The sequence below is a fragment of the Hippopotamus amphibius genome, chromosome 4, assembly GCF_030028045.1.
Source record: "Hippopotamus amphibius kiboko isolate mHipAmp2 chromosome 4, mHipAmp2.hap2, whole genome shotgun sequence".
Lineage (NCBI taxonomy): Eukaryota > Metazoa > Chordata > Mammalia > Artiodactyla > Hippopotamidae > Hippopotamus > Hippopotamus amphibius.
In genome coordinates, this window is record NC_080189.1 from 130312049 (window position 1) to 130456227 (window position 144179).

The following is a 144179-nucleotide window of genomic DNA, read 5'->3' on the forward strand; positions in this document are numbered from 1 at the left end:
TTATAAGACAGTGCATGCTCCTTACTTTTCAATAAAAATTATACATCCTAGAGTAGTTTAAACTGAAAACATTATGCTTCTATTAATGTTTCTCTTTCTAACAGCTTTCCAACTTAACTTACAGAAGAATAAAATTACTGCCACCATCTCAAGCAAGGTTCAGATTCACCAGGTGACACTAATCCCTTAGGTAAAGAATTTGAGTGCATTCCAGACAGAGGGGGGAATAAATGTGGGTCCTAAGTGAAAAGTGGCTCTGCTACTAATCTTCCAAAAGCACAGGGGAGAGATGTGACTTCCTTCACACAGCCTCTCCTTCCTAACCCCAAATAATGAAAGAAACTGCTGCAAACAAAAGCAAGCCATTTCACCTGCATGCGGACTTGGACAGTTCAGCTCTGAAATGGCAATTTGATTCCTTGAGAAGCTGCCACCCCATTATACACCACTGCAGTCCCCCTATATACCACCATGCTCACCCTATACACCACCACAGTCCCCTATATACCACTATGCTCACCCTATATACCACCACAGTGCCCCTATATACCACCATGCTCACCCTATATACCACCACAGTGTCCCTATATACCACCATGCTCACCCTATATACCACCGCAGTCCCCCTATATACCACCATGCTCACCCTATATACTACCACAGTCCCCCTATATACCACCATACTCACCTTATACACTACCACAGTCCCCCTACACTTGCCAATGCACGGTGAGGAAAATATATTACACACTTCAGTTATCCAGATTACAGCAATGATTGCTGGTCCTTCGGTCTGAGCTGGTGACAGCTCTATGCTCAAAGCAACGATCATTGATATCAGATTCCTTTACCCAAATGAACAGAAATGGTCAACGTTTGGCTGGGGGAAACCAGATAAAGCCTTTCTTTGTGGCTACACACTCTACCCACTCCCGTGTCTTGGATGAGCTGCTGCAGAGGGCTTTGAAAATCTGTGATGATGTAAAGGACATGTAAATGATGTGTGTGAATAGACTTAAACCAGAATTGGTCATCCATTAAAGTAAACTGGATAAGAAAATCAACTACTCATAGGTGGAAAAGACAGCAATTCACGCAGTGTGACTTCAGAAGTATTGAAACACTAATTCCAAAACACTTACTCAAGGTGCCACCACAGTATTTGAAATTTACACCATCAGGCAAATCACTGCTTTGGGTTAAGGAAGAGTACCTCTAAGTGTGTTCTCCATGGTGCATTAACAGGTGTTATTGTAAGGAAAGAAATACACATAGACTTATATATTCACTAATATTCATAAATGTGGGAAAATAGGTTTAAATGAATAGCTGTCTTTACTGTAGAGCTTACCCGTGCTTGGAGAAACTACAAAGAGTTCTGAATCTCCAATAATGGGACACAAATAAGTACTATTTTCCAAACTTGACTGGCCATGGGACACTTTTCTTTTTACAAAGTATCTTATTACATTGTTGTTTTTTTTCCTCAGATTAGAAAAATGCAACTTTCCCAGATGACCCCTAATAGCATGCAAATGTCCTAATTAGATGGACAAATTATAAAGCCATATCATTCATGAGTATTCGAGCCTGTTTTTTTTTTTTTTCCTATCAAGGTAATGAGCTGCAGAGAACAGAAACTTGCAGTGCCAAGGGATTTACATCCTGGTGTGACGGAAAAAGAATGGGTGATACCTAGAGGGTGCTGGCAACGGGGGAGGAGTACCGGTGAGCAGGTAAACTCAGGTGCAGAGCTACCCAGTAAGAATTACTCCAAATCTTAGACTAAGCGAAGAATACATAATGTGGAGTCCAGAGAGCATGATGGAGAATCACCAGACAGACTAAAATAGAAGCGAACAGGGAAAAATGTGGGCGGCATTAAAGGCAATTTCTGTTCATGGAAATCTTCTGCCTAAGACTACCCTTACTTACCAGGAAAGAAAAATCTCACTATTTCTTATTTCCAGAGGCAGCCAGCTATTGGAGCTCTCCCTGCCTGTAAGCCCTCCAAATGTAATCCTTTCTGCCATCATCTATAAATGAGTATAATTACAGTGTGCAAAAGGGTGGAGACTTTCAGGAATACAAAGTTAATGCCTACCATTCAATACACTGAGACTCTCCAAGACTCTGAAGTTCAACATCACCCACCTTTTAACTCTCCCTCACTGCCACGGAAAATGGATTAACTTGCTATTTTAAAACCATTCCTCAAAACTACACAATCTTAAACTCTGCATTTAGAATTTTCTCCTATAACAAGAGCTGAAGATTCACCTCCCAGGGGAAGCACCTATCTTCGTTCCCTGTAGGATATTAATTTCTACTTTAATTGATGTTCTGGTCAAGACCCTGAATTAATATGTGAGTACCATTCTAATTTTAAAATTAAGTTTCTCAAATATTTGAAACAATGAGGGATTCATTTGAGCCTAAAAGCAACTTTTCTACATTGCTCTCATTATAACTGAAGATAATTCAAAAGGCAGGGGTGATGGAGGTTTTATTTGGGGAAATGAGCATATCATGTTCGCACCATATTCAATGAAGACATGATGTCTGCTGGGACTGCTACTTTGAACTGCATCCTTTTCCTACTGAAGGAAAACTGTCTTGCCATAGCAAGAGTTTATTTTTTCTTCCACCCTCCTGATGTCATTTTCACCTTAATACATTCAATGAAATATTTTTATGTGAGGTTTCTACTGCCTGTCAAAAGGTGCAATCTGCCTGTTATACGATGTGCTAAGATACTTGTACCTTGTCAACTGTTAATTAGAGTAACAGCCGGCAACTTTTTTTTTTTTTAATTCAGAGCAGTTCTGGGTTCTAGGCTTAGGTTAAAAGTGCAGGCTGACATAACTACTCTCCTTTTAAACTTACTCCATGTTCCTTGGATGCTGACAGAAATATTTTTTTATGCTGATAAGTCAGGCTGTCCTGTTATCTAAAAGAGGAAAGAAGGCAAGAAACAAGTTAGGAAAATGAACATTTCCATGACTTCCCCCCGGGCCAGAAGGTAAATAATAATCCCATCTCTGAGGGGTGTAAGTGATATCTTATTCCCACATGATTTATTTTAAAGCATTGAATTTGCCTGATGTTAAATAACGCACCTTGTTTTCTATTACTATAATCAATGATGTGATGATGAGTAGCGTGTCCTTTTATATAAGTCCCTGATTAATGTCAAATCCTGTCTTCTCCACTTTTATTTCTCTTTGCCTGTCAGTCTGTCCCCCACTGATTAGAATAATCAAATAAAGCTGGTTTAGGGTCACAGCTCTCAGTAGAACCACAGGCATTGCTCACGGCTGGAGCATCTGCAAAGTCAGGTGTGATCAGTGAAAAGCCAGACTAGGTTTTCATGCAATTGGTGGGCAAGAAACAACTCCAGAACAAGGCAAAGGAGTTCTACGCAACCTGCTGACCAGGTAGAGCAATTTTACAGCACAGAAGAATTTTACGGCACATGCTCAATAGCACTCGGCTGCTTTTACACAAAGCATGACATAAACAACTGTCTTAGGGCAGGCACATAGAAACCACCAGCATCTCCATTCTGAAAACATTGCCGGCGTCATCACCGGAACATCGTTTCCAGAGCACACAATCGAATGCACATAAAAATGTATCAACTTACGCTGCAAAATAAGAAACAACCAACATTACACTTCAGACCACTGATACCAAAATACTGCTCCAATCAAATCAGTGAAACAAAGGCATTAACCTCATTGCCTTTTTTTTTTTTTTTTTTAATAAAAAAGCAAAGCCAGCACTCGCCTCCACGGTCTTCTTGTCTCTATTCCCAATCCATTCTTGACAAAGTCACAAACCTTCTTATCTCATATCCTCGTTGGGTCTGAATCTCTGGTTACCAGGTTTCCTTCTGTTGAATGACCCAGGTTAGGATATTTAGTTAGGAGAGCCCAAGCAGTATGAAGATGGAGCACTGACCATCCATGCTGTTCCTTGGGTACCATGGTATTAACTGGGTTCCACTGCAGTGGATCAGAAGTCTTTCCTGGTGCCCCTCCAGCCTCAGGCTCTCCAGACCTGCCCCTGCCCTAAGTCTGCCCGGGAAGCCAGTGAGGCCAGAACTGCTCTTATCAACTTGTTATTCTCTCTGCACAACTTCCTCATCCCACACCACACCTATAAAAGGGAGTCTTTGTGAGAAGGACCATGTACAGATTCACCAGGAAAAGCTTGGGATCTCTGATTTAAAGACCAGAGAAGTAAGCCAGTACATCTTCAGCCTCATCCAAAATCTGCCAAATACAAAACAGTCCTTCTTGCAAATACCTATTTTGTGACTCTGTTAAGCCTCTGTACACTCAGGCTCAGAATGTTATAGAATTCTGAGTGTTAATGTTAAAATAGTTTTCTCAATATGTAACTATTGCAGACATTATTCCCTGGGGGAATTATAACTCTTATAAGACTGAGACCAAGTCAAGGTCATTAACTGGTCCTGGAATTGAGCAGACTATGTGTTTAATTCTGCTTTTGAGGGAATTTTTAAAGTTGCATCTGCCTTATTTTGCATCTCTGTCAGAAGTAAGTACCATCATTAGCTAATTTTAAAAACAAGCTAAATTTGGGTAAAACTGTGAAACGTGGCATTTGCTGTCACTTTGCAACTTTGATTTTTAACAGTAATACTTTTCCTACTCTTTGGAATCCTACATCCAGGAGATGGTGATGGTGGGGGTGCCTGAAATACTAGGTGTCTCTAAGAATAGACAGGGAATAATAAACATTAAATTCACGAGAATGGCTGCCCCATGATGGGGGATGAGGGGTAAAGAGACCAAAGAAGAGGGTGCAAGGGACATCTATGGTATCGGCAATGCTGGGTGGTGGGTTCACAAATGTTTATTTTATTACTAGCCTTTTTACCTTCCATGATATTTATTGAATATATTTTTCTGTGTCAATTAAAAATACCGTGTGCCTGATATTCAAATAAGACTGTTAAAGCTTCCACACAACTCTGCACCTTATGTTAAAAAAGATAGTTCTTTATTAAAATGACCACACCATCCTCACATCCTATTACCACCTAAACACCAGGATAATGAAATGCTCTATTTTAAGGAACCTTAAGAAAAAGAATGCCAGCACCTAAAATAGAAGTTTCCTAATTACACCTGTTACTATTAACACATATTCTAACCTTAATCTCACACATATGCCGTGACGATGGATACTTTCTGACTCACTGCTCCTCTCAAGTCAAAACCTTCCTCTGGGACTTCAGACTCTTGGAGTTAAAAGCCCTTTTGAGTCTGCGTCTTTTTCAGCAGTCAGTGATTTTTTTTTTTAAAAACCCAGCGAATGTCCTTTGCCTCCTTCCGAAAGGAGAGGGGTGGATACTAGGTCGTTTTTAAGATCTTCTTCTGGCTTTAAACATCTCTGATTCTGCTATAATCGAGGCGAGTGTTAGCTTTCTTTCCCAGCTTCTCTGCTCTCAAACCACTGGTATCCTCCCCATACAACTGAAGCAAAAGAAGACTGCTTGGAATTAGGAATTACTTTACCCCCTGACTTCTCACTTCTCTACTCTGCAGGGTGACTTATGAGCAGAAGACCCCCTATGTCCTCCCACTTCCCCAACACTCTCCCCTACACACACACACGCACACGCATGCATGCACACACGCACACAGTATACATGGAGCCTGGACTCACAGACTCTTGAGCTCACATCTAATCCTACTTCTACCGACCTGTACCACATACTCACTCCCTTGTCTGGATAACAGCAACCAACACTTATGGCTCCCTTTGCTACACCCTTTGCTAAGAACCTGACTTGGATTACCGGGTAGTTAGTTCTTAGCCTTGGGGTTTTGGAGTCAGCCAGTCCTAGATCTGAATCTCAGCTTCGCCCTTTATTAGCTATGAGACTTTGAGTTAAATGATGTCACATCTCTGAGCCCCAGTTTCCACATCTGTAAAATGGGGATTATGTAAATATAGAATCTTACAAATACTGACAAAGGGCTGCCAGGAGAGAGACTGGCACACACACTGTCGATAAATGATAGTTATTTCTGTAACTATTATTAGCCATGTTGCCCGTGCCGCTACACTGGCCACTATTTCTAGGTTCTTGTGCCTAGGCTTCTGTCCCAAGGCTCTGATACTAGATTTTTCTGCCTCCAGCCTGGGTTTCAAATCCCTTCTCTGGAACCTTTGGTTCCTGGCCTTCTATCTGATGCCCCTACATGGGTGGTCTCTTAGAGTACTACACCCTGAGGCCCACCTACCCTTTTATCTGAAAACATACTATTTACTTCATTCTATTTACTGTTTTGTTTTTTCCCCCTTTTCCTAGTTTTATTGAGATATAATTGACATACAGCATGGTATACATTTACAGTGTAGAGTATAACGATCTGATGTACGTCATGAAATGAGCACAGTAAGTTTAGTGAACATTCATCACCTCGTATAGATACAAAATTAAAGAAACTTGAAAAATAGTTTTCCTTATAAATAAATCTTAGGATTTACTCTCTTAACAACGTTCACATATAACATTCAGCAATGTTAATTATGTTGTACATTACATCCCCAGGACTTGTTTATTTTACAACTGGAAGTTTGTACCTTTTGACCACCTTCATCTAAATCCTCCCCTCACCTCCCCTACCCTCACCTCTGGTAACCACAAGTCTGATCTCTTTTGCTGAGTTTGTTTTGTTTTTGTTCTTGAAGTATAATTGACCTACAACACTACTTCTCTATACTTAAACCCTAATTACCTCTCCTGTCTAGCAAACCTCCCAGTTCTGAAGACTCCAGATAAGACACTATCTGGTATAGGGTATCACTTAATCCACATACAAACTCTATGTAGACACAAGGTCTCTACCATCCTCAACACATAAGCTCTCTCTCTGGTCCCAAGACAGCTTCTTCAACTCCCATTTTCTCCCAGTGGGACAGGGCGCAAATCAAATCTGCTAAGTCACATGGCCTTGCTTAGCTGCAAGAGAGGCAGTAAAGAGTAATCTTTAATTGGGTGGCCATTACCCTGCTAAATTATTAATATGAAAGAAAAGGAGAACAGATCTTAAAGACAACCAGCAAAGTGCCCAGGGAAGATAATCATGTTTTCATTTTATATGAGGACACTGTGGCTCAGGGAAATGAAGAGGTCCCAGGAAATGAAGTCAGGTTTATCAGACTCCAAGGGCTACTGCTGATGATACTGGTTCATTCTACCTGGTTCCCTGTGTTCACAGAGAATGGAGATGCCTCCAGCACATTCTGTCTGGAGATTCATTCCAACAGAAGGCCCTGACTTCCCCCCTTATTCTAGCTAGAAGATGGAAGCAAACTCTTGTCTTCAGTTATTTTAGCTACAACATGATTTTTATATACCCTAGTATACTGTTACTTCTCTTAACAATATTTACTAAGCAAGACACAATTTTGCCAGCTACTCACAGGAAAGAGTTCTCTAGCGTAAGGTTGCACAGGCTGTGTTCCTTACATAGCACAAAATATTTAAAACCAGTATTTAAACAAGGTTTCTGAAAAGCAGTTTAAACTAACTCTGTGGCAAAAAACGACACACACACAATTTTAAAAGATCCTGAAATGAAAACACAGAAATTATTCATATTTCTTAAAGGGAAAATAAAAGCCGAGTTATTTGAATTATACATTCAAGTCATTCTTTCAATGTTTGCTTCGAATCCACATTGTTTTGTTTTTCAACACTGAGAAACTACCATTTGGCGTTCTTCACAGACACACATACTTGGACTTACAGTTAATGAATTCCTTGTTGAGTTTTTTTTGGAGGGGTGGGCTTTAATATCATTCTGTTTCTCATTCTGTATCTCTCAATGCTGTACTTAATATTAGAAATCAATAATCACATTATCATGTACTAACAGACACCTCTAACACTTAAATAATTTTCTCAAGGATTTGGAAGCCATCATGGAAGGCATTTAATATTAGTTATTAATGGCTGGCTAAAGGAGGGTGGTTTTCAATTTGAATACAGAATCACCTCATCCTCTCACCAGGACAAATACTACATTAATCAGGGTAGGCTATCAGCTGTAACAAATAATCCCCACATCTCAGTGGTTTAAGGCATTAAAAGTACATTTTTCACTCACATTTTCTCCTAGTTAAGGGTGGTGGGAGGGCTCTGTTTCACATGGCCATTCAGACACAGCCCCCTTCTTACCTGTGGCGCCATTATCCAGGTTCTAGAAACTCTCTCCATCCTGCCCATGAGTGGAGAAAGAGTGGAGGATGTTGGGCAGGTGGGAGGCTTTTCGATAGGCCAGTTCTAAAAGGCACATGTCACTTCTACCACATCCTATTGGCTGGCCCTCAGTGGCAGGACCACATCTAACTGCAAGGGAGCTTGGGAAATGTAGTATAGTGATGGGTCCAGGAGGAGAAGAGGAAGGAAATGGGTTTAGTGAGCACCTAACCACCAAACATCACTGAGTCTCTGTCACAAATGCCAAAAGAAATGGCTAGGCCAGGGGGAAAAAAAAAAGAAAACAATAAGTAAACACACCAAAAAAACACAAACAAACAAAAACAAAGCAAAACAAAACAGGCAATTCACTTTAAAAGAGTTTTTTAAAATTAATGATGATATAAATAAAAATTATGACCTTTTACTTATACTAGCAAATCTACTGAGAGTAACAGGTGAGCTAAATTCAAGTCAACTTTTACAAGTTATTTACAAACAGCTGTCTAAAGTCAAATCTTTTTTTTTTTATTGTGGTAAAAAATTCACAACATAAAATTTACCATTTTAACCATTTTTAAGTGTACAGTTCAGCAGCATTAAGTATGCTCACATCGTTGAGCAACTATCACCACTATCCATCACCACAATTTTTCATCTTCCCAAGTTGAAACTTGGTACCCATTAAACACAAACTCCCCATCCCCCTTCCCCCAGTCCCTGGTAACCACTATTCTACTTCCTGTCTCTATGAATTAGACTAGTCTGGGCACCTCATATAAGTGAAATCACATAATATTTGTCCTTTTGTGACTAGCTTACTTCACTTAGTGTAATGTTTTCAAGCTTCATCCATTATCAGAATCTCATTCCTTTTTTAAGGTTGTATGTATAGACCATATTTTGTTTATCCATTCATCAATGAATAGGTGGGTGTTTCCACCTTTTGGCTATTTTGAATAACACTGCTATGAACACAGGTGTACAAATATGTTTGGTTCCTTGCTTTCACTTCGTTTGAATCTATACCCAGGAGTGGAGTTGCTGGGTCATTTGCTAACACAATTTTTTGAGGAACTGATATACCGTTTTCCACAGTGGCTGTAAAGTCATAGCAGGTCTTGAAGGTGTACTTGTGATCAGCTTCTACAAATGGTTTCAATGACTGCTTTGTAAAGGTGTAGTCCCTATTAAAAAGTTCCCTGGATTTGGGCGGGGGGGATTATGTGTTTCCAAATTAGCTCTTTAAGAACTAGAACAGTTTTAATTTCACTTTTCCTTTGCCTCTAAGTAATAAAACACATTGAATATTTAGTTGTATTCTCTGGGAGGTCTAAATACGAATTTGATAGAAAAATGTGTGTTGAAAGCTCTGTCATATCTCTGTTGTGACACTGGTACCTAATAGATTTCCTAGAAATGATGGGACTAGTTTATCACACCATGACTAAAAATTAAACCGAGAAAAATCTCTGTAGCACTGTAAGTTTTAACTTCCGATTAACAATTAAAACCTGATAGGAACACCATTAAAGAATTGGTATCATCGGGACTTCCCTGGTGGTGCAGTGGTTAAAAGCTCATCTGCCAATGCTGGGGACATGGGTTCAAGCCCTGGTCCAGGAAGATCCCACATGCAGAGGAGCAACTAAGCCCATGCGCCACAACTACTGAGCATGTGTGCCACAATTACTGAAGACCCAACACAGCCAATAAATAAATAAATAATTAATTAATTTTAAAAAAAGAACTGATATCATCAGCTGTGTTTTTCCCCCAGTGCTTATCTGATAAGCACCTGGATTACTTTATATTTTGGCTTCTCCAGATTTTTTTTATAGACTATTTTTGCATGAATATTTAAAACAATTAACTAGGGGGATGAAAAAACCTGAGTGCCTTCCAGAAATTTAACCCAAACAGTGAGGGGTACTGGATGTTTGGGTTTCATTTTATTCTCTCTGCCAATTTAGTGTTTCTGAGTACAGGAATTGTCAAAATTCAAAGATACCACGAAAATGAAAAGCAGGTACTGTGGAAAATGAGAGTGCATTTGAACCAAATCCTTAACAGGGAGATTTGGAAAGCTTTGGTTCCTTAATAATATGATTTTTAACTCAACTATTTCATCACAGACATGACAGCACAATGATATTCTAAGTTTCAAAGAATATCTCCAAGTTAAGCTTTTTCAGGAAGAAAGGCTGGAAAATGACACTGGGTACGAGGCTTGTTGGTACAAGATTATGATTTTTGACGGCAGGACATCATAAAAGACCCCTTTCATCTGTTCTTGTCTGCCAATCATCAGGGCTGGTAGATTTGGGGGCCAGTTCTGAAGCATGTTTAATTATTTTTAAATAGGATAGCATTTGATGCTTAACCAACAGTAATGCTTAAATCACGTGTGATATGAAATGGAATTATAGTCTATACTCAAATGCCATACACTATCAAGGTTTTTCACTGTTGTACATTGAACTTGCATGAATTTCTTTACCCGTGTTTGAACACACATGTTCACAACAGTTTGATAGAGTTCCTGAAATAAAACCCCTACCTATTAATTTGAAGCTACTTCTTTCAAAGAGAAATAAAATCTAGAGTAGTTTCTCTTTAACACTATCTTTTTAAGGTGTAAAGCCCTGGAAAGAAGAGCCTGCATGTGAAATCCATCACAAACCTTGCACAATGGGTGTAATGTAGGCAGTGGAGAATTTAGTAACTTCCATAAAGGAAAACTGAAGTCATTTTTTAACATGAATCTTGTGTATAATTTCATATCTGGCAGCACGGACTAGTAAAATACATAACATTATAAATAATGGACTTTTAGTCCTCTCCTTAACAACCATTGTCAGGTACACATTTATACGGCTTCATGATTGCAGTACAGGCGATCAAAGTGCCAGGCAGCACTGAAATCACTCTAGAAGCTTCCCTTGATCCATCTATTCATTATACAATCTCAGTACAAGCCCCTGTTATTCCTAGGAATAGTCAACTCCCCCAGTACTCATGCCCCTGAAGTTCTTAACCTCTACATTTATTCTTGTCTCTCCCTGGGTGCTATTTTTAATCCCCTTCCCTGTTCCTAGGATTTAAACAGCCACCACCTTTAAGGACCACTGCTTTCCCAGTATTTTCTCCCTGCCTATCTCTTGCCAACCAACTTCTCATACTTTTAACCCTCCTGGTAAAACAAAAGCACCCCCGCTCTCCAAAACTTTTATTTCCTTTTCTCCTCTTTTTCTGACTTAAGTATATTAATGTATTTCCTAGCATCCTATGGAAGTGCCCCACTCTCTACTAAGAAGGTAGGTGCTGTGACATCACCACACTGGGTTCTATCCCTGGCCTTGCACAAGGCACTTGTCCGTCTGTTTTCTTATCTGTAATCGGAGAAGAAATTGACCCTCCCAGATTGTTCTCTATTTTCAAATAAAAGAGACAGAGTATCTAGAATAGCAGAGGTGGCCTCAGGAACATCCCTGAGGATGTTTAAACATCCTATTATTATTATTACTCTTATAATTATTAAATGTCTTCCTCTATGGGACTTTCCTGGCAATTCGGTAGTTAAGATTTCACACTTCCACTGCAGGGGATGTGGGGTCCATCCCTGGTCAGGGAATTAAGATCCCGAATGCCACGGTGCTGTTCCCCCAAAAAAGTCTTCCTTTCAAGTGACACCTAGAGGTTCCTCCCATCTGAGTACGCATCTTTTTCTCAGAATTCAGGATAAAATTAATTAAATACACTTAAATACATAAATTCTGTCCTGTGGCAATTGCTCCCAGCTGACTCACAGGTATTCACTTAGCTTATTTGCCACATGAAGTGCCGGGGCCAGGGCTCATAGTGTAGACTCTCATTTGAAAGATGAGAAGCATCAGGCCCAGGAACATGAAACAATGAAGGAGTAAACTGACGCCATACACTGTGAATTTACTAAATGCCACCTAATTGTACACTTTAATACGCATAAAATGGTAAATGTGATATGTATTTTACCTCGATTTAAAAAAACTTATTTGGGAGGAAGAAAAAAAAAAAAGGAATAAACAGGGAGTTGCCTGTATTCAGGATGGTGATCCAAATCCTATTCGTGCTACCAAAGTGTCAGGGCACATCCTCCGACTTGTTATGGGAAAGGAAAATAGCTACTGTAGCCACCACGTTCCAGGCTTTTCCCCCGGAGAACTGAGATCTGGGGAAAATGCAGCTGCTTCCTTTCTCCCTGGAGGGATCTAGCCTCTCATCCTTTTGACTCAGCCGAACTAGAAAGAGAAGAGAAATCTCTCCTTCCAGGATATTTGACGGGTATCTATAACAAGCTTGCGCAGAGGAAGTGGGTTCTCAGCCCAGCCGCTGAGCGGATCCTGAGTCTTCAGGCCTTCTGCCCGCTCAAGGGTAGGCCAAGCAGCCTGAGCCCGGCGCTCAAAGAGCCTGGACGCGGGCGGGGCAGGGGCCCGATGGGCGTGACCTAGGACCGAAGGCGGGGCCCGGCAGGAGCCCATTGGGAATGGTTTAAGGTCGGGGGCGGGGCCCGACGGGCGCCCGGTGGGCGTGGCCTAAGGAAGGGGATGGGGCGTGGCCGGGGCCCTTCGGAAGCGGCCGGGAGGCCAGAGGGCGGGGAGAGCACTAGGAGGGGAGGGCACCAGCCGGGAGGCTGAAGTGGGAGGAGACCGGGGAGACGTTCAAGGCCCGGGAAGTTGGCCCTGCAGAGGGTCCCAGGGGAGAAGACGGTGCGCTGCGAGTTGAAGGGAAGGCGCCCGGGAGCCGGAGCGGGCGCGGGAGCTGTGGGCCCGGTAGGAAGGGTGGGGTCGCTGCCGAGCTGGGCGCGTTAACTCCCGCGGGGGTGCCGGTGGAGGTCCGCCCCGGGGAAGGAGTCTTACAGCAGTCCCTAAGGCTTTGGCTTGTTGCTGCCTGTCCCCTAGCGCTCGGGGGAAGCTGCAAAGACGGGGATCGCGAGGCCGCGCGAGGCCTGGGAGGCTGGCCCGGGCTTGCAGGTGGCTGGTTGCCCCAAAGTCTAAAGTCCTGCAAAGCCTGGCTTGAAACCCGAGGCTCGGAGTCCGGCGCGGAGCGAGGCCCGAGGGCCCCGCATGGCTCGAGCTCAGGGTTGCTCGACAGAAATGCTCCCGGGGTCGTTGTTGCGCAGCTGTGCTATGATTGGGGTTGGGGGGGGGGGAGGTCTATTTCCACGCTTGTCCTCCCTTAATAAGCTTTCAAATCATACCTCTAAGCCTTGGGCCTCAGCTTTCCCCTTTATTTTACCGTCATGGTCCTTTTATCGTAAAGATATTCCAAATACACTTGGGTGCGGATATGATCGTGGTGTTTACAGCCACGATGTGATGTTTGTGAAGAGGCCTCCGGTGCAGTGACACCTGGGGTAGGCGGACGTTTAGAGAACTTCCTTCTTGTGTAGGAAGGTCCTTAAATCACCTCTCCAGTGGGGGAAACTGACAAGCATTGACTCTTATCCTAAAGGATCCTCACACTCATTGTCATATAGAATGAACGTCAGTAAGAAAAAAGCCCTAAGACTTATCACTCCTCCTTGGCCGGTTACATTTTATGTTACATAGGCATGAGGGGTGTACAGCAGTTATCCTGAAGGCCTGATGTAATTCCAGAAATAACCAACCCCCTTCAAAAAGAAGTCTCAGTGCACAAGGCAGAGAAAAAGAGATCGGACAACTTACTGACTGTTGATAGCAAGATAGCAACTTAATTTTAGAAAGGATAATTTGAACAAAAACTTCACATAGTGCTACTTTATGAAATTCTGTATTCATTTCTGGAGGCTAGATGTTGTTTTATTGTTATAAAAGTGCCTAAAATGTATACAATGTAGATTTTTGGAACAGAATAGCAAAATACGTTTTATTTCCACTCCTTGATCTTAGAATCATAATAGAAACATCCAAGCCTATATTTTTTGACAGTAAAAGCTAATCACCAGGGGTCTTCTCTGAGCTCTGTACATTCTAATACTAACTTAATGCAATTGGCAGTGTGCATAGTTAAATTTTGACCCAAATAGGAGCAAAGAACAACAGATCAGAGTCTTGAAAAATCTATGCACCTGTACTTAGTGCCTTTTCAGTCTGGGGCTTGGCCCTAAGATCCCTGGAATTACAGTAGGTAGAGGACCACTGTTTAAGGCTTGTAGAGGTTGCTCTCAGAATTGAGCCTGAAGACAAAATAATGAACTACAGAAAATGGGAGGAGCTACTGAAAATAGAATGGAAAATATCCATTCTTGCTTCCATGCTTTAAAAAATTACTATATGAGGAATCTTCCTTCTCACATGTCTTAAATACCCAGTGCACCATACAGTAACATTGCTGAGAAGTCCTTAAGCTGTGTTCTGCCCCATGAACTTCACTGTCAATAGGAGAACCTGAGATGGTTGTTGAATTGAATATGCTTTTCATACACCAAAGATGTCCTCGTTCTTCTGTTCTCAGTGGTTCATATTTTTCTTAAAAAAAAAGTTTCATTTACAAAAGCCTTCTCATTCATAGACATCCCTCCTTCACTTTAAAAAAAAAAAAACAAGGAGAAGAAGAAAAATAAAATATCTGCTCCCACCTAGTCATCTGGAATAAACTGGCTCTGTGGTTCTGATGACCTGTTTCATGAAAGCATTATCTCTCTCAGTACAAATGCCTGCCTGCACAGCATGGGAGTCATGAGTGTTATCCATTTCTCTGTCCCCTTCCAATGAGGCATGGCCATGTCGCTTGCTCTGGTCAATGAAATACAAGTGGAGTGACCTGTGTCACTTCCAGGTGGAAGCTTTAAAAGGCAATGAGAGGTGTGCCCCACTCTCTTTCCCTCTGCAGAGTGACCACCAATTTTCTAGACAGTGGCTGTTTCATCAGCCTAGGTCATGGAAGGAAGACAATCTGCAGAGCCCCATCACTCTGTGTTAAACATGGAGTGTGAGCCAGAAATCAGCTTTTGTTGTGTTTAGACCCTGGGATTTGGGGATTTGGTTGTTAAAGCAGCATAACCTAGCCTATCCTGACTAACACTCAGGTAGGGTCTGAGCCACATGCCTCCAAGGATTACTCGTTTCCCTGGGAGCCTAAAAGAGAGAAGGTGCTATAAGAAGTGTGCCCTGGTGACCAGTGTTCCTCTTACTGTCAGTGAGATAGCAGGTGGACTTGTTTCCAGAATGCTCACGTCAACTTCGTGATTTTAATCAAAGGTGGCAAAAATGGCATTGAGATGTTTAATTACATTCTATAAGGGCAGCCAGTATTAAAGTGTAAAGTACATAAAGATTCAATGTCCAAAAGGGATAGGAATTAAGGCTCTCATTTTCATTTTGAAAAACTATCTACCTATATTTAAATTTTTCAGCATCCTTCCAGTTTTCCAATATAAAGGTGTGTTCACAGATTCATTGTTAAGAGACAGTTCTTTCCAAATGTAGTTATATCAATGGATGCATTTCAGAAATTATTTTGTCATCAAGGGACACTTGAAATGAATCATCCATTCTTACCACTGACTAATTTCTAATTTTTTTTTAAAACAACTTCAGAGTACTTTAAATATGATTTCCTGGCTTTCTTATTTTGGATCTAAGAGTCGGACCTAGGTTTTGCTCTCCATATCCTGGAAGCAGTGTGTTCCCTCTTTTCCTCTGACTTAAACAGAAGTGAAGCAGAGAGCATTTTGCTTAGGGCAGAGCCATGCTGCATTCTTAGGGATGTTGGCTATAAATCCACTCTCCCTAGAGGTTAACAATCAAAGTTCTCCCCCTCTCTCACTCAGACGAGTGATATGATGATGATAAATTGCTTGGACATGACTGCCCCGAGCACTGGTGTGATGAATTATATTGTTCAGGGCATGACCAAAGATTCTCCATTGTCAGTCGGCAACACCGAATATTGGCAGTTTTCATAAGTAGCTTTCTGCCAATTTCGGGCTCTGCTTTGCATATTAAATTCTCTGTTTTCAGAGGTCATGGTTCTTAGTTCTTAATCGTCTCTGTCTTCCCCTGAATTCACTTAACTAATCAATCTTTTGTTTTTTTCTGCTCCTTCTTCACTAAAAGGCTGGGCTCTTCTCAGTTGTGTTCATTAAACATTGAGTCTTTCTTCACAGAAACTGTTAAAATAATAATTATTTGTCTTTTCCACTAAATCCAGAGTAATAACAGCTTATCTTGCAGTGGCTTAATTGGGTAATTATTTAGTGTTTGAAAAGCACTTTGAAGAGACTATTGGTAAATATTATTATGAATTTAATGCTCCGTGTAATTGAAAGTCCATTGCAACCACAAAATCTTTACTATTACTGTGTACCAACAAAGGTGTCTTTTTTTATATTGCTTACTATTTTCAAACCTGTATATGTGTTGATTTTTGAAATATTTAAAATATTTTCATACACTCTCAAAATTATCATGTTCATACTGTCACATTTCTAGGTCTCATCTGCTACATCTCTTATGTCTCTGGGAAGCTAGATGTCATTAGTCTTGGTCTCTAAAAGTCTGCAGGAAATACAAAGTGGATTCCCCATTTCAGGGGTATTTCACATCATAGAGCTGCCACATCTGTTGTGCGTGGTATCTGCTTAACTTTTCAGCAAGCTTTCCTATTAAGCCCTAACAAAAAACCTGCAATAATGATTTATTTACTCTGAGTCCATTCACTGAGCTGTCACCTCACTGGCATCAACATTTGTCAAAAAGGATGAGATTATATCACATATGCCCGGCCAGACCCTTCGACAGATTTTCTACTCGCTTTATAGACCCAGAGCCCCCTGGTGTAATTAAAGGCCACTTCCATGGCTTCGACTGCATGACCTCCATTACTGACTGTATTCGTTTGCTAGGGCTGCATAACAAAATATCACAGGCTGGGTGACTTAAACAACACACACTGATTTTTTTCACCATTCTGGAAGCTAGAAGTCCAAGATCAAGGTGTTGGTAGATTTGGTTTCTTTTGAAGTTTCTCTTTTTGGCTTGCTGATGACCTCCTTCTCCCTGTATCCTCACGTGGTCTTCTCTCTATGTCCTAATCTTTCCTTATAACTACGGAAAACAGTTGTATTAAATTAGGACCTACCCTAATAAACTCATTTTAATATAATTACCTTTCTAAAGACCCTATCTCCAAATACTGTCACATTCTGAGATACTGAGGGTTAGGACTTCAACATAAGAATGTTCAGAGGGGTACATTTTAGCCCATCATACTCTCCTACAATAATAATGATCTCTAGAAACTACCATTTTTGGAGGGTTTTGTGTGTGTGTGTGTGATTATCAAATTTGAGCAATCAAGTGATAATTACTAATCTTTTGGAAAGTCAACTCAGTTCAGGAACTTCTCCTTAACATTACTTGGAGGAGAGCTTTATGCTTGTGACTTAAAAGACAACTAATTAGGGACTTCCCTGGTGGCACAGCAGTGAAGAATCTGCCTGCCAACTCAGGAGACATGGGATCAGTCCCTGCTTGGGGAAGATCTCACATGCTGCAGAGCAGCTAAGCCTGTGTTCCACAACTACTGAAGCCCACGCACCTAGAGCCCGTGCTATGCAACAAGAGAAGCCACCGCAATGAGAAGCCTGTGTACCACAACGAAGAGTAGCCCTCACTCACCACAACAAGAGAAAGCCCGCACACAGCTACAAAGACCCAACACAGCCAAAACAAACAAACAAAAAAAGATTGAACTAATTTAATTAGATTAAAATCAAAGCAACATTATTAAATGAATTCTATATAGTTTATTAAGCTGTTAACTATAAAATGCATATAAGCAAGTATACCTTGCTGTCTGAACTATAACCATCCAAATATTTGTTATGACAACTCGCAAATATTTTTTACCTAAAATATTCTCTCTGAATCAAAAAAGTGCCATGAGTAGTCTGCACACTTATGCCATTAAAAAGGGCACCAGGATATAAAATACACTCTGGTCTTATCGCACATCTTCCCCCTGGAGGGTGATACCTTGTGCTCCTGCTGTTCAGTGTGTTCTGAATTCCTGCCTCCATACTATCAACTGAAAATGAAAGCAGAAGAGTCTCTGAAGAAAGATGATGAGCCCAAGAGGAAGCTAGATAAGCTCATATATTTGAAGAAATATTGGGAATGTGAAAGCCTCAAAAGACCTCAGTGTGACCTGTCCGCATCTACCATGCATACTAGAGCTGATTCTGGAAAACTTTACAATGTTCAGCTTCGGAATAGAATCGTAGTCTTTATTTTTAAAAAGTCTTTTAAAAAATGTCTTTTGCAGTCAACTGAGAGCCAGAAATCCTTAGAGGATTGTTATGTGGGTTTATAAGAGTATGATAGTAATATTTGGGATAGTTGGTTGATGGTTTTAAATGAGCTGCAAAACATTATTTTTCCCTTCAAAAACTGTTTTTAGTTGGAATTATAGTGGAAGCTGGGCGATGGATACAGAGTGGTTCACTATACTACTCTCAACATTTGTGAACTTTTAAAAATGTCCATATTAAAAAATTTAAATAAAAGAATTATTTTTTACAAAAAGAAGAAATGATTATATGTAATTATATAAATATGATTATGTAATATAATTATATAAGTATATATAAAATTCATTTCTTTATATGTAATTATATATATAATTCTTTGATGTAAAATTTGATACTATCACATTTAGAGGGGCAGATTAAATTTGAATAATAAGGGATGCATGCATATAACATTCAAAATAATGTCAAATAATGAATTTTATATATAATTATATAAATATAATTATGTAATAAAATTATATAAGTATATATAAAGTTCATTTCTTTTTATACATGTAATTATATATACTTTTGTGATGCAAAATTTGATACCATCGTATTTTCAGGGACAGATTAAACTTGAATAATAAGCAAGTAAATTTGCATGCATATGTAAGAGAATACACATGTAAGTAGGAAGTGGTTTTCACTACCCGTTGCTCCACAGAAAATTACTGTTGAAACCTTTACCCGGGAAAGGCTACAAGGGCGTCTTTGCTCGTTTTAACCTAGATTATCTGACACATGCTTTTATTTATCACTCCCTGGCCTGTGGCATGCCTATCATTTCATGAGTCAGTGCTTTTCTGGGCGTTATAGAGTTTCCCAGGCTGCAGTTTCTCCAAGTTTAGTCTTTAACTTCAGAGACTTTCCATTTGCCACTACACAAATCCATTTAATACAGGAATTCCAGAAGAGGCCACTGGCTTCCAGTGCAAATCTAAGGTCTGACATTGATTCCCTTTTTCTTCTGTGTTGCTTTGAACTTGCCCCCTCATCAACCCGAAAAGGAGAAATTCCAAAGTGTTCCTCTTTCTCCTGTGGAACTAAATATTTGGGAGCAGCTAAGTGCATAAGTAGTGAAGATGCTGCTGTTTTAAATATAGACGTTACTGAGACTTTGACCTTACAGCCATATTTGACCTCTTAGGTGTCCAGGGAGAGAGAAGGTTCCAGAACTCCAGTTGCAGTGCTCCTTTATGACTTTCTTCATTCCTCCCAGGCACTGCCTTTTCACTTCTTGTCTAGCAAAGTATTTCAGTAGAAAAATTAAAATATTTCAAGCTAAGAGATGCAAGTTTAAAATGGTCTCTGTGAAGAATCTATATAGTTTTTTTTATATATTCTTGTCTATTGAATGTCATTTAATTGTTAGATTTAAAATATATAAAAGAACATATACAGTTCCTAGCATTAGGGATACCTCATGGGCCTTTGCTATTATTTATTCTTGCTACAGTGAGGTCAAAACGATTAGTTTCTAAATTCCTTTGCTTCCTGATAAACCAAATCAGAATTGCAAAAGATTTTTTTTTAATGTGGTATATTCATAATGCATTATGTAGGGACACTGTTTTTTGGTGAAACATTTTCAGCTTATTTATTTTTATTTTTGTGTTAGTAATACCTTGGCTAAAATAAGTTTTCATTAATTATTCCTATATAATGTGATGATTTTACAACATTGGCACTAAAGGAGAGTTTGTTTTGTTTATTTTATTTTGTTTATTATTTTGTTTCTCTGAAAAGAATGATGTATTAAACTTTAGAGTTTTAGTCTATAAAAATTGGAAAGCTTACTCAGGAGTTGTACTATGTCTGACCACAGTATCTCGATTCATATTCTTTCACACCATATAATATCATATTTAGATTTTTAAATCAACATCATTTAAAGTAATGTCAACAATTATAGGATCAATACGGTCTGAGAGTTAAAACTGGGTAATAATTTTCTCTGCCTAATTAGAAGTCAAAATTATATTTCTGATGAGTTGTGGGATGTTACCCCCAGAACAGGAGTTAGTTCCTTAATTAGGCCAGAAAGAATAAATGTGTTACAAGACATTGCAGAGATGTTAAATGCCTTTTAGTTTTCGTAAACTCAGTGTAATATTCATCAGAGTGAATGAATAAATTCATCATTCATTAGTAGTATTCATCAAATTTGTCAAATTTGATTCAGTCTCGTATCATCTTTACAGAGTGTTTGCTATGCCTGTGTACTACCTTCACTACTAATTACTTAATATTTTTCTTTAAAATCAACCCACTGTTTTCCTTCAGGCTCATCCTAAGCAAAAATATCCATGACATCACAGGCTTGCAATGTTTATTACTTTTTTCCTGACACATTAAAATAAATAAATACTTGTTTAAGATGTTTTTAAATGCCCATATAGCACCTAAAATCAGTTTGAACACCAGTGGAATGTATATCACACCTTCTGAAAACACTGACAAGAAACAAGCAGACTGACTTTTTCTACTTACATCACTGCCCGCTAAAAAATAAAATAATTCTTGGTTGTGAAGTTGGCACAGAGTCATCTTCAGAATAGTTTCTGAACTTGTGCTGTGACGATTAGAAACTATGAAAACACTAGAAAATGTATGTCCATATGGATGTATATGTATCTAGGTACACATGTACGTAGATAATGGATCATTTCAGCTGTTATTTGGGAAAGAGCCAAGAGTTTTCAGTTGTTTAGACAGTCAGCATCATGAATGTGAGAGCTAATTACCACCATTATTTTATACTAGTGCCTCTATTGTACTCTTACTCATAAGCAGTATAAAGGGTGATCACAGAAAAGTAATAATCTGGGTAGTGAAGTATTTTTCACTCATCTACTAGCAATAATTTGAAGTTAATAGGAGATACTGAAAGGGACTGGGTGGTCTGGTGGTTAAGACTTTGCACTCCCAAGGCGTGGGCCCGTGTTCAGTTCTGGGTCAGGGAACTAGATCCTGAATGCCACAACTAGAGAGCCCACATGCTGCAACTAAGACCCGGTGCAGACAAATAAGTAAATAAATATTTTTCAAAAATAGTGAATACTGTAATATGGTTTGTTACAGGATAGTTTGCCTTGATGGGAGATCAGAAAAAGAATTAGAATGATATCCGTAGTTTATACATTCCCTGTACAGCAATATTCTGGATGATTTTCTGCTACACGTATATCCCCATTTGTTTAACCTCTAAACACAGCGAACTCAAGGGGAGTGGCCGCAAAACCAGTTTAGAGGTCATTTAACACTTCTTCCCTTACAATCAAAGAAGTTGTATCTGGAAAGAATGTTAGAAATCACCTTGCTTATTAATTCCTTTGTTTTATTAATGAAAAAACAGGCCCACAGACTAAGTGATTTATACCCAAAGACACACTCTGAGCATATCAACTTTTTTTTTTTTTTTGGTAACATTTATGTAGTTGGTAAACTTCTAGTTTTTCCTCCTCTTGGGGAAATAGTGATATTTTCATAAAGTAGTATGTTGTCCCATCTGTGTGCATTCTTCCCTTTTTTGAAATACAGAAAGTTAACATTAATTTTTGGTGGCACTTAAGATATTTTATAGCTTCTAACTTTTTTAAAATTGAAGTATAGTTGACTTACAATGTTGTGTTAATTTCTGCTGTATAGCATAGTGATTCAGTTATAGATATATACGCATTCTTTTTCATATTCTTTTCCATTATGCTTTATCACAGGATATTGAATATAGTTCCCTGTGCTATACCGTAGGACCTTATTGTCCATCCAGTCTACATGTAATAGTTTGCATCTGCTAATGTCAAGTTTCCAGTCCATCCCCTGCCACACCCCCTCCCCCTTGGCAACCACGAGTCTGTTCTCTATGTCTGTGAGTCTGTTTCTACTTCGTAGATATGTTCATTTTTGTCATATTTTTGTCATATTTTAGATTCCACATATAAGTGATATCATATAGCTTCTAACTTCCGTTTGTATCAGATAAAAGATCAACCTATCGTATATTATCAAGAATGATGTCTGTTGCCTTCAACACATTTGAACAAGAGAGGGAAATTGATATTTTTTAAGCAGTATCAAGATATATTTTCCATATTAAATAAAATTTCTGTTCTTATGGTTAGTGGTCTTGGATTCAAACCTCCCCAATTTCTGGATTTTTAATCTATGTATAATAATAAAATAATAGAAAACTGATCATCAAATGTAATAAAAGTAAGTTTCAATATGAATTCACAATGAAAAATGTATGAAATGAATTACTGTGAAGAACAGGCCAAGAAGTGAGAGTTTAATTTCATGTGATGCCCAAGCAAGAACTCACGGAAGACTAGGGTAGCAGGGGCCATAGACTTTACCTAAGAAATTAAACATCACTTCTAAAGGAAGGACAACTAATGCTGTTTATGTAATAAGTTTCTATTGCTCCACAGCTTGTCGGTAAAAGCATCTCTGAGCACTTAGAAGGCACATCTGTATTCTCACTGTGTTCCAATTAAAAAAGTGTTATTACTTCGTTTCAGAAACTGAGCCACGGCGTAGTTCTGAGATCTCCCAGGCACACATAATTCGAGAAAGACAAAGTTAGCGACCATTACCCTTCGGAATGCTGTGATTTGCCATCACCAAGAAGGCAGGCAAGTCTTTAATGATACAGAAGACGTCGCCAGTTGGTAATTCCTCTGCCGTTAATGCTACCCGAGAGTCCGTATTCCAAATCTACTCCCTGCGTTTTCAGACCCACAGCAGCTCTGAAGACTGTGCCTTCTCCCCAGTCATGTTAATTGACTCCTCCATCCATAAACATTTCCAGAATGCCTGCCACGGGCCAGTCAGGATGCTAAATGCTGGCTGTGACACGGTTCTCACTTAACATTGAGCAGAGAGGAGGATTGCTTGAGAGTTAGGATAATCCGTTTGCAATTCTCCTGCGGTGTCTCCAGAGTCTCAGAGGATGAGAGGCCCCTCCAGTGATCACAGTGCCCTGCCAGGCTCTGTGGCCCGTGCCATTTGTCATTGGCACAACACAGTCACTTTACACCGTGGTTTCAAACCAAGGAGAGTGTCAGGGGCTGGGCGGTGCTTTTCTGAGCCTTGATCTGATGCTTGGCGAGAGCATCTCTGCTTATTCCTGTCTCGGCAATAAAGGTCAAGGTCCAGCTTCCATGCTCTGCTCAGATCCAAGCAGAGGAGAGGTTTCCTGCCCATAACCTCTTTCTGCTTCACCCTTGGGTGGGACTGTGGCTGTGTCCCCTACTAGTGTCTTTGGTGACCTTTCTTCCTCCCAGAGTTGGGGACTACAAAGATGCCAGCCAGGCTCTTAGGAATGTTGAAAACCTGGACTCCATTTCTGCCATACGGGCTTTGTTTGACCCTTTATTAATTGGCAAACATTTTCTTTTCAGGAGCACCTTGTTTGGCTGCTCGCATAGCTATGTAATGCCAGTTACTTCCAAATTTAAGAGTGTTAATTGCGTGTTGCCTACATGCTCCATATAATCTGTCGTAAACCTGACTAAATTATAAACTCCTTAAAGACAGGGACCACGTCTGCTTTTCCTTTCTATACCGCAGAGAGGGACTGACCTCCTTTCTTACTGTTGTGTGAGTCCTAAACAAACAAAGAGGAAAACAAACCCAAGTAAAAACCTTCATATCTTGTGAAAGGACATCTCTTCAATTAAGGGTCATAAAGCAAACCTGACTGCAAAATGCACTGACTTTTGAGACGTGAAATGCCTTCTCGCTGAGCATCACTTTTTAAAAAATACTTTTTAAGCTTTCATATCACAACAACATGACTCCATCACAATTAATCTTATATGGTAATGCAGTGACAATGAGATGATTTCTCCGGAGAATCTATGCTAATACTATTAAAATGCTCTTACAATGTCAAAACGATTGCAGTGGAAGCATGTGGGGACTGTGCTTATGTGATTATGATATTCTAGTGATGGGTGATTACCATAGGAAACTACTAATTCAACTCTGCAGGGACTTGCATTATGAAGCCATTATAACATGAGATTATAATGACACAATAACTTGGATGCACATTCGTGATGTGAAAACTAAAAGCTAATTTGAATGCGAGTAGTGTTTCCATTAAATGGTAATTAAACACCGAAAGCAAAGCTTGTTTAAATTTAAGACAGAGACGTACAATCCAGAAATGAGAATGGTGGGAAAGAAGGCATGCCAAGTATAGGCTTAGGAATGGTTAGAACCGTCTACAGCTCTGCCCTCTGGTACTTACTAGGGTGACAGCTCATCTCAAAGTGGCCTCCCCAGACTTTCACCCGCTCTGCTGGTCCCCTAAAGTAACCCAAGACTGTATCGGGACACAAGAACCCAGGACCCACCTCCCACTCCTATCACTGCATCACTTAACATTTTAAGCCTGTGGTTTCATTTTTGAAGTGGGCACGATTGTACCCTGCCTGCCTCCACATAGGAGACTAAAGCAGGTTTTTTTTTTTTTTCCATTAAAAGTAATCTTTTAAAAAAATAAGACAAAATTAATCTATATTCAAAATCCAGCAAAACAGATAAGCACAGAGGAGAAAAAGAAAAAAATTAAAAAAATTCTACCCCTAGAAATGACCTCTATTAGCATCTCTGGGCATTTTCTTTCAGACTATTTCCTATGCATAGTATATACATTTTTTTTTCCTTTAAAACTTTGTATTATACAGTACTTTAAAAACCTACTTATTAATTCTCCCCATCCCTCCAAGTTGCAAGATCTATTTCTTATCCAAGAGAATCCAGTTGATAAGTTTTTGTTTTTTAAAGGTCAGCTCAAGTTGGACGATTTTACATGTCACCCAGAAAACTATGTCTTCCTATTAGTGAATAGTATTTGGCAGGGTTTATGCTCTGCATATATCAGTTACAGGATAGTTACAGAGTAAGTATTTCAGATTCTTAGCAACACCATAAATGCTTTTTAACACGTCTATTTAGTAATGAGTAGTGCATTTGATAAGTCACAGAGTTCTAGTTTGTTCTTAACTGATAATTACTATATGGCTTAGGTCAACATAAAGACAGATTATGAAAAACTAGGAAAATTCAGGAGCTGCTGAACTTGTTAGATAAACCCCTGCATTAGCTTGTTCAGATGGCATAAGGACATGTAATAGCTAATATACACTCCCTCCTAATCATGACTCAGAGTGGTTATTACTCCTTGGTTTAAATATAGTTAAGGGACTTCCCTGGTGGCGCAGTGGTTAAGAATCCACCTGCCAATGCAGGAGACACAGGTTCGAGCCCTGGTCGGGGAAAATCCCACATACCGTGGAACAACTAAGCCCGTGTGCCACAACTACTGAGCCTGCACTCTAGAGCCCATGAGCCACAACTACTGAGCCCACATGCCTAGAGCCTGTGCTCCACCACAAGAGACACCACCACAGTGAGAAGCCTGTGCACCGCAACAAAGAGTGGCCCCAGCTCGCCACAGCTAGAGAAAGCCCGTGAGCAGCAACAAAGACCCAACACAGCCAATAAATTAAAAAATTAAAATAAATCAAATACAGTTACGATGAGTTTTTTGTTATTAAGTATTTAGCTCACACTTAGAGATGCTGTATGCTTTATTGTTGTTTTTATTCCCACTTCTTGCAGCAACCAATTTAGGTAGGTACGTTTAAATTACTCCAGTCCTCATTTTTATATTGAGGAAAAGGGAAGTAGAGTGCACTTAAATGGCTCGCTTCACGCCATGCAGTGCACCGTAGAGTTGGCATTTGATTTTCTGGTCCTGAGTAATGGTGGCTTTTTCCTTAGGCCAATAACTGATGTTCCCTCTGAATAGTGTATCCACATAAACGGACACCAGGATAACTCAATGTTGTGTTTATAACAAATATCTACATGGTTAAATAAAGTGAGCACTGGACTAACAAGTTGGGAGACTGGGTTCTGGTCTAGGTTATCTGGCCTTCAGAAAAATAAGGATTCAGGGACTTCCCTGCTGGTCCAGTGGTAAAGAATCTGCCCTGCAATGCAGGGGATGCGGGTTCGATCCCTGGTCAGGGAACAAAGATCCCACATGCTGCAGTACAACTAAGCCTGCACGCCACAACTAGGAGAAAAGAAAACCTTCATGCCACAACTAGAGGAAGCCCACATGCCACAACAAAAGATTCCGCATGCCTTAACGAAAGGTCCTGCATTCCCCAACTAAGACCTGATGCAGCCAAAAAATAAATTAAAAAAAAAGATTTAGTTTTAGCATCTAAAATTGAAATCTTTGAATTAAGTGATCTCTGTATCCCTTCCAGCTCAAAAATTCTGAGATCAAACAGTATTTAACATTAATTGAAACATTCATATTTTAATTACAAATAGTATGCATTTTAATATTTAATAGTAATAAAAATATTTATTTTACCTGCTTCAAAACCATTCATCTAAATTCAAAACCATACCTTATTTAGATGCATCTAATAATTTGACATGCTCTAGCAGACTTGTAATTTGAGTTAAAAAGTCTTTTAGGGACTTCCTAGGTGGTGCAGTGGTTGGGAGTCCGCCTGCCAATGCAGGGGACAGGGGTTTGATCCCTGCTCCGGGAGGATCCCATCTGCTGCGGAGCAGCTGGGCCCATGCACCACAACTATTGAGCCTGCGCTCTAGAGCCTGAGAGCCACAACTTTTGAGCCCACGTGCCACAACCACTGAAGCCCACGCGCCTAGAGCCTGTGCACTGCAATGGTGGAGCCCTCACACTGCGGTGGAGTGCAGCAGCGAAGACCCAATGCAGCCAATAAATTATTAAATAAGTAAATAAATAAATCATGTTTAAATTTAGGAAACCGAAAATTATTAAAGTTGCAGATATAAATCTAATCCGAAGAAGAGATTAAATTTATAGTGCTTTGGTGGGCCCATACTTCTTAAAGTACAGTTAGAACTACAGTGAAAGGAAATTCTGCTTTCATAATTGCACAGGTACATAGATAGTGTGTTGACTGTTGAATAATATTTAAAATATATGACTTTCTGTGAATTCTTCAGAAGCAAGTCATAGCAGTGACTAAGGCACCAAGTTAAAAGATAATGCTAGACAACCTTTCTAAATCTTTCAGGGTACCTTATTTCGGTGAGGAAAATAAATAAACATCACATTCCTCTTATACTTAGACGCATATATGTGACTAGGGATTAGTTAATTAAAAATGTGTTAGTTGGCTGTAGGGAATTTTCCTCATTTCGTGAGGCTTGTTCTCTAGAGAATTTAGAATTCCATTAGAGCATTTTTTTCTGCTGTCTCAAAGATTAGGAAAGAGCGATTGTTGCTCTATGACATATGTAGTTATTACAGACTTGCCCTTGGTCCCAACGTAGTAAATCAGTTTTCAGGAGTAGAAATAAGCTGTTGGTTACTTTATTTTTAGTACATCAAATACCAGTCTTTCCCCAAAAGAGGTTTCTTGTCAGGTACCACAATCCCTTAGGACCAGGCAAAATTTGTTATCTTGCCTTCTTTCCTAGACCCATCAGTAAAGATTATCTCTAAAGCAATTTTTCTCAAACTTAATGGTCCACAAATTCTCAACAAAATTTCTGATTTTGTGTGTCTGTGTTTATGATAATCTAACCAATTGAAAGCATAGTCTGGACCACTGTAACCATCTTACAACCAAATATTGCCATAAGATTTCACTATTTGTATCTCCATTTGTTTTTTAGACTTCAGTGATAAGAAATTATTACCTAAAACCACAGACAGCATCTGTCTTTTTTTCTGATTATTTCCAACCCCCAAACTGGGATCTCTGTTTCCCTGGGAGCCATGGCTGCGTTTTCTAGGATGCCAGGAGGTGGTAAGATCCAGACAGTGGCACCATGGTCTGGTTCAAGTGGTTTGGGCCCTTTAATTTCCTTCATAAGAAGTGGATTTGGCTTATACACTAGGTCATAAATGATAACTGCATGTCTGTTTGTTTTTCAGAGTCTTACTTTAGAATCTATACCACTATCCCAAGTGTAGAACATAGAATCAAGGCTTACTGTTTTCCAGTTTTCATTTTTCCTAGCTCTGGCAGTTTGTACTGTGTCTTTAACATAACCAACCTCCTTAAGACTGGTACCCACTCATCTCTCTATTGCTGAGGGGAAGGATGGGGATACAGGGAAGGCAGCTGTGAGAGAACTCAGCCAAGCTTCTGATAAACCAGCCAAAGCTAAGAGATGATACACTGGGGTTCTTGTCCTGTGTTCTTTTGCAAGAAAAGGGCGATGTCTACTTGGTGTACATTTTAGGTGTTCATTAATAAGTGCAGGTTGACTATACAGGAATAGAATCTTAAAAAGTGGATATATGTGTATATATATATAACTGACTCACTTTGCCATACAGCAGAAACTAACCCAACATTGTAAATCAACTATACTCCAATTTAAGAAAATAAATAAATAAAAGAGGGGGAAAAAGTGCTGATTGAACCTCAAAGGAGAAACCTCAGAAGTCTTCATACTATTTTTAAAGGCCTCCCACAGGCTGCCTGCAGAGCCTAGAGCAGTGCCTTCTGCCTTCAGTGAAAATGGAAGGTAGCTCATCATCCTTGTCTGAATAAACCCCATTTCCTCACTGGTGAAACGGGAACGATAATAATAAAAGTGGATTTCGTCCAAAAGCATGTCCTCTGGTCTAGTCTTCTACTTTTCGGTGACTCACCTTCTGCTGATCCCTTGCTTATTTCGCCAGGGCATGAGGAGATTTAATTAAAGTGTAGAGAGCGCCCTGAGCTCTTCAGAGAAACACACGACGTTATTATTGTAGATCATACATTTGATATTCCATAATCTCTTGAAGGTAATGAAACCAGCAATACAGAAAAGCTGGGGCTTCAATACAGTTAGCGTTTTATGAAGACACATTCATACCATGTGATAGTCACAGTGGTCATCGTTGTGGGTTTGAGAGTTCAGAGTTCACCCACTGTGACCTTTCCAATTGTTCTCAGTATTGATATTTTGATTTAATTTTTCCCATCAGTAAGCAACACGTTTGGGAGGTCAGTGGGTATTCAAGTCATGCTGTGTTCAGTCAACGTTTAACACTTTCCAATTGTGTTTGCAAACTATGATTGGGAAAAGTACTTCACACAGCTATCATTTTAACACTTTTGTAAATTAGAGGGGAAAAAAAAAGAGAATGCTCATCCAGGAGTCCTTTCCCCTTAAATGTATTCCTGCTCTTAAAATCCCTGAGGAACAGTGAATAGTTGCTTTTGTTTCCTAACTCATCCTAGCCTCCAGTCTCCAGCATTCAGCCTATACTCACGCTGCCCATTTAATTACCATCCTAATACAGGTCTCATGCCCTGGAGCCAGCCCATGCATCAGTATTTTCTACTATAGAACTGCCATGTCATCTGTATCTGAGCCTCCGAAGACTGCTTACAAACCCCAAAACATGCCCTCATTGCTCATGCCACCCGAATGCCTCTTTGCTAAAATCCTCTTAATGTTCTGCAGCATTGCCTAAATGCCACCTCCTCCAGGAAGCCCTCCCAGACCCTCCAGTACTGATGAATGTTGTTCAGATAATGCTCCCCAGAGCATTTGCTTTGTACCTCTTTTCTAACATTTACTGCACTCTGCTTTAAATCATAGCTCTCCCCCTAATACACAGAAAATATCAGTCTCACATTGGAAGCTCACCCTGTGTCAGGCACTTGTGTTGGAACTCTTTAGCTTCCTGGCAGGTGTATTCCTGTTTCATCTTTGTTTCCCATAGTATCCTCCTGTGGACACAGTAGATCCTCAGCAAACATTTGTTACATAGAATTGAAACATACTCAGGTGAAATCTGTGGATCTCTGGAAAGCAGGCTCCCTTATGTTGCCTTCCTGTGCTCTGAGAATTGAAGGCCCAAGTTATCTCCTCAAACCTACAAATCAAAGTTGCTTTCCTTAGTATTTCGAGAAGAATACCAGTACCTGGTTACAAGCCTAGAAAAAGGCCACAGTGCCATGGGGACATCAGATTGTTTTTGGCTGAAGTTACAGTCCAACATCAGTGTGGAAGGGAAGGGTGGATAGAACTCAAGCTGTTCACTGATTGAACAGACACTACTTGAGCATCTGCTTCTTGCCCGTAAGTCATATAGCTCAGAGGTGGTACCTACTTCTCCGTGTGTAGGGATGGAATTAAAGTGATTAAAGTTATATGTGTAACTCCTCTTCCTCAAGCAGGGGTGGCATTTCGCATACAGGTGTCCGGGTAGACAACAGATCGTGTTTTGGAAATCTCTAGAACGAGACAAGGAGGGCTAGCATCAGGTGAGACATCCTCTGGCTCTCTTGACCTTTTTCTGCAGGACTACCATTTTTTACACCAAACAGGCTACATGTGACAATCTAAAAGCACGTATGTCATACTGATTCTTTTTAAGTCTGAATGAGCTAAGCAGGCTAGCGAAAGTCAAGACTTTCCTACGACAGTCTACTCTGTGGTCTTCAAAGTAAAAAACCTGAGATGATTTTGTGGGAAATGCCTTTTAGACAGATAGTTTAGACAGATAGTGATGCGTGCAATAGAAAAGCTTTCTGGGATTCCAGGAAAATTATTTTGAAATTAAACTCTCTTAAAAAGAAATTAGTGTGGATGGTCTGTACATTTAAAAAATTAGCTGTAAGAGTCGTTATCCAGTTTTACTGCTTAGAAAGGAACGGTTACTGCTATGAATCACCTGCATTAATTTTCCTAAGTATTTTTTGTTTTCAAATGGATATTTGGTGTCTACCAATTCAGGTAGGAACTTCCGTGAAGATGAAGTCACTTGACATTGTTTTTGTCTGCTCAACAGTCTTGCTCTTATTTCATAAGGGAAATTTTTTTTTTTAAAAAGAGCGTATGTCTTCCTGTGTAGTATTGTGCTGGGTGCAGAAAAAGGATAAGCTACAATGGAATGTTTACTATGTTCGGAGAGCTTGGAGTGCAAAGATACAGGAAAGTTATAAAAACAAACATGGCATCAAAGTCCATAACCCCCAAACTTTTGGGAAAACATTTTTCCATGCTTTTAAATACGTTTTAGTGGTTTTTATTTAGGGAAATAATGTGATTTGCCATAAAGGGGCCATGCTATGACCTCAGAATTATTTATTATCAGATATATATTAATAAATATTCCAGGAAAAAAAATTAGCCCTTTTCTAACAACCATGAACCTGTTCTTCTTTTCTGGTCCTGATTCTACTTCCATTTCTAATTTCCTTGCTTCAGCTTTAATATTTGTTTTCTTTATGTTATGTATCTTTTGTGTAAGTTACCTCAAATCTTTTGTGGAGTCCAGGGGCTCAGGACTGAGAGATAAGACACTGAGTCTCCCTTCAAGGAGCTCAAAGTCTGATGGAGAGACATTAACACAAGAAGTGAGTTTCAAGGGTAAACTCAGAGACATGCGAGCACCTAGAGCGGCCATCTTACCCAGACTGCTTGAGAAATAGGGAGGAACATCAGGAAAACCTTCCAGTTAGAAACGATGCCAAAGCCCCATCCTAAAGGCCTAGTAGCAATTAGCCAGGACAGAGAGTGGATTGAGGAGATGGAGTGGGCGTAGGCTGGTTTGTTAGCTCAGAAAAGAGGCAGAAACACATTCAAAGACCTTGAGACAGGTGCAAGCATGTTGAGTATCTCCCATAGACTCTACCTGCCAAGCACAGGGTCTTACTCTTAAAGGATGCTCGATAAATATTTATGGAATCTATGATAACTGGCTTTTTTTTTAAGGCTGGAAAAGCTGGATGTGAAAGGGTTAATTTGTAGCGCTTTCTGTGGAGAGGCAGATGGGGCTATGGGAGAAGGTACCTAAAGTCCTTTGTTACAAGGATGGGGCTAGGAGAATGTACTTAGGACCAAGTCTCAGCTGCCCTCAGGACCACACATGCCTGAAAATAGTGAAGGTTTCTGAGGAAACGACACTGTGTTGAGAATTTGGCCACAAAATCAGTAGGGGAGAAAACTACACAAACTTTACAGTTTGTAGGAAGACCTTGGGGTGAAGAGTCTGGCCTTTTTGAGTAACTGAAAGGCCAGGGAGGAGATGGGTCAGTGAGAAAGGGTTTAGTGGAGTGAAATGACTGGAGAAGGAACCAGACCATGCCATGCTTTACAGGTTATGCCAAGAATTTTGGGCGGTATCCCAGGGCAATGGGAAAATTCTAGGGGATTTTTAAGAAGAAACATGATCACGTTAAGAAACATGATCAAATCTATGTTTTATCAGGATCTCTAGTCTACGGAGAATAAGTTGAAGGGGGACCCAGTTGATAGGTAACTATGTTTATTTCATCTTATTGTTTTTCTGCTCACCTGCCAAAGGCTATTAACCTTCCTTTAAAAAAAAGATTATTTTTATGCTTTTGTCCTTACATGGTTTGTCTTTACTTAAAATTTATATCATTTGATCCCTCCTTTTCACTTATAAATAAATGATGACCCATATTGCATAATTTCTGACACTTCGCTATGAAATGTCTCACTGACTCCCCCCGTCCGCATCCCTAACCGCACATAGGAGTGTATTCAGTAGCGGGATTGTTGTCCTCGAGTGGCTTGACTCTGATAACATTTACTCAGGCTGCTGAACCTCTTCCAAAATTCTCACTGGGATCCAGGACTTCAGCGAGAGTCAAGTTCAGTCCATGAAGGACTCGGTCAAAGAAGATGAATATAATCAAAGTGAATCACAGCCACTGCAAAGGCATGTAATTTGATCAGAAGTATTTGAAAATGAACAATATCAAATCTCAGGCTTCAATGGCAGTTAGCGATTCTCTGATAATAAGGAAGAACTTGAAATAACTCTTGAGTTCATAAATCCTTGTGTGTCTTGGTTGGAGGATTCAAAACCTATGTTCTATCAAATAATGCCATTTGCAGCATCATGGATGGACACAGAGATTATAGGTATTACAAATGCCATATAATCACTTATATGTGCAATCTAAAATATGACACAAATGAACTTATCTAAGAAATAAAGAGACTTGCAGACGTAGAGAACAGACTTGTGGTTGCCAACGGAGAGAGAGGATGGGGGATTGGATTGGAAGTTTGGGGTTAGCAGATGCAAACTGTTATATAAAGAAGGTATAAACAACAAGATCCTACTGTATAGCACAGGGAACTTATTCAATATCCTGTAAAAAACTTTAATGGAAAAGAAAATATATATATATTCTTTTTCATATTCTTTTATATATATATATATATATATATATATATATAAACTGAATCATTTTGCTATATACCAGAAAGTAACACAACATTATAAATCAACTATACTTCAATAAATAAATAAATAAATAAATAAATAAATAAATAAATAAATCATAAATAAATAAATACACCAAAATCTAGATTCTATTGTTTTATAGGTGACAATAGTATAGTTATTGGTTTACACTAGTATTGTTGACCTTTTCTCATTTTACTCCCTTTTACTGATATAAATGAAACAAATATACATAAAAACTTGAAAATAACACTGAGTTGTAAGGAAGAAAAAAATTATCTATCTTTACTATCTACTGACCAAAGATACACAATACATTTTAGTATTTCTAGTTAAGCGCTACGTACATGTAGCCACATACACTTGCCATAAATTTACAGTTTTGTATTTTTTTTCACGTTATAAAAGCATTTTCTTCTATCACTAAATATTTTTGGAAAATATAACTTGAAATTTTGCATACTATATAGGGAAACATTCCTATATGATTAGATATTTTGGTCACTATTCTAAATAATGCCATAAGGAAACCTCTGTGCAGAAATATTTTTTACAGGTATCTAAATATTTCCTTAAGACAAATCCCCAGCAGCACTAACATTTAAAACCTCTAGCTAGGGACTTCCCAGGCAGTGCAGTGGTTAAGAATCTGCTTGCCAATGCAGGGGACATGGGTTCGATCCCTGGTCCAGGAAGATCCCATATGCTGCAGAGCAACTAAGGTGGTGCGCCACAACTACTGAGCCTGTGCTCTAGAGCCCACGAGGCACAAATATTCAGCCCGTGTGTGCCACAACTACTGAGCCTGTGCTCTAGAGCCCACGAGGCACAAATATTGAGCCTGTGTGCTGCAACTACTGAAGACCCAATGCAGCCAATAAATAAATAAATTTATTAAAAATAAATAAATAAATAAAACCTCTAGCTACATATTGCTAAACTGCTTTTCAGAAAAGTTGGGCAAATTTGCATTTTGCCAGGGTTACGGATAGGAGGGCCACATGTCACCATGTTCACTGTGATGCTACTCATCTTTCACAACCCGGTCACTGGATAAGCCAGCTTTTTTTTTAACCATCTCCCAACTGATTACTGGATCCCCAAAAATGTGCCCACTTCTGCTGACTTTTAGGACTCAATTACCATTCAGAATGGAAAGTTTTTGGTTTTTTCTTTAATGTGACACTAGATTTCTATCTACAAAAAATTCCAAATGGTTATTTGTGTTTCCTGTGTGCAAATATAAGTTCCTTAAATGTCGTATACATTTTAAATACTTTTATTATTAAGCACTGTTCACACAAAATTGAAATCAAGCTCCCGTCTCTACCATCATGTTTTGGAGCTCATCTGACAGCAGTAATTCCAAATAAATGTCTTAGTTATTTGGTATTTGGACAGCTATTTGAAATTTGGACAGTTTTCCATTGTGTTGTATCCGCTGGAAATTATTTTTTTTAAATACATCATGCTTGAGGTTTAGTTTGTAAGCTTGAGAATTTTATGTATGTAGCCACTGCTCTCTTCATTTCTCATAAGAAGGCATGATTTAAATTAGACTGTCACATTTGTTTGTATAGAAAAGAAAAAGTAATTATTGGTGGGATAACCCACTGGGATGTGGAGCCTAGGTCTACATATTACGTACTCTTCCCAGTTGCAAACTTCAACAAAGGGGGGGGGGGTTAATCTTATTGGAATTATAGAGTTATAGTAAATTTTCATTTATACACTTTAGGATGAAACTTTTTGCCCTTTCACTCACTCTTTAAGGCATAAACAAATGGCTTTCTCTCTATTTAGTTCAGCCCAGTTGCACAGGTGCAAACCAAATGCTAGATACTAGGTAAGTATAGGGGATAAAAAAGAGATTTCCCCCTTTACTCTACTACACACACACACCAACACACACACACAGGTACACAGGTACACACAGAGCACATAGTCAAATGGAGACAAATCCTTTAATAGATCAATTCAGTACAATGGGACATTTGCTGGGATATGCTTTTGAATTTCATTCTATGATATACTCACTATGAGCACCCCTCCCCACTGTTAACAGGTATAGATAAACCACATCTATGCACTAATGAACTGACTGTTCAAAAACTAGTTCCCATTTAAGCATTCCTATTTCCTTAATCCTAATTTCTGTTCCTGCCTAGCATCTGAGTATCTTTTTCTTCATCTCTGCTGACTGCTGTAAATAGTCATAATACCAAAGGATACGATGCAAGTAGATTGCAAAGCAAAATTGAAAATTAAAAAAAAAAGATGCAGTTTGTCATGAAATTGAGGAAAGTGATATTGGAGGAATGCTATAATACATACAAACCCAAAATAAGGATGTGACAGAATTAGACCTTTAACAACCCGAGGAGAAATTAGCATGGAGAGTATCAGAATCCATGCTTCAAAAGAGAATATGCAGCAAAAACTTGGTTAATCTATTAACTATTAATCTATTAAAAAACTTGATAAAGTCTTCAGAAATATTTTGGCAAAAATAGCCTTTTTTCATCACTGGGGTACCAAAGTCAAGTAAAGGATGTCATATCACCTAATTTCATCAGAAAAATTATACCCCCTCCCCGCAACATCCAACATTCGATTAATTTTTTCTTCTAGGAATTAGGACCTATTTATAATTTTGACTTATTTTTATAATATTTCATTTTTATAATTTGAAATTTTAATCAAGTCCTTTAAATATGACATTATTCAACATTGGTCTCTGTATATTTCAATTATCCACTGCTGTGTAACAAACCGTCCCCCCAAAACAAAGGTTGCAAATAACAGCCATTTTATTACCTCCCTTAATCATAACCTGTGGCTTGGCTAGACTCTTCTGGGTTGGCTGCAGCTGGGCCTGCAGTCACGTGGGATCTTGGGTTAGAATGTTCAAGATGCCTCACTCATTTGTCTGGTACCTTCCCAGCCAGGGATGGCCACAAGGCTGAGCTCAATGGGGTGAGTCCAGAGGGGGAGGTCCTCTCCCACTGTCCATGTAGTCTTAGGGTCTCTCCTTCTCCACATGAGAGGATAGCCAGACTTCTTACATTGCAGCTCAAGATTCCCCAAAGTACCAAAGCAGAAGCTACTTGCAAAAGTTTGGGCCCCCAACTGACATAGGTGAAAGCCAGTCACAGCTCAAGTTCAGCCTGAAAAGAGGCTTCACAAGGACAGGAATTTTGGAAAGCACAGTTCACTGAAAGCCAGCTGCGGAGACCAGCTAACACAGTGTTTGAAGCGCTTTCATTTAAAAAGGCATTTCCAGGACCAGTTATCAGTGGATAATGAGGACCTCCTGTAGCTGTAATCACTTCAGTGGGTCATTTCCAAAAGCCCAATGAGTCGCGATGTCAATCGCAACAGCCAATCTGCTTTTAAGAATCACAGGCCTCAAGTGAAGGAATTCCTTTCTAAGCAAATTAGAGTCTCAGTTGGATTCATCAGCTCCAACCCTTATTGATTGTTAGTTTTCTTTCTTAAGAGAACAAGTTTAGGTTCATTTGCCCAAGGATACTCGGCAAATATTTGGAAAAGGATTCAAAGTTTGGCAAATAATCATAATTCAGGACATTTGTCTGGTGCTTTATAATTTAGGTAATGCTTTTGGGTACCATCTTGCTTGCTTTTCATTTCAAATCCTAAGCGGTAGATCAGGTGGATCTACTGCAGTTTTCAAGTGAGGAAACCAACTCATGAAATCACTGTAAGCTTTAAAATTTTCCACAATTACACAGGTAGGAAACATTGGAGCCAGAGCTTCAAGTTTGGGGTTCTTTCAAATTATCCATCACGCCTAGCTTCCTGGAGAGCTCTTTTAAGCTTAGAAGTAGCTGAAACTGAAATTAATTAGTTAATTAATTCTATGTATATAAGTATTCATAAAAAATGCACATTTTTTTTTTTTTTTGGCCACTTGGCTTGCGGGATCTTATTTCCCTGATCAGGGATTGAATCCAGGCGCATGAGGGTGAAAGTGTCCAATTCTAACCACTGGACTGCCCGGGAACTCCCTAAAATGTACATTTTGAAAACCATTCTTAAAGTAACGCTTTTATTCATAGTTAATGAATGAAATGGATACTTAATGAATGAAACTCATCCTTTCACTCTTATTATGTGTATATGTATGTATGCATGCATATCTACATAAAATATACATTTTAAAAACTGTTCTTAAAGTACAACCTTCACTGATAATGATCTCTAGAAAGTTAATAATACCCATTTCAAGTTAAAGGCTATCACAGAAGCATGGGTGTCATCTAGAATCATCTGGTCAACCCTTTCATTTCACAGATGGGAAAACAGCCTCAGACTGTTATTTGCCCAAAGTCACACAGCTGTTTAGTGCAAGAGCTAAAAGCTTTGACTCCGACCAGACCATCCTTCCAACTAAACCAAGCCACCTCAAGAATAGCCTCCCACATGAAATTGTGTGAGGAATATAGATATTTTGTGGTTAAGACATTAATTTGATTTGCCAGGAATGAAAAGTAACACAAATTTTAAGATTCTTAATGACTAAATACAGTTAAGGTCCAGCTGTGCAATTTGCTCAAAATATTATTGCTTCCAAGAGACAACCTATTGCTAGGAATCCATGGAAGTAAAAAAACAAAAACAAAAACACACCCTCTAGAATAAGCTGAGAACTAACTTCACCTCAGAGGGTTCTTTAGAAAGAAAACGTTCTAACTATTGTATCCAGTAACTTGGTGTATATTTCACTTCCAAGACTGTATGTTGGCAAAACCAAAAAGTTCACACCAAACATTCTCACAGCACTGAACGTGGAACCTTCTTCTGAGAATAGAAGGGCTAAGATGAGCTAAGATCTTAGTTTTTCAAATGAAGAAAAACGTGAAGGTCTGTTCAGTTCTGCAGACTGTTACCATTTTGCCAACACTGTACAACTATTACTTATGTTACTATGATAATCAGTAAGCAATATTGTATTTTGACCTAAATAGAAATAAATGTTGTTTTTTCCCTCTTTTCCTCCCCCTTCCCCACAGACTTCACTCTTCCTTTCCTTTACTGAAGAAAAAATATTTCCCATTTGTTGACTAAAGAGGTAACAGATTTAAGTAGCCAGCAGTATGATTTACCAAAGCTATAGTGTGTGTGAGACTTGAAGGGTTGACCAGTTAGCACATTTGATTAAATTAAAGTCAGTGAAGCCACAAGCTCCATCCCTTCTGTCAAGAGCCCAATGTAATTTCTGAGTTTAATAATCACTTGAATGACTTGACCTATCTGTTAAATGGAACTGTTCACATCAAGGAGCATGGGATGGGGAAGGGCTGAGCTGACCCAGAGGAGTGCATCTTTCCCAAACACACCCGCCTGTGACTGCATTTTTCTAGGAATGTCACTTCCTGGGGACATCTCTGCCACCATCTTCATATTTGTTGTTTGAGATTTGAAAATATCCCCAGTTTGTCTCTCTTACTTCCTTAGTCAAATAGAAAAAACAAACAAAACAAAAAACAAAAAAAAACACAAGTTAGGGACGAAACCCACCATTTTCCTCTGAATTCTACATACTGTACAAGTTGCTCATTTGTATCTGAGTGGTTTTGCATTATTTATGTCACAGTTTGAAGAGCTTGCTGGGTCTTATTGCTCTATATACTGAGGTGGCTGGATTCTTTTCTCTTTATTCAGTCATGGCTATTGATCGTGGACAGCGTTTAATAGGAAAAGTTACAAATCTCCAAGCAGTAGAGCCACTTAGCCATAAATATTTGGGCAAGTGGACATGTGGTGACTTGTACAAGGAGAAATTCCTTGTGTCACTTGTTCAGCCACCAGACCAATACTACTGGAGAGAAGGCATGTCAAAGGCTTGAACCGGCACTTGATGGAAGTATTCAAACAAGCTTTAAAAAGTATTATGCAGCGTTTAATATATTTTATTCACAAATCAAATGTCAGCTTTAAGGGCAGCATTTATGGAATTTCTGCTGCTCTGCATGATGTCACCCACAGAAAAACAGAAGTGCCCACACACGTCCATCAGACGGCACTTTTTTTCTAAGGAGCCCATTTATTTGGGGGATGCTACTTTCATAGCACCAGCAAGGCCAGTTAGAAACTTCCACCTGCTGTACTTCTTTCTGCTTCTGCTGTCTCACCATCCCCACTGGCATCAAGCTCAGACAAAGCCATCGCCAGATTTTGTCCAGATTCTCCCAACACCCTGCTGGTCTCTGCAGGCACACTGGCCCCCCTTCTGTCCATTCTCCACCCGGTTGCCAGGTTATATTCAGATCATATCTTTTCCTGCATAAAACGCTGAAATGCTTTCCCATTTTGTATCCGTTAGGGTTTGATTAGGGAAAGGAAACAACTGTAAGTGAAGTGGACCAAGGGATTTAGTACGGAGCTCAGAACTTACACAGTTGCTGAACGAGTGACCTGAAAATCAATTCACCAAACATCAACTTGCCAATTTCACCATTGCTTCTAAAACTGTAAATCGTGTATCTCCAATCTGGGTTAGGACCTGGTGCAGCAGATGTAGGGGCAGGAAGAGGGCTTATGTCTTATGAAATAGAACAGTATATTGCTGGTAAAGAAATTCCATTCATTCATATGTAAAATATTCAGAGTTCCAGAAGTCCTACTCTCTGAAATATGAAATATAAGTGAAATGGATCTTCACCTAGGTAGACAGAAAAATCTTAAGCATAATGGAGAGGGTGAAATAGCTGTGGCACGATTTCAGTGAAACGATACTAAAATTGCTCCCAAACTTCCCACTCACCACCCAGCTCCAATAATTCAGGCAATTTGCTATATATTTTATAAAAATTCATTTACACATATATTTTCCAAAAAGACCAATCCTATATATTGTCTCTGGTTTCCAGCTCAGTGGTGCTGTGCTGTTCCCTGATTCTGTTCCTTTTTTTTTCTTTAAAAATCTGTGTTCTTTTTCTTTTCTTTTTTTCTTTCTTTTGTTTTGTTTTGTTTTTGATTCTCTACCTACTGGAATCAGAGGAGCTGTTTCCTTTGACCAGGCCGTAATAGTAATTGCAGACTGTCCTCAGTTTCTCTGACTGCTAAGATTTCATGTTTGATGTACAACAAAGCTCGTGGCAAGTGTGTTTACAGCTCTGACTGACCCTTTTCCCACTACCTTCTGTGCAGGTGTATGCCAAGCGCTGAAGTTCACCATGGATGTTGTGTAAAATGCCTGAAGCCTCCCTTTTGCGTTGGGGGGGGGCACTCCTGTTTGCACCATCTGCTTTCATTGTCCGCCACTCCTGTTTGCACAGAACTGCTTTCACTGTCCGCTACTGTCCTCTGTGTTCTGTGCTCTATCTATGGCAGAAGGCCATTAATAGTCCCTTCCCTGCCGACTGAGAAGAGAACAAGTTCCAGGCTGAATATAGACCCGAAAGGGCTCCCTCATTGCACAGGAACTATGAAATCTACCTGAGTATTTTATTCCCACTAAAAGGCACATTCTAGCTTGGAGTGGTGTTGGCTATAGTTTGTTCTTAGTCTTTTCTTATCTTTTAAGTGTGGGTTACATTGTACGTGATCACAGGAAGCACCAGCTAGTTCTGCCTGAGAGTGTTAAGAGGAATTTCCCAGAGGAGATGTTTTGTTTTTTTTTTCCCACAAAGACTCACAGCTTATGAGCTTGAAAATTACCAACACTGCTCTTTCAAATCTACATCAATTAAATATGCAGTGTGGCACTTTTCTAGTAAAAGTGATAGTGTTTGGTCGATTTATCCATTTTCCTCCAGGAACACACTGATAAGACCATCAGCCAGAAGGAAGGAAAGAGCGAATGAACCCATATGGGATATTGAGTCTTATATTGATGGTACTTTAATTTCATCAACAGAAGGAACTAGCTGCAGTAACAAGGAATAAGGCATTGAACAGTGAGTTCCCAGACATCATCGATGGAAAATAGTGCCCTCTGTAGTGACTGGCAGCTACAGAGTGATTCTCTAAATAGATACCAACTTCTTCCGTTATGGCCACTACATGAAATATTCAGCTGTTGGAAGCCTGGCATGCAGAAGAGCACTCTCAAATAAAAATTGTGCCACCTCCCTGGTGGCACAGTGGATAAGACTCTGCACTCCCAATGCAGGGGGCCTGGATTCGATCCCTGGTCAGGGAACTAGATCCCACATGCCACAGCTAAGAGTTCACATGCCACAACTAAGAGTTCACATGCCACAACTAAGGAGCCTGGCTGTTGCAACTAAGGAGCCCCGGAGCGGCAACTAAGGAGGCTGCCTGCTGCAATTAAGACCCAGTACAACCAAATAAATAAATAAATAAATGAAGGAATAATTAATGGCCATACTAGCCACAAGCCCTAAAGTTCTCTGTCAAACAGTCTAAACCAATCATTTATGCATTGCACGCCAATACATATCAAACACCTGCACTCCAGATAATTGCAGTGGCTTGATGTAAAGTGCCCCCATAACTCAGTATTCCTCTTTCGCCACCCTTGATTTATTTTCACCTTGTCTTATGTATGCATTATATCCATTACAAATCTGTCCTATACCCATTGCTCCTCCAAATGATCGCTTCTCTAATCAACTACTTCCTCTAAAAAGAAATAAGCCAGGACATATATAATAGTTTCTAGAACGAGAATAACAGAGCTACTATTTCTTAAAGGTGTGTGCTGGGTGCCAGATACCTTTACAGGTCTTTTCACCTGTGCTATGTAATTTACTTTAATTCTTATGACAGTCTATGAAATGTGCATTGTTGCTCTGACTTACACATGGGAAAACTGATGCTCAGAGTCACAGAAGACTGTCAAAGGGATGTGGTTCTCCTGTCAAAGGGAGAATATGGTTTCAGAATGTCTTTTAAAGGAACAATGTGAAAGAACAAATATTTAATGAAATATAATATCTAAAAGAGGTAAATTCTTAGGGACAGAAAGTAGATGAGTAGTTAGCAGAGTCTTGAGGAAAGAGAGAATGGGGAATCATTGCTTAATGTTTATAGAGTTTCTGTCTGGAGTGAAGAAAAAGTTTTGGAAATAGATACTGGTGATGGTTATATAACATTGTGAATGTAATTAATGCCACTGAATTGTGCATTTAAAAATCGTTAAAATGGCAAATTGTATGCTACACATATTTTACCACAATAAAAAAAAAAGGGGAGAGGAGGAAAAAAAAAGAACAATGTGAGAGCTTTGAAAGACACTCTGCTTTACGGTTTCCAGCAGATTTTTTCCACCTTCCTCTGGGTGTGTCTGGTTGGTGCTGCAATGGGACACTGTCTCTGGCTGTGGTGTTGCCCTTGACCACGTACCTTGCACCAGTTTCAGGATCGCCTTTTTTCTTTCCAAGTGAAATCCCTTCATTTAGGAAATGAAAAGTGCTGGAATCGGGGTCCTTGCTGTCACTGATAGAAACTTGGTGCACACCTAACTTGTGTTACAAGCGAAAGTAAACAGAGGAGAAACTGAGAGTTATCTGCTATTTTTAGAGACAACAGATTTCAGGTTCAGTAACTCCTAGTTGCTTCCAATACACCTAAGAATTTTTGCTTTTAAGTTTTTGAAGTGTATTTCTGACCGTTTGCCCCAGGCAAAAGAAAACATCTAGAATGGAGAGGTTTGTTTTTGTTTTTTGTTATTAAACCTAGACATGCTCCTCCCACCTGTTTTGGGGGGAATAATCTGTGAAATCATCATAGAGATTTTGTCATGTTCCTTTTTCTCTCTCCAATTTCTACACAGTGGACCGTCAAAAGAAATCTGTTCATTTGGCTACTGAGTGAGTCATGGCCTGATCAGTCGTCTCAGTATATTTAATTTAGCTGAAAAATGACAAATGAAACAGCTCTGATACATGACTGTTTTTGATACAAGTTATTGATTATGAAGAGGTGTTTTTTTTTTTAATGGAGATTACTGTTGAATTATCCAAGGCAGCATAGCTATGACTAATGAGATAAAATTAAGCAAAAGAAAAATGTGAACTGAATATCAAGAAATACCAAGTAGACGAGTTTGGGATTAAATCAGGCAGAGGAGTCCCAGTGGAAGTGGCTGGGGGACATTTAACAGCATGCATGTCACTTAGAGCTGCAGTGAACTTAAACAATTTACAAGCGGCAGACTCTGACTTTGGCAGGATGATAAGTGAGATCGTATCTCTAGTTTCATTGATTCTCTCTCTTACACTGGTATACGTTCACAGCCTCACATCCCCTATGGACAGAATTTATGTGTGTGTTAAATTTTCTGATTATAGTTTTCTTTTTTCCAGAAAACAGTCTTTTTAGAGCATCTTCCGGTCCCATCAGAAATGTCTTCCTTAAGTGGGAAAGTCCAAACTGTTCTGGGCCTTGTGGAGCCAAGCCAACTGGGCCGCACCCTGACCCACGAACATTTGACAATGACCTTTGACTGCTCTTACTATCCACCTCCTCCGAGCCACGAAGTGATCTCCAAGGAACCTATTATAATGAAAAATTTATTTTGGATCCAGAAAAACCCTTATTCCCATAAAGAGAATCTGCAGTTGCATCAGGAGACAGAAGCCATCAAGGAAGAACTGTTGGATTTTAAAGCCAAAGGTGGAGGGGCTTTGGTGGAAAATACCACCACTGGGATCCAACGAGACGTGCAGACCTTGAAGTGGCTCGCGGAAGAGACCGGCGTCCACATCATCTCCGGAGCTGGGTTTTATGTGGATGCAACTCACTCTTCAGAGACCAGAGCCATGTCAGTGGAGCAGGTAAAAAGCCCTTATTTCTTGGACAATATTTGCATGTAAATTCAGAATAGTGAGAACTTCAGACCTTGGATTATCCCTACGTGCCATCTACATTTGGAAATGTCACTGGCTCAGAGGCATGCTATAGAACTCTGCTAGCTAGCAAAGGCATCTGTCAATGGGACCTAAATTAGGAACATTTCATTTTATAAAGAAAAAGTGTCCAGGAAGGACATCTTAACCCCCTGGTCACCAAAAACCCCAATGTGTTAACACATAGATTCATGTATATCGTTATCTGTGCTCAGTAGTGGTGGTACAGTCTGTGTGTAAACCTCAGTTTTCCATTACAAGCTTCAGTTATGCAACCTCAATTTTCTTTCCGGATTTTATAATCACCAGCAATAAAAATTCACTGTAGGGTGAAACTTGGCAGGCAGAGACTTGGCACATTTGCGAATGTTTCCTTCTCCTTTTATAAAACAGGAGGGGTAGAAGAAAAGCCATTTTCCTGTTTTTGTCATAATACGATCTTAAGCAAGAATGGGCAGAAGGAAAAGTAAATCTTTCAGGGACGAAAAGAAAAGATAAGGCACAAAGTTTTTTTGCACGTGTGTGTGCTCTCTTTCTATATATACATATGATATACATTTATATGTGTTTACACATATATGTACATATTTATACGTATCTTCCATTGCCTGCTTCATAGGCATAGAATGTCAGCTGCAGTCTTTGCAAAGAGTCAATCTTTAAAACACTTTATATTTCAAAATTTTATCTGCATTTTTTTTTCCAATCAGGCCTTTCCCTTTTTATATGTTTATATTATTTGAAGACTATCCTGATATCAGATTACACATTCTTCTAACCACTCTCAGCAGTAAATATAAATCGGCGCCCCAAAATGCCATCTTAGTATCGTGTGCTGTGAATCTGCTTTGCTGTATAGGACAAAGGACAGAATGAATAAGAGAAAATTAAAGAATTACTTGATACAGATTGACATAGATTCAGAGGTAGTCTTTTTACATTCTAAATGCCCCTGAGGTTAAATTATAGATTTTTATCTCAATGAATGAATGTAAAATGAGTGGACACTCATTAAGTCACCCTCCCCCCCGCCCCACCCCACAGCTTCCTAAAGCCATGAATTTCTTGAGAAATAATCACAGTAAGTTACTATTGACTCTCTGATTTAGAGTAACTTGGTTTTTTGATTTTTTTTTTAAAATCTTATAGTGGAGTACAGTTGATTAACAATGTTGTGTTACTTTCAGGTGTACAGCAAAGTAATTCAGTTATACATATACGTGTATCTATTCTCTTTCAAATTCTTTTCGAGTAACTTGTTGAATTTGAGATTTGGCCAGTCAAATGCCTTTCTCATTGACCAATACTAATTGAATGAACATTGGATGCATTTTTAAAAGAATGAGTGACTGAATAAATTCACTCACATAGTATGGTGACTCTATGTTGATAAAACCCAGTCTATAAATTTTTATTCTCACTCTTCGTTAGCTTACTGATGTCCTTGTTAATGAAATTCTCCACGGAGCTGATGGAACCAGTATCAAGTGTGGCGTTATTGGGGAAATTGGTTGCTCCTGGCCTCTGACCGAGAGTGAAAGAAAGGTTCTACAGGCAACAGCTCACGCCCAGGCTCAGCTTGGCTGTCCTGTTATTATTCACCCAGGAAGGAATCAAAGTGCCCCATTTCAAATTATCCGAGTGTTGCAAGAAGCTGGAGCAGACATCTCCAAAACAGTTATGTCACACGTTGATAGGTAAGCAGACGACTTACTAATTAGTGGCAAGCGTCACATGATTAACGGATGATCAAATAAATAGCATCATCTGATCAATAAAGCACTAGAAAAAACTACTAACTACTTGAAAGATAGTATTTATAAAGTTTTACCATAGATGGTAATAAAAGTCACTGATGCCATTTTTGTGTCCCTACCGGATGTCAGTATCCTAGGTATTTTGCATAAGGCATTTCTTTTAACTTACTTAATTCTTCGTAACCTTTCATAGTAGGTATCACTGCTTTGTCTCAGGGTATGATTCCCCAAGTTCAGTATGTGCCAGTAGTTAGAGTGATAAATTTATCTGCAAATCTAAAAGGAAGGGGAAATGAATGGTTTCACTCTGAGAATAAAAACACACATAGAAATGTTGAGGCGTGCTGTTGGGACTGGGTGGTGTGAATCATCTGAATTTTGGAAAATGTAAGGCAAAAAAAATAATAGTAATAAGTATATTATTTGTTTGCCAGTATTATGTCTTAGTTTCCTTTGGCTTCTGTAACAAATTATAAGAAACTGGGAGGCTTCTAACAACAGAAATGTATTCTCTGACAACTCTGGAGGGCAGAAGTCCGAAATCAAGGTGTTGGCAGGGCTGGGCGTCCTCCAAAGATCTACAGGAGGAGCCTTCCTTGCTCCCTCCAGGGTCTGCTTGTTCCAGGCTTTCCTTGGCTTGTAGCTGCCTACCTTCAATTTCTGCTCTGTCTTCACATGGCCTCCTCCTGCCTGTTTGTGTCTCCTCTTTTGCTTCTTAGGAGGACACCTGTCATTAGATTTGGTGCCCACCCAGACCATCCAGAATGATCTCATCTCAAAATCCTTAACTACGTCTGCAAATAGGGTCACTTTCAGAGATTCAGAGGGTTGAAACATGGACATGTCTTTTTGAGGTCCACCACTCAACCCCCTCATATTGTATTAGACCTGTAGGGCTCAGCAAAATAACTGACTATATAAACAGATGTTGGCTGCAGTGATTTGTATGAAGAAGCCTAACAATGTTGCGAAGGCTAGACATCCGAGCTTTACATTGAATTGATGAAAGAGTTAACACAGTGCCGATGAGACTAATAATACAATTTCTTCTATCTTGCAAAGAGGAATAAAGCCATATCAGCAGACTGATAAATCCTGATCATCAGACCTGACAGTCTGCTATTTAATAAACTAATCCTCCTACGGAATGTATTGGTAAAATGCTTCATCTTAATAAAAATACTGTAAAATTCTGCGCAGAAAAAAAATAAAATACATTACAACTGTGGCAGAACAGAGAAGCCAGTGTTAACGGGGAAACCAAGGGACGTCAAGGTAAAGGCAGTTGCTTGTCCTGGCAGCTGGGTTGCTATCGAGATCAGTACCTGGCTATCTTCAGGAATCTTATGGTTGTACTGATAAAATACAGGGATGCTACTGGATACTGGTCCTAGAGGTAGTGCATCACAGTGTGAAGAATAGATTCTTTGGAGCCAGACACATCCTGCTTTTAAATCTTACCTCTACCATTTGCTATGCAATCTTCGGTAGCTTTATTTGAATTTAAAATAATGTATTTGATAATATACTTTTGTATGATATGGAATATATGTAGCACCTTTAATCAATAAGGATGATTTTTAATTCTATTTATTTATTTGTTTGTTTGTTTATTGGCTGTGTTGGGTGTTTGTTGCTGTGCGCAGGCTTTCTCTAGTTGCGGAGAGCGGGGGCTACTCCGCTGCAGTGCTCGGGCTTCTCTCATTGCGGTGGCTTCCCTTGATGCAGAATGTGGGTTATAGGCACGCGAGCTTCAGTAGTTGCAGCATGTGGGCTCAGCAGTTGTGGTGCATGGGGTTAGTTGCTCTGCCACCAGGGAAGTCCCTTAATTCTTTTTAAACAGGGTGAAGTATATCAGGCATTCAAAGAGTATAGATAATATATATTTTAAAAATTTAAAAATATTTATTAGGTTCTGGAAAACACTGCATTCTGCTGTTATTATATAAATCCTCTCTATATATCCATTAGACTACAGTTGTTAATCATGGTGTTCAAATATTCTATACTGCTACTGATTTTTTGACTGCTTGGCCTATTGGTTACTATGAGAAGCATGTTAAAATCTCTCATGGTGGATTTTTAGTTTCTGATGGTACACATTTCAGTTTTTGCTTCACATATTTTGAAGCTATGATATCACAGGCATACAAATTATTATATCTTCCTGATGAATTGAGACATATCAACATATATTGAGCTGCTTTATCTCGTAATGTGAGTACTAGCATTTTAAAAGCTGTTTTTATCTGATGTTAACGTGACTGTACCAGTCTTTTTGTGTTTGTCTTTATACTTTACATGTGTCTTATATAAAAAGCACATGGCTGGGTTTGGAGTTTTACCCAGTCATTCTCTTTTCCTATATGCTAAATACCATTTATTTACTTTGACTGTACTTACTGATATGTTTATTTCACTTTTTTGTCATAGTTATTGTTAAAATTTCTTGATTTCTTTTTATTGTTTTTTTCACCTCCATATTCTATTTTTGCCCTGTACTTCTTTGGAAGGTACGTGTATGATTTATATTCTATTAGTAGTTATAATAGAAAGTTTAACATGTATATTTAACACATCAAATTTAAACATTTTAAAATATAGTAAATATTTTTACCTTCCTTCCTGTTAATACAATGACTTTAGAATACTTCCACCTCAATTACTCACCATCTAAGTTATAGGCTATATTTTCTAGGATGTGGGGTCTACTTGATTTTTTTTCTTTTTTTTGCAACGCCTCATGGCTTGTGGGATCCTAGTTCCTGGACCAGGGACCAAACTCGGGCCCTTGGCAGTGAAAGCGTGGAGCCCTAACCACTGGACAACCAGGGAATTCCCAACTTGATTTTTTTTTAATCCCAGTGATGACATTATTTTATTATTAAAAAAATGGTCAATGTATAATTAGATTAACTTTTTCTGCTTTTTTCTTTGCTTACCATTTCCTCTCACATCCCAGATCTTCTTCCTTGAATTATTACTTATTTCCTGAGGTACATCACTTGAAGTTCCTTCACTGAGACTCTGTTTTGGTAATAAATGCTTAGATTTCATGTGTCTGAAAATGCCTTTATTTCTTCATTCATAAGAGATCATTTAATATGATAATTTAAAATAGTGAATTAGAGTAAATAATTCTATTTAAAAGTTATTCTTTCTAAGCCCTTTAAAGATATTCCATTTTCAACTGACATGTATTATTACTGTTATACCACCTCAAAGCAACTGTGCTTCCTTTGAAGTAATCTGTCTTTTTTTCTAATGACTTTCAGCATCTTTGTCTCTGGTATTCTGTATCTTCCCTATGATCTATCTCAGTGTGAATTTCTTTTGTATTTTGTATACTGGAATTTCTGAGTAGAAGGGTGTTTTTCATTGTTTCTGGAAAGCATCAGCCATTGTCTCTTCAAATATTGCTTCATCCATATTTCCTTATTATTTGCATTATAAACTACATATGTAGGATCTTAATACCAGTACTTCATATTTCCATCCATTTGCATCTTTGGGCTATAATTTCTTCAGTTCTATCTTCCTATTTACTACTTCTCTCTCCAGTGGAATCAATCTGCTGCTTAGTCTATCAATTTGGTTTATAATATTAAGAACTACAGTTGTTTTTTTCTTCTATAAGTTCTATTTGGTTACTTTTCAAATCTCCTTGGTTAATTTTGATAATTTCTTTTTCCTTCAATATGCTTTTAGCTTCACCTTTAAAAAAATTAAGCATACAGTGTGAAGCTTGTAATTAATAAATCTAATTTCCACTGTCTTTTTATTCTGATTTTATACTTTGTTGGTTCTTCTGGCCCTCATTCATTATTTCCTTGTAGAATATTACTGTGATCTTAGATTCCTCAGAAATGGGTTGAAGGGATTTTTCCTGGTTTTTTGTTTCTTTGCTTTGTTTGTTTTTTATAGGCATTAGGGACCATAACCAACCTGAGACTACTCTAAACTAAATTTTTAAAAGTTAAAAAATGATTTTTGCTGTGGTAAAATACATATAACATAAAATATGCCATCTTAACCACTGTGAAGGGTCAAGTTCGGTCATGTTCAATACATTCACATTGTTGGGCAACCAATCTCTAGAATTCTCTTTGTCTTACACTGCTGAAACTCTATCCCAACAAACAACAACTCCCCATCCCACCCGCCACCCCTGGCCCATGGCAACCACCATTCTACTGTCTGTCTCTATGAATGTGACTACTCCAGGTACCTCATATATGTGGAATTGTACCACATTTGTCTTTTTCTGGCTGCTTAAACATTTGGGGGTTTTAGAACCACACAGGTGCTGTGAATTCTGGCCCCTAAATTCAGTATGTGCAGGCTTGTGGTTATAGTTCATCACGGAGGACTTTTTTCCCAACTGCCGCCCTTCCACCAGAAGGCAAGACTGAGGAAGACATATAATCTCTGAAGACTCCTTCTGTGGACCAGATTTTTACTGAGTCCACCCACATGGGTGTTATTTTTGGATGAGAGGAGTACTCCCTTCATGTGCTGGAAGAGGCTATGTCTCCAATTCATTTATTTTCAGCCCCAGCTCTTTCTCACGTCACCCTTTAAACCTCCCCAGGCATCAAAAAACAAACCACCCAATTAAGAAATGGGCAGAAGACACGAATAGACATTTTTCCAAAGAAGACATACAGATGGTCAATGGATGAAAAGATTCTCAATATCATTAATCATCAGGGAAATGCAAATTAAAACCACGAGATATCACCTCACATCTGCCACCATGGCCATCATCAAAAAGAACACAAATAAGAAATCCTCATTGGTGAGGATGTGGAAAAAAGGCAACCCTTGTACACTGTTGGGGGGAGTGTATATTGGTGCAGCCACATGGAAAATATAGTATATAACACTATGTTGTGCATCAGAAACTTATATAATATTGTACATCAACTATACCTCAATTAAAAAAATGGGCAAATGGTAGCTCTAGGTATCCTCTTAAGCCTCGTTTTCTCTGTTCTCTCTCTTGTTTCTGCCCCTTGAGCAAGTCCTTTACTTTCCTACCAGCTTAGCCATACATTTAAAAATATGATATTTTGTCCCCTTTCATTTTATTCATTATTTTACATGTACTATGCTGGGAAGGTATCCTATGAACGTTTAGCCTGCCCTACTGCTTGATCTGGCTCATGCTAATTCTTTTTTTTTTAAGCTCTTTATTGGAATATAATTGCTTTACACTCTTGTACCAGTTTTTGAGGTACACCAAAGTGTATCAGCTGTATTTATACATATATCCCCATATCCCCTCCCTCCCGCGACTCCCTCCCACCTTAAAGAAGAATCTTTCTAACTCTATTTGTTTACAGTTAGCCATGTAGGTAAGTTAGAAAATGATGCTTGGCATTAATAGAACATAAGCTTTCACTGGAAATTGTGAAATAAACTGTAACTCCTAGAACAGTAGGACTTTGCCAATAAAATCAAACCATACACACACACACACATACTTTTTCCTTGCTCATAAAATCAAACAACATGTATAGGTGCACATATATGTATATAGACATATGTATATGTACTTTCTTTTAAACAATAAAGCTATATTATCTGACTTTCATTGGCTGCCATTTCAATGCCTCCTTTTAAAATGGCCCAGGATGGAATGGAGAGCTTGACCTGACATCAGACAAATTCAGAGCACCCCAAAAATCCTGAGGCCAATTCTAGAACAGCCACCCATTCTGTATCTATATTTGGGATTATTTAGGGTTCCAGTGCCTGAAATACTGTACCTAGAACTATGAACATTTCAGAGGACAGGCAAATAGGGAAAATGGCCTTAGAAAAAGGAGTGCATTTGGAAAAACAAACCAAATAAAGTAACAGAAAAAAAAAATTCAGGGAGGCAAAGGCAGGCAACTTTAGCTTTATGATGTGAATGTTCACAGCAAGACAGTTGCCAGGCTGGCGTTTGACTAGGTCAGCCTTTCACAGACTCCCTGAGGTCTGCCGAGCTGCACACACAATCTGATCTGTACTGAAAGGGCAAGGACTTCAGCTTCTATAATGGGGACAAAAATCACAAAAGAACATGGATTTCACGCAGCAAAATGCATAGACAATACACACAAAAAGAAGACCACCCTGAAAACAAGGCCTCCGGGAAAATAATAACAGAAATTTTTAGGCTTAAAGGAGAAGGTCTGAACCCACAGGCTGTTGTGACTGCAGGTAGCAAGTTAAGTGTCCTGGGGCCCCTTTTAGGACACTGGGCTGTCTAGCAGAACTGCCGCTCAGCCTGTATTACCTGTAAAATTATTCATTCATCCCCTTAAAGGTAGGATTTCTATCATTTGAGAATACAAAATAAAATATCTCTGGGTGAATGGACTTGAGGACATGGGGTGGGGGTGGGGGGCGAAGGGGAAGCTGGGATGAAGTGAGAGAGTAGCATTGACATATATACACTACCAAATGTAACATAGATAGCTAGTGGGAAGTTGCTGCATAACACAGGGAGATCAACTTGATGATGGGTGATAACTTAGAGGGCTGGGAGGGAGGGGATATGGGGATATATGCATAAATTCAGCTGATTCACTTTGGTGTACCTCAAACACCAGCACAACAGTGTAAAGCAGTTATCTTCCAATAAAGAGCTTAAAACAAACAAAAAAACAAACAAACAAAACCCCAAAACAAAACAAACAAAAAATATCTCCAGGTGTCCACAATCCATTGAAGCAATTAAATATTTTTAAAGATATATAAATCTTCACTAGGATTTACGCATATGGTATTTTACCTTAAAATACATGCGCGTGCGCACACACACATATACACACACACACACACACACACACACACACCAACAACAAGAGAACTGTTATACGGCTATCCAAAAGAAGCAGCTGGGGCCCTGAGAGAGAAGAGTTAACGAATGGTCATCACCTTAGAACACCCCTGAACAAACTGGTTGTCACGTGGCCATTCGTGACCTGCTTCAGGTCATCTACCTGGAGAAAACAGCCTGACAAGATAAATCTGCTTCTGTGTCTAGGCCCCTCCCCTAACCATCTGTTCTCTTTAAGAAATACAGGCCTGTGGAAGTGCCCGTGGACTGCGGTGGATGTAACCCTAGGGAACGTCACAGGGAGCTGCCCTGGACCGTTACAGCCACCCAAAGTCAACATTTTTCAGAAAATAACACCAGCACTTACGTGTTCCTGTTTGGGCTTTTAATCCACAAAGGCTTCATGCCTTTTAATCACTTATTAAAACCTGAGTACCTGTTAAGACTCAAGCCACGTTTCCAGGTGGCCTATAATCACAGCACTGCCTCTGCCCCGGTCTAATACAGAGTATAGGGGATTGAGGAAGATAACCCATGGGGAGTCTTTTTGCCATCCGCCTCCAAGGAAATTTTGTCTGCAATGTACTATAGAGTAGCTGTAGGTATTTTTATGACAGCAGAATTCTTTCATCACCAAGGAAAGTTGGGTAGAGCAACACGGCCGGAAGGTTTTTGGGTACTGTTTACTGATTAAACTTGGAGCCCCTGGGAGGGCAAGAGACAGGTGCTACGCCTCAATCTTTTTTCTACTTGATCATCTATTTAACAAACCAAACGGCTTTGATGGAAGTCCAGGGCCTAGAGTTTGATCAGGGGCACAATGATAATTAAATGCAGGAACATAGCACATCTCTCTTTGAAAATTTCTCCCCATGGAAGGTAGAGGAACTTGACCTAAGGGTTTCTGAAAGAGGAGAAGGCAGAGCACAGGGGATGGGCTCCTTACCCCTGATTATTCATGCCAAATTTGCCCACCTCTTTAAAAGATACAATTTGATATATTTTTTCATGCTCTTAATTAGATGAAGTAATTGAGTGGAAAATCATTTCATTTATTCATTCATTCATCAAATATTTGTTAAGTGCCTAATTATCATATACCAGACACTAGGATGTAGCAAGGAGCAAGACATCTTCTGCTTTCAACATGATTACTTCATTATAATTATGGTGACTTAACCTTAAGGGTGTCTTCGTAAAGCCAACAAAAAATAATCACCTGGTATCCTGTGAACTGTACACTTTTAATTCCTATGAATACTAGTGAATTAGTGTACAATTCCAGGCAAAAGTTTGGCAAACTTAAAACTGACCAAAATATTTTTATATATTTAAATAGCATGGAAGTACTTTAAAAAAAAAGAATAATTAGAATGTTTTGCACATGAAATAGTTTCTAACATTTAGAATCCTCTGCATATAGTGCCGCACTTCTTAACAGTTTCTTGTTTGGATTGTGTATGCATGCATTATGTGTAAAATGTACAGTATGTGGTGACAGGAATGAGTATGTCTTGTAGAGTATATACTTTGTACACATTATATATAGTAAAGATGACTTACTTAGTCATATCAGCTCAGATCCAACTATGGAGGGAGAAATTAAAGAAATTAATTCAGGCAACAAAGTAGGGGCCTGATAAGCACATAAGAATTTTTAAAAGAAAATAGTTATTAATAACACTGCCCTTTTCTCATTTCCTAATATGCACTGACATTTCTTCTGTTACCACTATGGCACGAGACAGGAAAATATAAGAAAAATTAGATGCTTTTAAACATATCATCATGGCTACTAGTATAGATTTAGATATGACTGTAGCTAAATTTTACATAAAAATCTACACTGCAAGCCACAGAATGGGAGAAAATATTTGCAGACAAATTGACAGACGAGGGATTAATTTCCAAAATATACAAACAGCTCATGATCAATATCAAAAAAACAACCCAATCAAAAAATGGGCAGAGCTTCCTAGGTGGCACAGTGGTTAAGAATCCACCTGCCAATGCAGGGGACACAGCTTCGATCCCTGATCCAGGAAGATCCCATATGCCACGGAGTAACTAAGCCCATGTGCCACAACTATTGAGCCTGTGCTTTAGAGCCCGTGAGCCACAACTATTGAGCCCATGTGCTGCAACTACTGAAGCCCACGAGCCTATGCTCCACAACAAGAGAAGCCACGGCAATGAGGAGCCCACGCACCACAACAACGAGTAGCCCCTGCTTGCCACAAGTAGAGAGAGCCCACGTGCAGCAACGAAGACCCAACAGAGCCAATAAATAAATTAAATTAATTTACATTAAAAAAATGGGCAAAAGATCTAAATAGACATTTCTCCAAAGAAGACATACAGATAGCCAAAAGGCACGTGAAAAGATGCTCAACATCACTAATTGTTAGAGAAATGCAAATCAAAACTACAATGAGGTATCACCTCACAATGGTCAGAATGGCCATCATCAAAAAATCTACAAAACAATAAATGCTAGAGAGGGTGTGGAGAAAAGGGAACCCTCCTACACTGTTGGTGCGAATGTAAATTGGTGCAGCAGCTATGGAGAACAGTATGGAAGTCCCTTAAAAAACTAAAACTAGAGCTACCACATGATCTAGCAATCTCACTCCTGGGCATATATCCAGAGAAATCCATAATTTGAAAAGATAACATGCACCCCAATGTTCACTGCAGCACTATTCACAATAGCCAGGACATGAAAGCAACCTAAATGTCCATTGACAGAGGAATGGATAAAGAAGATGCGGTACATATATACGATGGAATATTACTCAGCCATAAAAAAGAATGAAATCATGCCATTTGCAGCAACATGGATGGACCTAGAAGTTGTCACACTGAGTGAAGTAAGTCAGACAGAGAAAGACAAATATCATATGATATCACTTACATGTGGAATCTAAAAAAATGGTACAAATGAACTTCTTTACAAAACAGAAATAGAGTCACAAATGTAAAAAGCAAACTTACGGTTATGGGAGGAGGGGGAAGGGATAAACTGGGAGATTGGGATTGACATATACACACTACTATATATAAAACAGATAACTAATAAGAACCTACTGTACAGCACAGGGAACTCTACTCAACACACTGTAAAGACCTATATGGGAAAAGGATCTAAAAAAAGAGTGGATATATGTATATATATAACTGAATCACTTTGCTGTATTGTAACACAACACTGTAAATCAACTATACTCCAATTAAAAAAAATTTTTTAAGTCTACATTTGTAGAGAGCACTTAGGACATAGAAACACAAACCTTGAGCGCATTTCAGTGTGATGTCATGTGCTGACACTGGCCACAGCTATTCTTTCATGAATGCATTGCCTATTCTATGTCTGCCTGGGACAATGGAGAAAGAGAGCGTGCTGGGGTCACAGTGTCTGATTCTACTTCTGACACCAGCACTTGCTGAGTGACCTTGAGCAAGTCATTTAAGCCTCCAGTCTTTTGCTCACCCGTCAAAAGGGGTTAAGAACAATTATTTTTTAACCCTTAATGTGTTAGGCAAATTTCCCCCTGGTTATTGTCTATCATGGTTTTCCTTTCATTGCAAAACTTATTTAAAAAGAAATAGAGGGACTTCCCTGGTGGCACAGTGGTTAAGAATCCACCTGCCAATGCAGGAGACACCAGTTTGATCCCTGGTCCGGGAAGATCCCACATACCACAGAGCAACTAAACCCACAAGCCACAACTACTGAGCCTGTGTGCTGAAACCACTGAAGCCAGCGTGCCTAGAGCCCGTGCTCTGCAACAAGAGAAGCCACTACAATGAGAAGCCTGCGCACTGCAACGAAGAGTAGCCCCAACTCACTGCAACTACAGAAAGCCCGTGCGTAGCAACGACGACCCAATGCAGCCAAAAAAATAAATAATAAAAATTAAAAAAAAAAAGAAAATCCAGGCAAATATTGGACAAACTGAAATGAAGCACAACTACTTAATATACCTAAAAGTGCCAAATAAAATACAATTAAGTTATGCTGGTAATTGGTATGTGTTGAGTATCCCACATTGCACTCTTTAACACAGGCACTTGGGTGATTCAGCCCAATGTCAAGAGCAAATGAAGACACTGGTCCTGTATTCTCTCCAATACATTATACCCACCACAACCTTCCACAAGTAATTTTTTTCTTCTAAAGCCATTTTTCATGACTCTGACACCATTCCCATGAAATGTGACATTTTAACAAATAGGATTGCCGTGTCTATGAGATTTATCTTCACTCTCCTCAAGACCATCATTCCCTGAACTGTGTATCGCCTTACATGAAAAACGCCACCTCTTTTGTGCTCTGTGGCAGCTGGAAAGTTCATATGGTAAAAAGCTCTTCCTAGGGTGGATAAACTGTGAAATGCATTTTAAAACGAAGTTTTAATTACATTTTGCAATTCAGAGCCAACTTCTGGTTTTAGTGTAATTTAAACAAGGGTTTTTCTCTCTGGCAGCCATCTGTTCCTTTTCCTTAAGCCTACACTTATGTCATAATATTGAAAATGTGACGTCATTCCCTGCTATGACGTCATTAAACATCTCTGTATGATAAGGACCCAAGCGGAGAATTGAATCACGTGGGCGGAAGATGCTTGTTTAAATACAGATAATGCGGAATACGTAATAAATACATGACAATCTGAATTATTTTTCTATTGCTTTTCATTGCCAGTTACTCTCTACAGTTGAAAAGTCTGTCCCATAAAAGTAATGCTTTATCACAAAAAGAATCCTCTAAAAAAAGACAAAAGAATCTTTAAAATACCTACATATATGCAAATAAACCAGTATATTAATGCGAATAAACTAGTATATTAATGTGAATGCACCATATGAATTGATGGTTTTTAGTTTGTGTGAAACCAAAGTCCCTGATAAATATTTAATTGAAGTAATAAATTATACTTTCTAGCCATAGACAATGTTTAGACCATACATGAAAGACGTACATCATTCTATTCAGTTTCTATTTTTGACATTAAAAAATAAATTGAAATTCATCAATTAAGAATTTTTCAGATTTTGTACGTTAGTTGCAATTGCCATTAGTAGTATAGGAATATATATGAATAGTGTTTTAGAATGATATTAACATTGAATTTATTAGATTATAGTAATTTATACATTAATTTCTTTTAAACATTGTATTATAAATATTTTAAAAATTATTTTAGGTTATTACATCAATATTTCTAAGTGAGTTTAGTAATTCTTTTAAGCAGTTTTTGAAGAACTCATAAAATTGTAAAGAATCTCACATGACATTATCTGTAAATATTCACTGGTTTTAAATTAAGAAATTCAGTGAAGAGGGAGACAGATTTTTTTGGAGATTCTTTTGTGGTAAACAATTTTTATAATAATCAGTCATTGAAATTTAACATTGTTTTAAATAAGTCAGTTTTCTATAAGCATCCCCTTATTACTGTATTTTTAAATTAGAAAAAAATTTTTAAATTACCTGGTCAAGTTCGTAAGTTTTGGCACTGAATATATTCTGTGGTTACTGTATGCGTCAGGCCCCGAGCTAGTCCAGTCTCAAAATAGAGCGACACTCATGGTGCTCACCCTCCAGGCCCCAGAATTCACAGGTGGGAACGGTTGAGATGGAAAGTGCACTAGCCTAGGAGTTGGAATTCCTGGGTTCTCAATCACTTAAAAGACCCAAATTTAGTTTCTTCATTTCTGCAGTCATGTTACTATGCAGCATCAGTATTTCACCAGTTCATTAGGAGTTTCAGAACCTGCCCTTTCCATGCTCTTGGTAGCATTTAATGATGCCAACATCTAATGAACTGCCTACGACAGGCCCTGGATTCTCCTTCTCTACTGCCGTCACTATGTGGACCGTGTCCCATCACACACTCTTCCTTCTTATTCTGGTCAATGACAGCATTATTTGCCCAGATATTCATCTAAATTCCCCTCCCCTCTGTACCCCTACACTAAGATCTCCAAATGCAGCCCCACTGATCCATTCCTCTGCTGTTAACTTAATTCAGGTCCTCATTTGTCACCTGAACTACTGTAACTGTCTCCAAACAGGAATCACTCCCTTGGCTTTGCTTCCTAATCTAGCCTCCACATTGCCACCATTTGGCTCTTTCCAAACACAAATCTGATTACATTCCTCCATCCTAATTTACAATCTTTCAATGGTTCTGCATCACCTTCAGTGCAAAATCCAAACATCTTGGTCATCTGATCCCCACCCATCTCTCCATCTCGTCTCCCATCCTCTCTAGCGCAAAGACAGAATCTGGGCTAAAACCACACTGCCTGTGACTTTAAGTAACCTGTGCTGTGGGTTCTTACCTGCTTCTCACACAACCTAGTCCCTTTGCCGTGAATACTCTATTCTCTGGTCTACTAGGCAGAGTCTTTCTTCAGCATACATCTCATCAGAGATTTTTTTTCTCTATGAAGCTTTTCCTGAACAAGCCAAGCAACGTTTGATATCTCCTTCTTTATGTCAACCCAGTCCCTAGTCACACCTTCTTAAACTCGGTAAGGTCTGAAAAGCCATGTTTCCATGTCTCTTTTCCCTAATAGACACTGATCTTCTTGGAGAATGAGACTCTGTATTATTTGTCTTTGTTTTTCCAGCTCATACTTCATAGTAAGTAGACGATCAGCAATTTCTTATTAGATGGATGGATGGATGGATGGATGGATGGATGGATGGGTGGATGGATGTGTCTCCCCTCATGCACTTTAGCTCCAATAAACTGCAGCCTTACTTTCTAGAAACAACAAGCTCTGTTACCTCTCAGTAGGTGTTCTTCTGGATTATTTATCCTTCACCTGATACTTGAACCCCACCAACCTACATCTGAATAGTTTTCTTCAAGACTCAACTCCAATGAGTCGCCTCTTTCATAATACTTTGTATTTTTACTATCAAAAGCTTTCAACATGTTTAATTGTAATTATTAACTTAAATATCTGTCTCCTTCCCTAGACTTTCAGTTCTTTGAGACAGCTTACATTTCTTATTCATAGGAATGTTCCCAGCACAAAGGCTAGCACGGGGTAGGTGATAGTACAAGACAGTAAATGTTTGCTGAATTAATTCATGAAGGTGTGCTTGAATGTATGAGATGGAATCATGTATTTGGGAGTTCTTTGAAACTGTTAAAAGCCCAAGACAAATGTTAGGTAATGTTATCATCTTGATCACACCCACGTGTTACATTCTTTCCTCTGCTTCCTAGTTCTTTCTTCCCAGAGAGCTCACAGACCCTTGTCTAAATTATCACTTCACACAGACTTCCTTGCTCCCACTCAGAGTGCATTCTGACATTAAACTAAACCCCTCAGCTCTTGGATAAGATCTAGAATATAAAGAGGTTTGAAAAACACAGAATCAACTGTCTTGCGTTTTAGTACCGGCCTTAAAACGCAATATGTGATAACTGTATTCTGAAATGAAGATAGCCAAATAGTGTCAGAGAACTATTTTCTTAGCTAATAGCAATATATTTGTCATATATATGCCTGTTCCTTACATAGAGAGAATCTGTTTACTGGTTGAGGAGCAAAAGTGTCAAACATGCAACAGAAGAAATGATATAATGTGAATAACAACAACAAATACTTGATACGAACATCTCATCTTCCTCTTGGGAAATCCCACAATATTTTGCAAATGACATTGCAATTGACTTTATCCACCTTGAAGAAGGGGCTTTCTCCAGTGTGAAATGCAGTAGCTCTTCTGCATCTTGCAATCACCTCCCTGACTATGTAAGGCAAGAGGTGAACGATGTTTACCTTAAAGGCTGGGGAAGACTGGAATAAGAAAGAATATAATTATTCATGGATATAGAATGTGGAATGAGGAAAACTGGCTGAGGTTGACACCTTCACTCTTATAAGAAGTGCTGTGAGATCACTGATGGTGGGGAGGGGCAGGACCTCTGCTTAATCCTCATCTGAAAGACATCAAGCGGAGTACACCTTCCCCTGGTTCCATTCTGACATCTGGGGTCAATCCTTTCTCCAAGTGAAGAAAAAGTCACATGCATAAATGCAACTTCAGTAGCACCTTGACAGTCCCTGGAAGTCATCCAGCTGAATGCCAGTTTAATGTAGTTAAGTTGTCTTGTTAGACACTCAGCGGTGCAGGGTGAGATGCTTTTGTGATGGGGTGTATTTCTCCATAGGTAAGTGCTGATGTAAGGAATGCAGTGGCTGAGGCGGGTGAATGCTGTCATCACAAAAGGGGCGGCAGGGTCTAAGAGCTCGGCTTCTGAACATGAACACACCTTGCACTTATTCACCAGCTCCTCATTTGGGAAGCTGAAATTTACAAGCTTTTCTGAGACTTAGTTCCCTCATCTATAAAATGCGGAGGAGCATACTTTTCTCATGTTTGTGTAAGGATTAAATGAGATTGGGGCCGTTTTTAATGCCCGAGGATTATTAAGTGTTTTATTTTCTTGCTTCACCTACTTCTCCATTTTACCGCCTCATTAATATCTAATAGCAAACGCATTTTTTTCAGGGCTGTCTTCTGGAAAGCATGATCACTGACACTATTTTTTTCCCATGGATTTTATACTGTGTTTCCTCCTTCAATAGGGAGAATGGAAGTGAACTCATTTCTTAATTGCCTTCACACTAATGTTCAGTTTTCTAGGGTGTGTCACATCATCAAATGTCACTAATAATAATAATATATGTATATGTGTGTGTGTGTGTGTGTGTGTGTGTAACCTCCTGGTTTTTTTTAAAATAATACCTAGTAAGTTTTTTTCTTTTTTTAAATATTTGTTTATTTATTTGGCCATGTCAGGTCTTAGTTGCAGCACACTGGATCTTCGTTGCGGCACTCGGGCTCTCTAGTTGCAGCATGCGGGCTTAGTTACCCTGCAGCATGGGGATCTTAGTCCCCCGATCAGGGATTGAACCCACGTCCCCTGCATTGGAAGATGGATCCTTAACCACTGGACCACCAGGAAAGTCCCTATCCTGGCTTTTTAATGACGGCAAATTTGTCTGTCTCCTTTTTAAACTGCATTCTCCTCATGTCCAAAATAGCAGCTTAATTGCTTCTTTTCTGAAATCTTCTCCCCTACATATGACTGAAATTTACAGAGGGGCCATTTCCCTCAAAGTCACCCTCCTTGCTACATGCTGCTCTACAGCATAAGAATTCCCAGAAATTATATTTGAAACTTACAGGTGTAGATGAATCTTACTGAACACGTTCGTCTTCCTCTAGAAAGTGAGATCTACCTTCGGTACCATTCTTCAGATAACATTTACAGCACAGGCAGGATTTATATATAATTGGCATCTGGAGATCTGGAGGCCTACGTTCTCATCCCTCTCTGAGATGAGGCTTTTGGAAGATCGCATCCAGAAAGATCATTCAGGGCCTTGTGGGCCACTATAAGGCCTTGGCTTTTTCTCTGAGGGAAATGGGGAGCTATGGTGGGTTGTGAGCAGAGGAGGGACCAGATCTGGCTTAGGTGCACAGATAGACTTTGGCTGCTCTATTTGAATAGACTGTAATAGAGTAAAGGCAGAAGCAAGGAGAATGAATGGGAATGTAATGCAGGCACCCTACAAGAGAGGATGGAGTTTTGGACCAGGACGGTAGCGGGGGAGGTGCTGACATATTTGGATTCTGGTCATATTTTGAAAGTCAAGCCAAAAGTCTACCTTGATGGGCTAGATGTAGAGTGTTTTAGCAGAAGAGAAAGGAGAAAACACCAAGGTTTTTGACCTGAGCAGTGGATGGATGAAGTTACCATCAACTAAGATAGGGAAGGGTGTTGGAGCAGCTGGTTTGGGGCCAGGCATGAGGGGTTTAGTTCAAGGCATGTTAAGCTTGAGTTGTCTATTAGACATCCAAGTAGAGATGGCAGGCAGACAATTAGACGTGCAAGTCTGAACTTCAGGAGAGAGGACCTCATCATAGAAGACCCTTAGTATGTGCCCCTTAATAACTGAAAGAGGCTTAGAGCAACATCAAGCTCCTAGTAAGAAAGTAAGCAATGGTCATGATTAATATAGTTCCTTCTCCTCCTCTGACATATCATTAGAAATATCCAAAATAACTGTAATGGTCAAATCCTGTCTATTATATGTAGTTATTCTTTGAGCTACTGATTGAAGACCTCCGCAAAGTAATCCTTTCTTAATTTTTTGGATAAGTTCAATTTTTCTTTTTTTTTTAATTAATTACTTAATTTATTTAGCTGCGTTGGGTCTTCATTGCTGTGCACAGGCTTTCTATAGTTGCAGCCAGTGGGGGGCTACTCTTTGCTGTGGTGCATGGGCTTCTCAGTGCGATGGCTTCTCTTGTTGTAGCGCACGGGTTCTCAGGTTGCGGGCTTCAGTAGTTGTGGCACGTGAGCTCAGTAGTTGTGGCTTGCAGGCTCTAGAGTGCAGGCTCAGTAGTTGCGGCGCACGGGCTTAGTTGCTCCGCAGCACGTGGGATCTTCCCAGCCCAGGGATCAAATCCATGCATTGGCAGGTGGATTCTTAACCACTGTGCCGCCAGGGAAGTCCCAAATTCCATTTTTCAAGTACAGTTTTTGAGGGTACTGCAGGGAGGGAATTACATTTCAAAATAAAAATTAAAAAATACAATGTGCACACAAAGTCAATGTAATTCTGGAAAACGTCCTTTGAGGATAAAAATATGTAGCAGTAGGAGAAGTCACACAGTATGATGATTAAGAGAGTAGATTCCAGCCCCAAAATCAATTTATATTCTGGCACATCACCTTGAGTGAGCATCTAATCACTACACCTCAGTTTCCTCATCTGTAAAACTGAGACCAGATACTAAATGACAGAGTAAATATAAAGCACTTAGCACAATGCCAGACACATAAATTCTTATATTTGTTGGATATGATGATGATGGTGATGAACAACGTTACTTTTTGTTTTCAATTGGAACTAAGATTAAAGATTTTCCTGGGGCTTCTCTGGTGGCGCAGTGGTTAAGAATCCACCTGCCAATGCAGGGGACATGGGTTCGAGCCCTGCTCCAGGAAGATCCCACATACTGCGGAACAACTAAGCCCGTGCACCACAACTATTGAAGCCCATGCACCTAGAGCCCGCGCTCCGCAACAAGAGAGGCCGCCGCAACGAAGAGCCTGCACACCACGATGAAGAGTAGCCCCCGCTCACCACAACTAGAGAAAGCCCGTGTGCAGCAATGAAGACCCAATGCAGCCAATAAATAAATAAATTAATTAATTAAAAAAGAAAGATTTTTCTATAGCTTTTCATTTACCATGGACATACACTCAGTGTATCACTTAAATGTTTAGAAAACTTAGTCTCAAGGCATTTAGGCCAAAAGAAGCAAAAAGATGTTGAAATCAGAAATAAGAGTCTGATCCAACCTGTTATGGGCACCTGCATTCCTTTTCTTGACTCTCCACCCTGCACCACCCCAGTATTTTGCCCATATTGGTAATTAACGAACTGAATGGACTGACTCAAAAGGAAAAAAATACTAAACTTCTCTTCCCCCTTATGTTATTTTAATTGTGTCTATTGCGTTTTTAACCATCGTTCTTTGGGGAAAACAGAATATGTTTACTATAGAAAAACACATATTCTTTTCGCCTAGTAATTTTGGAAGCAAAAATGGTCTCCATGGTAAGAAGAGAGAACAGGAGGAGTATTAATAGAAGGTAGCACAGAGCTAATGTACATTTTATAGTATAAAGGAAAGACTTTTTTAGCCTCCCTGCCTAAAACAACATCGTGAACTCTAAGTTATGCTAAATTGGTAAAGAGAATAAAAAGGAGCCGGCTACGATATGATTACTCAGAGTAAAAGTAAGAGCAACTCCCAGGCAGCAGCCCAGGACGGCAGCATCCTCTCACACTCCAACACAGAGGTTTAATTGGTCCTCCTAGGGTTTGGAAGAGAGGCTCTGAAAAAACTTCTGATCTCTTAGAAGCAGATTTATAGACATATAATAGTGCTTTAATCCTTGGATCCTGGCGTTGCCAAAGCAATAGAATATCAGAATGGATCAAAGCCTAATAAGACAATGCGTATCTGACATCCCAAGTCTTCTCCAGGCCAATTTTGGATTCCAAACACTTCCTTCCTCTAGGTCCTTAACCCCCACTTCACACTACGTTTAATGAGGAGTATTTTTTTCCTTCCCAGTTTTTCCATATTGTCTCCTGGTAGGATTTCTTTCTTCCTTCCTTCCTCCCTCCCTCCCTCCCTCCCTCCCTCCCTCCTTTCCTTCCTTCCTTTCTTTCTTTCTTTCTTTCCCGTTTCTCTCTGTGCTTGAATCTCTACAATGGCATTTTGCGGGTTAACATGATGCATCTTTTTCACTCGTTAGTCTCAATTTCTTGAGATAATCTACCCCATAGCAGACTCGACTCTTCTGTCTATAGGCTGCACTTATCCTGTATTTTTCTCCTTTTCCATTCATTTACATAGTCTTACAAAAAGTGACATTCCTACTACGATCGCTATTGAAGTGAGAAGCTATCATGAAATTATCATAAACTAATACACTCTTATTTAAAAAATAAACACACTGGAACATAAATACCCGTAGGAGTATTGCCCCTTTTAAATAAAATGGCAGTGATAGTCACATAGGCTTTGGAATTAATTTTAGAACGGCTTTATCATCTTCACAAGAAAATCACCCTGTTACCTTACCCTGGCGTCACGTTTCATCCAGATCAGTATCACTCACCTGATTCTCCAGTCCTGATGCCAAATTTCCTTTCCACAGTTCACAGCAGTCCCACTATGGATTTTCAAAGGAACACACTGCGTAACCTGAAGACAATTCTGAAAAAGAATTACAAAATTGTTTTGAAGACGGCAGCATACTTAAAACATCTATAGTCCCCAAGTCCTTGAGACGGGAAAACTCCCTTTTGGATGGGAATTTTCCCTAATTTCTGGTAACAAATTGAACCGTTTTATAGTCACATCATAAAAGCCACTCAAAAGCTCTTTTACTTGATTTCAACTATATTCCAGTATATAGTGTGCTTAGAACTTTCAATCTGTGTATATGGAGCACATGCTCTTGTTATTTTTTGTTTGTTTGTTTGTTTGTTTGTTTGTATTGGGCTGCACCATGAGGCATGTAGGATCTTAGCTCCCCAACCAGAGATCAAACCCCCGTCTCCTACATTAGAAGCGTGGAGTCTTAACCACTGGGCCACCAGGGGAGTCCCTGGAAAATATGATCTTAATAGTAACAATATGTCTGTCTTATTGTCTCTAGAACTCTCCTCGATAAGAAGGAACTGCTGGAGTTTGCTCAACTTGGCTGCTACTTGGAATATGATCTCTTTGGTACTGAACTTTTTCATTATCAATTCAATCCGGATATTGACATGCCCAATGATAATAAAAGAATTAAAAGGTAAATATGATGAAATCTCTCACAGCATTTCCTTTTACCATCTCTTTTGGATTTTCATATCTGGGTGGGTATTAGCAAAGATTCAGAAAACAGAAAGCAGGCAGAACCAGAGACTTGCAGAGAAAAATATATCAGTACTGTTTCAGGGAGGCAAATCTCTATATATTATTTCGAGGAGAAAATGAGTCAGCTTAAGTAGGCAAAAGCTTAGCAGAGCCTTAGAAGTTCAGTGCAGATGGGCAGCTGATAAGAAACACAGGTAATACTCAATCCCTGCTATGACAATAAAAGAACAAACGACATTTCCCTCTTTCTATTCCTAACGAAGTAAGCTGTTTACTTCCCAGGTTGACTGCCCCTAAGGTTAGGAGGTCCTAATCTCCTGCAATGAATTTTTGAAATGCTTTACTAAAAATATTCACTAAACAGGTGATTGCAACTTAAAGGCTATAAGTATAATATCTAAAGGTCAAACATTATATAAAATCCAACCTCTCAAAATTGTCCAATATTTTAGGGGTGAAAGCAAATAAGTGTAGAAGTCATTCTCTGCAACCAAGTAGAAAGTTTCGGGAGTCAAACCTGGATGGCTACCTGGTTTGTCTTGGTTACATGGTGATACAAAGACTGAATGGACCAAGTTAGGGAATCTGGGAGGAGAATTAGATTTGGAATTGACAGGATGACTTGAGTTTGGGAACACAGCGTTGCTATCTGGGGGGGCCCTGGGATAAGGGTGTGAAGCTCAGGACAGAGATCTGGACATAAATCTGGACATTGATGGTTTGCATATGATAGTTGGTAGCATGGGAATGAATGAGAAAACTCAGAGAAGAGAATGAGGACAGAGCCCTGGGGACCACAAACATTTAAGGGATGAACTCAGGAACGGACCCTTGGGGACAGGTTGAGAAATTTTCAAAGCGTTAAGGATATCCGGGAAATGCATTGTTTATGGAAGTTGGTGAAGAATACTTAAAGCAGAAGGGCTTGAACACTTGTAATAGGTGGCAGATGTCAAGTGAGATAAAGACGGAAAAATATCTCTTGGATTTCACAATCAGGAATTTTGCATTTCACAGTCAGTAAGTACAGTCTTGGCAGAAAAAGCTTGAGAAATGAGTAGAAGGTGAGGAAGAGGACAGAGAATTCGGAGGCTACTCTTTCACGAAGCGTGGTGGTAAAGGGAAGCAGGACTGTCAGGCTGGAGCTAGAAAGACCAGACAGGACCAAAGCAAGGTTTTGTTAGGAGACAGACAGGGAGAGTGAGTCCAGGGAAGTGGCGCCTATTCTAAAGGGTTGTTTTAGAATTTATACGAAATAAAGTATGCAGTTTTTAGCTGAGTGTCTGGGGTAGAATACAGAAGTGGTCAGTCAATGTTAACTTAAAAAAATCTGGGGACTTCCTAGATAGCGCAGTGGTTACGAATCCACCTGCCAACGCTGGGGACATGGGTTCAGCCCTGCTCCGGGAAGATCCCACATGCCGCGGAGCAACTAAGCCCATGAGCCACAACTATTGAGCCTGGGTGCCTCAACTACGGAAGCCCTTGCACCTAGAGCCCATGCTCTGCAACAAGGGAAGCCACTGCAATGAGGAGCCCGCGCTCCACAATGAAGAGTAGCCCCCCTTGCCACAACTGGAGAAAGCCCGTGTGTAGCAACAAAGACCCAATGCAGCCAATAAATAAATAAATAAATTAATTAATTAATTTAAAAAATCTGGACAGATAAGAGATATAGAGCTCCTAAGGAGACAAAAGATGGAATCTGGGCAGCAAACAGAAAGTTGATTGAAAGGAGCTGTACTTTCTCCATGGAAATGAGAGCAGGTGAGGCAGGTAATGGGGCGAGTGCAGATCAATGTCTTGGTGAGAGGACCAGGAAACTGAGGACGGATGGCCCCCTATGATCTCTAGGGGACCTGTGAAGGAGACAAGGTCATCTCTTGAGAAAGAGGGGAGAGATTCAGGGCAGGACCCTGTAGAGGAGGATGAAGGCTGGGAGTGGATAGTGTGTGAATGAGGGAGAGACTGTTGTGCGGAAGAGCCAGTGGAGACCAGAGATCATGACTGCGTGACTGTCTACTGGCACCAGTGTGCATGATTTGGTGATTATTTCCCTAAAAAATGTTCCGTGTTTTTGTAGTAGGACCAAAGAAGTTTTGTGAGCAGAAGTAATAGATGTAAACAGAGAGCTCGAGGGGTGGGATTTTGTCTGAAAAACGTGGTTGATATCCAGGGGGACAAGGGAGGGGTTGACATGAAGGTCAAGAAGGTTGAAGCTGGAGGGAAGGAAATATAGACAGAGATGGTGAGATGTCTAGGAATAACACAGCAGGGGCAAATCCCTGGGTGCTTGAATGAAGTGAGTGAATGCAGATAGTGGAAAAAGGTGAGCAAAAAAGTAGAAGGATGGAACTCGTGGTCAGTGTAGGAAACAGAAGGTTGGGTCAAAGTAGTTCTCTATGATGACCAGAAGCAGAATAGGGTTCTGAGTGTAGAAAACTGGTTGGAACGGGAGTAAGCCAAACTGGAGAAGAGAAGTGCTGTCCAGAAACTGTGAGGCTCAAGTAGCAGGAGTTGAGCACATGTACACTGGGGTGAAGGGGGAGGTCTGGAGCCAGTGGCCACAGCTGAGACAGCCTCAGGGTGTTTCCCCTGGGAAGTCAATCTTTACACGTACGTCTTCTGCTTCCCCCATGTAGCTGCACACCTCCTTGATGAGCTTGTTGATAGTAAAATACGCTTCAAGTTTAATATCATCAGAGAGAGTTTGCTGATCAATGTCACAGTAGTTATATAAATACGGAGACGCTCAGCTCTGCATGAGCAAACTGCTTTGACTGTCTTGACCAATATCACTAGGTCTTTTTTTTTTTCTACTATGAAAACCAGTTCTTTGATAAAAGAGATTTATTGTTTTTTTGTTTGTTTTGTTTTATGATTTTACTTGCCCAAGAATACCATTCAATACAGGCAAACAGGTTTCCTAGGGGCCCTACTATCTTGGACCATACTCAGAGGTAAAAACACTCTGGAATTTAAAATGGGGTGATGTGGTAGATCTTTTTCATCTTCCATGACCTCAAAACCATGATTTCCTGATGAATGCCCTCAACACGTTATACAGTTCATCTTGGAAACAGGAAGTTTGCTCCCAGGACCTTTCTCTAAGCCCATTTGTGGCAGTGAGGTGTATCTTTTGCACCCCTATGCTTTCCATGAGGATCCTAGACCATCTGGAATAAAAACAGGGATTTTCAGAGGGCAATCTATGGAGATAAGAGCTTTCATTGCACCAGTGTAAACATTCTAGATGTACAGAAATATATCAAAAAGTATATACATGTGCCTGTGCCTTCGTGTATATCTATGTATCTGTGTATGTGTGTCCCTAATCTTCCATAAATTAAAACCATGCATGAAGTCAATGGACTCAAGTACAGCTCACAGTAATTACTAAGTGACTTTATGGGTGGTGTGTGCACCAATAGTATCCCCTTGTCCCCACCTCCTGGGCATCTGATTTTCATCACTCGTCCGCAGTCCTTCTCTGAGCCTCAGGAATCTTAAAGCTTTGAAGTGCAAGAACAGAGAAGCACGCTTCTGCCTACCTCGGGTTTTCAGCACCAGAAATTCTGTGTCTAACACCTGTTTTCAATCTTCTGCTCCATTTCTCAAATCTTATTATATCTCTGCCTTTTCACACTTTGTAGTCTCTCTCTAATATTTGTTTGCAAACACTAACTCATTTGTATTTCTATAATTACTGTGAGTTTTTTGTCTTCTCATCTGTAGTGGTTCCTTCCTTCTGCCCATCTCTCTCTGACTACTGTTCTCCTACACAATGGTACAGCCTGTGAGACGATCTCTTTTTTTAGGAGTGACCAGGCAGTTTTCCTGATAGTCAGGATATAATTATGTTTCTAGAGCCAGAACATTCTCTTTCTCACGAGATAAGTAGTCTCCAGATTCTTGACAATGAGTTCTAATGGTTCTCATTTTCAAATGAGTATCTTTCCTTACTACTGCACAATTCAATAACTTTGTGTTTCAGGATATGACACAGGCCTCTTACAGGAATTTATCTATATGAGATGCCTCTGTAGTAATAAGATATCTTTTTTCTCTCAGACAAGGAAAAAAAGACAAAAATATGGAGAAATGCTCGGAAAATATACAAGGGGAAGTGTACCCTAAAATTTCCTTTAATATGATACTCCTTTTCAGTTGGGGATCAGGGTTTGCCACACGAAGTTTTTAGCATTGCGCATGCACCTGTCAAGTCCTTCTCTTTTTTCATAAACGATCATATAACTGTCTTAGACAATTCCCTTAAAGAGAGTTTATTCGAAAGTAACTTCAGATCAGAACTTTTGGACATTATACAAATTTTAAAGTGGCAAATAATGCCTTACCCCTATATAGGGGAAGGTAGCGGTATAGGGAACACAGGGTATAGGGATTAAGAGGTATAAACTATTATATATAAGCTACAAGGATATATTGTATAACATAAGAAATATAGCCAATATTTTATAATAACTATAAATGGAGTATAACCTTTAAAACTTGTGAATCATTATGCTGTACACCTGTAACTTACATACTATTGGATATCAACTATACTTCAATAAAAAGAAAGAAAGAAGCAAATAATGATGGTGCCACATAGCACTCTTAAGTACTTTTAGGACACACACGAGGTACATGTGATGTGAATGCAGCTTTCTAGACTAAACACCCAGGTTGGCTCTTTTCTGGCATTCCTTTGGCCTGCAAAGACAAGATCTAATCTTTAAGTATAATTTATTTTTAAACATTCTGTTCTTAGAGGGCAAGGCTTTGTGCTCGAGTTTTTTGGTGTAGTGGCCCACATTTTGCTTACAATAGTAGTTATTAAGTATGACTCATGCACTAGAATGCCAAGAAATGCTGCTGAAACAAAAAGGATGCCTTTCAAAATAATTATCCCTTGGAGGAAGGTGCTGCCCTTCTATCTAGATCCATTTGGGAATTTAGGGACCGAAAAGACAAGACAGAAAATGCCAGAGAACAGCATGGTCTCCAAGCTGTATCTCTTGCCATCAGAGACGCATGGAAGTCACGGCAGACACTGCCCCGGGTCCAGACACGTACAGATGGTGGCTGTCAGGAGGTGACTGACTCACACTACGGATTATAGCACTTAACCAAGCCAAGAGGATTAGATGTTTAGACAATAGGCAGGAAGCTGTTCTATAGTCAACTGACTCTAAATTTAAAGGAACGGCTCATTATTTATAGCAATCTTATGGAAATGGAAGGAAGATAAATTTTTATTGGTCAACTTAATCCAATGCTCCCAGACTACTAGTAAGTCCAAATTCCCCAGAGGGACCATAACTAACCTTTTAGAAATGGCTAGCAATCTAAAATACAACACGAATGAACATATCTATGAAACAGAAACAGACTGACAGACATAGAGAACAGACTTGTGGTTGCCAGCGGGGCAGGGGGTGGGGGAGGATGGATTGGCAGTTTGGAATTAGCAGATGCAAACTAGTATAAATAGGATGGATAAACAACAAGGTCCTACTGTATAGCACAGGGAACTGTATTCAATATCCTGTGATAAGCCATAATGGAAAAGAATATGAAAAAGAATATATATACATATATAATAAGAATATATTATAAGAATCTATTATAATAGATTCTTATAATGTACTATAAGAATACATAAGAATATATTATATATATATATATAATAGGGTCACTTTGCTGTACTACAGAAATTAACACAACATTGTAAATCAACTCTACTTCAATAAAATTAATTTAAAAATGACCCTCAAGCTCATCATATGCCCTTCATTTTCTTTTTTTTTTTTTTATTATTTTTTTGGGGGTACACCAAGTTCAATCATCTGTTTTTATACACATTTCCCCATATTCCCTCCCTCCCTCAACTCCCCCCGCCTCGAGTCCCCCCCACCCTCCCCCTCCCAGTCCTCTAAGGCATCTTCCATCCTTGAGTTGGACTCCCTTTGTCATATACCCTTCATTTTCAAACCAACTGAATTTACTCTCAGAACATTTTACTTGTGTGAAGACTCCTATTGTTTCCCTATTTCAATCACAAATAGTCATTGATTTTATTTGCTAGAAAACAAAGGAGAGAGAGAAAATGAGATCTGAAAAATGGGTTGACTAAGCGAGGCATTTTCGAGTGCAGAGCTGGATACAAATGCGGAATACAGTTATTTAATAAAATGCTCAAGTAGATATTTATTCAAACTGGCACATCCTATTAGAAGCGATCTTTAATGCAAGACTGCCAGGCATCGTCATAAATATCACAGGCTAGGAATTTCTGTGTGCATGGAATAAGGATCCTGTTCCTACTGGGAGGCGGTAATATCTTTATCATCACCACGTGACATTTATTAAGGGTCTCCCAGGTCACGTGCCGGCTTGGAAGGCGGTAGTATCTTTAGGACAACACCATAGGCTTATGAGTTAAAAGTTTAAAGCACTCTGAAACTTGTAAACGTGAGACCAATGCCATGTAACGAGTGAACGTTTTTCACAGGGTGCGTCTTCTGGTGGATGAGGGTTATGGAGATCGGATTCTGATGGCCCACGACATACACACGAAGCACCGGCTGATGAAATACGGAGGTCACGGCTACTCTCACATATTCACCAACATTGTCCCGAAAATGTTGCTCAGAGGTATAACTGAGGCTGCACTTGATAAGATACTGATAGAGAACCCCAAGCAATGGCTAACTTTCAAATAGGATGGCTGTTATAAATTCACACCTTGAGTACAAAGCGTGCGGGGAACAGACAGTGATTGCAAACCCGCTGTGAGATATTAATCAGGGCTACATAGGACTAATGACAGAGCCTTTCCTTTGTATGGGAATCAGAAGAGTTCTGAAGCTGGCTTTGACATCAGTACCTTTAGGGAGTTATGAAGCCTAATTAAGCCCAATCGTTTTTCCTTAAGAAAATAAATACAAAAGTACCCATTTCCAAACAATGATTTACAGTCTAGATCCCCTTAGTGGAGGTTTGCTTCCTTTTGTATTGTTTTCTTAATCTATCAGCTGCGCTCCTTGAGAAAATTTAAAGTGTTTCTAGTTAAATTACCCCCTTCTGGAGCAATCTAATGTTTCTTGTAATATTGATGATTCTACTAATTATCCTGCTGTTCTTTAATTAATGTTAATGAATAATATGGCACTTTAAAATCGCTTCTGCAGCAAGGGAAGTTAAATTTTGAGACTTTTTTTTCTGTGCAAAGGATACTGTAATATAATTACCAATTCGCCACAGTAAAAATATTGTGGAAGCTTAATTATATTCTGTTCATCTATCTATATATACTTATAATAAATCAGTTTTGTTGCCTGTGACTTTCTGGTATCCAGTTTTCCTATAAATTTCGTTGTGTTTTGAAAAATTTTTATGAGGGGACATGAACATATAACAGTACTCAATTATAAAAATTCAATCATAAAAGTCAAAATATATTACATAATATAGTTTAATGAATCGTTACATTTATAATAACAAAGGCCACAATTTAATTAATAATATAGAATGCAAAAAGAAGAGAAATGTTTGCCTTATATATATTCCCTTTACCTTTTATTTGTGTCTCCTTGGGCCTACACAGAGAATATAATGCTTATTTACCTGAAGAAAAGGTCAGATCTATTAGAAATGACAGTCTAATTCAAAAGCCGCCTCTTGAAAACGTACCCAGCCTTGATGTTTTGGGTAAATACAGCCTTTTTTGAAACTCTTAGTTGATGCGTACTGCTGCTTATAAACTTATCTTTTGGTTGAATCCTCCACTACACTGTTACCTAAAAAAAAAAAAAAAAACTCTAAACCCTTACTGCTAATTCCTCTTTGATAAATACATACTGTTAAATGGAAATAAATACATACTGTTAAATGGAAATAAAATCCACTGCAACTCCTTTATGAGTAATCTTCCATATTAGAAAGGCCAAATAGAATTAGTCATTATTCTTGATAAACAGGCTAAGTGTCTTTAATCATATAAATCATGAGAGTTACTCAGACCAAGGTATTTAAACCAAGCAAACAGCACCTTCAGATGGGAACACCTGGCATAGCTCTTTTGGAAAGTTGAGGTTTGCTAAGTAAAAGATATTTCTGTGGATCGATGATGATCAAGCTTTCTGTGTATTAGAACAGAAAGTACCCAAGAGGAATGAGCCAACAGAACAAACTAATTCCTTTAAATGAAAAAATGCAAATGTCCTTCGCCAGTAAAACAGGCAGATTTTTCAATCTCTGTTTTTGAAATCTACTTCTCAAAGAATCTTCAAAGGCAACTGAGAGGGGAACAGATTTTTCATTGTAATGGTGGAAGTTGTCTGATAGTTAGAATATATCAACATGCATTTTAAATCTTTTTCTTAGATTGAAGAGATGGCTTTTGGCAGTGTACTTTAACCAGACAGGAAGGATTTGCACTACTCTCAAAATCTACTATACTGTCAGCTTCAGTCCACCTGAGAAAAAAGAAAAAAAATTGCTCATTCAAATGCATAAAATTCATAAACTGCAAAGGACAGCTACATCGTCTCCGCAGTCCTAACAGTAACAGTCAGTCAGAGAATGCAGTGAAAAAGTATTGATTGGCACATGGTAATAAAGAAGCCACAGGCTTAATTTACAGACATGTGGTTTCTGGGGCATGTTAACCTAATACAATTTAATTTTCTGGATAACTCTTAGAAGTCATCTAAATTATTTTGCTACTCCATATATTTTTGTCTTCCAAAATATATTTCAGTCCAAAATAAGTCAAATAATTTATGCACATTTGTGCATGTGCCTACATGTACATTTCTTTAAATTTTGGGGGCTATACAGCCACAGTGCCTATGGGCTGAAGCCATATATATATTATATTTCATCTAACATATATATGTGTACACATACATATATATATGTAGCAGGTATGAGTATAAAATATATACACTTTGCTGTCACATTGGTTATATGTGAAACTGTTCATTTTGAAATAACCTCAGGCCATGACTTGTAGTAACTGTTTGAAGGCCTTACTTCGTGTCCCCTTGGTGACACATGCAGCAGTGCAAATTAAACCTATGTGCATTGGGTTATGAATACTATTTTGTTCCAAAGACGGTGAAAGCCTCAGTCTGATTTAACATCAAAGAATAAAGTTCTCTGACTTTCCAAGTAAACCTAAACGCATTCTATTGACAAACTGGACACAGGGGGATTTTCTAAATACCATATATAATTACACATTTACACACGTAGAGGGTAACCCTATGATACAAGTTCCGTCTCTAGTTTTAAAGACTATCACCCGAAAAGAGAGCAAAGAAGACTCCTAAGAAAGAGAAAATGTGAAAAATGAGCATAGGCTTGGGAATTCCCTCAAATCCAGAAAATTCCAGGTTAAGGCTTGAAGTTGAATCATTCCCAGGTCTAGCTCTGAAGTTAACAGGAGTGCAAGGCAAACAATTTCTTTGGGGGCAAGCAGCACTATGTCAACAAGACCTTCTCCTGCAGGGTAAAACTCATTCTTCCCCACACTAGGAATGGACCCCAAGTATCGTAATAAGCCGGTAAACTCACAAGAACCAAAGCTGACACGTGGATAAAAGCGGTAAGATCACAGTACACCAAAGTATCGTATATATTGAAGAAATAATTCAGTGTCTTAGATTTTTCTATAAAAATTTGTGATCTATATAGGACTTCATTCACATGGACACTAACGATAAGGGGTATTTGCTTTGGCGATAGTGGATCACACATCTGCTTATCTTGCTTTTAATATATATTTTTTTACATAATGTTTCTGAGTATACAGATGTGAGTCAGGTAGCATTTGGATTCCCCACATATACACAGCTGAGGTGCCCTGCATCTGGCATCCCCTGGGGTCCTCGATTCACTGATTCGTTAGCCATACGAATCCAGGGTCCAAACTCAGAGTAATAAGCTTAGTTTTTGCATGATCAGTCGGCATAGATAATAAATCCAGAAAATGTGCTGTATTTGTTGTTGTTTCCTCCATGGGCTTTCCCGCCATCTAATTTGATGTAGACTTCGTCTCCTGGCTCCAAATGAAGAACCACACTGTTACTCGCATAGTCGTAATTCTGATCAGCGTCTTGGGCAATCGCACTAGCACGCACCTGCGTGAAACAGACACAAATTAGAATTGGCAAGAGAGCATTCTCAGGCTTTCTTTCTTTCTTTCTTTCTTTCTTTCTTTCTTTTTTTTTTTTTTTTTGCCATTCTCACAGCATCGTAAGCAGACTGGCTGCCACAGCACTGAGTTTAGCACAGACAAGCCCACCTTGGCCTTGGGGCTTTACGAGGATATCTTTGTAACCGTTTCAGCGACGTTATTGGAAAGGAGGAAACAGTGTTTTCGTGAGGGTCATTCTAGCAGTCTTTGTTTTTGTTTTTTGTTTTTTACTATATGTTGTAAACAATGCATACTAATCTATTCTCTTCCTAAATCATGATGTTTTCAAATTCTTTGTAACTCTAATGCCCAGTCACTTCTTGAAAGGGTCATTTCTGCATTTTAATTTAAGCCAGGCAGCACTATTCTAACCAGCTGTTTATGAGTACAGACGTTCAATCCAAACTTCAGTTGGTCCTCATGACTATTAGAAAACTGAGATCCACATTACATAAAGACTCAGAGAAATCCCACTCCTCTAACAGTACTTCACAGAAAGAAAAAAAAGAAGAAATCCTTTTGATTTGGGCTTTCAAAATCTAACTCAAGGAAAGCCCCCGTACCTGAAGCTTAACTCATTTCAACATCTTTGATTTGAATGTCTTCCCAGAGTTCCTTCTTCTATTTGTGCCTTTTTATCACTTCATTGTGACGTGTGCAGGTAAATAAACTGTTTAATTTCAACATATCTAAAAGTTATAGAAGGAACTACATTTCCATGATTTGAAGTCTCTAAAATTTCTAGATTTTTTTTGAATGATCTCATTGAATATCTTATATTTAGGTGATTCTAAATGTGTGGTTTGCTTTAAGGATGGGGATTTGCTTCTAATCCACTCAGGTTGAGCCTGTGATCTCATTAGAGAGCCAACAGACATTTGCAAACAGTCCAGCTGCCCATCATATCCAGTAATATGGACATTCTGTCACATCCTCAACTCCAATTAAGCTTCATATCCATTAGGCTATATTTTGATTCTGCCCTGGGAAAAAATTTTTCAATAGGCAGACTTGTACTTGACTTATTTCAGTAAAACATCTACTTTGTGGCTTGCTTCTATCCCACTGTAATGATATTTCCCCGAATAACACAGCAAGTGATTTAGTGGTTTTGTAAACCTGCACTAGGGAGTAATGCATGACTTGGGGTGCAATATGTGGGATTTTATCACTTGGCAAAATGAGAGAAATGAGACATAAGTCAAGAATTTCCATGCCTTTCTTTCAAAATTTAAATGACAGGTTTTCAAATTAAAGTTTCATGGGGTATGTTCTCACATTAATGCTGAAATGTTAAAAAAGGAGAAGGCTCTTTGACACTGCTGAACTTGTAAAGTAACTTGAGTAGTATTTTAAAAATTTCTTTCTGGATATCATATAGCAAACGCAGAAAAGGGCTTAAAAGATTTAGGACAGCTTAACACTGTGCTGACACTAATATAATGAAAGCAATATATAATTATGCTCCCACGCACCGACTTGAATGTATACACCAGTTTAGTGATGCGATCTGTTTTGACCAGTAAGTAATAATATAATGTAATGTCATAATATTTCCTAGGAATTAATCATTAGTTTATAGGAGTTAGATGCTTTGACTCATTAATTTCATCTAGTCATTAATTCCCAGGGAAAACAAATCTACAAGGAGCATAGCGATCTTATGACCTGATTTTTTTTTAATGTGTGGATTTTTAACAAGTGAGGAAAATTAAAATACAAAATACTAATTAGCCATATTAGTAATATATGAATTAATTATCCATCTGTAATATGCTTCTCACCTCTGGTTAATAACCAGACACACATTTTTATTTAGTGCTTTAGGTATTTAGTATTAAGTTCTATGGGTATTGTGCTTTTCAACACTTTTCTATATGAGGACATCTGGGAACTGGGATTCATTAAAATCATTTGATTTAGAGACAATAGTCTTAAATATAAATATATAATGCAATTTTTATTCTATGGGATATAACCACAAACCCATGTAAATGTTACCATTTTTATTCGGTAGGTGTTACCACAAAAACCTGCAAGTGCATTAGTGAGAGCCCACAGACTGGAAGGTTACTCTTAAGGTTTTCACTTCCTTTGTAGGATAAAGCCGGTGTGATTGCTTTTTAATGAAAGTGAATCTCTAAGATTTTAACCTATACGGTACCATAAGACTCTCCCAATTAAATACCTGCTATACTCCAGTGTACTTTGCCTGATTTTAGTATGCCTGTTCACCTGATCGTACTCTAAAGGTGTAATGGGACTTGAAATTTCAAGCTCTAGTATCCAGCCCAGTAACTTCCAACAATTCTTCCTTTAAGCCATCAAACTATTGAGGAAAGTAATGCATCCACCCTGGAGGCTATTTTCAGGTTCCTAAATGTACACTGATTTCAGCATTTTCTTGGAGAATATGATGCATCCTTTTCTTAGCCCGATATACCCATTTCTACCTAAATGGACTCTCATATCTTTTCATCTTATAAGTTAACTATTTAGATTCTGCTGATCTTTAGCACATTTCACAGCCCCTAAAAAGATAATTAATGTGACATTTCATTAATCTTGCTAGTAAATGAAGAAGAGCCCACAAACTGTCCGTTGTTTCCAATATATCTCATGTTCCCTGGTACCCTAATACATTCTGAGAGTAAAAACTGGTCTTTAATTATTTTACAGTTCTAGCCTTAAGCCAGTTCTAGTTTTTATTAGAGTGGCTTATTAGAGTGGTATTTTAGTGACTGGATTCAAATAGCAATATTTTTTTTAATTCAGGTTTCCTGCTAAAAGTATACAAACATTAAAAAAAAAAAACCATTTCCCGTCTCTACGTAAAGCTATTTGAGCCCACCTTTCGCCTTTAATATGCACTGTCATGGGCTTTTAACACATGGTAAGATTAAATTTAGGTTGATGGTTTCATGGGGAATATGAGAACCGTGGTCCTTTTAGTGCTGTGTTTGTGAGGATGTAATAGGTTATACTGCCTTAGCATTATCTTATTAGGGAGGGTTTATCATTAGAGACAATATTTATGGTAACATTTGCTAATTTAATTAATCGCTACTGATGCTCTCATAATTTCATTTTCATTGTACTTCTGTGGAATCATAAACAAAAGGTTAAGTGGCGCATCAGGTTAATTTACTGGCCTCTGATGTTTCCATCTGTGATCCTGCGTTCAAACACAAAGCATAAATAAAATGGTTCTCATGTGGTTACAGTCCAGAGGCATTCCTCTCTCCTAGAGTGAACTGCATTTTTAGCTTAATTTTTTTGTGCTTCTCAAATCCACTTAATCCATAGAACATGACGCTGACATGGATCTCTGAGTTTCTGTTTTACAAAAACAAATTAGGTCAGCTCAGAGGGAGGGAAACTGCCGTCTAAGAAGTGATCAGACAAAAACCAAACTGAAAATCGAGGATAAACTCTGATATTAATTTTAAAAAGATTTTATACGATTTCTCATTTGCAACGCCTACAGACCAGACTTTACAAAAGAGTTCCATTCTAGAGAGAGAATTCCTTAACCAGAATATTGTAACAACCATTTTGCAAAACAGTCCCTGCTGAACTCGAAAAGATATTTTTTGCTACTATATTTGTTTTTCTGAATAACTTGTTGCTCACCTGTGTAGAAGCAGCAGCTTAATAATGCCAATGAAAAGCATTATACATTATAAGGACAGCTGTTGTGCCTTTTTTTTCCCTGATCCTCACAGAATGCACATGCTAGGATGATACAAAGAGGCACTCTACACTCCAAACAATGAAATAATTTTAAAAACAAAAGGCACACAGAACACATACATGGAATGGTTTTCTTGGAATCGATACCTGGCCTCAGCATCAACGTTTCAACTATTTTAAATGTACTGTTCTCTAGCTTTTCATGCAATTGCAATTTCCATATACTTAAAGATGTGGGTTTTCATACACTACCTGATAAAACTTGAATCTTATTCCATATGAATGAATACCTATAAAAACAATCTCTGGCCTGATAGTATTTGCCAGACCTAACCTTTGAGTTAGAAGACAGCCCATTTGTAAGTAAATCGGTGCCCCATCACTCCTGCTGAGGTGCTGTTTTGTTAGGGTGACACAATAGCTCTGTTTTGGTACAATGAGTCATGCCCCTTTTAGCCATTTACCTATAATGATCCCACTGCTCTGTGAATAATTTTTACTTATCTTAATATTATTTTCATGCATAATAACTATAATAAACAACCCTGTCAGTGCCTCCTGGTGGCCATTCTTCCTCTTTTTGTTCTATGCAACCTTAGGGTCCCTGAAGCTGTTTACTTCTGAATTCCTTTAGAAGTGAGGGATGGTAGGAAGGAGGATATTTTGTCCTTCCTCTTAAACATTTAGGGTATTTGTCTTTTACTATGGAAGAATTCTGACACTGTGAATTAGGTCTTTGGAATAAGTTCTGCTTTCATGTTGCTTAATAGAAACCTGGCTTACAGCTAGAAAGGTGTGAATTCAAGGGACAAGTGACCTGAAGCCAGAGAGCCCCTGTTAAATCACAACTGGCCATGGCAGGGTCGGGGGGCCACTCCCTGGACCACTCAATAAACAAAGTTAAAGCCCAAGAACTCAACTCAGACTGCAGGCAGCAAGGCCTCCCCCAGCGGCAGCTGATTCAGCGCCTGCAGAGGGTCAGATTACACTTTGAGGTAGTTACAAATATTATTTTCCTCCCCTAAGAGATCTGACACACTTCGGCTTTGTAATGACCGCGAATTTCTCAAGCAAACGGGAAAGTGGCCCCAGCATAACGCTGCAGACCGGTGGCCCTTGCAGCAGCGACCATCGGCTCCGCTCAGGAGAGCAAGTCCTCTGGCTGAGGCTATTTCACAGTCAAGGCCAAGTCCACTGCCGCCTGCGAGCAAGAGGCTGGGTTGGAACGACCCTCACGCAGGCGCCTTGGGGCTCGCTGGCAGTGAGGCCCAGAGCCCCAGGGCTGGGCTCGGCGCCCGGCCTCCTGACCACCTGCCTGTGCGTCCTCCTCCTCCAGTGGAGTTGGGTTCTGTGTTTGGGAGCGTGTTTTATGGCACAAACCCAGAGGCTCAACTTCTCCTTTTGTTTTCAGCACTCATTACCTCTCCCCCTTCTTCAGCCGAAATCTAAACTGGAGTTTTTGCGTCTCGATTTTGACTATGTGAGTTTCCCGGGTCTGGGATGCCGCAGGGACCTTGCGATCGCCGGCCCTGTGGTCCTGCGTGGGACCTGGACGCGCCCCGCTCGGACTCACTCCTTCGCGCCCTTTCTTTCTCCCTTGAGCTCGGGTCTTTCTCCCCGGGGTCTGTCACCCTGGCACGCCCACTCCTGGCTCCCCCAGCCCTCCCATTCCCCGCAAAGCCTGACAGTGACCCCACACTGCCCAGGACCCGGCAGTCGCGGGTCGCTTTCTGCTCCGGGACTCCCCGCGGTTCACAAACTGTCCCGGGGACCCAATGCCGGCTTCCCGCCCCTCGAGGGTCGCAAGCACCAAGTGCAGATCCTGGGCTCGGGCCGCCGGGCGCTCTGTGCTTACGACCCTCGCCTCCCCGGGGTGGAACGGCTCCCCCCCTCGCTCGGGGCTCCCGGGAGCGGGGCTGGCGCGCCCTTCCTCCGCGGGCTCCCACCCCCATTTCCGGGGTCTCCTCCCTCTCGCCTGCACCTTCCCGCGCTCCCTCCCCGCCCTCCCCGCCGCCTGCCCGCGCTCACCTGGTTGTTTTTGCAGAGATCAGCCCACATGCTGGTGCCATCGCCTCCGCGCATCAGGACGTGGTAGGTGAAGAAGTAGATGCCCGGGATGGAGCAGGTGAACTTGCCCGTGGTGGGATCGTAGTGGTTACCGAGGTTGGTGACCACGTCGTCGAACTTGAGCACCTCGTAGCCTTCGTGCTGCCGCTTGAGGCCAGCGTAGAAGGCGATCTTGGGCACCGTGCTGTAGGTGGCGGCGCTGATGGCCCCGGCCGCGTTCAGGCCGGGTGCCCCGGGCGGGCCCGGCAGGCCTTGGCGGCCGGGCTCGCCCTTCTCGCCCGGGGGGCCCACGGGGCCCGGCGGCCCGGGCTCACCGGGGGGCCCCCGCGGGCCCGCCTTCCCGGGCCTGCCGGCCTCGCCTTTGGGGCCCTGGATGAAGGTGGGCAGGGACTGCATGAGGCCGCGGTCGGGTGTGGCGGCCGTGCTGGGCGCCTTGGTGCCCCCGTAGGGGTCGCAGACCATACGGCAGGTGCCCAGCATCTCGTAGTGCGCCGACGTGCCGGCCGAGCTCACCAGCACCGGGATGAGGATGACCAACAGCAGCACCATCACCACCCCCAGCGCCCCGGCGGCGATCAGGCGCCTCCTGCTGCCCACCAGCCGGCTCAGCGCGGGGCGATCCTCTTGTCTGCTTTTGGACAAAATTTTGAAGGTTGGGCGGGGACCTCCTCAGAGCCGAAAACAACCCCCTGCAACCCCCAAGTCCCCTGGGCGGGCGCGTGCCGGCCGCTCCTCGCCTGCTCTCGCTCCCCCCCGCGGAGGCTGCGGCTGGGGAGGGAGCTCGGACGCCGAGTGACTTGAGCTGAAGTCCCGAGCTGGGGGTGGGGGCAGGGGGAGGGGTGCGCAGGGCGCCCTCTCGCCTCCCGCGAGCCCCTTCGCACCTGTGGCTGCCGCCGGCGCCGGCGCGGCCACCCGGAGGGCAGAGCCGCCGCCGCCGCCGCCTCCCGCGCTCGCCCGGGGCCGCTCACACTTTTATGCCGCCGCCGCCCGCGATCGACTTTTCCGTTTTTGCCGACTGCGCCAGTTCGCACCAACTTTCCGTCTGAAGTTGCCTTTTTCTGCCTCCTTCTCTTCTTTCGTTCTCTGGGATCGCCCTTCTCCTACCTTTTCAATTTTTTTTTTTTCTTTTCCTCCTTGGCAACCACCAGAATTCTAATAGATGCGCATCCCCCAAACCCCGCGCCCGACGCGCGAGCTCGGACCAGGCGCCCCCCGGGTGCGCGGAGCGGCGGCGCTGGGCACCGGCGGCTCGGGGAGGCTCCGGGCTGGAGCGGAGGAGCTGGCGAGCGGCGGCGAGCGCCTCACGGCCGGGAGCGGAGCGAGAGAGAGACTGAACGCAGAATTCTGCCTGGGTACCACCTGCCAGGAGAAGAGGAGGCTGACAAACGCGCGCCGGAGCAATTTATAGGCACCCAAGGCGCAGAGGAAGGGGAGCCGCTTTGGCATCTCATTGAGGCATCTGCTCTGCTCAACCCACTCAAAGAGAGTTTGGCATTACTCTGACAATGTGGGATTTTTTTTCCCCCTCGGCCTCTCTCTCTTTCTCTTTTTTTTTTCCCCTCTCTGCACATGGATGAACAGTGAGATTCTGAATACTCCCTTGCTGAACCCAGCCGATGGCAGAGCTCTCGCTGGACATTTGGGGGGGGGGGGGGGCCGTGAGACAGATGTGCCGTAGCCTTCAGAACTCAAGGGTCACACCTAAGTCCGCTATCTCCCCACTGCCTGCAGCCCCAGTTGGAGGGTGCAGTTGAAGGTTGAAAGGAGGGTGGCTGGCTTGACAGTATTTCTCTAATGGCTCACCCACAATCAGCGTTTCAGGTGCTTTTTCAAAATGCCACTTTTAACATAAGGAGGGCCCTCTAGAATTTTCCAGATGGTAGATGTGATTTTTTTTTAACCTTATGGTTTTCCTCACCAGCCTTTCAAAATAAAATAAGATGTTACTCAGAGAACACTAAGGTGTGTTGAAAAGCCAAAGGATTTTTTTCAGTAATTTTAAATGACTGTGCCCACCGCATAAAAGGGGGTGGGGGGCGGGGGGTGAGTGGTTCTTTTTACAAATGCTGCAAATGGCGAGTGTATGCTTACATACTCTAGTTACAGGCTTACAATTCTAGCAACCTTTCAGGAGACTCAGCCATGGACCTAAGTTGCATCTACTTAAAGGTGTTACATGCATGAGAAATAATCACTCATCAAGATGCCTTCAAAAGTCTTCAGATAAAGCAAGCAGCATTTACAGAAGTCCTGGGCAAGATCTCTTCCTAAGATACAGAAAGAGTCCTGGAAGCTTCAGGGCACATTTCCTGCATGTGTCTTGGGGGAGGGGGAACAGAGGCAAACAATGAGAAAGAAGAGCTCTCTTTTGTGGTGGCAAGCAGGAGAAGGAACAGCCTGGATTTATAATATTAATGGAAAGCCCCTGGAGTAGATATTAGGCAAGTTATCCCACCAACAAACACATAAGACACACAAGAACGGCTTTACATAAACAAGTGGAATTGATTCCTAAATCATACTTTTGCATTCATGAGCAACGGATGTCAATCACACGTGGGTGACATTTGCTTGTCAATATGGGGATGATGGCTGGGAAGAAGGTGACTTATTACATCAGGGCGAGAATTGAAATGAGAAGCAGAAACAAATAAGACTACAAAAGCAAGCAAACAGTAACATCCTGGTCGCCAATCAGGGGCCCATGGTCTGGTCTGTGGGCGCACAGCACCAATGGATATCTCCTCCTCTCTGCCTTCTGCCTACCCACCCCGCCCTGCCCCCCAGCCAGTTCAGTACTTTCTTTCCTCCTTCTCTGTTTCAGAACAAAATAAGGTCAAATGAGGCAGAAGGAAACAAAGATTCATTGATTCTTCTAAGAGAAATGTCAGCAGCTGGTCAGGCCTTTCCTGAGAGAATCAACACGGAGGAGCTGGGCTGCGGGGCGCAGCCTGGCCCTGGTCTTCACTCTCTCCATTCTCCCTCCCTCTACATGCTGACACAGCCCCTGCTCCTGCTACTGGGACACAGTCCTCCTCACTTCTCAAACGTTTAACTTTTGTTTGAGGAGGTGCTTTTATAAACATGTGTCTTTACCTTGGGCGTAATTACACATATATTTCACACTATTTTTGTTCACATGAGCTGCCTTATTTTCATCTGTCTAAGCAGTAAACACATAGTAAGTTCTCTCCTGGCTACAACACCTATTTTCCTGACATATCTTCTTCAAAGTCATCTTTCTTCGGTGGGGACAAAATATGGTGTCAGCAGTGGAGGGTAATGTATTCATGAAATAAGCTCTTCCCTGATACACCAAATTATCAAACATCATAAGACTTCTTTATTGCTAAGGAGAGTTGAGTGGGGGATAAAAGGAAAGTTCTTTTTAAAGGTAGAATTGTGTAAATAAATTCTCATCAAAATCTTAAGACACACAGAAGCATGTTCATCTCCTAGAGGAACCCATTAAGGCTGAAACAGTAGAGTTGGAATGGACCCTGGAAAGCTAGTCTCTACCTGCTCACTTGGCATATGGTGAGACTGAGACCCATAGCCATGAGTAGAATCAGGGTTATCCCATAAGCTTGCTGCTATACCTTCCTCTGCACCGCAGTATCAATACATCCCAGCCCAGCTCAGCCCAGCCCAAGACCTATGGTACTGTTCCTAGTAATTTAGGCTTTCCTCCTACTTTCTCTAATGCCAAAGCAGAGCTTGATTTCTTCAAGGGAGGGCTCTAACATCTCAAAGCTCTGCTGAGATCTGGGACCGCTGCTCAATCGTCATCCTTCATAAGGAGGACACCTTGCCCCAGATCACACAGCTGACCCTAGTCTTTCTACTGAGTGCACACATCTGGGTAGGGCATGGACATTCGGCTTTTTAGTGAAGGAAGTTTAAATGATCCGTCTCCTTCCCTTCCTCTAGAAATGCTCCCCCAGGTATTGTACTTCGGGAGAAACTTCTTTTGTTCCCCCAAGATTTTCAGGAACGCCTGGGCAGTAGATGAACTCATGGCTGGTTCCTGCCACTTTCCACTGCTTGAATTTTCCCAGAAGGTTCTCTGGAGAGTTAGTCACGCTTCAGCGCTTATTCTGACAGTTGGAATAAACCATATGATATGGCATATTACTTATCGTCTTTATATGTATGTAATAATAGAAAATGTGTCAATTAAAAAAAATAGTTGGTTCTTTTCAGTCCTCATCACAGAACCAAGGTTTCTCTTGTGGTCAATATTAGTTTTGGAAGCAGGCCCTGGAATTTAATTTTCACAGGACTTCCCAATCATTTCTTAAGAAAACACTAGGCTCTATCTTCCCGTCCCTTCAGCCCCTGGGCCTTTGGGACTGTTAAATAACAAAGCCAGACACCCATGACCTGGGCTGGGTGACAATCCTGTGATTTTCCCCTTTCCCACATCATTTCTGTCTCTTTCGCAGAACGGAGCAGATGCTAAACACGTGACTCCCACACAGACGTGCACGGCCATCCATTAATCTTTACTGAGCTCCCACTGGCAGCAAAGTCCTACACCGGGCTCTTCCGAGGCAGGCAAATATTTAGTCATGAGAATGATTTCCAAATCCAGCAGCATTTCAACAGAAATAGCATTTCTTATAACAGGAAAAAAAAAATAATGACTTCACAAACCCAAGGGCTATCTAAAGAAATAGACATTAAAAATGTAAAAAAAAAAAAAAAATGGGGGCTGGATCAGCTATTGATCTTTAATTTCTGGGTCTCCAAATTGTATTTCAGGACACGCACTCCTTTGACTGAAGAATTGGAGGTTTCCAGCCAGATAGGATCTGCTTGAAGTTATGTAGGAAGCTTTGGAATCAGAGGCATCTTAACTTGAATTTTAGCTTCCTCATGTAGTAGTGAGGGAAGTTACCTGTGATCTTCCTCAGGCTTAACTTCCTTTTCTATGAAATGCCTAAATCAGGATTGTTGTGAAGAGTAAATGAGTTAATGCATCTAAGGACAATGATACTCAATGCCCAGCGAGAGCCCAGTAAATGTCATCTCTCATCTTAGTATGTTGTAGGTCTACTGAGTAGTGAGTGTATACCTATGAATTGGATGGTAGAACACAAGGCTCTTAAGGAAGTTAAAGCTAAAGAGTCAGACTTCAGACAAATGGCATCCAGTGGGCAATAAGTATTACAGACTTAGACAAAACGAGAAAGGACACAAGTTCTCCAGGAGAGCAGCCTTCTGTAATATAAAAAAAGCAAGACAAAACTCAAAACAAGCATCACTTTGCCCTTCTCCAAAGGAAGAAAATGTTTGATAGCCAGATTATTTGAATTCACTGCAGTTTGCTAGACCAAGTTTTTTATTTATTTTTCATTTATTTATTTGGCTGCATTGGGTCTTCATTGCTGTGCATGGGCTTTTTCTAGTTGCGGTGAGCGGGTGCTACTCTTCGTTGTGCTGCACGGGCTTCTCAGTGTGGTGGCTTCTCTTGTTGCGGAGCACGGGCTCTAGGCATGAGGGCTTCAGTAGTTGCAGTGCACAGGCTCAGTAGCTGTGGCTCACGGGCTGTAGAGCACAGGCTCAGTAGTTGCAGCGCACAGGCTTAGTTGCTCCACAGCATGTGGGATCTTCCCAGACCAGGAACTGAACCGGTGTCCCCTGCATTGGCAGGTGGATTCTTAACCACTGTGCTACCAGGGAAGTCCCTAGACCAAGATTTTAGATTTAACACCTAGTCGGGAAGCATTAGAACATGCTTTTTGTCCTCTGGAAAGTTCTCCAAATCCCAAGTGGCAAGTGTATTTAAAAATCACTGAGGGAGTTATTCAGCACTTGAGCCTCTGAAAGATGATTCTCTACAAAGCAAACATACCAGAGAGGGCGGCTTTGCACAGGCAGCCAGAAGAGCGATCGCTCTGCCGGAGACCTAAGTCATAACCACGTTCAGGAGAGAATTCTCAACACAAAACTCTCCATGGAAGATAGTGAGTTGAACAGCTAGCTTGGCAGACCTACTGTCAGAAAATTATCGAATAGCCAGATGGAGATGGGAACTAGCACATTACGTAAGACTCCGTTACAGTATATGGCTTCAACTTGGTCTCCAATTCTTGCTATATCATTCAACAGAAGGCTGAAATCTCTAGTACGGATATGATATTTTCAACTTGCCATGGGTCAAATATTTTGGTTCCTATGACTCTATTTAATGTAGAATTGAAAGGGAAAGTTACAAGGAATGAGATCTAAGAGATCGACAAATTCTCCCAAGCTGTGCTCAGGACAACTCAGTCATACAAGGTAGATGGATGAATTCAAAAGACTAATAGCACTTATTTACAAAATAGAAACAGATTTACAAATACCAAAACAAACGTATGGTTACCAAAGGGGAAAGGTTGGGGGGGGGCGGGCACGGATAAATCAGGAGCTTGGGAAGAACACACACACACTACTATGTACAAGAGAGAAGCAATAAGGACCCACTGTACAGCACAGGGAACTCTATGCAATATTCTGTGATAACCTGTATGAGAAAGGAATTTAAAACAGAATAAATATATGTATACATATAACTGAATCACTCTGCTGTACACCTGAAACTAACACAACATTGTAAATCAACTATCCTCTAATAACATTAAAAAACAAAACAAAACTAAAAGCAGCTGCCGTTAGACTATAGGGAACTTTCCAGCAGAAGATGTATCGTAGGGACACAGCCGAGAAGCTGTCTAACAGATGCACTAGACAGGCAGCGATAAGAATTGACGTAGTCTTGCTGTTTTGTTTTAAACAATCTAAAGCATCGCGCATTCCCAGAGGAGAGGTTACGGAGAGCTCCCAATGGAACCAGACCCTGCTGAGAGGATCTAGAAACTAGTTCTAAGAGTAATTAGGCTGGAAGAGGCATGAACATCAAGTGAGGGTGCACGGTGGGCCCACTCCCCACTCCCCCAGAGCAGCTGACCTTCAAATATAAACAATATGTCCTATGAAGAAATACTTTGTCCCTTGGGTATCTACATGTGAATAGTCATAGCGGATTTTCCCTAATGCAGGCAATCTCTTGGGAATAGTCTTAAATGGCGTAAACACAGATATAATTTGAAACCATCATCCTAAAAATAAACTGTGAAGGTAGTTTAGATTTGTAATAAGTTGGAAGTTAAACAAACCAAAGTTAATCTATCGGAGGTAGTTGTATGTTCAGTGTGAGTAGTGGTAGATGCCAATTATTTCCCATTGAAAGAACGTGCAATGATTCATAATGCAATTAATTACTTTATCTTTGGCTCTAGGAAGTGGAAAAAGTCAGCAAAAGCTGATCCTGCTGAGACCAGGGTTTTGTGATTTTCTTTATCCTGGACAGCTCAAGACACAAGTGATCATCCTTCCACGTGTCAGTATCCACAAAGGTTCTGTGGTTTCACTCAGGCCCTTGTGACACACACCAGCAAGGCAGGAAGATTCTGAGGGTGATGTTCCTCCTTCTGGGTGTTTTAGCCTCTTATCGCCTGCTGCTGCCTTGTTGGGACCATTCCAGCAAGCCGGCAACTTCACAGAGGCGGCAACAGAGACGAGATTGTTCATTTTATTACCAATGGCTGCTTTTGTGAATTTTTGTGAATGTTCATGGCAGAAAATTTAAAATTATTGGCTGAATTAGAGGGATTAACTGAACATGTCTATTATCCAATAGCTGCCATCGTGTATTTATATTTGTACATATGTAAAATTCCAATTATATATATTAAATATGGCACATACATTATAATACATATAGTATATTGTATATATAAACATAATATATATGCATATATGTATAGCAATACTATATGTATAATGTATATGATTTATATGTCATGTATTTGTGTGTATATATATATACATATATATGATTTCTTTTATGTTTACTCTTAAGGGTTTGTTTTTGTGAGTGGGCAGAAGGTCTTAACGGTCAGATAATGAGAGCCAGCTAGGGACCGCCCATGGTGATTTCCCTTTGTTGAAAGCCCCAGAACATGACCTTGGCACCCCAGGACACGTGAACATTTGTCCTTGCATTACACAGACCACTGGTTGGCCCTCTTTTCCCATGTCCCTCAGGGTTGAGGGTGGCATCCACATGGTCCTTTTTTACAAAGGCCTTGGGCAGAAAAGAGAAGAAGAAAAATAATAGAAGCTAATTAGGAGGAATTTTAGGAGAAGTGTGGTTTTCAGAGAAAATCATGCATTAGGTCTAAACTACATAATTAACTTTTTCCTCAGAAATTCAGAACAAGCTCAGGAGGGCCTAATCTAATGTTTTATCTGGTGTTTGATGGCACTAGTTAGAATGAATTCTCTGGATAAGTCGCTTCTATTATCTTCTCATTAATGTGCTCGATTTAATTCAATTTAATCTAATTGAAAACATGCGAGAAGAGAGCCGGACTTAGCTGTCCTTTTCCTCTGCCTTCAGCGTCTCCCATCTCCAAACCCTCTCACACAGCATTTGCAGGCAGCTTGCTTTAGCACCTGCCGCAGACCCCCCTCCGAAGCCACCTCTGTCATCTCCCCTCCCATTAGCTCCCTCCCCTGCCCGGCATCTTTCTCCTCTGGGCCTCCCAAGCTCAGGGAGTTTCCTTCCTCTTCCAGCACTCACCTCATTCTGCTTTGCCAAAGGCCTGTGTCCTTTCTCCTGTGACCCAGAGAAATTCCAGGTCTTTGATCCTTGACCTCCCAGCCCACCCCTTCTCCCACCCACACGCACTACACATACAGTTTCCTAGGGGCTAAATACATGTTTGCTGATGTCAATGGCTGAACTGGAACTCAGCAGCAGGGCTTCCAAAATAACTTTTTAAGAATTAGGAAATCTGGATGTACCAAACAAGCCTGGACTGGAAATGAGACATTTCCAAGGGCTGAAAACTCTTTTTAAACTGCCCGAAATGTCAGATTAAGGACCAGATTAGTATCAATTACTAGAAAGAAGGAATGATAAAAACTGAGATATAAACTGTACAAGAGTTGGGGTTTGAAACGTACTAGGGCCTTAGATGTCAGACCTAATATGTATTTTCTCTGCAGGAAGTGATAATGGTAGACTCTGTAATATTTAGGACCAGTCCCAATAGTTTGAAAACACTATTAGGTCTGTTTAACCATCGTATTTTCAAAACGCTTTATACCATGTATATGGTGGGAGCGAAAATTCTCCTGCGATTACCGAAGGGGAACATGCATCCCCCAGGGATTTTTGTCTGAGAGGATGGTTGTACAAACCACCTACACTAAATCCTCCAGTGGATCTATTATGGGGTTCATCCCCTCCTTTCTTTAAGATGTGTTGAAACATTTTCTGCCTATAGGCTGTTTGCTGTCAACAAATAGAGACATAAAAAAGAATGAAATAATGCCATTTGCAGCAACATGGATGGACTTAGAGACTGTCATACTGAGTGAAGTAAGTCACACAGAGACAGACAAATATCATATGATACCACTTATATGTGGAATCTAAAAAAATGGTACAAATGAACTTATTTACAAAACAGAAATAGAGTCACGGGTGTAGAAAACAATCTTATGGTTACCGGGGGGGGGGGGGGGGGATGTGGGGTGGGGGGGAGGGATAAATTGGGAGATTGGGATTGACATATACACGCTACTATATATAAAACAGATAACTAATAAGGACCTATTGTATAACACAGGGAATTCTACTTAATATTTTGTAATGGCCTATATGGGAAAAGAATCTAAGAAAGAGTGGAGATACATATATATGTATAACTGATTCACTCTGCTGTACAGCAGAAACTAATACAACATTGTAAATCAACTATACACCAATAAAAATTAAAAAAAAAAGAAATGGAGTCAATATATTTCTTCTAAAATACAGGCGATCATATTAATTCTTTTAAACTCCACCTATTTCCAAAGAAGTATTTGAAGTTGCTGACAAGAAAAAAAAATACACGTAAAAATATTGGCCAACCCAACAGTTCCTGCACAATAAAAATATGAGGATTAGAGCTATGTGACTGAAAGATGGGCTGGGCAAGGGAGGAAAAAACTGCAGCAGACGCATTACATCCAGGATGCTAGCTGCCTTACAGAAAACGAAACACTTCTGTGTTCCCCAAAAGCCAGGGCAAAAGGGAAACACGAGGAGTTACCTTCAGCTCATGATTTGTTAAAAGAAACATATCCGTCTTTCAGGAGAAAGAGAATTTTTCCTCTCACAGAATTCTAAGAAGAGATTATCAAGTGGGGTGTATGAACTAATATTACGGATAACAGTCAAAGGTGGTTTACAGAAAACGAAGACATTCCCCACAAAAGAACTAAAGTAGCCCAAGTCTTACTCAGCTTACTAGAACATCTTGAAATTCATTCAAAGAAAGCTGACATATTGAATGAGAGGCAAATACTGCTCCCAGAAAACACATAATTAGCAAGAACAGAGTGAATTGGAGAAAGAGCAGAGAGTGAGTTTAAACCAGAAGAGGTGATGACTTATTTTCAAATAAAAATCAAAAGTGCAGTAAATGTTATCCCGGGAGTGACAAAACTCAGCGAAAACAAATGCAAATAAATTCCACATTTCTGTTTCCTTTTAGTGTGTAATTTGAAAAGATCAGTCAAATATGATTAGCTACAGAAAAAAAAAAAATAAGTTAAACCATTTGGCAGTTTATTCCCAAAGTCATGACAATATTTTGACCTGTGAATTATGACAGATAGAAAAGTGTTACTCGTATTATAAAAACAACTTTGAGCAGATAGGAAGTTAACAGAATCACACCTAAATCTCCGATTTTGTAAATAGAAAACGCCTGCATATACTATTTGATAATGATATTCATAAACACCAAGAATTGCCTATATAAAAAATTAACAACTGTATGCACTCGTGAATTCCAAACACTGATCTGCTTTGCTGCAAACCAAAAAAAAAAAAATCACTTTTCTCCCTTCACATTCAACTGGTCACTTATAAGTAAGCACATTTATTTTAACCCCCCAAATTCCTTAATTTAGTCTATAGTAAGTCATTGGATATTTACTTACAATCTCTAAAATATGGATAAGTGAATGCAAGGTAAAAGCATCCCAGTACTCTTAAGACAGCCAATAAATTTTCTGAAGATTTTTGAGCATTCAGTATAGTGTGAATTTTAATGATTTTAAGCTCCTCTTAGATCCACACACAAATATAGAAATATGTATTTGGGTGATGCAAATGAACTTGAAATGGGTTCAGTGGATGGTAAAGCCAGCCCTGTGCTGAGTGCTTTAATACCCGGGGTTCAGAAACCACTCAGAAGGCAACGCTCTCCCATCAGCAAAAGATAAAAGGCAAACTGCTCTGACAAAGCGATAAACAGTACATAATACAAAGGGGGAAAATAAATACTCTTTCACAACACAAAAGGGAATGGAGCCAGGGAGATAAAAATGCAGGAATAAATACAGGTGGTTTAAACTAGTAAAGGAGAATCTGAATGAGAGAGAAAAATGACTTGCTGGTTTTCTTTCTTGGAGGGCTTTACAAACCAAGCTTTCTTAGAATAACTCAAGTTTCAAACATGGCAGCATATTTAGGTTCCGCGTTTACCTTTCGTCGTGGTCCTGGAAAACTCTGAAGCCCTGTGAGCATCGCTAAAGAATTGGAACCCCTTAGAAATGACAATTACAGTACTTATCAGTGGAACTGGAAATAAGGAATCAGGGACAGTGAGGATTCGGGATACAGGTGTCCGCCATTGCCTTCCCCCAAGTCAAAATCTGTTGATGTGTTTAGCACTCTGCCCTCGTAATCATCTGTGGTCCCTCACATTCATCAGGGACTTGATAGCTGGGAGTGGGCAACTCCAAATGAAAATCTCCCCTATTTTGTTGCCCAGGAGACTCATTTTTGCTGTCATCCACTCCATATACCCCTCCCTTTGTTTGCTGATTATTAATTTTGGACTCATCAGTGATTTAATTTTTCAGCTACAAATGCAATTATTTTAATGATTCATTCGTGTAACATTTTTTAATTTAAAGTAGGAGAGAGTTCAGTCTCAACTGAGGGCTCTGAAATGAAGTGGCCTCTTTAAAGTAGCGAGCATATTTTACAGGGGTTTGAAGTCTTTGTGTGGAATTTAGCTGCAGTGATGGAGCTCAGTATTGCAGGATGATTGGGGGATATATATACGATGACTTAAATAAAACGTACAGGATTCAAGTCGGAAAACTCTTTTTGACTGAACTATTCATGAAGATGGAAAATTACAGGATTTTTCTCACTCACATAAAATGTTGGGCTTTGGCAAGATGTCATTACAGCTGATCTTGGCAATAAGAGCTGGTGAAAGTAAATGAGATAGCTGCTTTGGAAAGAAGGACCTTCGACGTGAAGGCTGTTTGTTTTGTATAATTTTTCATAGTGATGAAGCCACAAAAGAATAAAAGTATTTCTTCAGGTTGTTAAAGTAAGGGGCCAAGAATCCAGTGAAACCAGCCTCCTTTTAGTTCTCAAATTATTCAGTTTTGTACAGAACGAGTATGTATTAAGGGACTAGATGTATTTTTAACAAAACGTATCCTATTCCTTTTATATCTCCCATAGCATGCATACCAGCACCTGGGCACCAAGTGAGCCTTCAATAACTGTTTGTCAAAATAGGTAAAGAGAACCATCTTATTTGCTGCTTGTGACTTAACTAAAAGCTCAAAGCATGTACAATGCGCACTATGCAATGGAAGCTTCTGGATCAAAGACTAAAGAGGTACCTTTATCCAGAGCTTTGGACCCTAACTGAGGTGGTGGCCCCACTCACACTGACTCCTTGTTCCCTGAGATGAAGGGGAAGAAACTCGGGTAGACATCACACGACCATTTTGTCCTTAAGGAGCCGTCTCTTCACCACCCACGTTTGGTTGAGTAGACCCCTGTCTCAAAATTGGCCGTCCAGATTCTTCTCTTTCCTGATATTTGAGACGTGGAATAGAAGGACATGGAAACTGACAGCTCCATGGAAGAAAGGCATGCAAGGGTCTATTGCTGAAGTGCTTAGGGCTGCCCCAGGTTCTTTTACCTGTCCTTCTAATCCTGTGGGATATTTCATGTCTTCCAAGAAGGACCACCACCACCTTCATATCCCTCTACTCTTTTTTTTTTTTAAACGTATCCTACCTAGAGTGGGCTTATTTTGCTCACAAACCATAACAAATATTCAATACAACAAGGTTGGGGCTTTAAGGGAGGGTTAAGCTCTTGTCTGTACCAGGACTGTCCAATAGAGTTTTCTGTGATGATAGGAATGTTTGATCCACGTGCTGTCATGTGTGGCTACTGAGCATCTAAAATGTGGCTAGTGCAATGGAATCTGAATTTTTAATTTAATTGAATATTAATTAAGTGGAAATAACCACAGGTGACTAGTGCCTACAGATCGGGTGGAGCAGTAGGAGGAGAATGACAGGAATCCTCTTTCTCTATTTAAGGACAGAAGAGAAATGGATTTAATTGAAGCGATGAAGCTACACATGGGCTGTGAGCAAAACCTGAGAAAAAGGTAATCCAGGAAGGTCCCTGGAGCTCTCTGGTGTACCCAGAAGTGGCCGTCAGAATAGAGTGGTGGTGGCTTCCCTGGTGGTGCAGTGGTTAAGAATCCACCTGTCAACGCAGGGGATGTGGGTTTGATCCCTGGTCCGGGAAAGATCCCACATGCTGTGGAGCAACTAAGCCCGTGCACCACAACTACTGAGCCTGTACTCTAGAGCCCGAGAGCCATAACTATTGAGTCCCCATGCCGCAACTACTGAAGCCCACGTGCCTAGAGCCCACGCTCTGCAACAAGAGAAGCCACCACAATGAGAAGCCCACACACCACAACAAAGAGTAGCCCCTACTCGCCACAACTACGGAAAGCCCATTTGTAGCAACGAAGACCCAAAGCAGCAAATAAATAAATAAATTTTAAAAAAGAGAGAGAGAGAGAGAGAATAGAGTGGTGGATCAGCTTGCTGGGCTACCGTAACCAAAGGCCACAGACTGTGGGACTTAAACAATAGACATATATCATCTCCCAGTTCTGAAGGCTGAAAGTCCAAGATCGAGGTGTCAGCAGGGTTGGTTTTATCTGGGGCCTCTCTCCCTGGCTTGTAGACGGCCGTCTTCTCCCTGTGTCTTCACATGGTCTTCCCTCTGTGTGTGTCTGTGCCCTAATCTCCTCTATAGGACACCAGTCACACAGGATTAGGGCCCAACCATACGGCCTTATTTTATCTTAACTGTCCCTTTTAAGGCTCTATCTCCAAATATAGTCACGTTCTGAGATACCAGGGATTAGGACTTGGACATTCGGATTTTGCTGGGGGGCGGGGGGGGGGGAGGAGACATATTCAGTCCATAACTAATGGTCTAGTGTGGGTATGCCTGGGAGACAAAGGAACATTGAAAATTCCAATCGTTAGCATGGCCGGGAAACTGCCGTCCCTTGAGGCTGGAGACCTATTCAGCATTTCCAATCCAAGTGTGGCTGCATTTTCTGCATTTTAATTGCAGCAACAGATGAACTACAGACATGGGTGTAGCTCGACTCTAGGTTACCATTTCCATGGAGTTTAATGAATACGACTTCTTTCATGTAACTATGAAATTTGAATGTCAATTTCTGACTCAGTCGATTCTTCTTTTGAAATCATCTCTAATTTTGAATGTTTCTTCCTCCAATTGCTATTGAAAGCAGGTCTTGATGACCACATACTAGGACCCTCAGAATAGCTACCCACACAATATCCTGGCCTCCAGCTTGACTGGTTCTTGTTCACTGTACCCACAGAGCTTACATTTTTCTTCCTAAGAGACAGTGTTCACTGTTACTCCCATTTCTTGGAACCGTCAAAGGACTCTGTCTCAGCCTAATTGTCTCAAGATAAACCCTAAATTCCTAACTGCATGCTTATGACTTTAATTTCTGTTGCTATCAAAAACAAAAAACAAAAAACAAATAAAACAAATCCTAAACCAAAAAACACCTCTTCTAAGTCCCCCAAGATCAATTTCCTCAACTTTCCGCTCACATATTTCATACACATTTCCAAGCCCAAGTCTTTGCTCATATTACTCTGTCTGGAATATCTCCAAAGGCCCCAGATCTCAAGAGGCTTATCATTCATTAAAAGAAAACTTGTCAGAGAAAGACAAACATCATACGATATCGCTTATATGTGGAATCTAAAAGAAATGGTACAAGTGAATTTATTTACGAAACAGAAATAGAGTCACAGATGTAGAAAACAAAATTATGGTTATGGGAGGGAGAAAGGGGGAAGAGATAAACTGGGAGATTGGGATTATATAAAATAGATAACTTATGAGAACCTACTGCATAGCCCCGGGAACTCTACTCAATACTCCGTAATGACCTCTATGCGACAAGAATCTAAAAAAGAGTGGATATATGGAAGCAATATTGTAACACATTCAATAAAGACTTTAAAAATGGTCCACATCAGAAAACTCTTTTTTAAAAACAGAGTGGATATATGTATATGTGTAACTAATTCACTTTGCTGTACACCTGACACTAATACAACATTGTAAATCAACTATACTCCAATAAAAATTTTTAAAAAAAGACAACTCGGGGCTTCCCTGGTGGCACAGTACTTAAGAATCCGCCTGCCAATTCAGGGAACATGGGTTCGAGCCCTGGGCCAGGAAGATCCCACAGGCCATGGAGCAACTAAGCCCATGTGCCACAACTACTGAAGCCTGTGCACCTAGAGCCTGTGCTATGCAACAAGAGAAGCCACCACACTGAGAAGTTTGCACACCACAACAAAGAGTAGCCCCTGCTCTTGCAACTAGAGAAAGCCCGCGTGCAGCAACGAAGACCCAACGCAGCTAATACATTAATTAATTAATTTTTTAAAAAAGAAAACTTGTATTCAAATTTTACTTCCTCAGAAACATCTTCCCTGACCCTTCTGTCTACGGTGGCACTCTATCCACTGGCATCCTCTCACCCTCGTTTGTTTTTCGTTATTGGCTGAACTCTGTCCCCCTTAGAAGCTCCTATGTTGAAGTCTTACCCCACCCGCCCCCTCACCCCTCGCCCCAGGACCTCCGGATGCGGCTGTGTGTAGAGATGAGGTCTTTAGAGATGTGCTAAAGTGAAAACGAGGGCCCATTAATGTGGGCCCTCATCCCATGTGGCTGGTGTCCTTTTAAGAGGAAATCAGGACACAGACATACATACAGGAAAGACCAAGTGAAGACACGGCGAGAAGATGGCCATTTACCAGCCAAGGGGAGAAGCCTGGGACAAAGTCTCCCCTCACGGCTCTCAGAAGAAACCACCTCTGTGGACACCTCAATCTCAGACTTCCGGCCTCCAGAACTGTGAGAAAATTCGTTTCTCTTGTAAAAGCCACCCAGTCCATAATACTTTGTAATGGGGGCACTAACACAGGTGTATACGTTACCACCTATTGTTTCAGATCCTTCTACCAGAAAGTCAAGTTCATAAGGGCAGAAACTTAATTTTGTTCACTGCTTTGTCTTCATTATCTACAGCCTACAGCCTAACATATAGTAGGCACGTAAATAAATGAAGTTTGGAACCCCATTCTATATGCCCAGCTCTAGCTATCTCTGCCTAATTCTGGGGAAGTCCATTTACCGGCAGATAAAAGCTACACCTCGCCCAGACCTAGCCTTTATTGGTAATAAAGGTAGTACTTTGGTCTCTGTTTGCTTTATATTGTTTCTCAATCAGCCTAGAACTTGGGCAGGGAGGAGGGGGAGCTAGGTTCACCTTGCTCCCTACATTCTGCAGCATCTTACAAACGCAGGTACTCAATGAATATTTTACCCCTATGTCCTCTTTACATGTTTCCTGACAACTTCCATACATGTATATTTTATTTATTTGTTAAAGAACTTTTATTGAGATATAATTGACATACAATAAACTGCATGTACTTAAAGTGTACAATTTGATATTTTTTTTCCTATTAGTAATGTAAATATGGCAATCCCAATCTCCCCATACATGTATATTTTGATTCCCAGCTAGATTCCTAGTTTCTAGAGGCAGGGATTGTTCTCAGTACCAGCAAACCTGCCCTCTTATTATAGTGGCGGCTCAATAAATCTTCAATGACTGAATGACCAATACACATGCACTGTGGAGCCCTGGAGGAGTATTAGTCCGGCCCCAAGGACCCCCCTTCTCTGAGGATTTTCTCACTTCCCTACCTACCACTCATCTCTCCTCCACAATGTACAGAGCATGGAGGTGGAAGGAGGTGAGTTTGTACCATGAGTTCCTGTCCCATTCCCCTCGGACACAGACACTGGACCAGAGATGGACACTGCCACTGAGAGAAGTCTCTCCCAGGAATCTGGATGGAGACCGAGAGACTCATGCTGGCCTCTTTTGGCTGCAAGACTTATTTCTGTCCATTTAGACAACAGAAAGAGGGCAACTGATGCCCACCTTGTGACACAGAGAAGAAAAGGCAGTTCATAGAGAAAGCGAAGGCCTAAACAGCTAGGCAGGGAGGAAGGGAGAAGTGGAGCCTCCTGGAGCCAATTTCTGTTTCTGCCCATCATTTCCTGGAGAGTCCCCTGTATCTCTGTTACCAATTCCCCCCTCCCCTGCCCCATCTTTGCTTAAACTGATTTGTTTCTGTTGTTTGCAAAACAAAGCAAGACAAAACGCACAAGGATAAAACAAAACAAACAAAAACCAAAACCATCACGGCACTCACTCCGTGATAGTTTTTTGAGATGTAGGGGTAATTCCCTTCAGAGAAGGAGGTATAAAAGTCCCTGAGCCCCCTCCTGTACATCTCAAAGCATCCATTAGAGCCCATTTACTTCCAGGTAATTGAGGAGCTACTGCCCTGCATCAGTTCATGTAGAGCGTTGGACAGTATTTCTCTGCAATTCTTTCCAAATAGAAGAAAGTACACCTGTGCTCCGAAGTCTACCAGGAATACTCAACGTTTTTAAATCTATCTTTTTCTAAATTGCCTCATAAATTCTCGCTGTTCTCAGGATCACCTTTCTCAACTATACCAGCTGAGATCAACTCAGGTGGTTACCCTAACAGTTCCAAGATGTTAAATCTGAAATGCTAAACAAAGAGCTTCATGGGAAGAAGGGCATTTGTGTGTGTGTGTGTGTTTCTTCATGTGTTTCCAGCTACACTGTTCAAGAGAAAAAGGTGGGGAGGGAGGAATCCTGGTGTATGAAATTAAATCCAGATTGGACTGAAAGGACAAAATTGCTGGAATCATCTTCAAGGACTCCCACCCATCTTCATTTGTATCTTATTGATGACCAGTTAGGAGGCTGCTGGAATAGATCAGGTCAGATGCAGGCTTGGACCAGGAGGTCTCAGAGGAAATGGTGATAAGTAGTCAGTGAAGGCTCAGTGAGAACCAGAACCCAGGGGCAGAAAAGGAAGAAATAGATCATAGACACAAGAATATAATGAACCAAGCAAGGATAAATTCTGTGAAGAAAATAAAAGCAGGGCAATGGGACAGTGCCTCGCAGGCTACCTTAGAAGTAGTCTCAGAGGACCTCTCTGAGGAGGTGACAGACAAACTGAGACCTGGAAAATCTGGGGAGAAAAAAAAAATAATCCAGACTAAGGAAACAACTAGCAAAATACCCTCCCTCACAATCGAGACTGACAGGCTCGAGAGCCACAAGGAAGGCCAGTATGGCTGTAACAGAGTGAAAAGAGGGGAAAAAGAAGTTGGGGTGTGGGGGCAGTGCCTCAAGATCTCTGCTAGTTCAATGGGTCTTTTTTTTTTTTTTTTTTTTTTTTTTTTTGCTGTTTATATAGGATTTGTCTTTTTAAAAAATTGATATTTTTAAGAGCAGTTTTAGGTGTACAGAAAAACAGAGCAGAAAGTACAGAGTTGCTATCTACCCCTTTGCCCTCCACACATGGTTTTTTCCTTTTATTAATATCTTTGCATTCCTGCCCTGCATTTGTTATAATTGATGAGCCAATACTGATACATTATTATTAACTGAAACCTGCAGTTTACATTAGGATTCACTGTTTCATTAAAGGGGTCTTAGCACAGGCAGGGGGATGGGACTGACATGATCTGATTTACAATTTTGAAAGACTCAGGTTCACAAAAGTGTGTTATTGGTCATACTACTTCTCTCCCCAATATGCATATGGTGAAGTCCTAACCCCCAGTGCCTCAGAATGTGACTGTATTTGGAGATCGGGTCTTTACAAGGTAATGAAGGTAACATGAGGTCACTGAGGTGGGTTTTAATGCAATGTAACTAGTGTGCTTACAAGAGGAGGAAATGAGGACATGGACACAGAAGGAAGACCATGTGAAGACACAAGGAGAAGACGGCCGTCTGCAAGCCAAGGAGAGAGGCCTCAGAAGAAACAATCCTGCCCACACCTTGATCTTGGACTACCAGCCTCCAGAACTGGCAGACAATAAATCTGTGTTGTTTAAGCCCCCCAGTCTGTGGTATTTTATATTATGGCAGTCCTAACAAGCCAATACAGCTGTGAAGGCCTGTTATAAGAAAAATCTACTTGGGACTTCCCCTGTGGTGCAGTGGTTGAGAATCTGCCTACCAATGCAAGGGACATGGGTTCGAGCCCTGGTCTAGGGAGATCTCACATGCTGCAAAGCAACTAAGCCTGTGCACCACAACTACTGAGCCTGCACTCTAGAGCCCACGAGTCACAACTACTGAGCCCATGCACTGCAACTACTGAAGCAGCCCGTGCACCTAGAGCCCATGCTCCACAACAAGAGAGGCTGCTGCAATGAAAAGCCTGCACACTGCAACAAAGAGTAGCCCCCGCTCGCCGCAACTAGAGAAAGCTCGTGCACAGCAACGAAGACCCAATGCAGCCAATCAATCAATCAATCAATCAACAGAAAATCTACTTGATTTCATTCAACCAAGTATTCTCCAATATTTAAAATCAGAGGACCCCCTTTTTACTATAGACTACTGACCCTCCACAGGCTAGCAGTTTGTAAGTCACACTTTGGGATGCCCTGAGCTAGAATATAAGCCCCATAAGGGAAGGGACTTTGTTCTTGTCACTGCTATATCCCCAGCACCTGAAATAATGTCTGGAATGCAGTAAATATGTGTTGAATATGTGAACCAGGCATGTGGCTTTATGCCATTCCATGTACATCTATCTCCTGTCCATGCTCTTCTCCCGGTCCCTTTCCAAATCTCAGCACCATTCGTTCTCAGTATAAGTATTACCTCATAGCTTTCCTTTATTTTCTGTGAATGATTCACAGGGAATGGGGGTCAACACCATCTAAAACTAGTCCTATCCAGGTGCCTGTAACTTCCACAGTTTGGAAAAATGCCACATGCTTCCTGATGTTTCCTTTTCATCGAAATTTTGTAATTTTTCTATTTTAATTTTCTCCAGTTCTTAAAAAACACCTAAATAAAGGGAAGAGACATAAGCAAACAGATATTCACTTTTTCTCACCATTCTAGGTCTCTATAGGGGCAGCTGGTTCACTAGGTGGTGTGCACCAGGGAACTATATTCTCTAGAGAACTGTTTAGCTGTCTGTAGAAGGCTGGTGCAGCAGAAATATTCTACAAATAGAAATCAGGCCTACATACTACCATGTGAAAGTGAAGAATGGTCATCTTTGTTCTACATAGGTTTAAGAGTACTTTTATGAGATATTTAAGAATATCAACAATATTTGTTCCAGGGATTAAACTAGGCTGTGTGTAACAGTCTATAGTCGCAGTATCTATAGTATACTGCTCATACTAGGATTATTCTGAAAGAAGGAACAGAGGCTCACTTTAGCAACTAGAGCAAAAGGGCATGTATCATAAAGACACCCACGCGCAAGAGCAAAACCCATCAGGAAGCAAGATGTCTTCCAAGACTGGCTTGATTTTCTAGTGTCTATGATCTGCTTTTTTTTTTTTTAATAGTATTTTTTTTAAAGTTTATTTATTTTCTTTATTTTTGGAATTGGGTCTTTGTTGCCGCATGCAGAGTTTCTCTAGTTGTGGGGAGTGGGGGCTGCTCTTTGTTGTGGTGCACGGGCTTCTCATTGCGGTGGCTTCTCTTATTGTGGAGCACGGGCTCTAGGCATGCGGGCTTCAGTAGTTGTGGCACGTGGGCTCAGCAGTTGTGGCTCATAGGCTCTAGAGTGCAGGATCAGTAGTTGTGGTGCATGGGGTTAGTTGCTCCATGGCACGTGGGATCTTCCCTGCCCAGGGATCAAACCCGCGTCCCCTGCACTGGCAGGCAGATTCTTAACCACTGCACCACCAGGGAAGTCCAAGCATCCCTTCTTGTTTTCTTGATTCTCTGTGTGTGGGCTCAGTTCTTCGCTAGGTCCTAGCTGATCATTCTTTTGGATGTTATCAGATTCTGGAAGGACCTGGTCTTCTTTGCTTGGTTCATTACTATAGTAATTTTGGGCAGAGTCCTTTGTATGAAGCCATCTCAGGTCACTGGACGGGTTGCCCAGGACACTCCATAGGGCTCTACATGTTGTGCAGAGAGACTCCAGGGCTGCGCATGGACCACATGCACACCACTGGTCCAGTCAGGGACCATGCTTCCAGAAGGAGTAACTAGAGAGCCTGTGACCACGCCAGGCATGTTGGGTCGCTCTGCTTTTGCATCCCACCCACCTGAATCTCAGGCACCACCTAAGTTCTACTTTAAGGCTCACAGTGTGAAATGATATAGAAGGGTTGGCCATAAGCTTAAGATAACAGTGCTGATCTCTTTACTGGCTATTTTCATATCTACTAACTGTATTTCATTTACTTTGCCAATTATATTTTACTTGCACATGAGCTAGTATATGTAAAACCCAATCTTGTTTACAAACTTCAGATGTGTCTTAAGCATAACATCTTAATAGAGATTTTTCAATATTTGTCTTAACTTGTAAACAAAAGCCTGATAGCAAATATAAAATGTAACAAATACACGGTTAAAACATTGTCAGGTGAATGATGTTTAAGAAACTGACACTGAAAACTGATCTCTAATTCCCTTGCCACCTGGTGTGAGCATGGAGTAGGCTCACAGGATCTGAGGAAAATGGAAAGTTTCCAGCAACAGTAAGTGTAACTCTCTGCCCCTCCAAGCCCTTTTGACTGAAGAAGGACAAATCTGTCACTATACCTCAGACAAATGCCCTCGTCCCAGTTCCTAGGCTTCATCTGAAGGTAGGCAAGGAGGAAAGGGTTTGTCTCCTGAAAAACAAATTCTGAAGGTTCCAAAGGTCGTCTCAAAGAACCTAATTTATTCTCCAGCACCTTCTTAAAAACCCAAGGGCTACGTGGATCTCAGTAAAAAAAAAAAAAAAAAAAAAAAAAAAGAAAAGATGTACAAGCCAAAGCATCGGGATAAAAAAATTATAAAAATATTTAGCCATTTAAAAAACCATACAGATAGTACTTTATAGATGTACAAACATCTTATATAAAACCTTCCTGCTTATTGGAAAAGAAAGAAGTGTCAAACCTGAGAAGTGGCAGCTTCCCCCGAATGCGTGAACAGGGAGAAAAGCTGGTTTGTTTCTCACTGTCTTTGGGAATCCTGTTTTCACTGGGAAAAGACTGCCCCGTTTTTCTTTTCACTACACGCTTAGCAGCTCTGCAGCCAGATTTCTTTCAGAGGAGGGAGGAAGACTGGTGAGAAGCAAAGTGCGAGTTTTCCAGCCATTTGGCTGGCACCATGCTTTTTAAAATGGGTCATATCACTTCATATTTCCCAAGAACCCCAGCTGATTTAAAAAGGAAGATAAAGACAGAGATAAAGCTTTCTTTTCCCTCCCCAAAGGATAACAATAACAAGTAACTGTTTTACATTTTATCATGAACTTTGATAGCTGAACTCTGATCCTAGATGTCCACCTTAAAGTTTTTTTTTTTTAATACAGGGTACATAAACTAGGAGTCACGTTTTTTGCCTTCTCCTTTCTTTCCTGCTCAGCCTGGATCCCTTTGGCAAGGATTTTTCTATTTCCCTCGGCTTGGGTGACAGCATATGTTAACTACTAGGCTCCCTCTTTATTTCCTGGTTGTCAGAAGCCTTGTTGGTGGACTGCATCTTCAAGCCTCAGTGCTGTGCTAAGGGACAGGGGTGTTGACGGCAAAAAGGAAGCGCCCTCTGCTGGCTGTGGGCTCCCTCTGCAGAAACAAATATCTGAATATCTGTTCAGAGGCTGGGTTCTTTCATCCTCCTGCCCAGCCTCACAAGCCTCTCTCACAGTGTAGGTGAGAAGGGTCCATGAACCTGACACCTCAGACAGCCCAACAGGCAAATGCTGGAGTTGTTTTCCCTGAGGATGCTCTCTGAGATTCTACATGCAAAACCTGAGATTCCGGACAGAGTTAAATTATAAGATTTATAACTCTCAAAGGGACAGATGGCAGACCTATCCTGAAATAGCTTTTCTGGAAGAGTAACACATGGTAAATTGCATTAATTGTAATAACTGCTTTTTATGCCTTGATAAAAACTGGCAAAGACCTTCAAACATCTTCTAATCGTGGCAAGTTAGCACAGCTCCTCTAAGCAGTGACAGAGCGAAAGCGCTATGGCTTTGCCTTCAGCTTACAGGCTACAGGATTAAAAAGAGCATAGGAACCACTGACTCTGGAAAGAGGTGCACAGTTGAGGTCCTGGACATGCACAAGCTAGAGAAGTATGTAGTCCCTTTGGGGGCCAGAGTGTAGGTATTCCTTGTAGGTACATATTTGGTTAATTTCACAGTCACTGCCCCTAAGGATTTAGAAAAGCTCCTCCCTTACCATATACTGTGGGTGAAGGTTAAGTTGGTGTCACAGCTTCCTTCCTTTCAAACCCAACAGAATAGAGGAGGAAAAGCTTTCCTACAACGTTTCTATATTTTTCTTCTCTTAAAAAATCATGTAACTCAAGGAGAATTTCTATTATTTAACAAAAGCTTTCCAGTTTTTCCTTTTCTCTTTCTTCTGTGAAGACTTTTATGTCTTTGCTTTACTACCCCTCCTTTAAGTACATTGAGTCAAACCTCGGCTTTGTGCGTGGAATTAATCTACAACTTTGGGTATTTTCTCTTATGTTAAGCCTCCAGGAATATTGATTTTTTTTTTTCTCTCTTCATTCACTCTTTCAACAAATGCAAGAAAACCATTATGGAGAAACCACCAGATTTTAGGACCTCTAACAATGTGGGGCATTTGAATGCATGTGAGAGACAAAGATGACTGATAGGGAAACGTTTTTTGTTGCAGACACTCGAGCACTTTTGCAATATCTCATTCAATCCTCCCAGCAAGCCTGTGAGATTATTATCATCCTTGTTCTGCCCACGAGAAACCTGAGGATCCAGACAGATGAAGTAATTTTCTCAGGATCACACAGTTCTTAAGCGGTAGAGCTGAAACTTGAAACCAGGTGGTCCACATCCAGAGCCCCTGTTCTTCATAGTCTGTACAGTAAGTCCCCTACATACAAACCTTCAAGGTGTGAATTTTCAAAGATGCGAATCTGCATTCTCATGTCTAATCACGTAAGTTAGTTCACGTGTCTGGTGTACACTGTCACATGGTGCATCCTCTACAAGCGGTTGTGCTTTTGTGTACTTTACTGTACAGTATGTATAGAGTACAGTAGTACAGTATCTTTATTTCAAGCCCAGGATCCCTAGAAGCAAGTGTAAAAGCAGCGGTATCTAGCCAACTGTGTTAGGTGGGTACCTAGGCTAACTTTGTTGGACGTACGAACAAACTGGACTTACGAACACATACTTGGAATGGAACGTATTTGTATGTAGGGGACTTACTATACCTTGAAAGACTAAGACAAAGATGGTGTGGGTGAGCAAACTGGTAAATAAGCAAACAATTTCAGTCCAAGATGGCAAGGATCTTGCTGTATATATGCTCACATTTTAGGGTGAAGGTTGGCAAGGTTCCCTGCCAAGGGCCAGATAATGAATATTTAAGCTTTGTGGGTCATAGGACTCAACTCTATTATAGTAGCAAGAAAGCGGCCATTGACAATACGCAAACAAATGAGGTGGCTGTGTTCCAGTAAAACTTTATTTCTAAAAAACAGGTGACAGGCTGGATTTGACCCACAGGACTGTCGCTTGCCAACCTCTGTGCTCTGTGTTGAGGGATTACAAGGAATCAGGCACCAACTCCACCTACAGGTAGGAGGTAGACATTTGAATTCAGTCTTGGCCATCGGGCAATGAAGAAGGAGAATGCCACTTGAAGAGGACAGAAACATGGTTAAGAAATGAGGACATCTGATAGATAATGGATGTTTGGGAAAGATGTAAAATTGTGAGTGTCAAGAGATGTATAAGACGATGGCAGAAAAGAAGTTTGGAAAGAAGGATTTGTACCTATGTGAACAAAGAGTTTATTGTGAAATAACTGCTTTGAAAGTGTGGTTTATTTATTTTTTTTGGTGGGCTTTTGCTTTCCTGTGTGAAGAACTTGTTTCCCTTCCCCTGATACAACTCTGATATTTTCCATCTTAATTTGTAGCATGGAAAATGTCTTCATGTGCAATTTTATCAGCAAAACAGGAAGAAGAAAAATCACAGAGGGTCTACTGTCCACACACAGACAAATGTCGTCAAAGAAACATGGTGTTCTGGAGATGCTGGGCTGAAACATTCGAGGAGAATACTCAGATAGAAGATGAGGACAAATTTTTGTCTTTTGTAAAACCCTGTGGGTGTAATTTTGCCATTAGTCAAGATGGATGTTTCAATGTTGAGACATGAGAAATCGTTGAAACACCAACGGCATAACAAGAAAGCTGCAGGGAAACGAAGTTGATTCCATCCCTTTTCTTGGGCTGTAAGTCAACTCAAGTTGCTTATGACAGCTTGCTGATGAAACATGATTTATAATGTTCACAGACACTTGTCCAAGTTAATCAGGTTATTAGAATTACTGCATAGGTCTGAAAGCTGTTGAGGATGATGTTGGATTCTCATCTCTAAAATCAAATGATCTTCCTGGGGGTATATCTGGGACAGCTTCTCACGTTAGTTGAGGCCCTCTGTGGGAGGAAAAAGTGGGGGCTGGAAGATAGATCGGTTTCCCTTGATACATGGGTATGTCCTCTAGATGCAATCAGGGGATTCCCTCGATTTTAAGATTCCCCATCTGGAAAAATAAAGTTTCAAATGAAGCACTGAGTTAATTAGATAATAATCCTAAGTTAGGTGCCAGGCCAAGATGCAAGTTTTCTCAAAAGAGAAAAATGAAAAGTGGTACCTGATTCCTAAGCCCCTACCCACATCTAAGGAATAAAAGGGCATTAGGGTGTTTTAAGGTCCACTACACCACATCCACCCAAGGGAGCAGGGTGGAGAGACTGTGCCCCACACTTCAAACCTAGTGGGGCCTCATCCAGAACCCCATGGTTAGAATGCCAGGGTGGGTCTCAGTGGACTTGTATGTCATTCCTACCCCTGGAGAGTGGAAAGCAGGCTGACTAGCTGAAGAAAGGGTGGCTGAGCTACGGATCACCCTGCCTGCGAGAATTTATCAGAGCAAAGGACCCACCAGTGTCTCTTGTAACTGGAGAAGGTTCATGCAGGAGAAAGCTGATAAGAGATGGTCTTAATCTAGTCAAAGATGGCCACATAACTGGTGACGGGACTTGAGCATAAAGAGGCTGGAGGTGAATCCAGACTCACAGAGGTTGAGGAAAGAGCCATTAGGGACCAGTGGGAAGAGAGGTTCATCCTCCTTTGTTAAGGAAACTGTCGGTGGGACGGTCCTGAAGATGTCGCCACAGAAGCATCCACAAGAGGGAGAAAGTGCTCAACCCCACCAGGCCCAGAAAGTGTGAAGCCAACATGTGACAGCTGCAGACACAGAGGGACATTCCTGCCCGCCTCCACCCTCACTCTCTGGGCCTCCCTCCCCTCTGCTGCAGTGGTGGGGGTGTCAGAACCTGCACCTGGCAACACGAGGAGGAGAAAATGAGCAAAGTAAGGAAACAGCAAAGACTGATCCCCCCATCCTCCCGACGGCACCAAGTTGGGAGAAGGAGAAGAAGCGACAACTCTGATAAGTTTCACAAGTAGTGATGCTTACGCACCACCGGACCTTCTCATCCCTAAACTGCCTCAGTGTGTTATGACCTAAGAACGATCAGAGAAGTCACTACGTCTGCTAACGTTTTCACCCAAGGTAAACAATTCAGGAACAATTCCTCACTAAGGAAATACTGGCTGGCTATTCAGTGTTGCTACAAAGACTCTCTAACCCTGCTGCGCCAATTGGTTTTGCCGTTCCCCACCTTGGGCCGTGAGGGAGGTGCCCACATGAGACGATGCTTGGTTACAAATCAACAGGCAAAGCAGAACATTTACCTCTCTGACCTGTGATTTCCAGCTCTGACACTGTGTACGGAAATGACAATGGATGCAAAAGGGAGCCAACTGTTTGCACAGAATGCTTCTGTTGACTCCTGATGAATTCTTGTATCTGTAGGCAAGCTACAGCCGCAAATGATAAATGGGCAGAGTTCTGACATGAATGTTGGTAGATATTTTTGTTTACGTTAATGAGTAAGAGAAAAGTGAAGCAATGAAGAAGACATTGGAATTTCACTCATTTATCAGTGACGTGGGTGACTTCTTTGCTGAATCAGGTAATAATTTTTGAATACGAGAATACAGCCTCCATTTTTTGTGCTCTTCACGGTGTAGTAGCTACAAATATAAGGCTTTTAAGTTCCATCTGCATGGTTAACGTTTTCTCCATCACTTAAGTGTAGAAAACCAAGAGAACAATAAATCAAGCTCAGATTGGTTGTGCTTGCCAATTTCTGTGGTGTAAATCTTAGCATGATCCTCAAATGGTAATCACTAAGCCAGAAATCTGATGAGGGCAACACAGACCTAGACCTTACCTGCTATGCTAAATCCTGCACCCCCAGGACTTTGTATGGCTCATGGTACCGGGTAGATGCTCAAAAGATACTTACTGAAAGAATGAGTAAGTCCTCTCTGTTTACCTTATCCTGAAATAAATAGAAAACAGAAGCTATTCACCTTTTCGGAGTTATGTCATAAAAATTCCTTGTTTTTCAGAGTTTCTTATTACTTTTTATTCCCAGTTTGTGACTGAGGTCTGGCAATCTCAATAGAAGCCTAAAGGTGCCTTCAAACACCTCTCCCTACCTTGGTCAAGAATCGGGATGGCGGAAGGGAAAAACTGAGTGAGAAAATCTAAGCTACATTTCTGCGACTTAGTTCAGTATAAATTCGTGACTGAACATGGACTTGTGCCAACGAGGGAGAGAGAATCAATTCATTCTCAACTTGACTTCCTCCCCCTCTTATTTTTATCAGTTACAATTTTTCTTCCCCTTTACCATCTTCATTCTGGTCCTAAGTGAATACTGCCTCCTTCAGGTCTTCTCTTAAATATCCTTCTGATAATATGGATTTCCTTGGCCAATACATTTAAACAGCCCATATCTCAGATCACCATCCGCTCCACCTCTTTATTTTTCTCTAAAACACTCTACATACTATATATTTCTATATATAAATTATCTGCATAAAAGTTTATACATGTATATTTTTCTCTACAACACTCTACATACTATATACATGTAGTGGCTCTAATTCTGCCTCTCCCCTCCTCCAACATAATGTAAGTTCCATGAGGGTAGGGAATTTTTTTTTTTTACTACCAGATCTCCAGCTCCTCAGACCATAAATATTTGTTAAATACAGTAAATGAACAAACACACTGAGCCCCTGTTTTGAGCCGCAAACTGTGCTAGGGGCTGCATCACCACAATCACGAGGCCGGACGCCATTTTTACGCTTGAAATTTACATTGTCTAGCAGACCATTAAACACAATGAATTTAAATTTAATTAATTTAATTGGAAGGGAACGTACAAGGGAATTAACCTCATCTGAAAGTCACGGAAGACCTCCCTTAGAAGACACTGATTTTTAGGCTGAGAACTAAGGGAAGGGAGGCAGACACAACCGATGACCAAGAAGAAGAGCGACAGAAAGCTGTGACCCAGAACGGAAAGCTCTGGGCAAGCACACAAGAACTCGAGGCGCACATGCCATCAAGCCCTTTTGGATCGAAGCCGCTTGCTCACGAGACCCAGCCAGTCATGAGTTAACAGCAATGAAAACTTTAGGACTCAGCCATAAAAAAGAACGAAATAACGCCATTTGCAGTGACACGGATGGACCTACAGAGATTGTCATACTGAGTGAAGTCAGACAAATATACGATATCACTCATATGTAGAATCTAAAAAAATGGTACAAATGAACTTACAAAACAGAAACAGAGTCACAGATTTGGAGAACAAACTTATGGCTATCAAAGGGGAAACGTGGGGTGGTGGGAGGGACAAATCAGGAGCTTAGGATTAACATACACACACTACTATACATAAAATAGATGACTAATGAGGACCTACTGTAGAGCACGGGGAACGCGACTGTAATGACCTATGTAGGAGGAGGCTCTAAAAAAGAGTGGATACATGTATATGTATAACTGATTCACTTTGCTGTACAGCAGAAACTAATATAACATTGTAAATCAAGTACACTCCAATAAAAATTAAAAAAAAAAAACAACTTTAGGGGGCCATGGTGGAAGAATTAGCCACGAGAATTGACTCTATTTAGATAAAGGACTAAGACTATATATAGTGGGGATTATGGCTACAGGCCAGAATGAAACTTTTGTAAACCCTGACAACATAAAAAGTACTAATATAACTACAAAAATAGGAAGAGGAGGAGAAATCACAGGAGGACGTGCAAGTGCTAATTTCCTCATCTTCTGCAGCAAGGAGTCAGAAGATTCTGTTAAAATCAAAATACGTCGTTTAAAAAAAATTATAACGGGTTGTTTGTCTTCTGAGTTTTGAGTTGTCTTTCTAGATCCTGGACACAAGTCCTTTATCAGACACGTGCTTTGCAAATGACCTTCTCCTTGTCTGTGGCTTGTCTTTTCAGTCTATTAACACGTGTTTCGAAGAGCAGAAGTTTTACATTGTGATGAAGTGCAATTTATCGCTGTAACAGCCTCACGTTGGAAACAACGCTAGTGCCGATCACAGGCAGTGATAAAAAACTGCAGTACATACATACGATGGAACGATAGGCAGCAGTCAGGAGGAAGAAACTCCTGATGTGCACAGCAACAGAGACGACTCTCAAAATAATCATGGTGAGTGAAAGAAGCCAGACAGAAGAGTGCAGACTGTAGGACACGGTTCATATAAAACTCTGCAGGACTCAAACTGTGATAGAAAGCACATCGCTTTGACTGGGCGAGGAGGTCAGAGATGGGTGAAAGGAAGGGGCCTGCAAAGGGGCATGAAGAAACTTTTGGGAGTGAGGAATGTGTTCCCTCTCACGAGTGTGGTCATGGTTTCATGGGCGTGCATTCAGGCAAAATTACCAAATGGTACCTTTTAAGTATGTGCGGTTTCTCATCCGTCAATTATACCTCAATAAAGCTGTTTCGAAGCAGAATGAGTCTATTACTATTTTGCGCTTTTATTAACATTAGGAGAGTTTTCTAGGAAGTAATACTACTTATGGGGAAAAAGCCTGTGTCTGAAGTTTAGCTCTTCTTTCAGTTTCCTTTCAGCTTCTTTTTATTATTTCTAGAAACTCAAATAAATGTCAAACTGTCAACTTAAAATACTAGGGATAATATAATCCCATTTTAATAAAGTTTTAAGACACTGTGTTGTCATTCATGTACAAATATACACTAAGTACATTTTATTTGTATACGTGTGTATATGTATTATATTAATAGATTATATAATACATATGCTGTCTATTATATATTATGTCATATAGTATATATATTATATATGATATACTATAATAATATATAACATTAATAACTAATTATATAATAATTATTATATAATATTAATTATTATTAATATTAATGATAATATAACAATATATATTACACATAATATATAATATATCATACATGTGTAGTATTATATTATATGATATAATATATATTATATACGATGCATGTATTATAACATAAATAATTATATAACATACATATATGCATGTATGTATATTATATGAACATATATATAGACATAAAATATGCATATATTTATATATATGTGTGTATACATATAAACAAGGTTTTAAATAATGTTAAAATTGAATGGTAGTTGTTGTATAACAAAGGGAGTCCAACTCGAGGATGGAAGATGCCTTAGAGGACTGGGGCGGCGAGGGTGGGGGGGACTCGAGGGGGGGGGAGTCAAGGAAGGGAGGGAATACGGGGATATGTGTATAAAAACAGATGATTGAACCTGGTGTACCCCCCAAAAAATAATAAAAAAATAAATAAAAAAAAATTGAATGGTAGTTATTCCTTAGCAGTGGGTTAATTTTTAAAAACTTATATTTCAAACTTCTCTATATTGCTTGAGTTTATTTCAAGTATGTATGCTTTTTTGTAAAGAAACATAGCTATCATGAAGATGAAGGAGGGTAAGAAAAAGAGTAGGAGGAGGACCAATTGGATAGGAGGAAGAAAGTATGACACACAGCAGAGGACTCCAGGGAACAGCCTGCAGCAGGAGGGGCTTAGCCTGCAAACAAAGAAACAAATAAAGAAAAACAACACGAGGGAGTAGCCAGAGATGAGCTGAGGACCAGAGATCCTTATGACGTAGGACCTTGCAGGCTGCTTTAAGGATTGAGCACTTTATCCAAGTTTGAAGCAGAGAAATACAAGATTTTTATGATAAAAAGCTCACTCCTTGCAAAAGAAAATAAATAAATAAATAAAGAGGACGGAGTAAAAAAAAAAGAAAAAGAAAAAAGAAAACGATCGCTCCTTCAAAAATTTACCCAGGTGGCTGCTGTTTTACAGACACTTAGTGATAAGAATATAATCATTGTGAGTAAACTTAATTTAAAAGATAAAACACAACAAAAACAAAAAGACCACTGTACATAAAATAGAGAACTAATAAGAACCTACTGTGTAGCACAGGGAACTCTACTTAATACTCTGTAATGACCTATATGGGAACAGAATCTAAAAAGGAGTGGATATATGTATGTGTATAACTGATTCACTTGGTTGTACAGCAGAAACTAACATGACATTATAAACCAACTATATTCCAATAAAAAGTATCACTTCATTAAAAAATAAAAAGTATCACTTCATTAAAAAATAAAAAATAACAACAAAAACCCAAAAAGAACATATCAGAGTTTTCACCTGAAATGAGGTGAATTTCTTCCCTCCTACCTGACTCATCTATGCAGTCAGCACTTCTGCCCTAGCTGGCATCTGTGGCACTGAAGTGGGTTCTGGTGTTTGCTTTTGGTTCTACCACCATTAGGAGATTATAGACATAGTCAGATGTATGTTTTCCAGAACAACATGAAAATTGGGCTTTCGTTAGTTATAAAAGATGACTTCCTCCTTTAAGACAGACAGAGAGAGAGGCAGGGATGGGGGGAGGGAGGGAGAGGGGAAGCAGGAGAAGAGAGAGAGGAAGAGAGGAAGGGAAAGAGGAAGAAAGAAAGGGAGACAGAAAACTGCAAAACGAAGCAGAGCTGAATGAGGCACATGTGGAGCTGAAGGCAGGAAAAAAAAAGAGATAGAAAGAGGAAAAGGAAAAAAAGAAAAGGAAAGAAGGAAGGGAGGGAGGGTGGAGAAAGAGAAGAAACAAAATAAAATGAAAGGAAGCAATACCAGCAGACATGGGTGGATCCCATCAGGCCTTTGCCTGCTGTAATTATTTAGCTCAATGGGCTGGGGCACCAGGTGACGGCCCCCGAAGGGCTTGGATGAGACACATCACTGTGACCAATTAGTTTCGCCCCATTCCCTGTTCTGCCTCAGTCACTTTTCACCACCTCAGGTCATGTACTTCCGTTTTCCAGCTTTTCACACCTCGGATTATTTTTCTATAAAATGGGAGCAGCGATATATTTTTTTCTGCCTCACAGACTGCTTTCAAAAATTTGCATAACTTACTTGACAGAAGCCAGAGTGTCAATATTTAAAATAGAATTCTCAATTCAGAGCTAATGTTTTTGTTTTCTCAGTTTGTCAATAAACAAAGGTTCACTATGGGTTGACTTTTGTGTTCAAAATGCTCTATTCAAAGTTCAAAGCAGTGAAGAACAAGCAGGTATTAACAAAGAGTCCCTTTTCATCAATCCACAACTTCTGGTCTTCAAATGACAATGTTAAGAAAATGAAAAGGCAAGCCACAGTCTGGAGAAAATATCTGTATCTAAAAATGCAACATACAAAAATGTAAAATATAAAAACTTTTACAAGATGAACAACCCCATTTTTAAAAATGAGCTAAAGATATGAGCAGACACTTCACAAGTGGAGATATATGCATGGCCAGTAAGCATATGAAATGATGCTCAGCATCCTTAGTCATCACCCACAAGGAGATTTCGCTACACACCCATTAGAAGGACCAAAATTATACAAACTTGACAATACCAAGTGTTGGCAAATATAGAGAACAACTAGTGGTGGGAGTAGAAAATTGTTCAACCTCTTTTGAAAACAGTTCGACAGTTTCTTATAAAGTTAAATATACACCTACCAGGCATCCAACCATACTACTACTGCATATTTACCCAAGAGAAATAAAAACATATGTTCACACAAAGACTTACTCATGAACGTATAAAGCAGCTTCATTTATCATAGCCAAAAAGTGGAAACAAACTGAATGTCCATCATCAAGTGTATGGAGAATGGATACACACATATGCTATCTTCACAGATTAGGACAACAGCAAGCCAAAAAAAAAAAAAAAAAGAAATAAAGAAAAAGAAAAAAAAAGAATGAATTACTGATATATGCAACGATGTGGATGAATTTCAAAAGCATTATGCTGAAAGAAGTCAGACTCAGAATAGCATACTCTGTAAGATTTCATTTATATGAAATTCTAGAAAAGACAAATCCAATCTCTAGTGACAGAAAATAGCTTAGCAGTTGCCTAGGGCTGAGGCAGAGAGGGGGCTGACTCGGAAAAGACAAAAGCGAATGTTTAGGGGGATGAAAATGTCTCAAACCTTGATGAGATCGTATACATTTGTCAAAACTTACTGAAGTGTATTCTTAAAATGGGTGCGTTTTATTATATATAAAGTGTACCTCTAAAAATTGATTTAACTTTTTGAAAAATAAAAAATAAAGTAAGCATCTCTACATCAAAGGGCTTGTCGTCTACGAAGCATCATAGCCTAGGGCACTTTATTCCAAATTATATCAATTTGGGGGGGGCGGATTTTCTAGTAGGGGATCTTAAAGCCTGTTCTAATATTAACATACTTTCTATATTAATGTAACCATCAATCCTATCTCAATCTATAAAGTGACACAGATGCTAAGTAAATCAAGTGGCATACCAACTCCCTCCACTGACATCTTGACTATCCTTTATAATGTCATCTGCCTTCACACGAATCCGATTTTGTCCTAAGAGGTGCTATTCATAATATTTTTGCCATCAGTTTTACATTTACTGTGCGTCCTGGTTAATAGCAAGGTTTTTTAAGCTTCAGAGACTTAAGTGACATTTGAAAAATATCCAAGATGAAAAATATAGTAGATGAATAATTTCCTTAATCAGTATAATCTCCAAGAAATTGATTATCATGGTTTATAACTGGTTCATGGGACTATCTTTAAAGTCTCAGACTACTGTCAAAATAAATGTGTTACAAATGATCATTTATATTATAAAAAGAGAATTAATAATAAAAAGCTACTTTTTCATCTCCCTTCTACTCAAATTATTTCCAATTACTGTCACTCATTCTTTTGTGCAATTTCTTGCCATTACCTTTTCATGACAAGTTTGAGCTCTGGTGTATCCACAGGGAACAAGAATTGTTTCGCTACTGCAGAGAGCACTGGTTACAGCAAAATAACAGACTTCAGTTAGCCAAGAATGACGACATTCCCTTGCTGCCTTCATCCTCGTGGAATGTTCCTGGTCTGGTTCATCCTAAAGGTGCTGATTATAAATAACTCTGTCAACCAACAGGTGGTGGAAAGATCCCTTTCGGACCCAAGATACAACAGACTGTGGTCCTGAGGACCTCCTTTTTCCTTTTGTTTTTATTTGCAGGTATTCAGGAAACTGAATGATGAGGAGGAATTTCAATTCTTCTAGAGTTAACTATGGCTGAAACCCCACCTGACGTGGACAATAGGATCTGGGGTCAGGCATCTACCTCCTGGCATTGCTTCCTGCATCATATTCAGTAACAGGTTTCACTCCTGCTTGATTCACATCCACCGCTTCCTTAAAAATGAACGAACAGGACTTCCCTGGGGGCTCAGTCGTTAAGAATCCACCTGCCAATGCAGGGGACACAGGTTCAATTCCTGGCCCAGGGAGATCCCACATGTTGTGGAGCTACTAAGCCCATGCGCCACAACTACTGAGCAGCGCTTTAAAGTCTGTGAGCCACAACAACTGAGCCTGGGCGCCACAACTACTAAAGCCCGCACACTCTAGGGCCCATGTGCCACAACTACTGAACCCATGTGCTGCAACTACTGAAGCCCGTGCCTAAAGCCCGTGCCCCGCAACAAGAGAAGCCATTGCACTGAGAAGCCCACTCACTGCCACAAAGAAAAGCCCCTGCTCCCACAACTAGAGAAAGCCCGCTTGCAGCAATGAAGACCCAACGCAGCTAAAAAAGAAAGAAAGAAAGAAAGAAAGATAGAAAGAAAGAAAGAAAGAAAGAAAGAAAGAAAGAAAGAAAGAAAGAAAGAAAGAAAGAAAAAAAAAAGAACCAACAAGAACTAGGCACTGTAGAAAGAGTCTTAATTTAATCCTCTGAACCTCTCTACAATGTAGTCTTTATTGCTATTTTTCCATTTTGCAGAAAATAAAACTGAGACTCGGGGCAGTTATGTAATTTTCCCAAGGACACACAGCTGACAATCAGAAGAGTCAGGAGTCAAGTGTAATCTGACTCCAAAGTCACCAAGGCATTCTGCTTTTCTTATCGGGAAATTCAGTGGCTGCTTACTGAGACATCAGGGATAGTCCCGCCAGGTTCAACGGGAGAGAGGTTCTGTACAGAGAATAAGTAACAGACTCCTATGAAATCTAGACGTCAACCTGGGGGACTTCCCTGGCGGTCCAGTGGTTAAGACTCTGCGCTCCCGATGCTGGGGGACTCAGGTTCGATCCCTGGTCAGGGAACTGAGATCTCACATGGGTGTGGCCAAAATATAAAAACTTAAAATAAAAAAATAGAAGTAAATCTGGGATATAATTTTGACCTTGCAATATATTGCAGAGTTATTAACATAAGAATACTGGTTATATATGTTCATCCTCTACTAAAACTACCAAAACTTTGCTAATTTTCAACAAGGTTGATTCAAATGAATTCATTTTGGGGAGCTAATTAGCAAATGTTTTGGAGAGGAGATTGGCAGCATCTAATAAAATGGAGATTGTGTGTTGTTTGGACCCAGCATCTTGACCTCCAGGATCTGTCTTGCAGTCAACTTGCACAAGTATGCAAACACAAACGTACAAAAACATTCTTTGCAAACATTCTTACAGGAGCAAAAACTGAAACTACTCAAGGAGCGCCACTGGAGACGGGTTTAAGAAGTTTTGCCACGCTTAAAAAATAACATTACTATATAGATTTCAAACAAAGAGGTAGACTTACATGATGTGGGAAGTTATCCAAAAAATATTTGGTGGGAACATAGGTTGCACAACAATATGTGTACTATTTTTGTAAAAATACAAAGATGTATGAATAGAAACATCTGGAAGGATACATGCTAACTGTTTACAGTGGTTATCCCTGGGGTAAAATACTGATGAGATGAGGAGGAGGGGAAAACCTTTTGCCATCTTAGGTACTCCTAAATGTTTGCAATGAGAATGTGTCTCTGTTTAAATAAAAACAAAGTATTTGAATTTACACTGTTCTTTACCTTGTGCAATATATTCACACACACATATATATATATACATACATACATATACATGTTCATTTGAATAGATCAAAATGTAACAATGATTATCTCTGATGGCGGGACTAAGATTTCTTTTTAGTTTTGTGTTGCATAGATCTTTATATTTTATAACGTCCCCTAATGAATATGTATTACTTTTACAATCATCATAAATTATGTGAATCCCTAGAGAAACATCCCTCTCTCTGGAATTTGGCTCTTTTCAGCCATCCTAAATGGGACAGACTGAAGGAATAGGATGTTCTTTTACCTCATTAAGCAAAACAACACATTCTCAACCTAAAACATTTGGCTTGACCAAACACAACGGCGTGTTTGGTTTTCTGAACACACATAGGCAATATTCTATGTCTCAGATGGCTCGGGCATATTTGTTTGGGAATGTGCTCACCTAATCAATGAACATAGACTCCGTAGGCTTTTGTTTTGCTCGGCAGGCAAGGTACTGTGGGGGAATACAAGAATGGGACTTACTCCTCTCCTTCAGGGTGAAGGTCAGCATCGAACTGAGCAGAGAAATACACATACACGGAACATGAGCCAACACCCAACACAACACCTGAAGGTTTAAAGTGTTTAGTTACCGATGAACGAGCATTACAGACACAAAGCAAAGTCAGAAGAAAGAAAAGGGTTGGAGAGGGTTCACGGCATTGTCACCCACTTGCCTCATTTGACACATGAGATGCGCCAGCCTTAGGGGGATAACTGAAGTTATTCAGCAGAGCTGGGATTAACTCCTGTGTCTTGTACCCATTCTTCTAGGCTAGATTTACTGCATCTCAGCACTACTGATATTTTGTTGCGAAAGGCTGTCCCATACATTGCAGATCATTTAGCAGCATCCCTGGCCCCTGCCCCACTCTATGCGGGTAATACTCCCCAGCCCGGTTGCAACAATCAAAAATGTCATGGCCAAGAATCACCCTCAGTTGAGAACACTGTATTAGACCAGGCTGACTTTTAATAGATTATGAGAAGAGAGGGTGCCGTTAAGATGGTAAAAAGGGTAAAATACACTATCCATGATGGGGCGATGGGCAGGAAACCAGCCAGTCTGAGGGAACCCATGTACAAGGGTGAGTCCAAAATTATCCACACTCCAGGTATATGAAAACGTCTATAAATTCTACAGCCAGGGTGTGGATAATTTTTGACTCACCCTCGTATATTAGTGAACGGTGGGAAATACAGTCACAGAGGCAAAGTAGGATAAGACTCTGGAAATACAGGTGTACTCAGACATAAAAGGAAATATGAGGCCATTGTGAAGTCTGAATAGGGAAATGTCATGATGAAATAACGTTTTAGGGAGACTGGATTGTGTGCCACATAAGGAAAGATTTTATGGGGGACAGATTGGATTCAGGGAAACAAGCTGGGAAGAAATGTCAATAACAGACTCAGCAGCAGCTAAGAGAGTGGAAGGAGTGGTGACAACAGGAACAGAAAGAAGTGATAATGGATTAGATATACTTTACAGGGAACATGGACTGGATGGGGTTGATAAGGGAGGGGAAGGAGAAGAATGAATGAAAGAAGACAGAGTGTCTGATCCTGGGTGACCACAAGGATGGGGTAAAAGTGACAGGAATGCAAACGTCAAGAAAGGAAGCCAATTTTCATTCATAGGTGATCACGAGTTTCTTTATAAACACGTTGAATTTGAGGTCACAATGAGATAACTAAAGAGTAATGACCACTAGGCAATTAGAGCTAAAGACCAGAGTGATTTAAGATAATCATTCCAGGGATTTCCCTGGTGGTGCAGTGGTTGAGAATCCACCTGCCAATGCAGAGGACATGGGTTCGAACCCTTGGCGGGGAAGACCCCACATGCTGCGGAGCAACTAAGTCTGTGCGGCACAACTACTGAGCCTGCACTTTAGAGCCCATGCTCCACAACTACTGAAGCCTGTGTGCCCTAGAGCCCACATACCACTACTGAGCCACACGCTGCAACTACTGAAGTCTACTCGCCTAGAGCCCATGCTCCACAACAAGAGAAGCCACTGCACTGAGAAACCTGTGCACCACAATGAAGAGTAGCCCCTGCTCACCACAACTAGAGAGAAAGCCCGTGCACAGCAACAAAGACCCAATGCAGCCCAAAATAATCATTCCACATTTATAAGTCCCAGGAGTGGAGGTATGACCTCAAAATGGTGAGACCAAGTTTATGGATGGCTTCTAAGTTTGTGCATCTCTCTTCTTCTTTACAAATACAACTTGAACGAAAACCTGAACTCACAAACTTAAAACAAAAACAAAACACCTATGTGGCTCAGACCACAGACACAAAGTGTTTCCAATCCTATTAATTTCTTATTTAGCAGTTCCCTCCAGAAGAGCATATAAGATACAGGCTGAGAAGATTATTTCTCTGAGGGGTTAACTTTATGTTTTCAGATAGCAACATCATCCAGAGGAGTTTATTAATTGCCAAATTAAACTCGAGCTATATCAGGTACCGCACAAAAATAACAGCACAGATGTGGTCCCTGGCTTCTAGACTCTTCCTTATACAAACAGGTAAAGCATTTACAGGTAGAATAAAAAATGCTAAACAATGCAGAAATAGGAAGTATGCACATCATGTACTAGTTGAAAGTATGGGGGAAGAAGGAAACAATCCCATAATCATACAAAATGGCCCTGGAAGGCAAAGCAATGTGAAAATGAGGTGGTCAGGTGATTCCCCTCCCACGCACTGAGGAACAATCTTCAGCAAATCAGTTCAATTCATGGAGTCTGCATCTCTCCATCTGCTTAAATGCCACTGATATTATCTGTTTGAGGATACATTCGTCTGTTTACTTATTCAACAAACACTGAATTTTACCTCCATATGCTGGTCCCTGTGGGTGGATCTAGAAATGTAAAACTGAAAGTAACACAACCTTACCTTTGGAGGAAGTTGATTTCAAAAAAAAACAACACAACTGTAATTGGAGGGAATTGTATCTGTTAGGATGCTCTTGATTATGTGTAACAAATGATCCGACAAAATGTGGCTTATATAATAAAGATACTATCTCAAATTAAAAAAAGTCTCAAGATAGAAGGTTCTAGGGTTGATTAATTCAGTGGCTCTGTGTCATCGTGAAAAACCTAGGTATTTTCTGTCTTTCTACTCTCACATCCTCAGTTTGTTGGCTTCGTAGATAAAGATGGCTGCTACAGCTCCAGACATCACATCTTGAGGCAACCACAGACTGAAACTCTGAGGATTAAGAGAAGTAACCCATATATTAAGCACAGGCCCTGGCACATAGAAACGGCTCAATGGATGTTAGTTTTTATTATTTTTTGATATTATGTGATACTATTTTGCTCTGGAGAAACTGTTTGTATTAATTTGCTAGAGATGCCAGAACAAAGTATTACACACTGGGCAGCTTAAACAACAGAAAAGGATTGTATCACAGTTCTGAAGACTAGCAGTCCAAAATTAAGATGGCAGCAGGACTGGTTCCTTCTGAGGGCTGTGAAGGAAGGATCTGTTCTAACCTCTCTTCTTGGCTTACAGATGCCTGTCTTCTCCTCCTGTTTCTTCACATTATCTTCTCTTTCCTTATGCTTTTCCTCTTCAGTGGTGTTCTTTTTATAAGGACACCAGCCATAGTGGATGAGCGGCTCATTCTATTCCAGTATGACGTCTTCTTAACTAATTATATCTATAACGACCCTATTTCCAAATAAATGCACTTTCAGAGGTATCAGAGGTTAGGACTACAACATACGGATTTTAGGGCGGCGACAAAATTCAACCCATAATAACACTGCCTATCAATGTGCTTTAGTGCAAGTATCATTATCTTATCAATACTTTTAAAAGGACCTTTCCAGAGATAGAAAATAGGTGGGGAAATAAGACCTAGGCTAAGTGTTCAGTGCACTAGGTCTCCCTTCTAGGTGGCAAATTCCGTTTCTCTGACCGCGGGTGGATTTATGATGCACTTGGAGGTGAAAGTTTTCGTGGGAAATTGCGCACATCCTGAGCTCTTTTTTTATAAAGAATGAGGTTGTCTTCTCCCAGTTTTATTTCCTTTACTCTTTCCTCCTCCAACTTCATGTCACTTATTTCCTTGCCCTTTTGAAGAAAAGACCAGAAAATCCTATTGTATCCATTTGCATTTCTTCCCAATATGGGGGAGAAAGCCAATGGCCAAGCGTCTATGAGAATATATTTTTATTTGTTGCCATGCTTTTCTCTGGTAGAGACTGTGTCTGGAATTTGGCCATGGTTTATGTAGACTACAGAGCAAAACAAAGCGTAATACTTTTTTTTTTTTTTTAACCAATTTGCACATTCTCTTGGGTGCAGGAAGAGTTTGTAAGCTATTAAAAGTTGACTGAGTGCTCTGGGCTGCTCAAGAGAAACGCCAAGACCATCTGGACGCATCGCCCTTCTTTCACCTGGGGCCACAGTCACTCTGTCCTGGGCCTGAGGGAAGCTGGATGGAAGAGGGCACTGGGTATCACTTCTGGAAAGAGAGGGAAGCTCAGAGGGGACCTAGTAGGGACTCTCCCTCCTGTTCCTCAGCAGGACTGCAGGCTTCTTCACTAGGCCAAGCTGAGAAGCCGTCTGCTCGCAGCTTCCTCACTCACCCGGCTCCTGTCTCCCTCCCACTTCCCTCATCTTTCCTCTCCATCAGATCTACTAGTGTTGAGGAACTAGAGATTTTTATTTTTGTAAACCCGGACCATCCATCCCAGGGCTGCTCCCACTAGCGCACCCTGACAGCTTCCCTGCACCCACTTGGTGACACAGAGAACTCGGCATTTGCCTTGCCGTTCAATTAAAACGATCAGGTGTGTTCATTCAGCTGCCTTATTCAGCTGTATGTCTAATTTTCAACTTCAAGCTAAGCTTTCTGAAAATGAAATTAAAGATTTTCCCTTTCTCTTTTAATGCTTACCATTAATATTTTTAAAGGAGAAATGAAAAAAACTTTTAGCATCTCCAACAGCGTGTTCCCTGAGTTTCCTGGTGGGAGGTGATAAAGGCATTTTTTTAACTGACTAAAAATGGTTAGCCACAACACCATGAAAATATCTCAGAATGTTTTAAAATGAAAAAAAATTCCGTGACATGGAAATAGCAATTTTAGAGGGGGGTCCAGGGCTTACCGGCAGCTTTGAATGGCTGATTTTAGCTTTCTCTGGACCTCCCTCATGATTTTCACACCAATTTCCATCTACTTCAAAAAAGCAAGCCACCTGGGGTACAGAGGGGGGGAAGTATGGGACCATTTGTTATTTTGGACACTGATGATTCCAACAGAGGGAGGACATTCAAATGTTTCAAGAAACACAGCCTTTGAAATACAGCAGTAGATTCACATCTATAACAGACTCTTCCGTAATATAAACCCCCTCCGTCGAGCACAGAACCCTTTTGTGACTCTGTAGGCTTCAGATCCCACCCCCTAAGAAGCTTTTTAAGTCGTGGAATTTAGCTAGAGCCTCTGCCGATGCTCAACAACTACTTCCACCATATACAGATCTAAGCATACAATTATGGTTGACAACACCATCCTAAAAACTTCCACCAGTTTAAACTCTGCTGTCAGAAAGAAGATAGAAGCGCACTGCATTGCTACATATTCCTAGAGAAGGACTAACACCACGTTATAAAGTGCTGTGTGTTGCTGAACAAGAGGATTTCAGATGATATGGCTGGAAATCAAAACTAATTGAACCTAATTTGCATGTCCAAAATGGAGGCATGAGGAAGACCTAATTATTATTTACTGTGACTTTTTTTTTTTTTTTTTTTGGCACACGGGCTTAGTTGTTCCGCGGCATGTGGGATCTTCCTGGAGCTGGGATCGAACCCGTGACCTCTGCATTGGCAGGCGGATTCTTAACCACTGCGCCACCTAGGAAGCCCTTTACTGTGACTTTGAATAATACTAAATGAAAATAGGAATCCCTTCATTCCAGTTGTGAGTGACCCAAATTATTTTACTGCTATGCAGATTTTCTTCATGACCATCTTTCTGCTACCCTTTCGCCCCCTTCAATCTTATTCCAGTAGTTCTAAGGCTTTTGATGTCCAAGAACCAGCCTACTCAAGGGCCCTCATTCGAATATTTTCTAGATGCTTATCTACGCTGATCACTCCTTGTTTTTTGTTTACTCAGCCTCTCTCTTACTTAGGGTGAGCTGCTCAGGGCTTGTAACTGTCTCTTAGAGGAGGTGGAGGGTGCTAAAGGCCGGAAGAGAGAGCAGGGGTGGCAAAGCTGTGGTAAGATGCTTCTGTGCATTTCAACCGGGTTTAATATTTAAGCCATCTTACCTAGAGATTGTCATACTGAGTGAAGTAAGTCATACAGAGAAAGACAAATATATGATATTGCTTATATGTGGAATCTAAAAAATGGTACAAATGACCTTATTTAAAAAACAGAGTCACAGATGTAGAAAAACTTATGGTTATCGGGGGAGAAAAGGGGGAGGGATAATTTGGGAGATCGGGACTGACATATACACACTACTATATATAAGTAGATAACTAATAAGGACCTACTGTAGAGCACAGGGAACTCTACTCAATGCTCTTCAATGACCTATACGGGAAAAGAATCAAAAAAAGTGGATATACATATAATTGATTCACTTTGTTGTCTAGCAGAAACTAATACAACATTGTAAATCAACTATACTCCAATAAGAATTTTAAAAAAATTAAGCCATCTCGGAACAGTGAAACAGAGCAGTGAACAGAGATATGCAAACCTATTGTTTAGCATTAACATATTATGCTGGGATTATTTAAATGTAGGTGAAACACACACCAAGATCCAGGCACATTTTCCAGCCTAGGTAAAATGAGAGACGGTTCCTTTCCTTTCCCTTTTGCCTCTTTGTTACTTTGGGAGGGGAATCTAGTCCTGACGTGAACAGATTGGCCCAGAGAGACTTGCTGAGAGCTCATGTCTCTGTTGAGTTAGATGGAGTTTTCACTCAGATACAGTTCTTCAAAACGTGGATGAAGCTACCGGTTCCATTTCACTAGCCCTTGATCGTACTTGATTTTTCTCCAGGTCTTCCCAACAATGGTCATCTTTGGAAGCGTTTTTGCTCTTTTTTTTCTCAACTAACTAGTGAATGGTATTTGTTTTGGCTGTTGGGGGTTGTGTTTTCCCTGAACCCAAACAAATCTCTGGGATTATCCAGTTACACCCCATTCCAGATGTGGGTGGGAGCTTTTGTCATGTGGCCTTTGAAGCAGCTGTGACTTGACTTAGGCACTTTGGCTCCAAACGTGGTTGGTGGGGTTGAGGGTTTTGCACTATGGTGATGTCACCGTGATGCCATGTTCTCAACTTTCTGATGATCTGCCTTTGGGAACTCCATGCACCCCCCAGACATCAGTTCTCCTCAATTACTCAACTCCTCCTGGAAGAGACAGAAGATACAGGTGTTGTCATTTTCACTCTTCGGATGAGGGAAGTGAGATGCATTGATGTGTGGTGATTACGGCAAGTTCCAAGGACAAAGCTCGTCCATGTTAGCATACATTCTGTTGGTTTGTTTCTATTCTTTCCTTTAAGTATTTTATTAAATGATCCCTGGACTGTGTCTGGACATCCAGATTCTTGTCCTGATTCATGTCACTACTTTTCTGTGTGACTCGAATTTCTGGGATCACTTGACTTCTCTGGGCTTCAGTTTTCTTACCGGCCAAATGCAGGGGTTGGATGAGATGGTCTCCAAAAACCTTGCCTGAACGAAGCCTCCAAGGTTCCCTGGCATCTTGTTTGCATACCTCTGTCTCTAAGGGGAGGAGGAATGTAGATAAGATGGCAATATTTTACTTCCCAAAGCTTTGCTGAAACAGAATTGGCTGAGTAGGGAACTTATCTCTCTACTCCTGTCTCCATATATAACGGCATAAGTTGCTAACTATATGCAAGGAAGCATTCCTTGGGAAAATGTGAAAAATGTAAATGCAGTTAGAACTCTTTTACAATGCACACACATGATCGCTACTTTATAAAGTTGGTGATCTTTGTTCTCTTGCAGTCAGCAATTACAACGAAAAAACACCAAAGAGCTGCTGGGAGGGCTGTGTTAGCGCTCTTGAAGAGCACAACGGTGAAATAAAAGTTATAGCAGAAATATTAATTGATTCAGTGTGACAGTTTGGTGCCAAGTCTTACTCTGGTTCCCTTATAAGGCCCTGAGTTTATGACAGGTCGCTAAATGATGGTGCGATGGGGAACTTAATGTGTGCCCCTTGGTCTTCATGATGAAATGAAGCTTATTACCCTTTTAAAAAGTTAGTGGTCAAAACAAATAGCCAGATTAAATACCACCTTCTCAGTTTTTGGTGTCAAAGACTTTTTCAGAATGGGCACGCCATTGCCGTGGAAGTTAATGGTTGCCATTTCACTATCTGAAGTCAGTAAAATAAATATTGTATTGTTAACCTGGGTATCCACGCAGCCAAGTAACCTGACAAAGCTCATCACCCGGGTGCTACTGCACCAAGGGAGTCTGATGCCTCTATTTGCCGTTTCTCCAAAGTGGTCTTCTAAGTGTCTACCTCAGATCATATAAATTTTCTTCTTCAAATACTCCGGTGGATTCCCTTTGGGCTCAGGAGGACATCCAAACTCCAAAGAACAGCTGAGAAAGCCCTGTATTTGTTTACTGCTGTGTTGCCAGTGCTGGAAGAGAACCAGGCACAAAGTAGGACTTGAACGCTTGTTGCATGAGTGAAAATCCTGTGTGATCTGGTCCCTGCTCATCTCGCCGCTCTCTTCATCTTCCTCAGCCACTCTGGCCTTTTACAAGTTCAAGCTCCTGTTCCACTCAAGGCTTCAGCTTGAGTTCTCTTTCCATCTTCTTAGCTGGTTAATTTTGTCTTCCTCCAGGTAACACATCATTCCCTCAGGTTTTCAATGATGCCCCAATCTTATGTGGTGCCTCACATTCTTCTTTTTCAGATGATTATGCATTTTGTAATTAAATACTGATTTGTGTGAATATTAGCTTATAGGTGGTTTCTCCCACTAGACTAGACTATTAAGTTCTACGGGGGCAGTGATTGTGTCTGCTTTAAAACTGTATACGTCATAATTAGTATAGTGTCTGTATATAATGAGTGCTCAATAGACATTTTAAACATTATTTTAGAAAAACCAATGGAATGCTAAAATTAAATTTTATTTATTTCTTCTAAATACTTGATACATGTAGATAAGAAAAGTAGACGGTGAAAAGTAGGTCCCCAGTTTCTACCACCCGAAGCAACCTTCACTGTTACCTACATGTCCTTCCAAGAGAGATATAGCCAATAAATGTTCTCTGATGAATGAATTAATGAATCACTTCTATTATCACACACCCACTGCGAGAGCTTTCCAGAAGACAACTGATAAGGCTTTTCATTCAGCATACAAAACTATATAAAGTAAGTCTTACCTAAGCAACAAAGAAAAAAATAATATAATTTAGCCAGCTCAGAAAAAACCTTTTCATATTGATTCTGTCTTTGTTTATAGCTCTGGATCAGAAAATAAGCATGAATACAGAATGTCACCCAACACCTACCAAGAGACAAGATTTCTTTAATGAGGTGACCAGAAAGTTTTTCTTTCCTCGAAAGAGGTCATTCCATTTTTAGCCTCTTCTGCAGCAACAGAAGCCACCTGATGAAACAGGAATCATTTGGGTGCTTAATTGGAAAAGCTGATGGACAGCCAGGAATGGGGAAAGGCATCTCCCTTAGGCCTTCCTGGGACTCACAGCCCAGGCTGATACACTGGCTCCTAAGATGCTGGCCCCACAGAGTTCTGGGCCTGCCAACAATGGAAGCAACACCGCAGACAGCGCTGGTCTGCTCTGGCTGCTCTGTTCTGATCTGCGGGGCAGTCACTGCTGGCCGTGTGTTATGTTCTGTGGTCCTTGCTGGCCTCGCCCAGAAGCAGCCCGGGTTCGTTCTGAGCTGATTTTAGATACATGTATTCATTTCCCAGGACTGCTGTAACAAAGTTCGACCCACTTAAACCAAGAGAAATATATCCTCTCGTAGTTCTGGAGGTGAGAAGTTTAACATCAAGGTGTCAGCAAGGCTACGTTCCCTCTGAGGGCTCCAGGGAAGGACCCTGCCCTGTCTTTTCCAGCTTTGGATGTTCCCAGCGCCCCTGGGTACCCCTTGGCTTGTAGCTGCTTTCCTCCAATCTCTGCCTTGGTTGTCACACAGCCTCCCCTGTGTGTGTCCCTCTGTCATCACATGGCTTCTTATAAGGCCACCAGTCATCAGATTTAGGGCACACCTAATCCGGCATGACATCATTTTAACTGAAATAATTACATCTGCAAAGACTCTATTCCAAATAAGGTCACATTCTGAAGTTCCGAGGTGGTCGTGAATCTTGGGAGGATGCTATTCAACCTAGCCTGGTACCCCAGACAGGCAGATGACTGGTGTCCAAGAACAGCCAAAGCTTGCACCCATCTAAATACCTCCATCAACGAGGATCCTTCCTTCCAACTGGAGCTTCTTCCTGGTCCACAGGAACCTGGGCATCTTCATGAGTGTCTTCCATGCACCTGCAATTCAGACCATCACTCTCCCGTGCTGTTGGTTTTTAGATCAGATTTTTATTGCCTTATATCCAAATCCTTTCCATCACTGATCCTAATAAGACAGCAGCAGCAAAGCTCCAGCCCACACTGGAGCTGCTAAATGGTGAGACCATCTCGGAGCTTGGACCTAGTGTTCAAACAGGGTCTTCCCTAATGGAAACTGTGGTCTCACAGCTGTGTCAATAAATTGTCTTTATTAAAATACCAGTTGCACAGTGACAATCACAGCAGCCCACACGAGCAGCCAGACTGTTCGCCTGGAGTGGCAGGGATATTTTTGGTGGCACATTGGGGGATGTATGAATGGAACTGGCTTCTTCCCCTACTTTCAGCTGTCAGCCAGCAGTCAGCGGAACCTGCTTTCCTCCTGAGGCAGGAAGGAGCTGGTTTTGCTGAAAACATCTGTACACAGAAAATGCCAATTTCAGAGCAGCCCGGGCAGCAGAAGCAACAAGAAGATGGTGCCTCCAGAGACCAACTTGGTCCCGTGATAGTGGAAACTGGAATTCTTTCTGAGGTGAGAGAGTAGAATTCTTTTTTTTTTTTTAATAAATTTATTTATTTATTTATTTATTTATTTATTTATTGGCTGTGTTGGGGTTTCATTGCTGCACAGGCTTTCTCTAGAAGCAGAGAGTGGGGGCTACTCTTCATTGTGGTGCGAGGGCTTCTCATTGTGGTGGCTTCTCTTACTGTGGAGCCCGGGCTCTAGGCACGAGGGCTTCAGTAGTTGTGGCATGTGGGCTCAATAGTTGTGGCTCATGGGCTTTAGAGCACAGGCTCAGTAGTTGTGGCATGTGGGCTTAGTTGCTCCGAGGCATGTGGGATCTTCTGGGACCAGGGCTCGAACCTGTGTCCCCTGCATTGGCAGGTGGATTCTTAACCACTGTGCCACCCAGGAAGCCCGAGAGTAGAATTCTTGACCTCAGGGAGCTGTGTGTACTGTCACCCGTGTAACCAATGGCTTGTTTGCTTCTTACATGAGGGGCTGACACATCCCATAAGTAGCAGGTGATGGACCATTTTCCTAAGTAGAGGAAACACTGACATTCTGATAACACTACCTTCTCACCCAATCCTGTTTACTTAGTTCACGCTCAATTATTAAGCCTGCAAACTTAGAGGTATTGCCTGATTCTTCAGAAAGTCTCTAAATATCCCAGTAGGCCTCTCCATTTAGAAAGTGAGTACAAATGTTTAAGTAAAATAGCAAGAAGACGTTAGAAATATCCAGTGGAAACGGTATTTATTCATCCAACAATATTTGGGTGTCAATATACTCTAGGTACTCTCCTCAGAAGGAGGATACCAGGGTATCAGGGTGAATAAGATGGGATTTCTCTTGGGTCTGTGATCTACTCAAACCAAAGTAACAGGTGGTCTGCTCCAGTCCAGCCAGAACTGCTTGAAAATGAAACCTGAAGCCACCTGCCACCTACTTCAGGAGGGACTGCTCTTTGCTGGGCGGGTCATGGGAAAGAATCCCCTTTGGAGTAAAATACTCCCTTGATGGGAGAATGTGTGAAGTGTTGCATTTCTGGACAAGACACGGAAAGGGCAGAGCTGTTTCTAGGAGTGTGGTCTACCTGCTTTGGTCAGTATATCACTTGGTCATCAGAGAGATGCTGTCGCCTTACCAAGCATGGGGAACAGAGACAGACAGCCGACCCCAAAGGCCCAGCGTGTACAGAGGTGAGACGATGCTTCACCAACTTGGCTGTCATCACGCACCAACTTAAATGTGTTAATAAAAATGAACATTTCAAGAGATCAAAAGCAGAAACTTCAATTTAAGAGATGGAGGGAAGAGAAACCAATGCCTTCTGGAGAGACTAAGCAAGTGTTGCTAATAGCAGAGTGGCAACGTGGGACCGAGGAAAGGACATTTACTCTAAAATCAAGGGAACCTTCACTTACATCCTTGCTCCACCACTTGCTAGCTCTGGGCCCTTAGGAAAGCTCCTTAATCTGAGGTCAAATGTCCTATGAAATGAAGACAGCCGCAGAGTAAGAGGGAAAGAAGGCATAACTAACGTGTCTGAGATACGGACGTCCCTCAATAAAATAAGCACTATCAGTAACATACAATGAATTAAGGACAAAGTTAAGCAACGTCAAATCACCAGATTCTATGATGAATGAAATAAGCATGCGGTGAGAGGTAATATCACCACATGTTGACATGCAGTGTTAACAGAACCCTGATTTATTTCTAAGCTGTATAGGGATCTCCTCAGGTTATTGATGGAAAGATCAATGACATATACATGTGTGTGTATACACACACACATATTCATATGTGTATATATATGTACGCAGGTATACATACAAATGTGACTATATGATTAATAACATACACATGGTACATGTCAGATGATCTGCTGATCATCTTCTAGATGGAGAGATATACACATGAATGATTAATGTCTGCTTTGAGGTCACAGAGTGTCCAGGTAGAACACAGACCAGTAGTACTTTAGTTGCCATCTTTAAACATCAGTTCCCAGAGGAGTATATTTTGGTAAAGATCCTTCTGAAATTGACTCACACTGACTAGAGCACTTTGGATTTTCCTTTTGGGCTCTTCCTCTGGACTCATAACAGGTAAATTGAGGTGCAGGGCCTTTCAAGTTCAAGTTGCTACAGGAAAAATCAATGCACCATCCTAGAGATATAACAGTGAAAGGAAAATTAGCTGACTTTTTCTATCAATATAAGTGGCCAGATAGTAGCTATGTTTGGCTTTGTGGGCCAAGATATGTGACAGTCTCTGTCACAGCTAGTCAGCGTAGCTGTGGTAGCACAAAAGCAGCCAGAGACATTGTGTACACAAAAGGGAGTGGCTGTGTTCCAGTAAGACTTTACTGACGAAAAAGGCACAGACCAGACTTGGCCTGTAGCCCATACTTGCTGATTCTTTTCCTCGTGGAGCCTACATTTTGGGGGTAGGACAGAGGCAATAAACAAAATAAACTGTAATTTAAAACAAATTGAGGACTTCCCTGGTGGTGCAGTGGTTAAGAATCCGCCTGCCAACGCAGGGGACACGGGTTCAATCCCTGGGCAGGGAAAATACCACATGCTGCAGAGCAACTAAGCCTGTGTGCCACAACTACTGAGCCCAAGTGCTGCAACTCCTGAAGCCCACGCACCTAGAGCCCATGCTCCGCCACAAGAGAGGCCACCGCACTGGGAAGCCCGTGCACCACAATGAAGAGCAGCCCCTGCTCTCTGCAACTAGAGAAAGCCCGTGCAAGCAACAAAGATCCAACTCAGCCAAAAATAAATAATAAATAAATAAATAAGAAAAAACAGGTTGAGCAGGGTAGGCCTTATTGTGAAAGTGATTTGTTAACACAGACTTGAAGTTGGTGAGGGAGTTGTACGTGGAAGAAGAACATTCTAGGAAAAGGGCGGAAGGCACAAAAGCCCTCAAGTGGGGAGAAGCTGAGGGCCAGGGTGGCTGGGGTAGATCAAGTAAGAAGAGGAGGAGGAGGAGGAGGAGGAGGAGGAGGAGGAGGAAGGTAGAGCACACACAACTGTGGAGACCACGGAAACTGGGACTTTTACTCAGAGTGAAAGGAGACGTCGGGGAAGATGCCAAGCAGAAGAGGGTTCTGATGTCTGCGTTACAAGGATCATTGTTTTTTGTTGTTGTTGTTGTTGTTTTTATGTGTAGCATTTTTAATGACTTCATTGTATTTGTTACAATACTGCTTCTGTTTTATGTTTTGGTTTTTACGGCCGCGAGGCATGTGGGATCTTAGCTCCCTGACCAGGGATCGAACCCACAGCCCCTGCATTGGAAGGCGAAGTCTTAACCCCTGGACCCCCGGGAAAGTCCCAAAGGATCATTGTTGGACACAGATTGTAAAAAAGCAAGAGGGACAACAGGTAGCCCAATTGATGGAGGCTGCAGTAACCCAGGTGAGAAGTGAGGCTGGCCGGAAGATGGTATAAAGTCTGCAATTCTGATAACATTTTGAAGGTAAAGCCTAGAAGATTTTCTCAAGGGTCCATGCGGGACATTATGACCATGAAGCTTTGTTAAGAAACTTTGCTGTTAGAAACTTAACTTTGCAATGAACAAGTATTTAGTAGACAGTGTGTGAGGAGAAGTAAAAGCCAAAACATAGCAAGTTAGGGTCAACTGCAGTTTTATATTTCCAGCAACTGATATGCGGACACCACCACTGAGATGACTCAATTCCTCCTGGTTTTGTATGATTTCCATTCTCTATCCATTCCAGTTTACCACAGTGAGGATTCCCTATGCTAAAAGGTTTCCAAGTTGTTTCTATTCTAGAGAACGAATCTGATGTGACTCTAGGCTAGCTGCTTGAGCCTATGGAGAATGTATCCCAATGTGGTTCCACAGATTACAAATGTGGTACAGTGGTTAGTGGAAAAGGGATTCTGTGGTCAGATGGCCCTGCATACCTCAGCCCCTTCTCAGAGACTCCAAATGCACACTAAAATGGTAGTGTCTGCACTCTTGAAGCAAAAATACCCTCCAAAACCCAACAAACCAACCAACCAACCAACCCAGGAAATTATCTGGCTGTCCAGTGATTAGGACTCCATGCTTCCACTGCAAGTGGCACGGGTTTGATCCCTGGTGAGGGAACTAAGATCCCACAAGCCACGGGGCATGGCCAAAAAAAAAAAAAAAAAAAGTGTACGAGTCATTGGTATTAAAACAAGCAAACAAAAAAAACAACCAACCAACAAAAAAAATCCCAAAAGAACAACTCTTTAACCCAAATCTCTGTCCCAACCCCAACTTCTTCTACTTGCTCCCACTTGCCTGCCTGTTTCTACCTTAACTGAAAAAGGAAACCCACACACTCATGATGAACAGAGCATTTAACTTCTAGTAAAGGAAGAGAAACACATCCCTTCTAGATATAAGAACCATTAGACAATATATTCCCACAAGATCCTGCCCTGCCTATCTCACAAGGCAGCTGCAAGGACTGAATCCAAACATCTATACTACACTACATCTAAGCCTCATCTACACTACACTACCTCTAAAGTATCCAGCACACGGGCAAGCCCAGTCTTTTACAAAGATTGAAGTCCAAGGAAAGATGTCGCAAACAAGGAATGAAAAAGATCACGGGTTCCCGCACAGGCTTAGAGCCTTGGAGTAGAGGCTACTAGAGAGACTGCAAGGCATCCCCAGTGACAACTAATCTCATCATTGTGCTAAAAAGGTCAGGTTATCTTTGTTGAAAAGCTACCTTTGGGAGACAGTGATGTCACCAAGATGGTGACATAGGTTGTTCCCAACTTCATCCCCCTTGCAGGAAGAACAACTAAAAGCTATTCATGGACATGATGCCACATGAGAAAATTCTAGAAAATGGGGGTAAGGCTGAAGCACACCCTTCATCACAGAGACCAAGACAGACCACATTAGAAGGAAAAGAGGGCCAGCTACAGGCTGACCACGTTGTCCCTCCCCAGGTCAGCACAACACCACACAAAAAGGTCTGCCCTGAGCCTATGGTTCTCTAACGAGAAAAGAGAGCTAGGGTGACATCAGCTCTCCCCACACTGTAGGGACCCCCGTTTCCTGGGGGGTTCCCACTTTGGTCTCAGCCTATGGAGAACTCAGGGGAATCTGGGGGGCCTGACCACTGGAAATGTGACTGCGATGGGGGAAGGGGAGGGGCTTCCAAAAACCAGTACTTGGATCTTGGCAAAGTCCCTACCTGCAGAGCCCAAGCAGTAATACCAACCTGCAGCTTTGCTTATCTGCAGAACCAGGCAGGGGGCACAGCAGGACCAGGGGATTGGTAGGGCACCAATCTGCCTGATTCAGGTGCTCAAATGATAAGTTTTCCCAGTCGTAGAGCCTGGCTGGCCCACAAGCAGTGAAGGAGCTGAATCACAGTCCTACCCTCCTTTGTGGAGATGTCTTCTGGCCCCATCTAACTGGAAGGGCTGGGGACAACTCCTGGAAGCTGAGTGACCCAGTGGTACTTGAGCCCAGAGAAGGGCAGGCAGAGCCAATAGTTTGCAGAGCAAAGCCAGTGGCCCTGTTTGGCCAGGAAAGTTGGGGTGCAGGTTGGCTTGAGTTAAGACAACAAATGAACAGCTTTACTGGCTTTACAGATATTTCTCTTGCTGTGCCCAGGCAGGGAATCTAATTCATAGCCCCTTCATTGCTAACTATAGTCTTTAGCTAGTCTGACCAGGGAACCTGACCAGAACAGATGGAAAGCTGTGCAACCCATTTAACAGCCCTGGTTCCAGTGACACCTGAGCAGTGAGCACAGCCTATGGCTTCCTCCATCTGTAGAGCAAAACTGGCAGCCTCACGTGACCAGGTTGTTCAGTACACATTCTGGCCTGATTTGGGTCTCCAAACAATGAGCTGTACAAGCCGTGGGTCCCATCCTCCTGCCCTGCAAGGGTGGGGAAAAGAATTCATATCCTGCCTACTGCTGAGTATAGGACCCAATCCAGACCATCTGGTAAGCCTGAGCAGAGACCTCAGGCAACTGGAGACCCCATTCTACAGTCTAACTTGAGCAGGAGAACAAGTCAGCAGTTCTATCCAACTGTTCTCAGCTAGTGGCACACGCCCACTATCCCTGTCTCCAGAGCTCAAGCAGGTGCCTCACACCAGAAAAGACCATAATAGCAGGCTCCACCTGTCCAATGATATTACAAGAAGACACACCCAGAAGCCCAAACTGAGCTAAGTGGTGAAGATCTCTCTCTGCTAAAGCAAACCTATAAAGTTTAGAAGACAAGCCCAATTACTCCAATGCACAGATACCAATGTAAGGAATCAAGAATCAAGAAAAAGGAGGTAAGTATGATACCACCAAAGGAAACTAATAAAGCTCCAATAACTGACCGTAAAGAAACAGAGATCTAAGAACAATCAGACAAAGAATTCAGAATAATCTGCCGACAGAAGTTTAGCGAACTACAAGAACATGCAGAGAGACAGCTAAACTGAATTAAGAGTATAATGCAGGAATAAAACGAGAAGCTCAATAAAGAAATAGAAACCATAAAAAAAAAAAGCTAAACAGAACACCGATAGCTGAAAAATACAATGACTGACCAAAGGATTTAATAGAGAGTTTCAAAAGCAGACTCAACCATGCAGAAGAAACGATCAATGACCTAGAAGACAAGACATTTGAAACTGTCCAGTCAGAGGAGCAAAAAGAAAAAAAGAATGAAAAAGAGTGAAGAGAGCCTATAGGATTTATGGGACACAATCAAAAGAAATGATATACACATTAGGGGAATTCCAGGAGGACAAGAGAAAGAGAAAGGGGCAGGAAGTGTATTTCAAGCAATAATGGCTGAAATGTTCCCAAACCTGGGGAGAGAAATGAACACTCAGACCCATGAGACCCAACCCCAAATAGACCAAAGCCAAGCAGGACTACATCGAAATACATTATAATTAAACTGTCAAACAACAAAAACAAGTGTTAGAATTTTGAAGGTGGCAAGAGAAAAAAGAAAAGGTCCATACAAGGAAACCCATATAAGATTACTGGCAGATGTCTCAATGGAAAATTTTCCATTTCTGGAGAACAGAAGGGAATGAAATTATGCCATTTGCATCAACATGGGTGCACCTAGAGATTGTCACACTGAGTGAAGTAAGTCAGAGAAAGACAAACATCATGTGATGTCATTTATATGTGGAATCTAAACAAATGGTACAAATGAACTTATTTACAAAACAGAAATAGTCACAGATGTAGAAAACAAACTTATGGTTACCAAGGGGGAAAGCAGGGGTAGAGATAAATTGGGAGATTGGGATTGACGTATACACACTACGATATATAAAACAGATAAAAAATAAGAACCTACTGTATAGCACAGGGAACTCCACTCAATATTCAGTAGTGACCTATATGGGAACAGAATCTAAAAAAGAGTGGATATGTGTATATGGATAACTGATTCACTTTGCTGTACAGCAGAAACATTGTAAATCTTCTATACTCCAATAAAAACTAATTTAAAAAATACCTGTCAACCAAGAATTCTATACCTGGTGAAGCTGTCCCTCACAAACGAAGGAAGGATAAAGACTTTCCCAAACAAAGCTGAGGGAGTTAATCACTACTAGAACTGCTTTACAAGAAATGCTGACTGGAGTTCTTTGAGAGGAAGTAAAATGGGGCTAATTAACATCATAAAAACTTAAAAAGATAGCATAAAACTCACTGGTAATGGTAAACATATCAAAGTTTGATTTTGTAATATGGTAATGGTGGTGAACATTTCACTCACAAGTCTTGTTTAAAACTTAGGAAGCAAATGTAGTAAAAATCAACAAAACTACAATAATCTGTTATTGGATACACAATACAAAAATAGGTAAACTGTAACATCAATAACCTAAAATGTGAGGGAGAGGAGAAGTAAAACTATAAAGTTTAGGAATGCTACAAAAGTTGTTATCAATTTAAAATAGTGTTGTAAGTTTAAGATATTTTATGTAAGCCTCGTGGTAACCACAAGGGAAAAACCTGTAATAATCACAAAAAAAGAACATGATAAAGATGTCAAAGCATACTTACACCAAAAGATATCAAAACATGAAAAAGACAGGAGGAGGTGCAGCAAGGAACAGTGGATTTACAAAACAGCTGGAAAACAATGAACAAAATAGGAATAATGAGTCCTGACTTATCAATAATTATTTTAAAAGTAAATGGATTAAATTCTCTAATTGAAAGACATAGAATGCATAAACAGATTTTTAAAAAGATAAAAAACACACTACACAAAAGAGATTCACTGTAGCCTTAATGACACATATAGATTGAGAGTGAAGGGATGGAAAAAGATATTTCAGGCAAATGGCAACACACACAAAAGCATGCATAGCTACACTGACATCACACAAAACAGACATTAAACTAAAGATGGTAAAAAGAGACCAAGTAGGCCAATGATGGGGTGGGGGGGCAATCCCTCAAGACTATATAATTGTAAATACTTAGGCACCCAACAGAAGAGCACCTAAAAACATAAAGCAAAAACAGAGCTGAAAAAGGAGAAATAAAAAGCAATACAATAATAGTTGGGGACTTTAATATGCCACTTTCAACAATGGATAGATCACTCAGATGAGACTCAATAAGGAAACAGTGAATTTGAACAAACTATGGGCCAGATGGACCTAGACGTGTAGAGAACATCCCATCCGATAATAGCAGAGTACAGATTGTTCCCAAGGGTACATGGAACATTTTCTAGGATAGACCATATGTTAGGTCACACGACAAGTATTAGCAAATTCAGAAAGACTGAATCCATACCAAGCATTTTCTTTCACCACAATGAAACTAGAAATCCGTAACAGGTGGAAAATTGGAAAACTCACAAACACATAGAAATTAACAACACTATCCCGAAAAACTAATGGATCAACAAAGAAATTAAAGAAGAAATTAAAAAAGTATCTTGAGACAAATGAAAATGGAAATACAGCATACCAAAACTTATGGAATGCAACGAAAACAGTCTAAGCAGGTGGTTCCCAGCAATAAATGTCTACATTCAGAAACAAGAAAGATCTCAAACAAACAACCTAACCCTATGCTTCAAGGAACTAGAAGAGGAAAAACAAATCGAACCCAAAGTTAGCAAAAGAAAGGAAATAATACAAAGCAGAAATAGAGAAGAGGAAAACAACAGAAAAGATTAACTAAACTAAGAGTTGTTTTTTTGAAAAGACAAACAAACCTTTAGCTAGACAAAGGAAATAAGAGGACCTAAATTATAAAAATTATAAATGAAAGATGAGACATTATAACGGATATCACAGAAATAGAAAATATGAAAAGACCAATTACAGCTGTACTCGAATATCTGTGGGGGATTGGTTCCAGGACCCCACACAGATACCAAATCCTCAGATGCACTAGTTCCTTATATCAAATGGCAGAGTATTTGCATATAACTTATACAATCTTCCCATATACTTTAAATCATCTCAAGATTACTTATAATACCTAATACAATGTAAATACTATGTAAATAGTTATAAATGCAATATAAATGCTTTGTAAACATTTGTTGGCATGTGGCAAATTCATGTTTTGCCTTTTGGAACTTCCTGGAATTTAAAAAAATATACTTCGGGTCCACAGTTGGGTGAAGCCATAGATGTGGAGCTCACAGATGTAAAGGGCTGACTGTACTAGTAAGGAGACTGGATCAGTAATCAAAAACCTCCCAACAAAGAAAAGCCCAGGACTAGATGACTTCATTGGTGAATTTTGCCAAACAATTAAATAGGAATTCAGACCATGTGGTATATACATGCAATGGAATATTACTGAGCCATAAAAAAGAATGAAATTTTGCCTCTTGCAATACCATGAATGCACCTGTGCGGTATTATGCTTAGTGATATAAGTCAGACAGAGAAAGACAAATACTGTATGTTATCACTTATATGTGCGATCTAAAAATTAAATGAATGAATATAACAAAACAGAAATAGACTCAAAGATATAGAGAACAAACTGGTGGTTACCACTAGCAAAACAGAAGGTGGGGGGGCAAAGGAGGGGTAGACAATTAAGAGATACAAGCTACTATGTATAAAATAAATAAGCAACAAGGATATATTCTGCACAGTGGATATGGCCAATATTTTATAATAATTTAAAATAGAGTATAAGCTATAAAAATATTGAGTAACTGTGCTGTAAACCTAAAACTAATATAGTATTGTAAATCAACTCTACTTACTGATAATAAAAAGAATTAACACCACTGTTCTTCAAACTCTTCCAAAAAATGAAAGAGGAGAAAACACTCCCAAACTCGTTTAATAAGGCCACCATTACCCTGATACCAAAGCCTGAAAAAGACACTACAAGAAAAGAAAACTGCAGGGCAATATCCCTGATAAATATACATGCAAATATTCTCAATAAAATGTTAGCAAACCAAATTTAGTAGCACATTAAAAGGATCATTCACCATGATCAAATGGGATTCATTTCTGGCATGCAAGAATGGTTCAACATACACAAATCAGTAAATGTGATATATCACATTAACAGACTGAAAGAAAAAATCAGATGATCAACCCAACAGATGCAGAAAAAGCATCTGATAAAATTCAACATCCACTCATGATAAAAACTCTTAAAAAATTAGGTATAGAAGGAACAAATCTCAGCATAATAAAGACCATATATGACAAACCCACAGCTAACATCATACTAAACAGTAAAAGGTTGAAAGCATTTTCTCAAAGATCAAATACAAGACATGGGATGCCCACTATCATCACATATATTCAAAATAATACTGGAAGTCTCAGCCAGAGTAATCAGGCAAGAAAAAGAAATAAAGGCATCATAATTGTAAAGGAACAAATAAAATTGTCTCTTTGCAGATGACTGGATTTTACATAGAGAAAATCCTCAAGACGCCACAAAAAGTGTTAGATCTAATCAATGAATTCTGTTAAGCTGCAGGATACAAAATTAACATACAAAAGTCAGTAGCATTTCTATAATAATAATGAATTATCTGAAAAAGAAATAAGGGAAGTGATCCTATTTACAACAGCATCAAAAACTATAAAATACTAAGGCAAATTTCACTAAGGAAGTGAAAGATCTCTACACTGAAAATAAGACATTGGTAAAAGAAACTGAAGACACAAATAGATAGAAAGGTATCCTGTATTAATGGACTGGAAAAATTGTTAAAATGTCCACAGTACCCAAAGCCATACATAGATTAAAAGCAATCTACAGACAGATTCCAATGACATTTTTTTTACAGACGTAGAAAAACAATCATAAAGTTTACATAGAACCACAAAAGACTCCAAACAGTCAAAGCAAACCTAAGAAAGAAGAACAAAGCAGGAGGCGTCCCATTTCCTGATTTCAACCTTTATTATGAAGCTATAGTAATTAAAACAGTATGGCAGTAGCATAAAAACAGACACACTGAAAGATGGAACCAAATCCAGAGGCCAGAAATAAACCCATGCAAAAAGAGTCAACTAAAATTTGACAAGGGAGCCAAGAACACTCAGTGGAGAAAAGACAGTCTCTTCAATGAATGGTGCTGGGAAAACTGATATTCACACGTAAAATAATGAAGCTAGACTCCTAATTTATACCACTGACAAAATTTAACTCAAAATGTATAAACTTAAATATAAGACCAGAAACTGTAAAACTTCTAGAAAAAAACACAGTAAAATAGCTCCATGACATAGATCTTGGCAATAATTTTTAGACATAACAACTAAAGAACAAGCAACAAACAAGTGGCACTACATCAAACTAAAAAGCTTCTGCACAGCAAAGGAAACCATCAACAAAATGAAAAGACAATCTATAGAATGGGAAAAAAAAATTGCAAACCAATATCTGATAAGGGGTTAATATCCAAAAGATATAAATCACTTATATGACCCAAGAGCAGCAAAACAAATAATCCAATTAAACAACTGACAAAATACCTGAACAGACATTTTCCCAAAGAAGACACACAAATGGCCAACCGTACATGAAAATGTGCTCAGTGTCATCAGGGAAATGCAAATTGAAACCACGATCAGCACACAGGGGGTAGAATGGCTATTATCAAAAAGACGAGAAAAAGTGCTGGAGAGGATGTGGAGAAAAGGGAACCCTTGTGTGCTGTCTGTGGGCCTGTAAATTGGTGCAGCTACTATGGAGAACGCTAGGGAGGTTCCACAAAAATTAAAGATAGAACTACCATATGATCCAGCAATTCCACTTCTGGGAATAAATCCAAAAGATGAAAATACTATGTCAAAGAGATATCTGCACCCCCATCTCCATAGCAGCATTATTCATAGTAGCCAAGACATGGAAACAACGTCAGTGTCTGTCGATGGATGACTGCATAAAGAAACTGTGTTATATTTATATAAATGGAATATTATTCAGCCATAAAAAGAAGGAAATCCTGCCATTTGTGGCAACACAGATAGACCTTGAGGATGTTATGCAAAGTTAAGCCAGACAGAGAAAGACAAACACTGTATGATCTCACTTATTTGTGGAATCTAGAAAGCAAAACCAAATCAAAACAAACAAAATGATAAGAAAAGAGATCAGATCTGCAGTTACCAGAGGCAGGACTAGGGGTGGAGGAACTGAATGAGAGTTGTCAAAAGGTATAAACTGCCAGTTATAAGTAGGTACTGAGGCTACTATGTAACAATGCCGTATTACATTTTTAAAAGTGGTTAAGAGAGCAGATCCTAAGAGTTCCCATGGCAACATAACAAACTTCTTTTTCCTTTTTTGGGGGTATTAATACAAGATGATGGATATCAAGTAAACTTGCTGTGGTCATGATTTCACAATATATGTAAATCAAGTCATTTATAATGTACACCTTAAAGTCACATAGTGTTTATCAATTATATCTCAAAAAAACTGGAAGAAAAAAAATCTACCTTTTGAACAGTGGCTATTTCATTAATCCAGTTATCATGTAACCAAAAAGACTGTATGAAAAGACCTGAAAACGCAATTTGGTGACAAAAGAAAACAGAAAAAGCAGAAAACCATCTTCAGATTTTAATTATATGGTCATATTTTCTGGATTGCATAATATACCAATTCTATTTTGAAAAGATATGCATTTACTATTTCCTGATTACAAAAATACTCATTCTTATGACAGAAAACAAAGTACAGAATAAGTATAAAAAAGAACATTAAAAAAATTAATCTACCATACAGAGATAATTTATCAGTCATAAAAATCCTAGTCCATTTCCAT

At 40.4% G+C, this 144179-nt stretch overlaps 2 protein-coding genes across 2 annotated transcripts; one reads left to right on the plus strand and one right to left on the minus strand.

Annotated features, from left to right (window-relative positions):
• The first annotated feature begins 12913 nt into the window (after window positions 1-12913).
• PTER (phosphotriesterase related) lies at window positions 12914-74080 on the plus strand. The gene is made up of 5 exons (XM_057733948.1): window positions 12914-13056; window positions 44118-44588; window positions 46092-46357; window positions 66530-66670; window positions 73250-74080. Exons 2-5 carry the CDS (start codon window positions 44157-44159, stop codon window positions 73458-73460), a joined length of 1050 nt encoding a protein of 349 aa, XP_057589931.1. The 5' UTR covers window positions 12914-13056; window positions 44118-44156; the 3' UTR covers window positions 73461-74080.
• Window positions 74081-74250: 170 nt separating this feature from the next.
• On the minus strand, window positions 74251-83464 carry C1QL3 (complement C1q like 3). The gene is made up of 2 exons (XM_057732133.1): window positions 82661-83464; window positions 74251-76883 (listed from the first exon to the last, which is right to left on the minus strand). Exons 1-2 carry the CDS (start codon window positions 83246-83248, stop codon window positions 76704-76706), a joined length of 768 nt encoding a protein of 255 aa, XP_057588116.1. The 5' UTR covers window positions 83249-83464; the 3' UTR covers window positions 74251-76703.
• Window positions 83465-144179: the final 60715 nt, after the last annotated feature.

Excerpts from the sequence above, each read along its gene's own strand:
- PTER (XM_057733948.1), top strand. The coding sequence starts at position 44,157 with ATGTCTTCCTTAAGTGGGAAAGTCCAAACTGTTCTGGGCCTTGTGGAG. Across the intron at positions 44,589-46,091 it reads GAGCCATGTCAGTGGAGCAG|CTTACTGATGTCCTTGTTAA; the intron begins GTAAAAAGCCCT and ends ACTCTTCGTTAG. Across the intron at positions 46,358-66,529 it reads GTTATGTCACACGTTGATAG|AACTCTCCTCGATAAGAAGG; the intron begins GTAAGCAGACGA and ends TATTGTCTCTAG.
- C1QL3 (XM_057732133.1), bottom strand. The coding sequence starts at position 83,248 with ATGGTGCTGCTGTTGGTCATCCTCATCCCGGTGCTGGTGAGCTCGGCC. Across the intron at positions 76,884-82,660 it reads ATCTCTGCAAAAACAACCAG|GTGCGTGCTAGTGCGATTGC; the intron begins GTGAGCGCGGGC and ends TGTTTCACGCAG.